Source organism: Suncus etruscus, chromosome 7, assembly GCF_024139225.1.
Source record: "Suncus etruscus isolate mSunEtr1 chromosome 7, mSunEtr1.pri.cur, whole genome shotgun sequence".
NCBI lineage: Eukaryota > Metazoa > Chordata > Mammalia > Eulipotyphla > Soricidae > Suncus > Suncus etruscus.
The window spans coordinates 94,548,031-94,680,102 of NC_064854.1; the positions used below are offsets into that span (position 1 = coordinate 94,548,031).

Here is a 132,072-nt window from a genome sequence, read left to right on the forward strand (position 1 = left end):
GTGAGGTCTGATTATTGCTTTTTGATTTTCTGGGCCGTAAAATAGTATAGTCCTCGTACTCAACAGACAGGAACTCAGGCCTCCTATTCCTTCTAGGGAATACGGGATTTCCTGAAGAGGCCAATTTTCTGGCCATTCTTTATCAGAAATTACGGTAACCTGAGCACCCGTATCTATCATTCCATCAAAGGGTTTGCCTTCCAAGTGAAGTTTGATCATTGGGTGTTCATCTTTACATTTAGTAACCAGAGCCACGATTGGGTTTTGAGCAGCACCCGGATCTGTGCTTCCAAAACCTCCAATTCTAGTCTTATCTGAAGTCCCAAATTTGACATAAGGCACTATTACTATCTGGGCAATCGCTTCTCCTTTTTTAAAGGTCCATGTAACTGGTACAGTAATAACTACAATGATTTCTCCCATGGAATCTGAGTCAATGACACCAGTGATTACTGATATACCCTTTATGTTGAGGGAACTTCTGCCAAGAATCAAACCCATAGTATCTGGGGGTGGCGGGCCTACAATGCCAGTTTCTAACATGTAAGGGCATGCTCCTGGGTAAATTGTAATGTCCTCTTGGCATAATATGTCTAATACGGCACTCCCTGAAGTAGAGTGGATTAATTCCCTTATCGTGATGAATTTTCTTGGGCTGGGCTTGGAAGGATTATTGTCTGTGAACTTTGCCCCTGATTTGGAAGGGCCTGGGGGGAGGCCCTGTGGGCGTTTCCCTGCATCTTGTATGTGTGTTCTTGGGGAGCTGAATTTATAAGGAGACGACAATTTCTTTAGATATGTCCCTGTTTTCCACAATGGTAGCAGGCGATTTGCCTCCTGGGGACTGTGTTGAAACCTCTACTTAGGTTATTATTAATGAGGTTTCTGGATCTGCAATCTTTTGCCCAGTGGCGACCCCTTTTGCATTTTGGGCAAAGACCTGGTTTCCGGAAAGTGTTCTGTCCCCGAGGGGAATAAGACATTGTTCCCTTGGTAACTGGGAAGGTTTGTACTGAGTCTGAGTGGGGTGGGGGTTGGGGTTCCACATAGACATTCCGGCAGGCATAAAGGTAATCATTCAGATCTGACTTTTCATTTAATGTATTCAATACTAATCTACAGGCTGAATTTGCATTATGATAGGCCAAAGATTTTACTAGGAAATTTCTAATCTCCTCATCTTCCACCTGTAACTTCAGAGCATCTTTAATCTTACCTACAAACTCTGCAAATGACTCATAAGGCCCTTGGGTAATTTTTAAAAAGTTTCCTCTACCAATGCTGTTAGAATCAATTTTTTCCCATGCTGACAATGCAATCTCCCTGATTAAATTTAAGATTTCCTTAGGTAAAGCTGCTTGTGTCTGAATATTTGCAAATTGATTTTCTGCCATCAATAATTCATACGATAGAGTAACACCTGCCACTTGCTTTTTCATACCATCCGGACTATATAATTTAGCTTTTATGCCTTCTGAATAGTACATTTCCCATTCAGTTCGCTGTTTAGACGACAGGCATATTTCAGCGATTCTTTTAAAATCATACAAAGTCCAAGATGAGTTATGACTCCAAAGTCTTAATAACTCCACACTGTATGGCGATTTTGGCCCATTTTCTTTACATGATCTTTTAAACCGATCTAATTCTTCCATCTGATAGGGTACATAGTTAGAAACATTTACCCCGTCTATAGGGGATAAGGCCTGATTAGCAAAATTACTCTGAATAGAGCTCTGAGACCGAGCATGTGGTTCATCGTTTGAATCTGCTCTGCTCTGCGATTCAATTTTGTGACTAGAAGGAGGCATACTTCGTGGAGTTAGCACTGGAGGTAGATCATTATCTGAGTCACTACTGTCAAGCAATTCACTAGAATCAGGCTTAACATTCTGAGTTGTTTTTCTTCCAGCAAAAATTTCTATATTGTTGATGGTGGGGCTGGATTCGTCAGCCTGCACCTTGGTCTGAGTTTTCGTCAGATAAATTTCCTTATTATCTATACTGGTTTTAGCCTCACCATTTCTACACTTTCTATTTCCTAAATAGAAATAACAGCAAATAACTATGCTCATAATAATAACGTTAGTCAACACAGAAATTCCACAAACTATGATGGCTAGAGACACTACACTTTTCATTTGAAATATAGACCACAACCATCCAACTGCAGTGATTGTCCTTAGATCAAAACCAATTAGTTTTAAACAAAATGGAATGATCCACTTGTATACTAGAGCACCAATGCGTAAGACTAAGGGTGGTAAAATCCACATGACTAACCACAGAAACCATTTGATGGTCAGCATAGGAAATTTCCAATGAAATATTTCACTTACAGTTCTGAGGGTCCAGGGTTCAGGTCCCTGTCTGGGCGTCATTATGTAGCAGGTCAGCCCCTGAAGAGGTTGACTGATGGAGGGATGGAGAATGAGGCCCTTTTCTTCCAGCTCGGAGCACGCGTCTGCCACCCTGTCTAGCCCACGGTTCTGAGGTGAAACGGCGGGTAAACAGCTCGCAGACAATCAGGCTCGTGGAAATATTTGCTTTATTCGGATGGACAAAACTGAAGTCCAAAGACTCAGATTCAGTTCCAGCCAGCAAAAAGCCCTCGCCTTCCACAGACCCTTGCTCTTATAGTCCAGAGTCAGGTCCCACCCAATGGTGGGATCAGATACCAACCAATGGTGGAAGCAGAATCAGGTCCTACCCTAGGGTGGGGGCAGAATGCCAGGTCACACCCTAGGGTAGGGCACAATCACCTAATCAGATTAGGGTGAGCAACATAGTAATCCCCCAAAATATTTACATACACAACACTACCTACTGCTAATAGTAAGAGAGTAGGGAATAAAATTAATTTGTTTTTTATTTGAAAATCAATTTAGTCTCTTTCCAAAGTTTGAAATAAAAATATAAGTAGAAAGGCGCTTCCTCAGGTCAGAGCAATTACACAATGGGGAGGGTGTTTGCCTTGCACAAGAACAACCAGATTAGATCCCTGGCGTCTCATAGGATCCCCCAAGCCTGCCAGGAGTGCAGAGCCAGGAGTAACCTTTGATCTGAGTGTGGCAAGAGCTCCCATTCGACCCAGCTAGGGATATACCCACTCCTAGGGATATACCCTAGGAATACAAGAATACAATACAAAAACCTTCCTCACACCTATATTTATTGCAGCACTATTCACAATAGCCAGGCTCTGGAAACAAGCAAGATGCCCTTCAACAGACAAATGGCTGGGCCCGGAGAGATAGCACAGCGGCATTTGCCTTGCAAGCAGCCGATCGAGGACCAAAGGTGGTTGATTCAAATCCCAGTGTCCCAGATGGTCCCCCGTGCCTGCCAGGAGCTATTTCTGAGTGGATAGCCAGGAGTAACCCCTGAGCAACGCTGAGTGTGGCCCAAAAACAAAAACAAACAAACAAAAAAAAACAGACAAATGGCTAAAGAAACTGTGGTACATATACACAATGGAATATTATACAGCCGTCAGGAAAGATGAAGTCATGAAATTTTCCTATACATGGATGTACATGGAATTTATCATGCTGAGTGAAATAAGTCAGAGGAAGAGAGAGAGATGCAGAATAGTCTCACTCATCTATGGGTTTTAAGAAAAATAAAAGTCATTTTTGCAACAATCCTCAGAGACAATGAGAGGAGGGCTGGAACTTCCAGCTCACTCCATGAAGCTCACCACAAAAAGTGGTGAGTGCAGTTATAGAAATAACTACACTGAGAACTACCATAATCATGTGAATGAATGAGGGAACTGGGAAGCCTGTCTAGAGTACAGGTGGGGGTGGGGTGGGATGGAGGGAGATTTGGGATATTGGTGGTGGGAATGTTGCACTGGTGAAGGGGGGTGTTCTTTACATGACTAAAACCTAATCACAATCATATTTGTAATCAAGATGTTTAAATAAGAAAAAAGTTAAAAAATAAATAAATAAAATGGCATTAAACATGGGAAATCCTTTCAGATTTCGTCTCCTATAACATGTCGTCTAATGCTGATAAAATTGAGTAATTCAGAGAAAAGAGAATGATTGGAGTGGGGGCTGCCTCCCAAAGCAATAAAGGTAGAGACCACTTAGGTGATTCTTGGCCAATAAGTTCAGCTGTTTAGGACCATAGGATGAGATGTAGTCAGGTTGTGTAGTAGGGGAGCAGAGTCTAAGCCACTCCAGTGGTTCTGAGGACTCCAGAACTGCACCTGGTAATGTCTTGTGGACCAAGTGAACCTGGAATGAACAGTGTGAACAGGCATGTCCTAGACACTGTACTGTCTCCTAGTCCCGAGAAATTTGTTTTTAATAAAGAGACATTAAGATACAAACAACAAATAAGAATTTGTTATTTCACCAGCAAAATAGGTTTATTCAGAAATAACAACAAAAAGCAACTTGGAAAGTTTGGTGTTACTGCAAAAAAGCACACATTTTCCTATAATGAAACAAGAAAAAAGGTCTCATAGGTTTTTATTGTTGATGCTATTATTTTGGGACTGCACCTGATGATGCTCAGGGTTTAATACTGACTCTGCACTCAGGAACCACTTCTGGCAGTGCTGAGGAAGGGATGCCCAAGATTGGACATGTACAGCACCCTATCTGCTGTACTATCACTTCAGGCCACAAAACGTCTCATAAATTCTAGAGGGGTGCTGTAAACAGTCCTTTTAAAAAGGGGAGGGGGAGTTTGAGTGGAGTGACTTGTCTTTGGCTAGGTTATGGCATATTCTCACTGACTGAGCTGTTGCTGGGTGGGGGAAAGCCTCATACTTTCCCTGTTGAGCCACAAAGCCCATCATTCTCCTTGGGAAATGCCAAGGTGTTGCTAGGTTGAATAGTAGTATACATTAATTGCAGACATGGTAGAACTCTCTTCTAACCTCCAACCTCCTTTAAATTAAATTACTTTGTGTTGGTTTTTTACACTATAAAACCTGAAATAAGCTTGATGGATAGCACAGCAGGTAGGGTACTTGCCTTGCATGTAGTTGGATCACCAGCAATCCCATATGGCCCCCCAAGCACCACCAGGTATAACTCCTGAGTGCTGGGTCAGAAGTAACCCCTGAGCACTTCTGGAGAGAGCCCAAAAAGAAAAAAATAGAAACATATTTGCTAAAACTAAAATTATATTTTAATGATTTTAACCTTTAAAATAAAACTTTTAGGGATGAAGAGGTAATGCAGGAGATACGGTTGTGGAAACTGGGACCCTGGTTCAAACCCCCTGAGCACTACTGGGGTTCATCCTAAGCATAGAGCCAGGAATAGCCCCTAAGCACAGAAGAATGTGACTCAAACATCACCCAAATAATAATAACCTGTTAGGGCACAAACCTAAATCATTTTGATCTAATTAATTTATAGACATATTTTTACATATTTTCTTACCAATCTAATCATCAAACCTGTTAAAATAAATAAAATATTGGCATTATCTTCACTTTTTTTTTAAATACCTTCCCTTGGCAAATGGATCTCGGGTGCATTGGTGATGTTAAGAAAGTACAGAACTGGGGGCCGGGCGGTGGCGCTAGAGGTAAGGTGCCTGCCTTGCCTGCGCTAGCCTAGGACGGACCCCGGTTCAATCCCCCGGCGTCCCATATGGTCCCCCAAGCCAGGAGCAACTTCTGAGCGCATAGCCAGGAGTAACCCCTGAGCATCACTGAGTGTGGCCCAAAAAACAAAAAACAAAACAAAAAAAAAAAAAAACAAGAAAGTACAGAACTGGGCCCGGAGAGATAGCACAGCGGTGTTTGCCTTGCAAGCAGCCAATCCAGGACCAAAGGTGGTTGGTTCGAACCCCGGTGTCCCATATGGTCCCCCGTGCCTGCCAGGAGTTATTTCTGAGCAGACAGCCAGGAGTAACCCCTGAGCACCGCTGGGTGTGGCCCTAAAACCAAAAAAAAAAAAAAAAAAAAAAAAGAAAGTACAGAACTGAGGCCAGAGTGGTGGCACAAGTGGTAAGGCATGTCTGCCTTGCCCAAGCTATTCTAGGACGATCCCCTGGTGTCTCATATTGCCCCCCAAGCCAGGAGTGATTTCTGAGCGCAAAACAGGAATAACCGCTGAGTGTCACCAGGTATGGCCTAAAAACCAAAAAAAAAAAAAAAAAAAAAGTACAGACTAAATATTCTAGCCAAAGTCAACAAAATGAAAACATGAGATTCAATCTTTAACAATAAAAATAAAAAAAATGAACCTGGTAAGCAGGTTGAGAGGTAGCTGGTTGTGCCATGGGATGGACTCAGGGAACATTGGTAGAGGGAGGCTGATACTGTTAGTGGGATTTGTCCTGAAACATTGTATGCCTGAAGCCCAACTATGAATAACTTTGTAAATCACAATGGTTTTAATAAAATGAAAATTTAAGCCTCCCATTCACGAGTTGTTAATTGTGGTCATTCATTATGATGACCAGAATTTGTATACATGACTGTTAAAACTTCTGGTAAATAGTAGGTTATAAACTCAAACCTAGTTCCACTACTGTTTTAACCAACACAAAGCTTTCCTTTCATGTCACTAGAATGAATATCGTGGCAGAGAAGAAAAAGAAAATTTCATACTTTCATGTACATGCTGTGTTCCAAATATACAGAAATAATATTAAAATGCCTAGATAAATTCTAAGATTAACATTTTAAGATAGAAAATACCATGCAGGGGCTGGAGAGATAGCATGGAGGTAAAGCGTTTGCCTTTCATGCAAGAGGTCATCGGTTCGAATCCCAGCGTCCCATATGGTCCCCCGTGCCTGCTAGGAGCAATTTCTGAGCATGGAGCCAGGAGTAACCCCTGAGCACTGCCGGGTGTGACCCAAAAACCACAAAAAAAAAAAAATTACCATGCAAACAACCCAACTGTCCAAGAACAGATGAGTGGATAAATAAACATCTACACAATGGAATGTTACACAGCTGTTAGAAAAAAAAGAAGTCATGACATTTGCTTATATGGATGGACATGAAAAAAGTATCATGCTGAGTGAAATGAGTCAGAGCAAGTGGGACAAAAATGAAATGATCATGTGTGTTTGTGGGATTAAAATAAAGAGTATAGTGGGAACAGAGAGATAGCATGGAGGTAGGAAGTTTGTCTTGCATGCAGAAGGATAATGGTTTGAATCCCGGCATCTCAGATGATCCGGTCCCCCCAGCCTGCCAGGAGTGATTTCTGAGTGTAGAGCCAGTAGTAACCCCTGAGCGCTGCCGGGTGTGCCCCAAACACCAAAAAAAAAAAAAAAAAGAGTATGGTAATAATACCCAGAGTTAATAGAGATGAGGGCAGGAGAACTGGTTCACAGTTGGAAGCTTGTCACAAGGGGGGAGAGGACTGCAGTTAGGATAGAGAAGAATTTATTATAACAATGATACTTGGAAATGATCACTCTGGACAAGAACTGAGTGCTGAAGAAAAGTAATATCCATGATACCCTTTCAGTAACAAACCACAGTGCCTAAAAGGAGAAAAGGAGAGAGAGAAAGAGAGAAGAAAAACTATCTGCCATAGAGGGAGGCTAGGTAGGAGGGAGTGGAACATTGGTGGGAAGAAATGTGCACTGGTGAAGGAATGGGTGTTGGAACACTGTATGACTGAAATGAAATTATGAACAACTTTGTAACTGTGTATCTCAGTGACTTCCATTACATTTTTAATTAAAGGTGAATTCATACTTTGTACAACCTGATAGACTTCAATACTCTTTAGGGATGTGATTGGGTAGGACATGTACCTTGTGTGAGGCCCTTAATTTGATTCTCAGCATGAACATGAGGGGGAAAATTACTTCAAAATAAATATGTAAATGTGTGGCATGCTCAGAGAGATGTCATTAATAGGGAATAATTTGATCTAAAAATAATATGGGGCCGGAGAGATAGCATGGATGTAAAGCATTTGCCTTGCATGCAGAAGCTCAGTGGTTCAAATCCTGGCATCTCATATGGTCCCCTGAGCCTGCCAGGAGTGATTTCTGAGCATAGAGCCAGGAGTAACCCCTGAGCATTGCCGGGTGTGACCCAAAAAAAATAGTATATGGGGGCCAGAGCGATGGCGCAAGTGGTAAGGCATCTGCCTTGCATTTGCTAGCCTTGGACAAACCATGGTTTGATCCCCCAGCATCCCATATGGAGCCAAGAGCGAGTTCTGAGTGCATAGCCAGGAGTAACCTCTGAGCGTCACCAGATGTGGCCCAAAAGCAAACAAAAAATATAGTAGGTGGGAAAGGGAAGGGAAAGATAATAAGTTTCTTTTTTTTTTTTTTTTTTTTTTTTTTTTTTTTTGGTTTTTGGGCCACACCCGTTTGACGCTCAGGGGTTACTCCTGGCTATGTGCTCAGAAATGGCCCCTGGCTTGGGGGGACCATATGGGACGCCGGGGGATCCAACCGCGGTCCGTTCCTTGGTAGCGCTTACAAGGCAGACACCTTATCTCCAGCGCCACCTTCCCGGCCCCAAGATAATAAGTTTCTTTTGAATTCTGCAGGACCTCCATTGACCTTACATTACAAAAATAGTGTGTGCTCTGGACAGCTTGGTAAAAGGCATATATTAATGTATTTTTGAGAAACCTATGCTTCACATTTCAACACATTTTTATGTTTTTTAATTTTTTATTATTTTTAATTTTATTTAAACACCATGATTACAAATAGGACTGTAGTTGAGCTTTAGTCACCAAAAGAACACCCCCCTTCACCAGTGCAAGATTCCCACCACGAAAGCCCCCATCTCTCTCCTCCCACACCCCCTGCCTGTATTCAAAACAGGTATTCTACTTCTCATTCATTAACATTGTCATGGTAGTTGTTAGTGTATTATTTCTCTAACTGCACTCACCACTCTTTGAGGTGAGTTTCATATCGTGAGCCAGTCCTTCCAGCCCTCATCTCTAAGCATTATCACAATAATGTCTTTAATTTTTCTTAAAACCCATAGGTAAGTGAGACTATTCTGTGTGTGTGTCTCTCTCCCTCTGATTTATTTCACTTAGCATAATAGATTCTATGTCTATTCATGTATAGGAAAATTTCATAACTTCATCTCTCCTGACGGCTGCATAATATTCAGTTGTGTATATGTACCACAGTTCCTTTAGCCATTCATCTGTTGAAGGACGTCATGGTTGTTTCCAGAGACTGGCTATGGTGAATAGTGCTGCAATGAATATAGGTGTGAGGAAGAGATTTTTTGATTGGAGTTTTGTGTTTTCTAGGGTATATCCCTAGGAGTGGTATAGCTGGATCAAATAAAAGCTCAATTTGAGTTTTTTGAGGAATCTCCACATTGTTTTTCATAAGGGCTGGACTAGACAGCATTCCCACCAGCAGTGAATGAGAATTCCTTTCTCCCCACATCCTCGCCAGCACTTATTGTTCTTATTCTTTGTGATGTGTTCCAGTCTCTGTGGCATGAGATGGTACCTCATTGTTGTTTTGATTTGCCTCTCCCTGATAAATAGTGATGTGGAACATTTTTTTATGTGTCTCTTGGCCATTTGTATTTCTTCTTTGAGAAATTGTTCATTTCTTCTCCCCATTTTTGATGAGGTTAGTTTTTGTTGTTGTTGTTGTTGTTGTTGTTGTTAAGTTTTGTCTGTACCTTATATATCTTAGATATTAGCCCCTTGTCTGACGGGTATTGGGTGAATAGTTTCTCCCATTTGGTTGGTGGCTTTTGTATACTAGGCACTATTTTCTTTGAGGTGCAGAAGCTTCACAGCTTAATATAGTCTTATCTGTTTATCTCTGTTTCCACTTGTATGGAGAGTGCTGTTTCTGCCTTAAAGATGCCTTTAGTCTCGATGTCATGGAGTGTTTTACCTATGTGTTGTTCAGTATACCTTTTGGTTTTAGGTCTGATATCCAGGTCCTTAATCCATTTGGATGTGACCTATGTGCATGGTGTTAGATGGAGGTCTGAGTTCACTTTTTTGCAAGCAGCTGACCAGTTACCCCAACACCACTTGTTGAAGAGGCTTTCCTTGCTCCATTTTGCATTTCTTGCCCCTTTATCAAAGATTAATTGATTGTATATCTGGGGAAAATTTTCTGAATACTCGTCTATTCCACTGATCTGAGGGTCTGTCTTTATGTCAATACCATGCTGTTTTAATGACTATAGCTTTGTAATACAATTTAAAGTTGGGAAGGTGTTGCCTCCCATAATTCTTTCCCCAAGGGTTGCTCTAGCTACTCATGGGTATTTATTGTTCCAAATGAATTTCAGGAGTGTTTGATCCATTTCTTTAAAGAATGTCATGGGTATCCTTAGAGATACCCATTAAATCTTGCATTTACCGGTAATTTGTAAAATGCTTTGGGGAGTATAGCCATTTTAATGATGTCAATCCTGCCAATCCATGAGCAGGGTATGTGTCTCCATTTCCTTGTGTCTTCTTTTATTTCTTGAAGCAGATTTTTGTAGTTTTCTTTGTATAGATCCTTCACATCTTTGTTAAGTTGACTCCAAGATATTTGAGTTTGTGTGACACTAATGTGAATGGGGTTGTTTTTAATGTCCATTTCTTCCCTATCATTATTGGTGTATAAAAAGGCCATTGATTTTTGTGCTTTGATATTGTAGCCTGCCACTTTGCTATAAGAATCTATTGCTTCTAAAAGCTTTTTAGTAGAGTCTTTAGGGTTTTTAAATATATTATTATGGGCCTGGAGAGATAGCACAGCGGCGTTTGCCTTGCAAGCAGCCAATCCAGGACCAAAGGTGGTTGGTTCGAATGCCAGTGTTCCATATGGTCCCCCATGCCTGCCAGGAGCTATTTCTGAGCGGACAGCCAGGGGTAACACCTGAGCAACGCCGGGTGTGGCCCAAAAACCAAAAAAAAAAAATTATCATGATATCTGCAAACAGTGAGAGCTTGACTTCTTCCTTTCCTATCTGGATGCCCTTGATATCTTTCTCTTGCCTAGTCACTATGGCAAGAACTTCCAGCACTATGTTGAATAAGAGTAGTGAAAGAGGACAGCCTTGTCTTGTACCAGATTTTAGAGGAAAGGCTTTTGGTTTATCTCCATTAAGAATATTTGTCATTCGATGACTTGGATTGGACAAACTAGTTTGCCTGGAGCCTAGAGTCAGTCCTGTGTCAGAAAACTTCAGGGGTAGGCTCTCTTTGTATTTAGGACATAATTTTTCTTTCCATGTCCCTTATATTTTGGTGGGCCTATGCAAACAAATGCCACTCTAACACCGTTTTTTACTATGTTCCCTTGACTCCAATCCTTAAGAAAAACAACCCACTAAAACTTTTGAGGTTAACTTAAACTAGTAACCATGTGCATGGAACTAGATAAATGTATTTGCCCTCAATGTTTAAGGAGTTACGTAAGTCTAATGTCTTTAGATTATATTGTGTGCTGCTAAGAAATAGTATGTACTACAACTGGGGATTTGAGGGACAAAGTAATTGTATTGTACATGGGTTCAGTTTTGTTTTTCTTAATGTTCTTTGGCTGAAAGTTCAAGGCTGGGATATCATCGATGGGACTACCGAGAATTCTGTTTATGGGTGATTGTGCTTCCACTGTAACTTTACCCTGCCCTCTTTCTTTGCATCTTTGTTGTCATAATTAAAATTAAAAAAAAAAAAAAGAATATTTGTCATTGGGGGCCTATGAGGTGGCGCTAGAGGTAAGGTGTCTGCCTTGCAAGCGCTAGCCAAGGAAGGACCATGGTTCGATCCCCCAGGGTCCCATATGGTCCCCCCAAGCTAGGGGCAATTTCTGAGCACTTAGCCAGGAGTAACCCCTGAGCATCAAATGGGTGTGGCCAAATAACAAAACAAAACAGAATATTTGTCATTGAATTGTGGTAAATGGCCTTGACTATATTGGGAGAAATTCCTTCCATTCCCATCTTGATGAGAGCTTTTTATCAAGAATAGGTGTTGGGCCTTATTGAATGTTTTCTCTGCATTTATAAATATGTTCATAATTTATAAATATGTTCATATGGTTTTTTGTTTTTGTTTTGTTTTTGCTGGTATGGTGTATTATGTTGTATTATGTATTATGTTGACTGTTTTGCATCCTGCATTCCTGAAATGGATCCTACTTGGTTGTGGTGTATGACCTTCTTGATGAAGCATTGGATCCTATATACCAGAATTTTTGTTATATATACCAGGATTTTTTTTCTGGTTTTTGGGTCACACCCAGCAGCGCTCAAGGGTTACTCCTGTCTCTATGCTCAGAAATCGCTCCTGGCAGGCTCAGGGGACCATTTGGGATGCCAGGAATCGAACCGGGGTCCATCCTGTGTTGACTGCGTGCAAGGTAAACACCTTACTGCTATGCTATCACTCTGGCCCTCAAATTGTATTTTGACTTTTATTTCATTGATTTCTGCTCTAAGCTTTATTATTTCCTTCTACCTACCTATTTTTGGCTCCTTTTGTTGGTCATTTTCTTTTTTTTTTTTTTTTTTTTTTTGGTTTTTGGGCCACAGCTGGTGACACTCAGGGTTTACTTCTGGCTATACGCTCAGAAATCACCCCTGGCTTGGGAGATCATATGGGACACCAGGGGATTGAACCGCAGTCTGTCCTAGGCTAGCGTGAGCAAGGCAAATGCCTTACGGCTTGTGCCACCGCTCCAGCCCCCATTTTCTAATTTTAAAAACTGTGTTGTTAAGCTATTTATGTAGGCCCTTCTTCCTTTCTAATGTGTGCTTGTAAAGCTATGAATTTTTCTCTTAGTACTGCTTTTGCTGTGTCCCATAAATTATGATAATTTGTGTCTTCGTTGTCATTAGTTTCCATAAATGTTTTGATTTCCTCTTTGATTTCATCTCTGACCCATTGGTTGTTCAGCTATTTAATTTCTAGGTGTTAAAGTTTTTCTTCCGTGACCCTTTGTAGTTCACTTTTAATTTTAGTGCCTTGTGATCTGGGAAGGTAGTCTATACAATTTCTATCCTCTTGACTTTATGGAAATATATTTTATGAGCCAGCATGTGGTCTATCCTGGAGAATGACCCATGTGCATTGGAGAAGAATGTGTATCCAGGTTTCTAGAAATAGAGTGCTATATATATATATGATTAGTATGAAATTATCATCTTTGTCCCTTATAACTTTTCTGAGTCTAAAGTTTGTGCCATCTGATATTAATATAGCTACTCCAGCTTTGTTGCTATTGTTGTTGTTTTGGGCCACACCCAGTGATGCTCAGGGTTTACTCCCAGTTATGCACTCAGAAATCACTCTTGGCTTGGGGAACCATATGGGATGCTGGGGGATCGAACCTCAGTCCATCCTAGGCTAGCACACACAAGGTAAATGCCTTACTGTTTGTGCCACTGCTACAGCCCCCCACTCCAACTTTTTTAAGGGAGTTGTTTGCTTAGATGATTTTCCTCCAGCTTTTTACTTTGAGTCTATGTTTGTTCTGACTATTTAGATATGTTTCTTGTAGACAGAAGAATGTTGAATTCAGCATTTTGATCCATCCTGACACTCTGGGTCTCATAAGTGGTGCATTTAGTCCATTGATGTTGAGAGAGATTATTCAACACATTTTTGAGCCTTGCTAATTCTGTTGCTTCAGCAGTAGCTCTAAAGTGACCTATTGATTTCCAAAATTTATCTTGGTAAAAGAAAAAGATCTGTGAAAATAAGAATAAGGTAATTTAGTTCCTTCTTCCTCTTGGATACTACATATTCCTCTCATGAAAAGTGAAAGGAGGAATATTACACATTCACATTTTACATTCTTTCCTGAGGTCAATTGTGGAAGCTACATTGAGGGCATGAATGATCCATGTAATATAAACTATATATGATATATAACTATATATATAATTTTAAAGGTGAGTACTCAGAAGTTATTTTTACTAATAGAAATGTATGCTCAAAAGTTCAAAGGCCTCTAAACATTTGACTAACTTGGTGTTTGTGTATTTCCTGGTTTCTTATGAATCATTGTATTCATTTAGAACAAGCCCTCTTGTCCTAGCCCCCCTGTTGTCCTCCTTATAACCCAAAATGCAAAGCCTGATATCACACAGGAAATCTGTTTTGAAAGAAAACAGAAGCTAAAAGGAGCTCTGGAACAGTCATTTACTGTATCTTTGGGCATCCCTGATATAATAATGTGCATGTGAAGGGAAGGAAGGCTGTATTTGCTGCCTGGAAACTTTCACATTTTCCACTTTTATTGGTTTATGCCAAAACTGAATCTAATGACTTTAACTTACTTTCATCCTCTTTGTTTTGCTTCAGTTCTAAAAACAAGTGTTTCCTGAAGCAATAAGTTAGGTTAGCATGCCTACTTTTATTATATCATCAAAATCTAATTTTGTTAAACCTTTTGTTCATTTGTAAGCCAGAAAAGGCTTAAACACTAAATAATTTTTATTATTTTAATTTCAGAAGAGTTAGCTCTATCTGTAACAATATAATTTTGATTTAACGCCAGCATATATATTCTCAAAGATCACTGTAAAAATAAAAACCATGAACATATTCTATATAGGGCATCTGAGTGCCAAGTTCCCACCCTGCTGCGGCCATGCCTACTGTACTCATCACCCACAATTGTTGCTTCCCCAGTAATCCTGATTCATCACTCTTCTCTGGCTCTCTGTAGAAACACCAATCTGACCAAAATTCCATGTATGTTGGAACTTGGGCTAATGTCACCAGGACATTTTTTAGAGTGAGTGCAGACACCCTCCCTCTGCCTTTGCATACTTTCAGAAGACAGCCAAAAATATACCCCACAAAAATCACAGTATCAACAATATGCTTGGAATTCCTTGACTGTGTGGCCACATTTGGGCTGTGTGACAACTCTAATACTGTCATCTCCATAAAAACACAACAATTTAGACATTAATGTGTACTGAAACCACCTAATGTTCAGAAACAAATAAAGTAATAGAATGGTGAAGTAGCAACAAGAGCTTACTAAATCTTCTGACAATGACTTAATGACCTCATTGGAGACACAATAATTTCCACAAATTTGCTTGTTGTACTTTTTTTTCCTCTTCCTTCTTTTATTTCCCTTTATTTCTTCTTTTTTTATAATAATTTCTTTTTCACTTACCTGGAAGCAAATATATTATGATCAATTATATCAATTCTGTGATACATGCTCTTTAAATAAATTAAATTTAAAAAAATTAAAATAAGCACCTCCAGGTGTGGCCCCTAGCCCAATCAATACATAAATAAGTAAATAAAGTTTTAAAAAAATAAAAATAAGGGGCCAGGCGGTGGCGCTAAAGGTAAGGTGCCTGCCTTACCTGCGCTACCCTAGGACGGACCACGGTTCGATCCCCCGGCGTCCCATATGGTCCCCCAAGCCAGGAGCGACTTCTGAGCGCATAGCCAGGAGTAACCCCTGAGCATCACCGGGTGTGGCCCAAAAACCAAAAAAAAAAAAATAATAATAAAAAAAAATAAAAATAAAAATAAAAATAAAAGTACTAGAGAGAGGCTGGTAAGATAATTTAGTGGGTGGGGCTTTTGTCTACCCTTGTGGTAGACCTGAATTTAATTCCTGGCATTTCATATGGTCCCTGAGCACTACCAGGAGTGATTCCTAAATACAGAATCAGGAGTAACACCTAAGTATTGTTGAGTGTGGCAAAACAAAACAAAAATTAAAAATAAAGTGCTGAAGAGACAGTACAGCAAATAAGACCCTTGCCCTGCACTAGTCTGAGCGGAGGTTCAATCCCCAGCACCACATATGATCCCCTAAAGTCCTCTAGGAGTGATCCCTGAGCACATACTGGCTCCAAAACAAAACAAACAAAAGTAATTATGAGGCCAGGGATATACAGTAGCTCAAGAGGTAGAATAAATATCTGACTTGTGAGCAACACAACCTCATGTGCCTGATCTATGATTGGCTATATACAAAAAGTTCTGTACTTTTTTTTTTTTTTTTTTTTTTTTTTTTTGGTTTTTGGGTCATACTCGGTGACGCTCAGAGGCTCTGGGCTCAGAAATCACCCCTGATATGGAGAGAAAGGAACTCTTATCCACTGCTGGTGGGAATGCCATCTAGTCCAACCTCTATGGAAAGCGATATGGAGATTCCTCCAAATTCAGGAAATTGAGCTTCCATTCAACCCAGCTATTCCACTCCTAGGGATATACCCTAAGAACACAAGAATACAACACAAAAACCCCTTTCTCACACCTATATTTACTGCAGCACTATTCACAATAGCCAGGCTCTGGAAACAACCAAGATGCCCTTCAACAGACGAATGGCTAAAGAAACTGTGGTACATTACACAATGGAATATTATGCAGCCATCAGGAGAGATGAAGTTATGAAATTTTCCTATACATGGATGTACATGGAATCTATCCTGAAATAAGTAAAAGGAAGAGAGAGAGATGCAGAATAGTCTCACTCATCTATGGGTTTTAAGAAAAATAAGTCATTTTTGCAACAATCCTCAGAGACAATGAGAGGAGTGCTGGAACTTCCAGCTCACTTCATGAAGCTCACCACAAAAGAGTGGTGAGTGCAGTTATAAAAATAACTACATAGGGCCCGGAGAGATAGCACAGCGGCGTTTGCCTTGCAAGCAGCCCATTCAGGACCAAAGGTGGTTGGTTCGAATCCCGGTGTCCCATATGGTCCCCCGTGCCTGCCAGGAGCTACTTCTGAGCAGACAGCCAGGAGTAACCCCTGAGCACTGCTGGGTGTGGCCCAAAAACAAAAACAAAAAAAAACAAAAAACAAAAAACAAAAAAAACAAAAAAAAATAACTACACAGAGAACTACCATATTCATGTGAATGAATGAGGGAACTGGAAAACCTGTCTGGAGTACAGGTGGGGGTGGGGTGGGATGGAGGGAGATTTGGGACATTGGTGGTGGGAATGTTGCACTTGGGATGGGGGTGTTCTTTACATGACCGAAACCTAATCACAATCATATGTGTAATCAAGATGTTTTAAAAAAGAAATGTCCATGGCACATTAACTTATACAGATCTTAACTTTAAGAAAAAAACTCGGGCCCAGAAAGATAGCACAGTGGCATTTGCCTTGCAAGCAGCCGATCCAGGACCTAAGGTGGTTGGTTCGAATCCCATATGGTCCCCCGTGCCTGCCAGGAGCTATTTCTGAGCAAACAGTCAGGAGTAACCCCTGAGCACTGCCGGGTGTGGCCCAAAAACCAAAAACCAGAAAAAAAAAAACAAAAAAAAACTCAGTGCTAGAGCTGGAGTTCTGGAGTGTATTAGCATATTGGTGGGACCAAACAGGAGAATGGATAAATTAGTTTTTACACAAGATGGGGAAATGAGATCACATTGAACAGGCACAAACCCATCCTGCAGTTATTATCTACCACTCTAAAAAAATTAGTAAATAAATAAATAACCAGTTGTAACAGAAACAACCCACGTAATAAAAGGAGACAATAGCTCTTTCTGAAAATAGTTTTCTTGAATGTCAATGAATAAAGTTTCCCATCAAAAGTACTAACTAGAGACCAGAAGATCAACCCAATCGAAGCTTACTGGAAACACACCTAAAATCTCAGGATAGACACAAGTTCAGAGTAAAAGAATGAAAAATAATTATAAGACCGCTGAAAAACAAAGCCTAAGCAATGACAGCCATATTTATATTGGAAATAATGGTTTCAATCTAAAGAAAGTAAATGAGGAAGGACACTACTTATTGATCAGGGGAAAAATAAACCAAAATGTACTAATTCTATTCAACATCTATGCACCAAATGTGGGGTCAATAATGTATGTAAGGCTTTTGTTCCCAAACCTAATCACAATCATATTTGTAATCAAGATGTTTAAATAAAGAAAAAAAGGAAATCACCCCTGGCAGGCACAGGGGACAATATGAGATGCCGGAATTCTAACCAGTGTGCATCCTGGTTTGGCCACATGCAAGGCAAACGCCATACCGCTGTGCTATCTCTCCGGCCCCCCAGACATTATTTTTAAATGACTTAATAGATTAAAAACCAACTCTTTTACTACAAAAAATACTGAATTACAAAATTAGATCTATCCAGCACTAAGTCACCTCCTGCATTGTCATCACATAACCAGAATGCATGGCAACCAAGTTGTTCATGAAAGTTGAATCAATGGTTCTATAATCACCAAACTTTGCTATGAACTTATTGAATATCTTATCCTAGGAAATATACTACTGAAAAACATGTTACAGACTTGCTATTAATATTCAAGTGTGAAGGATTGGACACATGGAATCTTGAAGATCACCTACAAGCCTCTTTAATTAGAAAATTCCTTTTATTAAACCAGTCAGGTCCTTAAAACACCAAAATTGAGGAATACACCATCTAATAGCAAAGTAACCTTGCAATAACTGACCTAATTTCAATCCCTGGCACTACTGCATGGTCCCTCAAGACCCTCAAAGAGTAGTTCCTGAGCACAGAGCCAGGAGTAAGCCCTGAGCATGACCAGTAGCCAAGTACTCCAGTGGCTAGATTTTATAATCTAAATTTCTAAATCTGGATCACAACTCTGCCACTGGTAAGCTTCATAAAACTGGACAAGTTAACTCTGCCTAAATGTTTGTTTGTTTGGTTTTTGGTTTTTGGGTCACATCCAGCATTGCTCAGGGCTTACTCCTGAATCTATGCTCAGAAATCGCTCCTGGCAGGCCCTGTGGAATATGCATACAAATAAATATTATACATCCTTAAAAAAGAAGGAACCGCGAGCCTGGAGAGATAGCACAGCGGCATTTGTCTTACAAGCAGCCGATCCAAGACCAAAGGTGGTTGGTTCGAATCCCGGTGTCCCATATGGTCCCCCGTGCCTGCCAGGAGCTATTTCTGAGCAGACAGCCAGGAGGAACCCCTGAGCACTGCCGGGTGTGGCCCAAAAACCAAAAGAAAAAAGTAAGAAGGAATTGCTGACATATCCCTAATGAGAAAGAAACTTGAAGACACTGGGCCAAGTGAAATAAGCCAAACACAAATAGACAAATAACATATGATCCTACTTACATGAGGTTTCTAGAATAGTCAATTAACAGGAACATAAAATGATGGTTACCAAGATCTGAGGAAAGAGTTAGTGTTTAATGGAGACAGAGTTTCAGTTCTGTAAGATAAGAGTTCTGTATGGCTGGAGTGATAGTACAGTACTTTGGGTACTTAACTTTTATGTGGCTGACCTGGGTTTGACCTCCAGCACCCCAAACGGTGCCCTGAGACTGCCAGGAAAGATTTCTGAAAACAGAGTCAGGAGTAATCCCTGAGTACCACCAAGAGCGGCAAAAAAAAGTAAAGAAGCCTCCTGGAAAGTGACATGTATGAGCTCATTCCTGAAACATGAAAAAGTAGCCGTCAAGTTTTGGAAAAGAGACATGTGAGCCTATCAAAGGGCAAATGTGCCAGATGCATCCCTGGACATACAACGAGAGCTTCTGACTATATATGACCCAGGAGGACTGGGAAAGCCTGTTGATCATGGGGCTAGAGCAGTGTTTTTCAATCTTTTGTGCAAAGGCACATTTTTTTTCATGAAAAAAAATTATGAGGCACACCACCATTAGAAAATTAGAAAATGTTAAAAAAAATTTTAACTCTGTGCCTATATTGATTATATATAAATTCTCTTAAATAAAATAAACAGAAAAATTATTTTATAATTACTTTATTATGAAATAATCTAATGATTGGTCTATTTGTGAGCCGAAGCCGCATGTTAGGGATAAAATTGGAATTTTTCCATGGCACACCAGACAATATCTCATGGCACACTAATGTGCCAAGGCACAGTAGCTGAAAAACTGAACTAGAGGAATCACTCAGGGCCTGAGAAAGTGGATAGATACTGAGGTAATGGGAAGAGACTGAAAGGTTCTAAACAAGAGCTAGAGCCTTTACCTGGAAACACCAGATTAGTTCTGTTTGTTCACTGTGTTTCCAGACTAAATAATAACTGGTAAAAAGCCAAAAGTCTACCACTCTCAGGTCTACTCACAAAGAATGATATACACCAATCTCTAAAACATCAAATGCTTGTTCAGACCCAAATTGCTCATAATTAAGTGTACTGAATTATTTGCATATAAATTGCAGTCTGACATAAACCTGTTTATGCAACTTCAGCAAGCAAGGAAATTTTTCTATTCCTTTTTCTCAATATTGTTTCAAAATGAGTTTTATTATGCCCTCATATTTTATTTCTATCAACTGACTTTTAATTTCAATTGAATTAAAAGATAAATATGTGACTCTCTTGCCTTAATACTAAGGAGTCCTATATATTATCAGTGACTCAGAAAAAAAAATTTTGGGGGGTTCTTGGGTCACACCCGGCAGTGCTCAGGGGTTTCTCCTGGCTCTATGCTCATAAATCGCTCCTGGCAGGCTCAGGGGACCATATGGGATGCCAGGATTCATCCTTCCGTATGCAAGGCAAACGCCTTACCTCCATGCTATCTCTCCGGTCCTCAGAAAAAATAGTTTAACACACACACACACACACACACACACACACACACACACACACACACACACTAGAGTTGGTTATCTACAACCCAGATTTTAAAGCTTATTTTAATTATTTCCATCAGACATGGTCAGAAAACCTATTTCCTCTGAAGCCAAACAGTGTTGTCAGGTTTCTGGGAGTACAGTAAATTATTTAATTTCATCTTATTGCTTTGCTGGAGAGAAAAATATAACAGCTTAACAGTTTAATGCATTTCTGTTTTTTGCCGAGCTACAAGGAATACTTGCTATCTATTCGAGAATGGTCCATTTCCTGGGAAAAAATTCTTCCTAGGAGTTTGGCATGTTCATAATAAACAAAAACTTGTAACTGGGGAGATGCTCAAAGGACTGAGGGCAAACTTTATATGGGAGAGCCCCAGGTCAAACCCCAGCAGCACACTTCTCCAATAAAGCCCTTTTCCCTATGCCACCCCCGACTCCCAGCACCTTGGGCCTGGAGTAGCCCTGAAAAACATTAAGTGGCTCAAAACCAAACAAACAAACAAAAATACCCAAGAACTTGCCAGGTACTTGCAAACATTGTCTTAAGCAAGATATCCAAAAATCTTATCTTCTTTTCCTGTTTTTCAGTTGCAGTTTTGTTGGAATAATTCTTTTTTTTTCCCCAAAATATACTATAGAATAATTTTAATTTATATGTGTGTAATGCTAGAAAGTACTGCAGAGCCTTGGTCCTTTTGTATATTTTATCACTGTGTTCAGAGTGTACTCCTGGTGGTACTCTGAGTACCATGTTGTTCTGGGATCAAATCTGAGACTCCCACAACAAAGCATGTGCTATAGTCCTTTGGATCATCTCCTTAGCCCTTCGGGAAATTTGATTTTTCTTTTAACTTTTTCTAGAATTGCTTGATATCCAGCAGTAAAACTGAATGTCACAACTAATTAGCCAGTTTATTACTAATTACCAAACTATTATACCAATTTACTTGACTTGCTTTTTAGGAAGACAGCAGTAAGGAATGTGAGTGCCCTTTCTCAATCTAGGCCTGAGCTGTAGTAAATCTACCTCAGTGAAACAGTTTTCATACCACCGATATTGTTTTCTGTTTGTTTGTTTGTTTGTTTGTTTGTTTGTTTTAGGGCCACACCTGGTGGCACTCGGGAGTTACCCCAGCTTTGCGCTCAGAAATCACTCCTTGGGGCCGGGAAGGTGGCACTAGAGGTAAGGTGTCTGCCTTGCAAGCGCTAGTGTAGGACGGACCGTGGTTCGATCCCCCAGTGTCCCATATGGTCCCCCAAGCCAGGGGCGATTTCTGAGCGCATAGCCAGGAGTAACCCCTGAGCGTCAAACGGGTGTGGCCCAAAAAAAAAAAAAAAAAGAAAGAAATCACTCCTGGCAGGTTCGGGGAACCAAATGGAATGCTGGGGATTGAACCTGGGTTCGTCCTGGGTCCGCAGCAAGCAAGGCAAACCCTACCACTGTGCTATCGCTTCGACCCCACATCATTGCTTTCTTGGGGTGAAGAATTGGCCTGTAATTCTGCTGTCTGATCACAGAGCCCCACCCTCAAGATTTTATTACCTAATAAACAAAAAAACAAAATTTAGAACTGAAAAACTTGGGTCTTCTCTCTTATCTCCCCAGATCCAAATGCTTATATCTCAATTGTCAGTACTTGATCTGCAGTTAGTTCAATACATTCAAGCCTCAACACAATCATCTTTGTAGTCTTGGCCTTTGACCAGAAAGTTAACTTCATCTGCCAAATGCATCTACTCTGGTACATATTTTTGCTGGGCCACATAGAACTCCTGCTCTTCTTGTTTGTTTGTTTGTTTGTTTGTTTGTTTGTTTGTTTTGGAGCCATGTCCTGTGGCAGTCGGGGGTTAATCCTAGCTCTAGGCTCAGAAATTACTTCTGGCTGAGTCAGGGGACCACATGGGATGCCAGGAATACAATCAGGTTGACCGTGTGCAAAGCAAAAGTCCTACCTGCTGTGATATCTCTCTGGACCCAGAAACCATGCCATTCTTTTTTTTTTTTTTTTTTTTTTTTGGGCCACACCCGACGGTGCTCAGGGGTTACTCCTGGCTGGCTGCTCAGAAATAGCTCCTGGCAGGCACGGGGGACCATATGGGACACCGGGATTCGAACCAACCACCTTTGGTCCTGGATCAGCTGCCTGCAAGACAAACACCGCTGTGCTATCTCTCCGGGCCCCCATGCCATTCTTATACTTTGTCACTTTTGGGGTTAATGCTTGCTACACCTCTTGCAGAAAGTCTAGTGAATTACAGAAATGAATTACAGAATTACTTAGTGCCTACAACAGGGTTATACAATAGGGTTATACAACAAGTGTAGATTACATTTCCCAGCTTCTTTTGCAATTTAGAGTGCATACATGACTAGTTTCCACTAATAAAATATGACCTGAAGTAATTCATGCCTTTCCTAGAAAAAGTTTCTAAGAATTATATTTCCCTTTCTTTTGATAAAGTGTATTATATTTTCTTTTTGTTGTTGTATTTTTCTTGGGACACACCCAGCAGAGCTCCTGGCTCTGTGCTCAGGTATCACTTCTGGTGGGCTCAGGGGACCACATGGGGTGCCAGGGATCCAACCCGAGTAAGATCAGCGCCTTCAAATACTACCAGTATTGGGGCCATAGCTGGTAGTACTTGAAGGCTATTCCTGGCTCTCCACTTTGGAATCACTCCTGGCAGTCTTGAGAGATCATATGGGATACTGGATGTCAAACCCAGGTCAGCCACGTGCAAGGCAATTGCCCTACCCACTATACTATGGCTCTGGCTCTTCTGTGACTTTTGTTACATCTTTTCAACCTCCAGACCTCAAATCAGAAGTTCTGACTATTGATCTCAAATCTGAAGTTTCCACAAGCCTGAGGTTTGATCAGTTTGTTGGAGCGCCCAAAGAGCTCAGAAAACTCATTTAGTGGCCGAAGAGATAGCACAGTGGTAGGGCATTTGCCTTGCACACAGCCAATCCAGGACAGGTGGTGGTTTGATTTCCGGCATCCCATATACCCCCCCCATGCCTGTCAGGAGCAATTTCTGAGTGCAGAGCCAGGAGTAACCCCTAAGCGCCACTGGGTATGACCCAAAATCAGAAGAAAAGAAAGAAAGAAAGAAAGAAAGAAAGAAAGAAAGAAAGAAAGAAAGAAAGGAAGGAAGGAAGGAAGGAAGGAAGGAAGGAAGGAAGGAAGGAAGGAAGGAAGGAAGGAAGGAAGGAAGGAAGGAAGGAAGGAAGGAAGGAAGGAAGGAAGGAAGGAAGGAAGGAAGAGAGAGAGAAAGGAAGGAAGGAAGGAAGGAAGGAAGGAAGAAAGAAAAGAAAGAAAGAAAGAAGAAAGAAAGAAAGAAAGAAAGAAAGAAAGAAAGAAAGAAAGAAAGAAAGAAAGAAAGAAAGAAAGAAAGAAAGAAAGAAAGAAAGAAAGAAAGAAGAAAGAAAGAAAGAAAGAAAGAAGAAAGAAAGAAAGAAAGAAAGAAAGAAAGAAAGAAAGAAAGAAAGAAAGAAAGAAAGAAGAAAGAAAGAAAGAAAGAAAGAAAGAAAGAAAGAAAGAAAGAAAGAAAGAAAGAAAGAAAGAAAGAAAGAAAGAAAGAAAGAAAGAAAGAAAGAAAGAAAGAAAGAAAGAAAGAAAGAAAGAAAGAAAGAAAGAAAGAAAGAAAAAGAAAGAAAAGAAAACTCATTTAGTTGCCCAGAGAAATAGCACAGCCATAGGGCAATTGCCTTGCATGCAGTGACCCAGGAGGAACCTGGTTCCATATGGTTCCCCCAGCCAGCAAGGGGAAATTTCTGAGTGCAGAGCCAGGAGTAACCCCTAAGCACCACTGGATGTGGCCCAAAAACCAATCAGTCAATCAATTAATAAGTAAATAAAACGGGGCAGGAGAGATAGCATGGAGGTAAGGCATTTGCCTTAGATGCAGAAGGATGGTGGTTCAAATCCCGGCATCCCATATGGTGTCCTGAGCCTGCCAGGAGCGATTTCTGAGCATAGAGCCAGGAGGAACCCCTGAGTGCTGCTGGGTGTGACCCAAAAACCAAAATAAATAAATAAATAAAGTTAAAAAAAGAAAACTCATTTAACTCATGAAAGTACCTCTTTATTACAAAGGAATAGTCCAGTGGAAGAGACGTGTGGGGCAAAATAAGGGGCTTCCATGTCTGATGGATATACAAACATCTATACACTTAGCTGTAAAGACGATAGCCTGGGGAGAAGAGCTGAAAAGATGTTTTAGGGACCCTTAACTACTAATTACTTAAACTCTGGCACCCTTAGGGAAATCACTATTGGTAAGATCCTGTATCCATTCTTTTATCTGCCACCTCTCCCAGAAAAAGACAATCCAGAGACTTTTACATTAGTTGCCCCAGGCCCCTTTGATAAGTAACAATATAGCCAGGTAGATGAGCATACATATGAAACTGCTTGTTTTTTTTTTGTTTTTTGGGGCCACACCTGTTTGATGCTCAGAGGTTTCTCCTGACTAAGCGCTCAGAAATTGCCCCTGGCTTGGGGGAACCATATGGGACACGGGAAGGGGGGGGGGGGATGGAACCACGATCCTTCCTTGGCTAGTGCTTGCAAGGTAGACACTTTACCTGTAGCGCCACCTCACCGGCCCCAGGAAACTGTTAATATCTGCCCATCTTCCTGCATTACAGTTTCTAAGCAACAAATACTATACATGGAAAATAGTTAGGGCTCTCAGGACCGGAGAGATAGCACAGAAGTAGGATATTTGCCTTGCATGCAGAAGGACGGTGGTTCAAATCCCGGCATCCCATATGGTCCCCAAGCCTGCCAGGGGTGATTTCTGAGCATAGAGCCAGGAGTGACTTCTGAGCACTGCCTGGTGTGACCCAAAAATCAAAAACAAAAACAAAAACAAAAACAAAAAAAAGCTAGGCCTCTCAATCCACCAGGCTGTGAGATCCCTGACCCGTGCTTTTCTCTCTTATGTCTCTTTTGTTTTGTTTTTGTTTGTTTGTTTGTTTGTTTTTGGGTCACACCGGCAGCGCTCAGGAGTTAATCCTGGCTCTGTGCTCAGAAATCGCTCCTGGCAGGCTCAGGGGACAATATGGGATACCAGGATTTGAACCACCATCCTTCTGCATGCAAGGCAAATGCCCTACCTCCATGCTATCTCTCCAGCCCTCTTTTGTTTTGTTTTGAGGCTACAGCTGGTGGCACTCAGGAGTTACTCTGACTTGGCACTCAGAAATTATTCCTGGCAGGCTCAGGGGACCATATAGGATGTTAGGGATTGAACCCTGGCTGGCTATGAGGAAGGCAAATGCCCTATCCTGCTGTGCTATGCTCAGGCCTTTCTTTTTCTTTCTTCCTTTCTTTCTTTTTCTTTCTTTCTTTCTTTCTTTCTTTCTTTCTTTCTTTCTTTCTTTCTTTCTTTCTTTCTTTCTTTCTTTCTTTCTTCTTTCTTTCTTTCTTTCTTTTTCTTTCTTTCTTTCTCTTTCTTTCTTTCTCTCTCTCTCTTTCTTCCTTCCTTCCTTCCTTCTTCCTTTCTTTCTTTCTTTTCTTTCTTTCTTTTTTCCTTTCTTTCTTTCTTTCTTTCTTTCTTTCTTTCTTTCTTTCTTTCTTTCTTTCTTTCTTTCTTTCTTTCTTTCTTTCTTTCTTCTCTCTCTCCCTCCCTCACTTCTCCTTCCCTCCCTCCCTCACTTCTTCCTTCCTTCCTTCTTTCTTTCTTTTTTCTTCTTTCTTCCTTTTCTTTTCTTTCTCTCTCTTTCCTTTCTTTATTTTGGGCCTATTGCTTTATTTATTTATTTGGGCTATAATTCAGCTGTGCTCAGGGGTTACTCCTGGCTCTGCTCCCAGGAATTACTCCTATTGAGGTACCATATGAGGTGCCAGGGATTGAACCCTGGTTGGCCCATGCAAGGCAAATGCTGTAAATCACTCTGGCCCCTCCTATCTTTTTCTTTTTTCTTTTTTCTTTTTTTTTTTTTTTTTTTTTTGTTTATTTGTTTTTGGGCTACACCCAGCAGCACTCAGGGGTTACTCCTAGCTCTGCACTCAGAAATCACTCCTGGGGCCTGGAGAGATAGCACAGCGGCGTTTGCCTTGCAAGTAGCCGATCCAGGACCAAAGGTGGTTGGTTCGAATCCCGGTGTCCCATATGGTCCCCCGTGCCTGCCAGGAGCTATTTCTGTGCAGACAGCCAGGAGTCACCCCTGAGCACCGCCGGGTGTGACCCAAAAAACAAAAAAAAAAAAAAAAAAAGAAATCACTCCTGATAGTCTCGGGGGACCATATGGAATGCCGGGATTTGAACCACCATCCTTCTGCATGCGAGGCAAATGCTTTACCTCCATGCTATCTCTCCAACCCCAGTCTCTATCTTTTTAACTCAAGTTCTTTAGTCCTATCAATACCTCCAATATTCTCTAGAATAATCTTTCTATTACACAACAAATGCCAGACTTTAACTTTCAATACTTCCATACCTTGAATTGAGGTATGTCTTAAACCTCTGTTGTACAAGGATGTGCCCACCTTTCCAGAGACCCCTCCATCCTTTGCACTCTGTATTGTAACTCTGTGGAACCAGTTGCAAGTGCCCTTCATGCCAAATTATAGCAAATTGCTTCCTCTTTGCAGAATGCCACCCTTTATCAACTTGGGAAATACCACATGTCTTTAATTTCCCGTTTCATAGAGATTCCTCTTTAAGACTCTCTTCTTCCAGAACCGGAGAGATAGCATGGAGGTAAGTCTTGCATGCAGAAGGTCGGTGGTTCAAATCCCGGCATCCCATATGGTCCCTTGAGCCTGCCAGGAATGATTTCTGAGCATAGAGCCAGGAGTAACCCCTGAGCGCTGCTGAGTGTGACCCAAAAGGCTCTCTTCTTCCTTTGTTCTCATGGTATTCATTCCATGTTTAACCTTATCACATGTTCTACATGTGATTTCCTACTTTTAGTTACAAGTCTATTTTCCCTGACAAACCACAGATTTCATGACACATAATAGGTTTTTAGTATATGTTCCCTGAGTGATTACACACACAAAGCTTCTGTAAGGAGAGCTTTGTTTTTAAGAGCCTAAAGCAATGCTTGCTATGTTGCAGCTATTCAAAAAAAAAAAATATTTGTTGAATCTGTGAGTGAACACAAATGGAAACATACAACACATCTACACATATTCTACAAACCTGAAACATCAACACATATTCTACAGACATACTCTCCATGAATCTATGGGATTTTTCCTCAAAACAAGCCCACTGAAGTATCACCACTCCTTCCCCTCAATGGCCAGACACCAGCCGAGCAGCCGTCAGCTGCCTGCAGGCCTCCAGATGACTCATGGGAGAGCTTTCTTGGGAGTAGTGGGAGGAGATGATGGTTGACAAAAATAACCAGTCTCTTGAAGCATAATCAAGCCTCTGTCTGTGGGGTGAACAGGGGTGAATACCAAGGTTTCTTCAGGCAGGGCAAAGCAAGTCTCCTTCTGACACCAAACATGTGGTCAGAGAATTGAACTTCAGTAAAGGAAATAAAATAGTCTCTATTCCTAAGCAGCCAACTGCTGGGAAAGGAATGCCCAGGAACACACACTTTAAAGACCTATGGAGATAGCTCAGTGGCCAAGCTCATGCCTTGCAAGTATGAGTTTGCAACCTTGTACCATCCTCATGCTCAGCTCTGCTATTTGGGATGCTTGGTGTCCACAGCATAGCAGCCAGTTATTTACAAGTACAACTCAAGATTTGCTTAGCACCAAAGCCACGTGACTCCCTTTTGTTTTGTTTTGAGGCTATACCTGGCTTAGGACTTACTCCTAGCTCCATTCTCAGCGATCACCCCTAGCAGACTTGGAGGAACATATGGGATGCTGAGGATTAAACCTGTGTTGGCCATATGCAAGGTTCTGGTCCCACTCTCAAGCATTTATGTGAACACAGGAACCCCTAGCAAGCACATGTACAACACTACTACAGAAGTGTGTCATCCCAGCAAACACATGACCTCAGGTAATTGCAACAAGAAAAAAAGAAAATGAAGGGGGAAATATTTTAATAATAAAATGTAGCAGGCTTAGGATATGGTTTAGCAGTAGAGTACGTGCCTTGTTCTTGGTTCATGTTCTTGGTTCATTGTCTGGCATCACAAAATATCAACAACAAAACAATAATAACAGTAATGTTATTACTGTTATGAATAAGAAAAAAAAATCTTTTTAAAACTTTAAAAGAAATTTAAGTCTTCAGGATAATCAGGGACTAACTTTGATGTGACTCTCAAAGTGTCCCATGGCCAGCACCTGAGAACACAAATTTTGGACCACACCTCAATCCACTGAATCAAAAGCTCTGGAAAGAGGTCCAGAAGGTGACTGAAATAGATGCCATAGTTTGAAAATCACTGTTATAGAATCATTCAGGTAGTAGATTACATATCTGGTGGGAATCCCAAGACGTCCATAGGTGTTATCCTTCAGATGACTTGTATAGCAGTAGCTAGCAGCGTCTCACTCTGCTTTGGTCCAGTGAAACTGCACAGACCTGATCCAGCTCTAATTCCTAATGAGCTATATCTGGGCTCTTATTTGTCTTTTTTTCTCTTCACTGGGGATCCCAGGCCCTGGAGCTGACAGTGCTCTGCACTGGACAGACTAACAGCTTCATGTTCAATCCAGGTCCCCAGAGGCTTCCCACATGTTTCTCACTGGGATTCCTAACAGTCAAAATGACCATAATATGGTAGGCAGTGCCCTGGATGTGAACTTTCATTCTTTGGCTTGCCTACTGGTGCTCTGAACCACTAACCTATTTCCAGAGCCCTAGTAGTTTGTTTCCTTCCTTTCCCACTTTTTTCAAGTAAAAATGAGCTATATTCGAAGGTATTGAGAAAGAGAAGGAAGAAGAGAGTAACACACTTAAGAGAGAACATGGGGGGGGGGGGTCCAGAGAGATAGCATGGAGGTAAAGCATTTGCCTTTCATGCAGAAGGTCATTGGTTCGCATCCAGGCATCCAATATGGTCCCCCAAGCCTGCCAGGAGCGATTTCTGAGCATGGAGCCAGGAGTAACCCTGAGTAACCTGAGCACAGCCGGGTGTGACCCAAAAACCAAAGAGAGAGAGAGAGAGAGAGAGAGAGAGAGAGAGAGAGAGAGAGAGAGAGAGAGAGAGAGAGAGAGAGAGAGAGAGAGAGAGAAGACAGAGACAGACAGAGACAGAGAAAGAGAGAGAGAGAGAAGACAGAGACAGACAGAGACAGAGAAAGAACATGGGTTTCTCCAAAAATGGAAGAATCCTGGTACTCAATTCAACATAAAATTAGGGAAATCCACATCTCAAGAGGAGAGATGTGTGTATAGGGACCATGTTCATGGGCTCAAAGAGCATCTTTCTTTCTTTCTTTCTTTCTTTCTTCCTTTCTTCCTTTCTTCCTTTCTTCCTTCCTTCCTTCCTTCCTTCCTTCCTTCCTTCCTTCCTTCCTTCCTTCCTTCCTTCCTTCCTTCCTTCCTTCCTTTCTTTCTTTCTTTCTTTCTTTCTTTCTTTCTTTCTTTCTCTCTGTCTGTCTTTCTGTCTTTTTTTCCTTTTTTTTTTGTTTTTGGTTTTGGTTTTTAGGTCACACCTGCTGGGGCTCTGGAGTTATTGGGGCAGGCCCAAGGGACCATATGGGATACCAGGATTTGAACCGGGGTCTGTTCTGTGTTGGCTGCATGCAAGGCAAACACTTTACCGGCCCTTCTTTCTTACTTTCTCTCCATTTATTTTCCTTATTTCCTTTTCTTTCTCCAATTTTCTTTCTCTCTCTTTTCTTTTTTCTTTTCCTTCTTTCCTTCTTTCTTTCTCTTTCACTATTTAGTTTACTTAGCACCACAAAGTTTATTTGTGCTGAAGCATATGACAGAATCTCTTTCTTTTTCAGGTTCAATAATATTCTATTTTATGCAGGTAGCACATTTTCTTTATCCATTCACCCACTAATGAACATTCAAGTTACTGGTACTGTGGATAATAAATATAAGTGTGCCAATATTTCCCTAAAATCCTGTCTTTAATTCTTCATAAATATCCAGAAGTGGAACTGCTGAATCATAGAATAGTTGCATTTTAATTTCTTAAGAAACTTCCAATGGTATTTCCCAGAACAGCTGTGCCAGTCTGCATTCCCATCAGCAGAGCCCAAGGATTCCAACTTCTCTATCCATTTTGATAAAAACAATTCCGTATTCATCCTAAAGCTAAGTAATTCCACTCCTACAACTGCCCCATGTGTAGGACAGGAATGTACAAAAATGTTCATAGAACCACTTTTCCAGCAACAAAGGGCTAATTTGGTTGAAGGACCATCAGTGAGGAAATAGAGAAATAAAACATTCATACAAGAGACTATTATACAGAGTTGAAATGAATCAATTACAGTGATATGCAGCAATAAGGATTATTCTTTCCAATATAATTAAGTAAAAATATTAAGTAATTGAAAAATATTCATGCAATAAGATATACTTTTGTTTGTTTTAGCTGGTTGGGATGGGTGCTCTGAGATCCCTTCTGGCAGATTATGGGATCATACATTGTGCTAGGAATTAAACTCAGGTCAGAAACATGTAAACAAAACACTGTATTAAGAGATACACTTTTATAGTTAAAAATATTAAAAGTCACTATCCTTTAGGTAATATAATAATGTAATACAATTTTATAAAGAACAAAGGAAATAGTTAGACAGTATAGATAAAGCAATATATGGTGACATGATATTTGAAGTTAAAAACAGAGCAATATATAAATTCATGGGCCTCTAATTTTATATGCTTGAAGTTTTTAACTATTAAAAAATTTGTAGGTACCAGAGAGATTGTACAGGGGATAAACTAGATGCCTTGCATGCAGCTGACCCTGGGTAGATCTTGGGTACTACAAGATCAGGCTGTGTGACTCCCCAGAACTTCTGGATATGGCCTGAGTAATCCTGAGCACCACAAGACCTGAGAATTGAATCACTAGCCCATTTGCAAAGAATCTCCTGGTCTCCTGAACACTCCTAGGGATGCCCACCCTCCCCAAAAAATTTTAAAATGAATCAAACAAGGAAGGTTGAACACATTATCTAGAGGCAGAGAAATAGTATAGAATTAACTTGGACAAAATGTCAGATGTTGTCAAGTTGGCTGACTGTTTTGAATGATGAGTTCTTTGATTACACAACTACTAAATTAAAGCAACACATGCATCAAGTAATTAAGAAATAATTAGAGAAGCAGAGGGAAAAGCATGATATCATCCTGAACAAAGTTCTGAGTAGCACTGGATGAATGAATCCAGACTGTGTCTTCTGGGGCTCTGTCTGCAGGGTAAGAGCAGAGAGCTCCCAAAGATCCTGGGGCACTTCCTGCCCCTCAACTTCTACCCTCAAGAACTGCATTCCTGACCTCCTGACCTCTGGAAAGCATCTTCTCTAGCAAAACACTGGGAGAGATTTCCTGAGGCTTTGAGGTTTGTCTGTGTTTTGGGGTTTTTTTGTTTGTTGTTGTTGTTGTTGGGTTGTTTTGTTTGTTTGTTTGTTTGTTTGGGCTTTTGGGCCACACCCAGTAGTGCTCAGGGGTCACTCCTGGCTGTCTGCTCAGAAATAGCTCCTGGCAGGCACAGGGGGCCATATGGGACACCGGGATTCGAACCAACCACCTTTGGTCCTGGATCGGCTGCTTGCAAGGCAAATGCCGCTGTGCTATCTCTCCGGGCCCAGCTTTGAGGTTTCTGTTGAGAGTTGGTGCTCTTCTGATATTTGGGATGCCACACTGCTAGATTTTGGAATGATATATGAGTGGTTACCTTCATCCCCAAAACTTGTCATTAATCAGAGACATCCAAGCATTTTACTTGTTGGCTAAAAGAAGTTATAGAGTATCAGAATAGAATTGCTGCTGAAAATAAAAAGACTAATCTGGGTACCCCAAAAGGGATGGGCGGTCCTCAGTGGTCGGCAACCTTTTATTCAACTGAGCCAAATCTCGCCAAAACCACGATTAAAATTTATTTTGAGAGCTACACAGGGCGCGCACTGACAGAGGCTAGGAGCAGAGTCCTGACTCCTGGAGCGGCCGCCCAGCACACAGAAATTAAAAGTGTAAGAGCCACATAGGGCTCGCGAGCCGCAGGTTGCTGACCATTGCTCTATGGCATGTTTATGTGTATTTGGGGGGGTGGGCATTAGGCTTCCTCAGAGATAGTTCTTTCAGTTTGAAGTCCCTAAATCCAGAAATGGTTCTGTCCCTTTTGCAATCTTAGTGAGACCTCAAGAGAGCTTTCTTTCTGTGTTTGTTTTTGCTTTGGGGACCATACCTGGTGGTACTCAGGGCTTACTCCTGGTTCTGTGCTCAGGGATCACTCTGCAATCTCTGCTCTAAAGAGATCTGTGCTCAGGGGACAGTTTGAAGTGCTGGGATTGAATCCCAGCTGACCATGTGCACCCTACTCACTTTATTATCTCTCCAGCCCAGGAGAGAAAATTTTTGCTTATATTCCCCCAAGACCCTTGCTCTGTGTGCTCTTGTCAAGGTTTCATCCCTGGGCCTGAAAGGTCTGACAGGATCAGACCCACTTACCACATTAGAAACTCTGATTGGGGCAGGGCCCTCTGGCTTTTAACAGGCTTCCAGGAGATCCTGAGGCAAGATTAAGTTTGAAAATTCACTGTTTAAGCATAGTTTCTCCCAACCATGAATCCCTTCTGACTTCACCTCTTCCCTGTTGGGATTCCATAGGTCACTGCTTCCAGAATCTACTATCTCTTCTCTTGTCCCAAGAAACCCCAAATATTGGTCAATTAAATCTCCTCAGAGTTTGTCTTTGATCCTAGAGCTGCCAAAGCTAATGAAACAAACTTCCTTGAAATAGGTTGACGCTCCAGACTTCTTTTTTTTTTTTTTTTTTTTTTTTGGTTTTTGGGCCACACCGGAAGTGCTCAGGAGTTACTCCTGGCTGTCTGCTCAGAAATAGCTCCTGGCAGGCACAGGGGACCATATGGGACACCGGGATTCGAACTAACCACCTTTGGTCCTGGATCAGCTGCTTGCAAGGCAAACACCGCTGTGCTATCCATCCGGGCCCACTCCAGACTTCTGTTTCCACCTGCCTCCCCTCCCTTCCTTCTGTCCAAGTCTGAAGCTTTGACCCATCTACAGGTCACCTCCCAAGTCCCTATCCCTTTACTCAAAGACAAACCATGACCATAGACAGTACTTTCAAACAAAAGGGACAGAATGTAGATCGACCTGGAAGCTTTTATTGCGTATGATTCCCAGCACTGCAAACTATTTCAGGCTATAGCACAGTCAGGGATGTGTAAGCAACACTGTTATATACCAATTTGTTATAGTCACTATATTAGTGATTTATTATAATCTTCCATAAACTTTTGTTATTTAAATAAACATCATCACATACTGTTGGACCAAGAAAAGTTAAAATTTGTATGTATCAGACCCTGAAATATAAGTGTAGCATTTACGCTGACTGTGTAATTCCCCAACAGATCCTGCGATTGACAGCAACCTTCTGTGCTGATAATGGATGGGCAAAAGTGTGCCCGTACCTTGTACTATTATGTATGTAAACAATTTGCTTCTGTGTTATATATGGCTACTCTGCATCTGTCTCCTTTTTTTATGTCTGGCTCTTATATTTACCTATTTTAAACATAAGTAACACTTATAGTTGATCTTGCAATGTTTTAATCGACACTTCAGAATAGTTTTAGAGTATAAATGCAATCTCAATTTTTAAATTATTTGTCGAATTGACTAGAATCCCATGACCTACTGCAATCCCTCGGCCAGTCGCAATGAAATAAACTTATGTCCTGTTTCTATTCTTGATTATAGCCACAATCAAGAGTTTCACTGAGTTACAACAACTTGGGTATAACAGCACGAAAAGGGATGTGACCAACAAAACAAAACACAAAGAGAATGTCTGAAAACATAAATATTAATTCCCTCCAAATAAAATTATCTCCCTGTGCAAAGCAACCAACAGTCACCATTAGCTTCTGCTTCATGTCTGTCCAGTTTTAGTTCTATTCACAACCATCTTGAAAAAATAAGTAGCCACCCTTCTCATCTCTGTATTATCTGCCTTCCATTAATTCTTTTCAAGTTGATTTCTAAGAGATCAGCAGCAGCAGCTTTTATGTGGGTCAATGCAACTGGCATTTCAGTGTTCTTGTTTGTCCCATCATTTCATTGAGCAATTGCCATGGACTAAGTTCCTGATATTAAGTTCACACTTTGTTTTTGTTTTTTTGTTGTTTTTTTTTTTTTGGGGGGGGGCCACACCCGGCGGTGCTCAGGTGTTACTCCTGGCTGTCTGCTCAGTAATAGCTCCTGGCAGGCACGGGGGACCATATGGGACACCGGGATTCCAACCAACCACCTTTGGTCCTGGATCAGCTGCTTGCAAAGCAAATGCCGCTGTGCTATCTCGCCGGGCCCTTAAGTTCACACTTTGAGAACATCAAGTGTTACTTCATTTATGAAGTGTTTATTGAGCTTCTTAGTGAGACAGGCACTTTTTTCTGCAGGCACAAAGCATGGCATCTTGGGAGAGGTGTCAACAGCATGATGACTGAAACACAAGAGGATAGTATAGAATCCGAAGGCCATTAATGCCATATCAGTAGTTTTAACCAAAAGTGTTAGGAATCATCCATGTGGGGAGGGTTTGTAAGCATGTATCATTTTTAAAGTGATGGTGAAGGAGACAGGTAAGAAGATGGATCAAGGGGCCGGCATGGTGGCGCTAGAGGTAAGATGTCTGCCTTGCCAGCACTAGCCTAGGATGGACCACGGTTAGATCCCTTGGCGTCCCATATGGTCCCCCAAGCCAGGAACTACTTCTGAGCGCATAGCCAGGAGTAACCCCTGAGCGTCACTGGGTGTGGCCCAAAAACAAAAAAAAAAAAAAAAAAAGAAGAAGAAGATGATGAATCAAAGTTCTGGACCATATTCTTTGTATATAGGAGACCTGGGTTTTACCTTTGTCATCATATGGTACCAAGTACCAATTGAAACAACCCTCAAGCAAGAACTTCAATATGTGGCCAAATACTAAACTAAAAAAGTAAGTAAAATGATGCTTCCAACACTACATGAAAGATAGATTAGAAGGAGCAAGACTGATTTAGGGGAACAAATTAGATAGAAAAAAGGCTATTTATTGGCTAGAGCAATAATATAGTGGATAGTGTATTTGCCTTGCATGCAGCCAAATCAGGTCTGATCCCCAGCATCCCATATGATCACCTGAGCACCACCAGAGTAATTCCTGAGTTCAGAGTCAAAAGTAACCCCTGAGCATCTCTAAGTGTGGCCCAAAAACAAAAAACAGAAACAAAAAAAAAAAAAAAAAAAAAAAGAAAGGCTATTGGAATGCAATGATTGGGTGAAAAATAGCAGAGCCTCGGGAAGACAGAGGTACAGAAAGTGATATTTAAACAAAATCATCAGAGATATAAAATAAAACTAATAACCTAGATATTAAGTCTAAGTTCTATGTGTGAAACCTTGTGAATACTGAAACCTTGTGTGAATACTGCCAGTATTCATGACAGGTTAAAATACTAATTTATGAATTAGAAAGAGAAACTAGAAATAATCTGCGGGGGTGAGAAAGAGAACAGGTAAAGACATGAGTAAAATACTTGTCTAAAAAAGCATCCTGGGTAACACCAACAAGTAAAGAAAAAGGAAACAAAGGGCCGGAGAGATAGCACAGCAGCGTTTGCCTTGCAAGCAGCCGATCCAGGACCTAAGGTGGTTGCTTCGAATCCCGGCGTCCCATGTGGTCCCTGTGCCTGCAAGGAGCTATTTCTGAGCAGATAGCCAGGAGTAACCCCTGAGCAGCGCTGGGTGTGGTACAAAAACCAAAAAAAAAAAAAAAAAAAAAAGAAAAAAGAAAAAAGAAACGAAAAGGGGGTGTGCAGGAGCTCAAGAAAGAAACTTAGGGGCAAAAGAGATAGACCAGGGGTAAAGGCACTTGCCTTGTATTGATCCTCAACAGCATTTATGATCCATTGAGCCCCACCAGAAATGATCCCCAAGAAACCAGGAGAAAGTCCTATGGATGGTGACTCAAACCATTCCCCAAAAGAAACCTAGAAATGAGTCTTCCCTACAACCTAAGTACAGTTTACATCAAAAACGGGGAACAGAGGCTGGAGTGACAGTGCAGTGGGTAGAGCATTTACCTTACATGCAGTGGGCCCTAAGAGAGAGAGAGAGAGAAACAGAGACAGAGACAGAGAGAGACAGAGATATACAGAGAGACAGAGAGAGCTAGACTCACTTTTGTGGACACAGGAACTGAGATCTGAGAAGGCTCTAAGAGGCACTAGCATGGACCCAGAGAAAGCTGGACCCTCCTGAGAAAAGCTCCAGTATGAACAGAGGGTTGTAACAGACATGAAAGAGGACCATCCAAGTTTCAAGCTCCTTGACAATGCATAGCAATTGTTAAGCAATCTTAACTGGTAGAAAGCTCCACATAGGGGCAGCTAGGAGTGGGGCGGTCAAAAGGAAAAAAAACTAACTGAACAGAAGACTCAGTCATCCTCTTCCATATACTCAGGATTAACCCAAGATTATTCAGAGTAAGAATGCTCTCTCTCTCGCTTGCTCGCTCTCTCTCTTTCTGTCTCTCTGTCTCTGTCTCTTGCTCTCTCTTCTCTCCTTTCTCTGTCTCTTCTCTCCCTCTTTCTTCCCCCATAAGAAGAAAATCCACTTGTCCAATGCTCAACATTCTAGCTCTTTATGATGTCAGAAAGAATTATCCTGTCATACAGCCGCCCACACTCAAACTGTCCCTTCCTCATCTAGGGTAGCACCCAAGTCTACCTTGGAATAGGCTTCAGAGCACACAACCCTTGCCCTTCCTGCAGCCCTGGGCCGAAACCAAGTAGTCTGTAATGTGGGACAGGAACAGTGTTCGCTTGTTGCCTTTTCAAGAGCTTTTAGAGCTCCAGCTGGCCTGGGAGGGCTAGGAGCTTGTACAGTGAAGGTGAAATTAGACCTAATCCCGCAGTTTGGCTCTGCTTTGTTTGTGCCAGAATCGCTCCAGGAGAACAAAGACTGGCTCCTGGAGACCTCTGACAGAGACTGGGAAGCCAGGGCCGGGTGTGCGTGCCTGCCTTGCACACTGTGGTTCCCAGGTTCCCACAGTCACCGTCACCATCTCAGCACATCTCCCAGGCCAAAAGGGTCACGACGGTCAAGGAGCCGGGAGGAGAGGTGGGCCCCCTCACCCCCTGTGAAGAAGGCTCATTGGCGAGGATGCTCTGAGGAGAGAGGGAGAGGGAGGCCTGGGAGTCTGCATTTCACTGTGGGGGGGGCTGGCAGGAGCCCCCCGTTCCCGGACGCAGCCTCCACCGCGTCGCAAACTTTGCGCCTCGCCCCCGCGGCCTGCCCAGGCGAGGCCCCGGGTTTCCTTCCTCCGCGCCGAGGGGCGGGTGGGGAGGTGGTGGTCGAGCCAGTGAGGCGGGCCGGCCGGCAGGGGGCGCCGATGCCCCCCAGGCCGGAGCGACGAGCCGAGAGGCGGGAAGCCGAGGAGGGGCGAGGCCGGGCAGCGCGGAGGGAGGAGCGAGGGGCAGGAGAGCCGCGGGGCCGCCGCCCCCGCCGCGCCGCGCCAACAGCCGCCCGCGCGCAACAGTTCCCTCAAAGTTGCAGCCCCAGAGGCGGCGCGGCGCGGCGAGGCGGCGGCATGGGCACCCGGCAGACCAAGGGCAGCCTGGCCGAGCGAGCCGGCGCCGGCGCCGCGTCCGGCCCCCGCCGCGATCGGCCCGACCTGTGGGCGTCGTGGCTGCTGCGCGCCGGGGACAAGGCGGGGCGCGCGGGGCCCGGCGCGGGGCTGCCGCCCTACCACCGGCGCGTCGGCATGGTCCAGGAGCTGCTGCGGATGGTGCGCCAGGGCCGGCGGGACGAGGCGGGGACGCTGCTGCAGCACCTGCGCCAGGTGAGCGCGCCGGGGGGCCGCGGGGCCCGGGGCCTCTCCGTCTCCCTCCCGGGGGGCCGTCCGGAGCCCGGCGGGCAGCAGGTGCCTGCGTGCGTGGGCGCTTCTCCAAATGCCAGGCCTCCCTCCTTCCCTCCCTCTCTCCCTCCGGGCCCGGCTGGCCAGAGGAGGCCCCGGGGAGGGGGAACCTGTTGGAATTAGGTCCCTAGACGGCGCCCTAGACCACGACCCCCCACCCACCCAGGGATGGATCAGGCGGGTCTCCCCCTCGGTCTACCCACTGATGAGCACCCCTTTCCGAGAGTCCTCGGGACGGTGCCTTTGTCCCTGGTATCTGGCTTCCTGGAGGCAGGATGCCTTTCCAAGGCATCATCCCTGCAACTGAGGAGAGAGATGCATGCCTCAACAACTTGGTTTTTTTGTTGGCCCACCTGGGAGACCTCCTGGATTTTGGGGACATTGAAGTGGGGGTGTTGTACCACCCCCGACCCCCACGACTAACTTTGCCTTGCCAGGTGCTCTGCCGTGAGTCCACGACTCAGCCCACGTGGAGAGAGGGAGTGGGGAGCTGAATTGGGTTTCCCAAACTACCTACACCTTCGAGGCTGGCAGGAACTTCAGATTGCCGACGCTCTGGCCCATTGGTTAGGGCCATATATATGTCATGGCCCTTCCCCCTTTGCTTTGGGGCTGCCCAGGGCAGATGCTCTCAGACACCTTCCAGGCTTGTTTTCCTTCCAAGGCTTTATTTTGATTGATGAAGTGGGGTTCTGTTCCTTGGAGCATTCCAAGCTACCCTACTGCAGAACCAAACAGGTTTTCTCAGGCAGGCTTTGGAATGTAGCAGGTACTTCAAGCTCCTTATTCTTGCTGAATTGCCCAGGTGAGAGAGGGGAAGCTCAGATGGTCTTTCTAGAGTTTACCCCTTCCTAATAAAGCCGCTGCACCTGGAAAAGCACATGCCTGGGAGAAGCTTCTGAATTAGATGGTCACCCTTTCCGGATCAGGTAGCACCTCCCACTACCACCAGCAGCCCGGTGCTGTGACCCTGCAGTGTGTGTTTCCAAGGTGGTCGCTGCCACTGGAGAAGAAAGATGACTTGAGGGAAAAGGCAGGCCTTCTGCTCTGGCCTGTTTTTCCCAACAGAATGATGCCTGAGAAGCTGCTGGATCCCCAGGTTCCTTTGAACTGAAGCACCAAAGAAAGAGGCCATTCTATGCCACATAACTTCAGCAGTGTGTATGTCTTTGTCTTTGGAAGATTAGAAGATTATATTGCTTCTATGGAAACTCTGTTGCCTTCAAACAGAATAATAGATTTTCCAGACCATCATATCCCATTTGCACACCAGACAGTAAGATAGTTTTACTGATCACGTGATGTTCCCCCAGCACTGGGGTGGCTCCTACAGAGGACACAGAGGAGTGGAGGGTTGGGGGTGGTGACAAGCCTTTCTTGGCAGTAAAGGAACAGAAGAAAGTCAGTGTTCTCCAGAGCCAGCCACAGGGGCCTACAGGAGGCAGACATCTTGGCTCCTTAGTCCTCTGGCTGCCTTGTTCTGTGTCCTGAAGATTGAGCTTCTAGGGAGAAGTTTTTGGTGGGCAAGTAGGTTCCTGTGACCCCAAGATTCCTAAAGACAGAGAGCAAGCATTTCCTGAGAACTATGGTGTATTTTTTGGCATTCAGAAACCAAAGTGACAGGATGGAAAGGCTACTAGGAACAGGAGCAGGCCCCTCAGATGTCCTCTGTTCTGTGAGAACAGAGTAACTTACCCTCCAAGTCTGGGTCTATCTGACCTCTGGCTTGTAGACTTCTCTGGAGCCAGCAAGGGACCTTGCCAATGGGCCTGGGAAGCAGCTGGAAAGTACAAATTACGGTTCTCCAGGAAATAGTTTCAGGCCCTTAGCAGTATGGGAGTGAGAGCCTAATGCCACTCCTGAGCAACATAGGTTTTCAAGGACCCTGAGGAAGGAGAGGCTGGATCTTTGTGTGCTATGCTGAAGGGACTTTCTACAGCATAGCACACCTTTTCCTTTGCAGCCCTTCACCTTCACCTTTTTCTTTCCATTCCCTCCTATAGTGTGGAAATGGTAATGTGCAGAAATGGAATGAGCAGTTACTGAGACATGAGCCACTGGGGGCCAGACCAAGAGTGTCTCTTTATTAACAGTTGGTAGAGAAAATGGGGCAAGCAGATCCTGAGCGAGGACCCCAGGGATTAGTGACAGCTACCCCACTTGTGTGCTTTTTGAGACGCTGAAAGAACTACAGGCACTCTTTCCAGACAAATGCACAGACATACATAATTGTGAAAGAATTTCAGAGGCTCCAGGTTGTGAATAAGCTCATCTGATACCACACCTCCCTATTGTGTGACTTAGAGCAGGCAGGCTTATAATCTGGAAGCAGAAACTTTGAGCCATGTGTGACTGCTGGATGTCTCTTATATATCCAAGATTTAAGGGGGTGACTTTCCTGATTGGACTCTCTGTGGCCTGACTGTGCTCATCACTTACTAGAGTGTTGTCATGAAGCTTCATTTAATATTAAAGATCCTAAGCTGAAATCAAGGGTGCAGGCAGTAGCCAGGAAGCTGCCCAGAAAGAGCAGAAAGCATCCCCTTCCCATTAAAAGCAATATGACTAGAAAAATCTGGAGCCAAGACTTTGGTAATTTATCTATCTAGTAATCTGGTAGCTTGCCTCACACTGTTTTTGACCTTGGGCCTAACAGATAACCTCTGTGAGTTGTTTCCTCCTTACCCTAAGAATAACTGAGGTAATGATCAGAGTAAATGCTACAAACTGACTTTTGTATTGGCTCTGCGAATCCAGACTCATCTCACAGTGCCCGCAATTAGAAACTGAAGAATCTGCTCTACTTTGGATCTGGGCAGGCCCAAGTATTTGGAATCTCTACCCATCAGGGCTCAATCCAAATCAGAAACTCAATGCATGTTTAGAAACAATATGGGTCCTCTGCTCACAGAAGTCTCATAGAGTAAAGAGGCCACTTGTACCTTCTTTCTGCAGAACTCATCATCCCCACCCACCCACCCATACCCCCTTGCATCTTTCCCAAAACCTCAGACTCAGGCTTGTCCTCCTTAAGAAGCCCTGGGGATAAAGCAACCTTTGGTCAGAGAATAAGAAAGTGCCAGCTACATGGAACATGGGGTATCAGCCTGTCAGCTCAAACTTTTCTTAGTCCCTCAAATTGCAGACAAGGATGTCCACCAACTCCACGGCACAGCAGAATAAGTGGAAGGTTTTTCTGAAGATACCCCTTTAAAGTAGTTCCACAGCTTGTTTCCCCATATAAAGAGGGTTTGACTGAGATGTCCTATTGCCACTCAGAATGATCCAACCTGGTGGGCAAACCTGCCCTTTTGTCCTTCACAGCCTGTCAGCGTGACAGGGCTGGCTTCACACCACCCCTGGGAGCCTGAGCCACATCAACGAATGCAAACAAGAACCCTTTGGGACCTGGAGTGATACATTGGGGGTGGGGAGAGGTGTGGCTAGATGATGGCCAGGTGCTTGGGAGGTTCTGGAGACTGGACAGGTGAAACCCTGTCTAAATAATAATGAGAGCAGAAAGGCTGCTAAAGGTCACACACACCCACTCTGGCACCACTTACCTAAGAAAATCTCTAGCTGAGCAAGCAGGTTAGAAGGCCACTAGCCAGGGAGCAAGGAGAGCCCCATTCTTAGCCTCGTTCAGAGTTTTTCTCTAACCAGAACGTGTTTTCTTGTTTCCGCTGACTGCTCCTTTCCTTTCCAAGGTCACCTTCCTGAGCATGGCAACCCAGAGCTCTGAGGCTGAGTCTCCTTGTAGGGCCTCTAAACTGCCTATGCAGCTTGACCATCTCATCTGATCATCTCCCCAGTTTCCCTCTGTGGTCCATCTTGACTGAGATGAAGCCAATACTTCATATAACTGGGGGTTAAGTCTAGTTGCCACCATTGCCCCTGTCATGATCTAAAGCACCCCACGCTTGTGACATTTCTTTAGTAAGCCTCTGTGCTGTGAGGATGTGCTGCCATTGACACAGCATGTTCTCAAAAGGCACTTATTTCCCCAGCTAAAGGTATGCTTCTGAGGGCTTATTTACCAGCCTTGTTAGTGCCATCATGAGTGCTGACAGCTTTGCTTTCCATGTGGCTGGGTTCCTAGGAGCCATGTCCGTGGGGCTTGGCTGTTCCTGGCAACCTGCCAGGCAGTGGTGTTCTTGGAGAGAAGAGTGGCATGCTGCCCAGCCTCTATGGACACTGCAGGGATCCCATCTGGCAGGTACAGTCTGGGACCTCTGCCGAGGTGGTAGAGAGGAGCGCAGCCTGATGGGCAGGCCTGACCTCCAGGTCCTCATCTTCTGCTTGTGCTGAATTATGTTTTGTGAATCCATCCAAAAAGAGAATCCTTCCTTTCTAATATCTGCCACTGTCTGACCAGTCAAGGTTTTAGCACTCCCCATGACAGCTACAGACAGAATCCAGAGCCAGGTCTCCAAAATCAGAGCTACAGTTGCTTCCTTGCATGACCTTATGGGACTATAGGACCTGGTATCAGCAAGCCTGGTTAAGAGCAAGTGAGTCGTTTTGGAGGAATAAAGTTCTGTCTCCTCGAGATGACAGAAAACTGATCTGCTCTCTTTCTTACTGGGCTCTCCTGGCAATGCCCAAATCCTTTCATCTCCCCATGCACTGTTCTACGGCTGAGGATACAGGCTATGTGTAACTGTGTATAGTTCAGGAATGCTTTCTCAGAAGGATTTTAAGCATATCCTTGGGCCCACATCTCCCTCCCCTGCCCAGGCCACCCCAGCATCTCAAGTACTCAATCTACTCGGGGAGATTCCTTCCAGTAGTGGCTTACAGCATCCATCAGTCACTCCTTCCTATTCTCAGGGCTCTCGTGCTCTTGCCAGCCCCACCTCCTGCAGGTCAAAGATACCCTGCAAAGGGGTCTTCCTTTGGCTCCCCATCTGAAGGCCCAACAGATCTCAGTCAGCCCTCTACCCACCCTTAACTCTCTCACAAAAAGCAGCATTACTGGTGGTGGCATAGGTGGAAGTGACCTGCATTCACTCTGCTCTCCCTGCCTCATGCCCTGCTGCTGTATCATTTGCTCCTTTAGGAAACGGAGGAATCGGAAGCAGTAACAGTGATATAATCACCAAATCTTGGGCTCCATGTTATTAAAAAGATGAGCATTCTCCTGAAAATGATAAATTTGGCCTAGGAACAAGGTTAAGGCAAGCACAAGTCCTCAAGTCCTCCTGCCTGACTCTGAGGGGTGCCCACGCAGGTCTCTGGAAGCATTTCCCAGCCATTTGTAAGAACTTTTATTAGCTCCAACTCCTGACTGCTGCGGGCCATATGGAGTTCTGCTGAGGACTGTTGCTCAAAGGAGATGGCATTTTGATGTTTCTAACTTTACCTTAACCAGGATAGGTGCAGGAGTCTTGCTGAGAATGGGGAGTTGAGTATGGGTTTTCCTGCTGTGGCAGTCTGGTTGGGAGGCCCCAGACTGCTTTCTCTGTCCTGCTGCATCCTGTTTATTCATGGGTATTTCTGCCTCTCTCCCTTCTACTCCCTGCAGCTTCTCTTTGAGTCTCCTTCCATGTCCCCCTCTTTCTTAGATGAGACACAGACCTCTTACCTCTTATTAGTCTGAGGTCTTGGTCAGCTTCCACGTTCGAGTATGGACAGAACTAGGGTAGATGGAACGGGTGCATGTCTGTTTACCTGGTGCATTGCAGACTCCCCCTCCCATTTGCAGCACACTTTCTAGTCCATAAAGCATCTTCTCCTTTTTTCACTCCTGCCTTGTAAGAATAGCTGGGCATCGTTAAAGTAAAATATAAAGAAAATGGTAGGGCTCTGTATGTTTGTTTTTAGTATTATAAAAGTGAATCCCAATCATTGTAGGAATATGAGGAAAAAGAGAGGAGCAAAAAGTAAAACCATAGAAATTAATACATTTATTCAAGAGTCAAGTGCTTATTCTTCCAGGCACTGTCTTGGTGCAAAAGTGGCAGCAGGACAACAAGCAGGAAATGTGCCAACAACTATAGCATGGAAAGGTGGTAGGTGGTAGGTGATGAAGGTAGAAGAACCCAACAGTGCCAGCTCTCACTGTGGCAAGGGTTGCCCTTATGAGGATGGGGTCCAATCTTTTTTTTTTTGTTTTGTTTTTGGGCCACACCCGGTAATGCTCAGGGGTTACTACTGGCTATGTGCTCAGAAGTTGCTCCTGGCTTGGGGGACCATATGGGACACCAGGGGATCGAACCTCGGTCCGTCCAAGGCTAGCGCAGGCAAGGCAGGCACCTTACCTTTAGCGCCACCGCCCGGCCCCGGGTCCAATCTTTTGACTAGCTCAGAACCAGGTTTACATAACCCCTTAAATTCTCTGGACTTAATTTCTCCATTGACAAAATTATGGAGCAGGTTATTAAAATAGCCACCAAACTTCCCCTGCCTGTCATGCCCCCACCATGTGTCATTGCAAATCCAGCAAAAGGATTGTCCAAGAAGGGCCTTAGAAGTCCCAGGATGGTGGAAGAGCAGGAACATATGGGAGAGGCTATCGGAGGGACACTAACCCTCCCCTCATAGGCCGGACATGCTATCCCAACTAAAGTAGAACATGGGGGCATTTGTCCTTGGAACAGGAAATTTATGTGAGCCTTCATGTGGCCAGTTGAGTTGGCAGAAGTGGGAAAAGGAGGACTGCCTGGTATACCTGAGTGAAAGAGGCCAGAGTTGTTAGTTGGTAGGGTTGATAGAGGGGAATAATTTTGATGTGTCCAGAACCTCTGGACTGTGAGGTGGATGGCCAGGTTGCTCGGAGCTAGTAACATGAACACTGTACAGACACATCTTATAGGCTCCTTGGGACCTATGTAGCTGGGCCTAGGAGCTTCAGGAAGCCCAGCTCACCTTCCCTTCTAATTGTACTGCACACCTGTCCTTTAGCTCTGCGCCCCCAGCATACTATCCCAAGGACCCCTCCCTGCTCACTGACTCCTACCTTGCAGCTGCTTTCCCAGGGAGTTATCCCACAATGCTACACTGCTCCAGGATACTGTTAGGGTATCACCCTCTCACTGAGGGCCACTAGGGAAAGGGGGGATCCCAAGAAGAAGACCCAGAGCCCTCCCCACTTGGCTGCACTCTTACTATCAGGAAACCAGGTTGTCTTCACCCCCTTCAGCCTTGCTACCCGTGCATCCTCTCCTACAAAGCAGATAGAGATTTCTTCCCACCATGTGGGGAACCAGAGCTGAGAGGGGGCCTGTGTAACCATCAGATTCCCACTGACCAGGGCCGGTCTAGCCCAGAGCATTCCCTACCATAGCCAACTAGTCCCTGCTTTTCTGGCAGCCTTAGCCTCCCCCTGGGCACCTACCTTCCCCTATTCAAGACCCATGCCAGGACAGTCATGCCTAGGGGTCTTCTCCCAAATAGCAGTGGTCAGGGTCTGGTTTGAAGATGTCTACTCTGGGATCCTATTAGCAAACTTCGAGTGGCACTTCTGAGACTGTCTTGGAATCATTTAGGGCTCCTGATGACATTCTATGAGCTGTCATTTTCTCACAGGTGCTGAGCAAACACGAGAGGAACACAGTGCAGGGCCAGTCCTCTAACTTCCGAATGAGCTACTTGGTCACCTGAAGCATTGTAGTCCATTAGTTCTTTCCTGGCTGTGGTCCCTTGTCTCTGTCACAAGGAGACTAGGCTCTGGTTCAGTTGCCCTTGGATATCCCAAATTTCAGATCAGTTTCTTCTGTTCCTGGAAGAAGGGGAGAGAGATTAAAAAAAAAAAAGGTTCTGGTGGTTATTTAATAAGGTGTGACGAGTCAAAGCTGAAGAGCTAAATAGGTACAAACAGGACCAGAAGCCTTGCCCTTCACAGTGACCCTTAGAGAAGCTTTGGATATGAAGGCAGCCACTGTCCTAGTGCAAACAAAGTGTTCCCACACATTCTCAGGTTGGGGCTGGACCCTGTGGTCCCCCTCTCAGCTCAGAGACAGTAAAGGAGGTATCCTGAGTTGCCCTTCTACATTGTTTGAACTGGTGGGTGCAGGAGGTAGAGAGGGAAAGGATGGGGAACAGTGTTTCCCTTAGTCTCTTCCCCAAATAATGCTCTTCCTCCAGCCCTCCTTCCTTCCTCAGTATTGGGATTAAGCCCAGTGCTTCTCAGGTCCAAGCATGTGCTCTAGCCCTGAGCCACGAGCCTTAAACCAGTGGTTCATCTAAAAGTTAGATGTTGAAAGCAGTAGGTAAAGCCACACAACTAGCGAGGCAAAGAGGGAGTGAATGATCCAACAAAGCTGTGGAGGGGCCAGAGCGGTGATGTAAGTGGTAAGGCATCTGCCTTGCCCATGCTAGCCAGGACGGACTGTGGTTCAATCCCCCAATGGTTGCCCAAGGCAGGAGTGATTTCTGAGCGCATAGCCAGGAGTAACCCCTGAGTGTCACCAGGTGTGCACCCCCCACAAAAAAAAAAATCTCTGTCCATTGAGGACTGAGCTTATGAGGAGCTTAGTGCATCCATGTCAAAGTTTGGCCTAAACTCCTGTTCCCAGCAGCCTCAGAAAACCCAGGACTTGGGAGCTAGGATGACCAATCATTGAGCACATTATAGCAGGTCTGGATCCAAGCACATCAAGCCTAGGGTACAGATGGGCATCATAGTGACATTTCCTGCAGGGTTCCCAGAGACTTCAGCCCCCAGTGTCCCAGGTTCCAGGAATTCCCTTCCCGCCTCCTCTCAGACTGTTTACATTCCTGCCTCAGCCAGTTCTAAGAGAAATAAGTTCTGGTACTTCCCACCCATCAGTAACCTTCACATCTCCAGACTGATGCCTTCATTTTCAGTTTTCCTAGGACATGTCTCCTAGAAAACATTATCCAAATATTTTGTTTGTTTTGTTTTGGGGCCATACCTGGCAATGTTCAGGGGTTATTTCTGGCTCTGCACTCAGATAACATTCTTGACAGGGCTAAGAGACCATATGGGGTGCCCAGGATCGAATCTGTTGACTGCATACAAGATGAGCACCTACCCACTGTACTATCATTCCAGCCCCAATATCTGAAGACTTCATATCAACTACAAGCCTGTGTTTTTTCCTTTCTTCTGGGATTGTGGAATTTTAAGGGAAAAGTATTTTTAAACAAGATCATTATCTGACTATTTCAAAAGCAGTTGCCTACCCAAAGAGTAGCAAATCTGGAGGGGACAGTTCTGGACAGTGGAAACTCAGACATAAAAGGGTGCGGGCCCCATGGTTTGAGATCAGCCTTCTCCCTTGAAGTCATCCAAGAAGGATAAGACCTTGAATATTCGGGGCGTGATGGAGTCAGATTGGTCCCTTAGCAAACACCACTAACATGGCTGAAAAGGGGAGGGGTGAATTCGGGGAAATGCTCTAGAAAACTGGGAAAAGGCTTAAAAAGCTTAGATTAGAAAACCGAAAATCAAGAACAGTGAACTAGGAATGTGAGTGCAAACATGGGGTGAAGTACTTGCATTTCATCTGAGCCATACTCTGAAATCCACTGAGGGCTGTCCTGTGGGGGGAGTCATAGGATGCTGGACTGGAAAGGTCCTGGAACCCTCAGCCTTAGCCACATCCATCACCTGCCCCCTCCACCCCATTCCTTCCACCAAGGCCAGCTCAGTGACCTTGCAGAAGCTCAGCACAAGTCCTCCCTCTCAAAGACACTAATATTACCCCTTCTTTTTTAACCTATAAGCCTCACTCATTCCTTCCCACTATTTATATTTAAGGCTCCTATTCCTTCAGCTTACAGGATGATGGGGAGAGAAACAGGCACTTTCTGCCTGTCTGGTGGTACTGCTGAGAACACCTTGGAGACAGCAACTGTAGCTCTTTTCCTGGGGCATCCCTCTCTCTCCTTAGAATGGCAAGTAGCTTCTCAGAAACAACCTTTGCACTTGTTCATTCCTATTTGGAAGGTCTTGGGGAAACTGGCAGGTCCACAGAGGTATTGGCAGGGTCACAGATCTTGGGGAATTGCCTCCTTCACTTTCTCACTACTTCCTGCCTGTAATTGGAAGTGAGTTGAATTGCTTGTCCACAGTGACTCATCTCTGCTCACCCAGATTCTTGGAGGTTTTTGCTTTGCTTTTGCCTCTGACTTAAAGACAAAGTAGTAAAGATCCATCATTTGTCCAAATTTTTTAATATTTTTTGTTTTGGTTTTGGTTTTTGGGTCACACCCAGCAGCACTTAGGGGTTACTCCTGGCTCTGCACTCAGAAATTGCTCCTGGCAGGCTCGAGAAACCACTGTCTGTCCTGGGTAGGCTGAGTGCAAGGCAAATGCCCTACCAGCTGTGCTATTTTAATATTAACTTTCCTAGCACATAGAATTTAGTTGTGGGGAAAACTCAAGTCTAGATATTACTATAAATGTGTTTTTTAGATATGATTAGCATTTAAATCATTAGAGTCCAGTGGGTCTAGCAGATGACCCTCATACTGTGGGTGGGCCTTGTCCCTTGAAGGTCCCAAGGGGAAAGGCTATGGTTCCCAAAGGATTTCTTCCTCCAAATTTAAGATTACAACATCTGCCCCACCCTTGGTCTGCAGCTTGCCAGCCTGTTGCACAAATTTTAGCTTTGCCATATACCACTGTTGCAGGAGCCAAGTCCTTAAATGTCTTTCTTTTTGTGTCTATCTCTGCCTTTCTCTTTGTATCTCTCTCTCTCATTCTAACACATATACTCATACACACATCATTGGTTCTCTTTTTCAGGAAAATCCTAATACACTACACTTTCTAAGGGCAGGTGGATGGGAGAGATGAGGTTGAAACTGTGGGAGAGGGGCGGTAGTGGTGGTGCGGAGTGGTAAGGCGTCTTGCCTTGCAGCGCTAGCCTCGGATGGACCACGGTTCAATCCCTCAGTGTCCCTTATGGTCCCCCAAGCCAGGAGCGATTTCTGAGTGCATAGTCAGGAGTAACCCGTGATGCTCACCTCCTCACCTGGGAAATGAACTTGTCATGAAATATTTCTAGGAAAACAGGTTCTTGACCCAGTAGGGGAATCATCCCTTCTTCACCTCTTTGCTAGTATGTATAAATCCTTATATTTAACTTTCATTTAAACTGGACAAAATTTACCACAGAAAAGGACAAATGGCTTCAGATACATTCATTGGGAGTTACAAACAAATGATTCCCCTAATTTCCAAAGCAGAGAGCTTAGGAGAAATGACAAAGTGCTGAGAATTTGTGGAATGTAGGACCCAGAGGACCTCAGGGACCCTCTGGTTCCAGACTTTCAGCAAAATTCCAGTCCCACAAGATGCTGTGGAATGTACCCACACCCTTTGAGGAAATCAGAGAACACAGTAGCTCCCCTACAATAGAAAGCAAGTGAGCACTACTTGTTTCTAAACCTCAACTTCAGGGGCCAGAGCGATATGTAGGGATAGGTAGCTGTAGGGCATTTGCCTTGCACATGGCCAACGCAGGACAGAACCCAGTTTGATTCCTGGCATCTTGTATGGTCCCCCAAGGCTGCCAGGAGTAACCCCTGAGCACTGCTGGGTGTGATCCCCCCCAAAAATTTAAAAACTAAACCTCATCTTCAGGGCACTTTTGCTGCTTTCTCCTGCTATCTGTTCACCCTGCAGGAGAATGAACTGCTCCATCCTGAGGCCACAGAGCTACCTATCTAACTCGGGCCTGATATGGGGTAGGGGCTCCTCCTGGCCCAGCAGCGATTCTGGAGGAGCTCCCAATCCTCCTCATATCTGCTGTGCCTCCAGCTAGCTTTATCTTTTTCTAAAGAGAAGCCATCCTTTGGGTTTTATTTGTTGCCACTACTGTTTCTCGTATTTTAATTAAATTACACTTGGCAACAGCCAGGCATCTGTTTCCAGAGGCCTGTTTCATGCCGAGAGTGTCATTTTATTTTTTCAAAGCTTTCAAAGTTAAAATAAAAACAACTCAGCCACCAAGCCTTTGGCCGAGCAGAATTGTACCGGGCCTTCCAGCCTGGTGCGGAGGGCAAGCCGGAGGCAGCACTTGTCTTAGTTAAGGGGGCCCCTGCCACGAGGTCTGGCTGCATTGACCTTGGAGGATCAGGGAGTCAGAAGCTTCCTGGGGCAACAATGACCCTGTGGTGAGGCCGAAGACCCCCTTCCTAGTTCCTTACCCTCATTGGCAAGGCAATCAGTCTGAGAGTAGCCAGTAACATTGGTATCAGTTTCTTGAGTTAGGGAACGCATGTGGCTAGTGTTGACTAGTCAAATGCCAAAGGGCATCCCTTTGATTGGAACTTGTTGTGTATCCATACACTGGGGTGGGGTGTGGCAGGTGCCAAGACACCAACACTAAGAAGTACTGTGTAAGGCTGTAGCCTAGACTAGGCAGGGAGCACCCTGGACACCAACAGAAGGATGATGAAATATCTCCCTCAGAGGCACTGGTTTCAGGGAGCAGGCAGTTTGGTGGAAGCTTCTGGGACTGATGAAAATGTGCAGTGCTGTAGGTATTTTCCTAGTCACAGCAGTATACCTCTGGTTCTTCCCTAGCTATCTATCCCCATGCTATACTCCCAATCAGACTTCAAGCTGCCCCTCAGGCTTTTCGGGGCTCTGCCTCATCCACATAACCCTTTCCTTAAGGAGTTTTTGGTGCTTTGGGATTGTCTAGGTGCACATATGTACAACATGCAAACACTGTACACACCTACATATGTATGCACAGACATACCCAACACGCACGGCCATTACACAGACGACACAGACATGTTCACCTGCATCATGCACATACAATTCGGTATTTTCTTTTTTTTTTTTTTTTTTTTTTTTTGTGGTTTTTGGGTCACACCCGGCAGTGCTCAGGGGTTATTCCTGGCTCCAGGCTCAGAAATTGCTCCTGGCAGGCACGGGAGGACCATATATGGGACACCGGGATTCGAACCGATGACCTCCTGCATGAGAGGCAAACGCCTTACCTCCATGCTATCTCTCCGGCCCCCGTTATTTTCTTTTTAAGTGGCAAGAATTTTTTTTTTTTTTTTTTTTGGTTTTTGGGCCACACCCTGTGACGCTCAGGGGTTACTCCTGGCTATGCGCTCAGAAGTTGCTCCTGGCTTCTTGGGAGACCATATGGGACGCCGGGGGATCGAACTGCGGTCCGTCCTAGGCTAGCGCAGGCAAGGCAGGCACCTTACCTCCAGCGCCACCGCCCGGCCCCCAATTTTTTTTTTTTTTTTAAAATTTTTTTTTTTTTTTTTTTTTTTTTGTTTTTTGGGCCACACCCGTTTGACGCTCAGGGGTTACTCCTGGCTAAGCGCTCAGAAATCGCCCCTGGCTTGGGGGGACCATATGGGACGCCGGGGGATCGAACCGCGGTCCTTCCTTGGCTAGCGCTTGCAAGGCAGACACCTTACCTCCAGCGCCACGTACCCGGCCCCAAGTGGCAAGAATTTTAAAGTTAAAATTGATTACATCAAATTAGAGTAGAAAATTACTATCAACAATAGGCAGCCCCTCGATTCTCATGAACATCACATGAATTACAATAAACCAAGTTTATGTTCTACCATCAAGTGTGGCTCTCCCATTAGTTCACTTTGTAATAGATCATTAAGAATAAGGGGCTGGAACAATAACACAGCAGTAGGATGTCTTGCACGCAGCCAACTCAGACCTGGGTTTGATCCCCGGCATCCCATATGGTCCCCCAAGATTGCCAGGAGTAACCCCTGAGTGCTGCTGGGTGTGGCCCAAAACAAAAAATCTCCAGGGTCGCCGGGAGGTGGCGCAAGAGGTAAGGTGCCTGCCTTGCCTGCGCTAGCCTTGGACGGACCGCGGTTCAATCCCCCGGTGTCCCATATGGTCCCCCAAGCCAGGAGCGACTTCTGAGCGCATAGCCAGGAGTAACCCCTGAGCGTTACCGGGTGTGGCTCAAAAACCAAAAAAAAAAAAAAAAGTGGTGTTTAAACAAATTAATTTATGGGGCCGGGCGGTGGCACTGGAGGTAAGGTGCCTGCCTTGCCTGCGCTAGCCTAGGACGGACCGCCGTTCGATCCCCCGGCGTACCATATGGTCCCCCAAGAAGCCAGGAGCAACTTCTGAGCACATAGCCAGGAGTAACCCCTGAGCGTCCAGGGTCTGTAGAGTTAAGGTACTTGCCTTGCATCTGCCAAATACCCAGTTTGAATCCCTGGTACCACATATGGTCCCCCAAGTATTGCCAAAGGATGTCTGAGCATAGAGCCAGGAATAGTACCTAGCACTGCAGAGTGTGGCTCAGAAAACCAACAGAAAGAATATCTTCTAATTCAGTAGACTTATCATTACCCCTCAAAATATTCAGAGAAAGGGTTGAACTTGGAAGAATTCGTAGACTCTAACCTGCTGCACTGCCTTGAATTTCATTTGTAATTTCTGTGGAGCAAATAGATCTGGAATGTTTCTCAATATGAAAAAATTTATTTTATCTTGATTGAACTGGAAGATTTTTCTGATAATTTAAGAGGATGACTGAGCAAAATTTCTCTTTGGTTGGTTTTTTTTTTTTTTTTTTTTTTTTTTAGGGGGCCACACCCATTAGTGCTCAGAGGTTACTCCTAGCTTTGTACTTGGGAATTATTCCTGGTGGTGCTCAAGACAATATGGGGTGCATGTGATCAAACCCATTGTATTGTCTCAGCCCCACAAAAATTCATTTTTCGGGACTGGTGAGGTGGCACTAGAGGTAAGGTGTCTGCCTTGCAAGCGCTAGCCAAGGAAAGATCGCAACTTCGGTTCGATCCCCGGGAGTCCCATATGGTCCCCCCAAGCCAGGGGCAATTTCTGAGCGCTTAGCCAGGAGTAACCCCTGAGCATCAAATGGGTGTGGCCCGAAAAACAAAACAAAACAAAAAAATTCATTTTTCACACACACACAAAATGAAGATCAAAATTTTCAAAAGGTCTACTTGCTGAAAGTTTAGTAATTAGGGCCCAGAGAGATAACACAGCAGCGTTTGCCTTGCAAGCAGCCGATCTAGGACCAAAGGTGGTTGGTTCGAATCCCTGCATCCCTTATGGTCCCCTGTGCCTGCCAGGAGCTATTTCTGAGCAGACAGCCAGGAGTCACCCCTGAGCACTGCTGGGTGTGGCCCAAAACACTAAAAAAAAAAAAAAGTTTAGTAATTATAATACTGTCCTTTAGCTGAGTCAGCTCTGCTGGCATTCATCTTCAAATTGCTCTGCAGAGCCCTTCAGTTCCACTACCGTCAACTGTCTTTAGCCCACAGCAGAATGCCTTTCACCATTCTTGTTTGTTTTTGTTTGTTTTTCTCATGGATTTAGAAACATTGTGGGGCAGCTGCTCCAACAGGAGTCATTTCTGGCAGGCCCAGTTCCACCTCAGGGAATAACTAGCAATGAGGATTCTGTCAGGGGTTCATAGACCCAGAGAAGACACGAGACTGGGAAACAAGACAACTTCTAGCCCTGAGTGAGGTCAGCACAAATGGAGGAGAGACCTGGCCTGCTGGCCTCCTTTCTTTTCATAGGTGTTCCCCTGGGGACAATGTCCCCTCTGTTCTGACCAGCACATGGCCACTAGCCTGATGATTCAGGATAACAAATGTGTCTTACAGTCCTGCAGGCCAGGGTTCAAAATCAAGAGGTCCATATGCTCTCCTTGAGACTCTCCAGAAATTTGATCTATTTTTTTCCAGGGGAGAAAGAAGGTTTGGGGTCTCCAAGGAGACAGGAGGTCCCTCCTAACAATCCTCAGTGAGTGTGAGAGGGCCCAAAGATGTGGGCTCAGGGGTTACTCCTGGCTCTACATTCAAAAATTCTCCTGGCAGGTTTATGGGACCTTATGGAGTGCCAGGATTCGAACCACCGTCGGTCCTGGATTGGCTAGTGCAAGGCAAATGCCCTACAGTTGCTGTGCTATCTCTCGTGCCCTCCCCTGAACTTTTTTGTTTGTTTGTTTGTTTGTTTTGTTTTTTGTTTTTGGGCTATACCTGGTGTGCTCAGGATTTACACCTGGCTCAGGTCATCCGGGATTGTTCTGGGCTACCCAGGACCACGGCCAGCACACAAGCCATTCATCTTAAACCCTAAACTATCTCCTTACCCCAGGGAGTTTCAGTCTTTGCCTCTGCAGTTTCTCAAAGTTGCAGGTCTCATTCCTGTCCTGCCTCCATCCTCGCAGCTGTTGTGTCCCTGTTGCTCTTAGAAGGACCCCATCACTGGGTAGAGGGTCCACCTAGATAACTGCACTTTAAAATCCTTAACCTTATCCCACTTACAAACACCCTTTTTCCATTAGAGGTGTCAATGGCAAGTTCCAGAGCTGCTTCTTTGGGGCTCTTTTTTTCACTTTCCCCTGTGGAAATGGACCCCAGGAACCCTTCCATTTTCTGCACATTTTGGACTCTTCACCTTTCTAAGAGACAGTGCTGTGCATTCAGCAAGCAGCTTCCCCAAGTCTGCACCAGGTCCCTTCACACTTCTCACCTGATGTTTCCTCTGGCTGCATTTTCCTAACAGCATCTGCCAATCCTCTTCCCTCCCCTGGGCCTCCCCAGACAAGCGGATTGTCATGGGGAGACCAGTTCCTTCCCCCAGCAGAGGCCCTATGCTAGTCACAGGCCTTGTCTCCTCCTTTAGGATGAGCTACCCTGATGATCCATAGAAAAAGAAACTTGTTCTGCTTCCTGCTTGCCCTCTGGACTCTAATTAATTGCCTTCTGGTGGACTGTGTTTGATTACAACCTCATTAAGGAGCTTTGCACATTCAGCTCTGGTAGTTTCAATATTGAAACTGTCTACCTCCACCAGTTCATATTCAGAGCTTGCAGGTTCCCTCCTTTTCTGGTATGTTTTTGCAAAAATTGTGGAGTCATGCCTGAAGGAGAGAGACAGATAAAAGCTAATTTCCTGTGGGGCCTTCCTCTGGGAATGGGTTTAAAATCTTGAGTTTAAAAGGGAAGGGGGTGGTTGTAGTTTAAAATAGCAGGATACCTGGCAGCCTCCCCACAGGCTTCTCCCAGCTTTCCCCTAAAATACTTAAGTTATATCCAAAAAAAAAAATGCTGAAAAGAAAGACAGGTGGACAGTCTAAAAGGAACCTCCTCTCTCTTGGAGACAGATGGAGCTGATCCTGGCTTTCCCAAAGGAATCAGACTTTCTAAAGGCAATAAGGAAACCCCTTTCTCCCTCTGAAGACTTCTTTCAGAAAGTGGGTTCACTGTGCTTCCACCACCACAACCCCATCCCCACCCCTACCCCCAACCTGCCTTCTGTACCATGCAGAGAAAGCCATTCTCAGAGCCATCCCAGAGTAGGATAATGTGCTTGGGTAGGCATAGTGAAAGTCCAGAGGACTGAGACACTATTGGAGATTTTGTGGAGTCTACTGTTGCAGAGTATCAAGGATATAGGCTAAGTGGATGTATGATGATGTCTCTTCCTAAAATCAAAGTCCCTTTGTCCCAGACTCATCTCCACTTTGAGCTTCTCAGTAAGCCATAGCCAAGGATGTGAACTCAGCTCTTATAAAGAATATGGAAGGACCAGAGAGATATTAGAGGCTAAGTCATTTGCCTTACATGCAGCTAACCCCTTGTTCTATCGCAAGCGCTGCATATAGTCCCCAGCACTGCCAAGAACAAGACTTAGCACAAAGCCCTGATGGGTTTGACACAAAACAAAAGTAAATGGGAGAAGAGTCAGAGTAATATCTCAAAGGACTGGAATGTATGATGCGTGAGAGAGGCACTTCATGGAGACCCAGGTCTGGATACATTTGCAGCTCCTGTACCCTTTTCATCTTTCACAACATCAAACTCCATAGTCTATCCATCTCCAACACTGCACAAAAACTTCCTGGGATTGTTTCTCTTAATAACACATCTTCTTTGATGTGATTTCTGTTGATAAATCCTTAGCCATCCTAGACACTAAACCATTTGACAGTGCCCAGAACTTGGATTGCCAGACTGGCTTGTCCACTTGACTCTGGACTTGGAGAATGAGGGTATCTCTGGTTGAGCCATTTTTAGACTCAGAGTCTGCAGAGGCAGTAGCTAGCTCATCATCCTTGGGAAATAAAGGGTATCTCTGCTTTAGTGCCAGTAGTGAACAATAAATTATCAGCCCTGGAAAGGCCTTTAGATCGAGAACTCATCACAACTGAGAAGGCACCCCTCCCTTCTTTAGGCATGTGCTTGGGAGAATCTTTAGGGAGCCTGGCACATACAGTCCAGAGTGAGAAATGCAGGTTGATGGGTCAGAGCAACATGAAGCCTTTCAGAAGGGGGGGCCATGTGCACCATTGTTCCAGTGAAAGGCACAACACAATTCAGTCTAGCTTGAGGGGTCCACCATGGTGATTATCCACCAGAAGGTCAAGTCACTCACCATTGTTGAGGTCTTCTCAGGTCCCTGGGTCCCCGTTCAAGCACCACATGTAAATGTATCCACATGCCATATTTCCAACCCTGGGCGAGCTGGTCTGACACGTGGTCACCATGAAGAATTAATAAACTAAACCAGTCATAGGGAGAAAATCATGGAATCTAATCTGGTGTTTTCTTGCCCCATCATCTTTCTGAGCCCACCAAACCAAAACTTCTCTTTATTGACCAGTTTTTATTCAACAGTGAGAGGCAAAAGTATCTATCTAGATGAACTTTTACAAGTGAAAGGAGTTAGTAAAAAGAAAAAGGAAGTTGGGGGATGCCTTTATTTTGTGTAAAAGTAAGGTGTTCCAACGCTGACATTAACACAACAAAAGACCTATGTCACATGAAATTCTGAACATTGAAAGAGCTCAGAAACTGAAATAAGATCAAATATTCCTTTTGTATTTTGGGGGCAACATCTGTAGTACTCAGGGCTCATTCCTGGCAGTTATAAAAGGACCATTTGGGGTTCCAGGGGTCAAACAGTAGCATGCAAGGCAAGCCCCAGCCCAAATATTCTATATTATTTAAGGACCTGCTGGTAGATGATGTCCTTCAAGCATGAGTAGGGTGGAAAGTAGACCTGGGCATAGGATAAATACTATAGAAGCTGAACTCTGACCTCTGCATATAACCTACAGTCAGATCTGGCAGAAATGAACTTGCTTGTATACTCCTCACCTGGTAGTGCTTAGGGCCTTGAGCCAGTCCCCGTATAGTTTGGTGATTCTTTGCCACAGATGCTCAGGAGACTTTCAGGGGTATATCCAGCAGTATTCAAGAGACTTTGTGGTACCAAGAATCAAACTCAGAGCCTCATCCCTGCTGGCCATGTACTCTATCACTTGAGCCATAACCTCAGCCCTTAGAAGAAATGAATATTTGGAGCCAGGGATATAATTCAGTGACCTGTAGCACAACATGCTTTGTATGCAGATGTTCCAGGTTTGATACCTGGTATCACAAAGTTCCCCAAGCAATACCAAATGTGACCTAAAAGCAAAAAAAAAAAAAAATGTGAAGGGGCCAGAACAACAGCACAGTGGTAAGGCATTTGCCTTGCATGCAGCCAACCCATGATGGGCCTAAGTTTGATTCCCAGCATCCCATATGGTCCCCCAGGCACAATTTCTGAGCACAGAGCCAGGAGTAACCCCTGAGCACTGCTAGTTGTGACCCCAAAAAAAAAACAAATAAAAAAATTTTTTTGGTTTTTGGGTCACACCTGGTGGTGCTTGGGTCACTCCTGGCTCTATGCTCAAAATCACTCCTGGCAGGCTCAGGGAACCATATGGAATGCCGGGATTTGAACCACTGTCCTTCTGCATGCAAGGCAAAAGTCCTACCTCTATGCTATCTCTCCGGCCCCAATAAAAATATTTTTTAAAAGAATTTGTTTTGTTTCGTTTTTTGGGCCATACCCGTTTGATGCTCAGGGGTTACTCCTGGCTAAGTGCTCAAAAATTGCCCCTGGCTTGGGGGGACCATATGGAACACCAGGGGATCAAACCACGGTCCTTCCTTGGCTAGCGCTTGCAAGGCAGACACCTTACCTCTAGCGCCACCTCACTGGCCCCAAAGAATTTGAAGAAAACGAACTTTTTGGAAAAGAATAAGCTGCCATGAAAAGGGTAAAACTTGAAATAGGAAAAAAGAATAAGAGAGGAAGCCAGAGCAAATATTCCAACAGGTAGGGCACCTGACCTGGGTCCAATCCCTGGCTCCCCATATGGTTACCCAAACGCCTTCAGGAGAGTGCAAGGAAGAGACGGAGGGAGGGAGGGCTGGAGAGGATGCAATGCTACTCAATTTGCCTTCCTGGTAGAGCTGGTGAACTGGAGCCACAGTGGGAGACTGAGACTGGAAAGGACAAACATGAGCTTTAAGAAGAGAAATTTAAAAGAAACCATGATCTAACATTAGTTTTCCTGAAAAAAGACAAGCTGAAAAAAGTTTATATTTAATATGAGATGACCCCAACAGTTAATATGAATTTAAAGGAAACAGCCACAATTGAACATAAAATGGCAAAATCCCTAATGGCCAAGTGTGATGGGCCAGGGAAATGGCCTCTTCTGCTCTTGCTCTCTAAGGAAGGTATCTGATTTTCAAGCATTTTTCCCTAAAATAATATAAAAGTGATAGAAAATTTTATAGATTTTTTTAAATAGAGGCCTTCTTTTTTGTTTTGTTTGGGAGCCACATCAATGGTGATTAGGGGACCATGTGGTGCCAAACCAAACTCTGGCCTCCCACAAGCAAAAGCATATGTCCTTTGAGGACCAGGCCCCTTGAGCCACCCTCCATATTAATTGTTTTTATAGTTCAATTAAACTACTAAATTATATAAAACAATTAAACAACTATCGGTTAATTGTTTTATAGTTTTTGTAGTATTATGTACTTTCACATTGTTGTCCAACCTATCCTTCGAATTATTTTTACATTGCAAAATTGGAGCTCTGTAACTATCAAAAAACAAATACTTGAGATCCAAGAAAATGACTCAAAGTTCTGGAGTGCATGTTTTGCATGTGGGAGACCTTTATTCAGTTTCAGACCTGGGTTACTAACAAACCAAACTACTGGGGCTGGAAAGATAGTACTGCATGTAGAACTTTCGCTTTGTACACACTGATCTGAGTTCAATTGCCAGCATCCGAAATGGCACTCTGAACCTGCCAGGAGTGGTCCCACAGAGTTAGGAATAAATCCTAAGCACCACTGGGTGTGGCCCAAAGAACAAAACAAGTCAGGGATGTGGCCAACCTGTAGAGCACTGGCCTTGCATGTGGGAGGGCTTGCCTTCCCTCTGACACACACACCACTGAGTATGGTCCACACAGCAATAGAAAGAAACCAAAGTATACCAGACCAAAAGTAGCAAATGCCCATTCCCCCAGACCCTACTACTGCTAAACATTCCTCTAATTCTCTATGAATTTGAGTTTTCTGAATAGTTCACGTACGTGAAATCACACAACATGTATCTTCTTGTGACCAATTCATTACACTTTGCATAATATACTCAAGCACTTGTAACATATGTCAGTTTTCACTTTGAATGAATTCTATTGTGTGCGTGTAGAGTACCACATTTCGCTTATGTACACATTCATCAAAGTTACTGAACACCAGGGTTGCTCTCGGCTTTTGGCTATTGTGACTAATGCTGCTCTAGACATGGTTATATAAACCCTTAATAGTGTCTGAGCTTTCTATTCTTTTTGCTATGTATATTATAGAAATGGAATGTCTGGGTCATGCGGCAGTTCCTTTTTTTTTTTTTTTTTTTTTGGGGTTTTTGGGCCACACCCAGTAACGCTCAGGGGTTACTCCTGGCTATGTGCTCAGAAGTTGCTCCTGGCTTGGGGGACCATATGGGACACCAGGGGATCGAACCGCGGTCCGTCCAAGGCTAGCGCAGGCAAGGCAGGCACCTTACCTTCAGCGCCACCGCCCGGCCCCTTTTTTTTTCTTTTTTTTTTTGTTGAGAAATTGCCATACTGTTTTCCACAGTGATGGCACCATTTGACATCCCCAACAATAGCATATAGGTGTCCCTAGTTCTTTTTATTTTAACCCCATGGGGTTTTTTTCCTTCCTTTTAAATTTTATTTTATTAAAGCACTGTGATTTACAAAGTTATTCACAGATGAGTTCCAGTACTGACGCCACCACCATTGTCAACTTCCCTCCATCAATGTTTCTAGGTTCTCTTCCATATCTTTCTTCCCTCCATCCTGTCCTCTGGATAAGCACTTTTTTAAGTTCAGCTGTTAAAGTTGAATCTCATGATTTCGATGTTGTTGACTCTGGTTTGGATATTTAGCTCTATCATTCCTTGCTTTGATTTGTTTTTGAGTCACACCCAGCAGCACTCGAGTTACTCCTCTCTTTCTTTTTTTTTTTTTTTTGGGCCACACCCTGTGACGCTCAGGGGTTACTCCTGGCTATGCGCTCAGAAGTTGCTCCTGGCTTGGGGGACCATATGGGACACCGTGGGATCGAACCGTGGTCCGTCCTAGGCTAGCGCAGGCAAGGCAGGCACCTTACCTCCAGCGCCACCGCCCGGCCCCTACTCCTCTCTTTCTACGCTCAGAAATCACCCCTGCCAGGCTCGGGGAACCATATGGGATGCCAGGATTTGAACCAAGTTCGTCCTGTGTTGGCAAACATTTGCTATCAGAAAGGCCTAGCTCTATCATTCCTTAACAGGACTGATCTACTTTAATCCTCTTGATCATGCCACTTGCTTTTCATCAGTCACTCCTCCCTTCTCCCCCACCTCTATTTCTATACTTCTCCCTATACTCCTGAGCTCCAAGTATTCTGAGCATCCCCCTTTAAATTCTTAGATTCCCCCCCCCCAACTAATTATTCTAAATACCATGTATAAGTGATAACATCCTGTGTTTATCCATCTTCTGGCTTCATTTCACATTCTATCTTCCCGTTCCATCCATGTTGCACCAAATTACAAGATTTCATAATTCCTTACAACTTTGTAATGAGGTACTCCTCATTCTGTATTCAGAGATTAGTCCTAGCAGACTTAGGACACCATATGGAGTGCTAAGGATCAAACCCAGGTCAATTGCATGCAAGGTAAATGCCCCATCTGCTGTACTGTTCATTTCAGCCACAGTGTTCCTATTTCTCTTCACAACTTTGCAAATACTTCTTGTTTTCTTGATTGGTTTTTTGTTGTTTTTTATTTTGGGGCCACACCCAATGACACTCAAGAGTTACTCCTGACTGTGCGCTCAGAAATTGTTCCTGGGTTGGGGGACCACATGGGACGCTGGAGGATTGAACCGAGGTCCGTCCTAGGCTAGCACGGCCAAGGCAGGCGCTTTACCATTTGAGCCACCGCTTAGGCCTCTCTTGATTGTTTTTTTTTTGGTTTCATTTGGTTTGGTTTTTGGTTTTTGGGCCACACCCAGTGCTCAGGGGTTACTCCTGGCTGTCTGCTCAGAAATAGCTCCTGGCAGGCACGGGGACCATATGGGACACCCGGATTCGAACCAACCGCCTTTGGTCCTGGATCGGCTGCTTGCAAGGCAAACACCGCTGTGCTATCTCTCAGGCCCCGGTTTGGTTTAGTTTTAAGGCCACACCTAGCAGTGCTCAGGGCTTACTCCTAGCAGGCACAGTGCACCATGTGGGAAACCAGGGATCAATCAAACCCAGGTCAACCGAGAGAAAGGCGAACACCCTACCTGCTGTACTGTCGCTACAGGCCCTGTTTTCTGGCTTTGGGGGGAAAGGGAGCTTTTTAGCCAAGAACTGGAATGACCAGAGCAGTTCATTTATACTGGAGAGAAAGACTGGTACTGACAGGGTTTGCCAAGTAGAGATGGAAAACTGAGGCACAGTTGGGGTCCTGAGATAAGGGAAAAAATTTCAAAGAATTTGGTGGATATTGCAAAAGGATGGTGCAAACTTGGTGACTTTGTGATTATCGTATAATTATGAGCTGTCTTTTTGACTACACTGTGTTTTAAATAGGGAAGGGTTTGTTAAGACTGTTGGAATGACACCTAGAAGCTAGTGGCCAAGACAGTCCAATGATGGGGCACAAAGGTAAGGTGTTTGCCTTGTATGCGGCCAGTTTGATTCCTGACATCCCATATGTTCCCCCAGCCTGCCAGGGGCGATTTCTGAGTGCAGAGCCAGGAGTAACCCCTAAGCGCCACTAGGTGTGGCCCAAAAATCAATCGATCAATCAATAAAGTTTATTTTTTGGGGGGGGGTCCACACCGTTTGATGCTCAGGGGTTACTCCTGGCTAAGCGCTCAGAAATCACCCCTGGCTTGGAGGGGCCATATGGAACATGGGGGGATTGAACAGTGGTCCTTCCTTGGCTAGCACTTGCAAGGCAGACGCCTTACCTTTAGCGCCACCTCGCCGGCCCCAATCATTCAATAAAGTTTTAAAAAAGACAATCCAACAGTCATCTGGGCAGAGGAATCATCTAAAAACCTCACCTGCTGGGCCAGAGCTATAGCACAGCAGTGAGGCATTTGCCTTGCCAACAAAAGATGGACCCAGGTTCGAATACCAGCATTCCCATCTGATCCTCCGAGTCTGCCAGGAGTGACTTCTGAGCTCAGAGCCAGGAATAACTCCTGAGCATCACCTAGTGTGGCCCAAAAACAAAAAAACAAAAAAACAAACCTGGCTTGGGGCTGAAGAGATAGTACAGCAGGTAGCTCACTTGCATGCAGCTGAGCCAGCCTAATCCCTAGTGCTACATATGGTCATCTAAGCCCCACCATGAGTATAATGATCCCTGAGTACAAAGCCAGGAGTAAGTCCTGGTTACAGCCTGGTATGGCCAAAAAAATAAAAATAATAAAATATAGGAAGGAAGGAAGGAAGGAAGGAGGGAGGGAGGGAGGGAGGGAGGGAGGGAGGGAGGGAGGGAGGAAGGAAGGAAGGAAGGAAGGAAGGAAGGAAGGAAGGAAGGAAGGAAGGAAGGAAGGAAGGAAGGAAGGAAGGAAGGAAGGAAATATGTGCTCCTGCCAAGGGTAAAACTGGAATCTGATGATGTTCTCCAGCCATGCAGTAGCATCAAGTACAGCTTTGCTTCCTGTCATTCCTAACAATTTACAAATTGTTAGGAATTTACAATGGCACTCAGGATTACTCCTAGTTCTGCACTCAGAAATAGCTCCTGGTTCAGGGGACCATATGGGATGCTAGTGGTCGAACCAAGGTCCGTCCTGGATCAGCCACATGCAAAGCAAATGCCATACAGCTGTGTTATTGCTCTAGCCCAGAAAAAAAAATTTCTTTTTTTTTTGTTTGGTTTTTTTTTGGGGGGGTCACACCTGGTGACACTCAGGATTTACTCCTGGCTCTATGCTCAGAAATCACCCCTGGCAGGCTCAGGGGACCATATGGGATGCCGGGATTCAAACCACTAACCTTCTGCATGAAAGGCAAACGCCTCATCTCCATGCTATCTCCAGCCACCCCACCCCCCAAATCTTAATGCAAAGTGTCAAGTTATAGTATCAGGAATAGATTAACTTATAAATATTAAAATAAGCATCTAAATTCTGTCATTTGGGTCTAGAGGAATAATAAGGTGGGTTGAGCACTTGTCTTGTATGTGCTAACCCCAACACCTCATTTGGACCCAGAACCCACCAAGAGTGATCGATCCCTCAGCACAAAGCCAGGAGTAAGCCTCACTCACCACCAGATGTATTACCCCCACAAATAAAATTATTCTTTAGCTCTAGCTAGAAAGACCCAAAGGAGGGAGTGAAAATAGGAACTAGCTGATAGATAAGGGCCCATGTTTCTGGTAACTGACAACCCTGAACCCCAAGAGGGTTCTATACTGATTTGGGGGGCTAACCATACCTCGTGGTGCTTAGGAGATCATGTGGTGCCAGAGATCAAATCTAGGAGCCTTCTGTGAAGCCCCTGATTGACCCTTTAAATGCTTTCCTAAGGTTCCTGGTTCCCATGGCACCAGCTCTTCATTTTTCACTAGATTGAAAGCCTGAAACCAATGCCTTGGATAGAATGTCACTATCCCAGACACCAGCTATGGATCTGGGGTGATCTTCCCTCTCCTGGGCCCCTCAGCACCTCCATACAAAGCATAGAGGGGAAACCTTGCTGAAGTATTAGAGTAATGCAAGGTAAAGTAAGGATTTACTTTGTTTCCAGGGTGCCAAAAGGGGAAGACAAATCCAATTTAGGACTCTTAACTCCTGGGGCCAGAGAGATAGCATGGAGGTAAGGCGCTTGCCTTTCATGCAGAACGACAGTGGTTCAAATCCCGGCATCCCATATGATCCCCCATGCCTGCCAGGGATGATTTTCTGAGCATAGAGCCAGGAGTAACCCCTGAGCGCTGCCGGGTGTGACCCAAAAACTCCTAACCTGAATGCCTGACTTTCAGGACAATTCTGTTTTCCCAGAGAACCCTATTCTCCTAACCCAGTGGTTCTGAAACATCTATTCTCTCTCTTTTTTTTTTTTTTTTTTTTTTTTTGGCTTTTGGGCCACACCCAATGATGCTCAGGGTTTACTCCTGGCTATGCAATTAGAAATCGATCCTGGCTTGGGGGACCATATGGGATGCTGGGGGACAAAACCTGGGTCTATCCTAGGCTAGTTTGCGCAATGCAAATGCCCTACCGCTTGCACCACAGTTGACAAAATGTGTCAATTTGCAGTGTACAATAAGCATATTTATTTAGTAATATTACAATTTGGTTGCCAATGTAGCATTTTCGAACACTTCTGTTCATTATTTAACATAAATTATTTCTCGTAGCAATGGAAACAATTCAAATCTAATCTCTTAGGAAGTGTAATGTTCACAATACTGTTTTGTTGTCTGCAAGCACAGTATTTGAATTGGTCAGAATTTACTTAACCTGGGCAGCCGGAGAGATAGCATGGAGGTAGGTAAGGCGTTTGCCTTGCATGCAGAAGGTCGGTGGTTCGAATCCCGGCATCCCATGTGGTCCCCTGAGCCTGCCAGAAGCGATTTCTGAGCATAGAGACAGGAGTAAACCCTGAACACTGCTGGGTGTGACCCAAAAACCAAAAAAAAATTAAAATAAAATAATTTAGGTGGCACTCAGGGGTTCCTCCTGGCTCTGCGCTCAGAAATCGCTCCTGGCAGGTTCAGGGGACCATATGGGATGCCGGGATTCGAACTATTGACCTTCTGCATGAAAGGCAAACACCCTACCTCCATGCTATCTCTCCGGCCCCCAAGAACATATTCTTTTTTTTTTTTTTTTTTTTTTTTTTTTTTTAGTTTTTTTGGGCCACACCCGGCATTGCTCAGGGGTTACTCCTGGCTGTCTACTCAGAAATAGCTCCTGGCAGGCACGGGGGACCATATGGGACACCGGGATTCGAACCAACCACCTTTGGTCCTGGATTGGCTGCTTGCAAGGCAAACACCGCTGTGCTATCTCTCCGGGTCCCCAAGAACATATTCTTAAATTGCATCTCCCATTTCATCTGTCCCAGCCCCAAGAAATCACCACTTTCCTTTTTTTTAAAATGTGTTTCTTTTCAGATTCCAGATATAAAAGATATACAATGTATGTTTGCCTCTAACTTAACTCACTTAGCATAATGTCACCAAGTTTTATCCTGTTGCACAGATAATTAGATTTTTCTTTTTCTTTTTCTTTTTTTTTTTTTTTCGGCCACACCCGTTTGATATGCAGGGGTTAATCCTGGCTAAGTGCTCAGAAATTGCCCCTGGCTTGGGGGGACCATGGGACTCCGGGGGATCGAACCGCGCTCCGGGGGATCGAACCGCGGTCCTTCCTTGGCTAGCCTTTGCAAGGCAGACACCTTACCTCTAGCGCCACCTCTTGTGGCTAGATAATATTTTGTTGTGTCTTTGGATCAGATTTTCTTTGTTTAACTTTAATTTTTATTAAGACACTATGACTTACAAAGTTGTTCATAATAGAGTAGTTTGAGGTAAACAATGTTCCAATAACAATCCTACCACCAGTGTTCCTCCACCTTCACCAGTGTCCTCAGACACCAACCCATCCACACCCAGCCTGCCCCCTTGGCAGGTATAAAACAAATTTATTTCATATTATTTGCTTCAACAAAATCTATAGGAATAGCAAATGGAATTATCAGAAAATAAATCAAAAAGGGCTGGACCAATAGCATAGCAGTAGGGCATTTGTCTTGCATGTGGCCAGCCCAGGACTAACCTGGGTTCAATTCCCAGCATCCTATCCCATGCCAAGCCTGCCAGGAATGATTTCTGAGCATAAGAGCCAAAAGTAACCCTGAGTACCTCCTGGCTCGGGGGATCATATGAGGTCCGTCTTGGGTCAGCTCTGTGCAAGGCAAACGTTACCACTGTGCTATTGCTCTGACCCTGGTTTGATTCTTTTTTTGTTTTGTGGCCACACCATGAAGCACTCAGAGGTTACTCTCTTCTCTGTACTCAGAAATCACTTCTGAGTAATTTCTGGACCATACTAGGAGGGATCGAACCCAGATTAGCAGCATGCCCTACCTGCTGTGCTATCTATCATGGCCTGGCCCAATGGTGTGATTCTTTGTCTTTGCTCTGTGCATGCAATATCTTCCTCTCACCATCCCCCTTTTGTCCTGTCCAGGGAGCCAGGGCAGAATGGAGCTATAGATCTTGCTGAGCAGCGCAGTGGAGCCCTGGGGTGCAAAGCTAGGACTTGTTTATCCCAAACAAACAGGCTCAAGGGACAGAGCAGGAAGTGGCCTGAAGTCTGAGGACATAGGAAATGTCCCAGAACAGCACACGCATTCCAAGGACCTACATGGAGTTGAAGTAAAGAAATAAAATAATAAAATAGACAACAGTCTTTGTTCAATCCTATCTGCTTTCCCTGTTACAGCTTCTTATAACCTAAAACCTTCCCTGAAAGGACCTTTGGAAGCCCCACCCCAGCTAGAATTCACAGGGTGGTGCCATATCTGCCTTCCTGAGAAGATTCCCTCACCCTCCCATCCCTCCAGCCTTTCACATGTCCTATACAACTAATTGAACAGGAAACTGTAGGGCTGGAAAGATAAGGAGAGTTCCTACAGTGATTTGAACTGGAGGACTCAAAGCACAGGGAAGGACACCTATATCTTTACACCTATCACAGTCCCTGATTTAGTAACTAGAGATCTGTTTGCAGTTCTAGGCCTCAACCCAGGGCTACACACATGCAAGGTATATGCTCTACCATTGAAACACATCTCCAGACCCTAGAGATGTTTTCCAGGTTCTTCCACATGATTGAGAAGCTAATTTTGCTAAACCTCTCTAGGTTCATATGATTAAAAAACACACAGGATTATGTGTCCTATACAAAGAGCATTAGACCCGCATCCAATCATTCCAGAGAGAGAAAATTGTCTTTATGAAGAGGGGAGGGGCAGTTAATTTGGGAGGGAAAAGATAAAACAAAGAAATGTTTGAGTTTTTGGTTTAGTTTTCGGGTCACACCAAGTGGTGCTCAGGAGTTACCCCTGGCTCTGTACTCAGGAATCACTTCTAGGGCTGGAGCGATAGCACAGCAGTAAGGTGTTTGCCTTGCACACGGCCGATCCAGGACGGACCTGGGTTCAATCCCAGGCATCCCATATGGTCAGCCTGCCAGGGGTGATTTCTGAGCGCAGAGCCAGGAGTAATCCCTGAGCGCCTCCAGGTGTAGCCCGAGAAAAGAAAGAAAAAAATAATAATAAAGAATCACTTCTGGCTGGACTCAGGGAACTATTTGGGATGCAGGAGATTGAATCCCTGGTGGCCATGTGCAAGGCAAGTACAACCTGCTGTTCTATTTCTCCTGCCCCCAAAGAAATGTTTTTTTACATTTTAAATTTTGTGGGCCAGGGATATGTTAAAAGGGCTCATGCACATGCTTTGTATGAAGAAATCCAGGTTCAGACCCCAGTACCGTGTGATTCCCCAAACACCATCAGGAGCTATTCCTGAGCACTAAGCCAGGAACCTCTAGTTGTGACACCAATAAACAAGTAAACAAACAAACAACAAGGAAAGTTGTAGGTTTTACCTAGATAAAGATTAAATCAGACCTAGAGGTCCAGGTCTGAGCTACATGGCTATGTGAAGGCTATTTCCCAGCTCCCATACCACCACAGAGACTTATTTTCTGTTTTCAAGAAGCAAGATAATTGGGCCAGAATGGTTGCGCAAGTGGTAAGGCAAGGCACACGGCTAACCTAGGATGGACTCCGGTTCTATCTCCCGGTGTCCCATATGGTCCCCCAAGCCAGGAGTGATTTCTGAGCACAGAGCCAGGAGTAACCCCTGAGTGTCACCGAGTGTGACCCAAAATAAAAAAAAAAAAGAAAAGAAATTTTTTTTTTTTTTTTTGGTTTTTGGGCCACACCCGGCAGTGCTCAGGGGTTTCTCCTGGCTGTCTGCTCAGAAATAGCTTCTGGCAGGCACGGGGGACCATGTGGGACACCGGGATTCGAACCAACCACCTTTGGTCCTAGATCGGCTGCTTGCAAGGCAAACACTGCTGTGCTATCTCTCTGGGCCCAAAATAAAATAAATTAAAGAAGAAAGATAAGATAATTAAGAACTCTCTTGTTCCTTCATTTCTTCCCATTCAGAATAATCAGTCTGCCTAGGCAACTTAAACACATCTAGGCAACCAACAACAGGCTCTACAAGTCTGAAGAGGAGGGGCCTCTGAGACTTCCACAGGACTTTTAAAAACAAATCATACGGGCCCGGATGTCTTTCTAATGTTCTAATGCCATACACAAAAGTCAAATCAAAAATGGATTAAGGGCTGGAGAGATAGCATGGAGGTAAGGCGTTTGCCTTTCATGCAGAAGGACGGTATGGTTTGAATCCCGGTGTCCTATATGGTCCCCTGTGCCTGCCAGGGGAGATTCCTGAGCATAGATTCAGGAGTAACCCCTGAGTGCTACCGGGTGTGACCCAAAAACCAAAAAAGAAAAGAAGGGATTAAAGACCTGGATGTCGGGGCCGGAGAGACAGCATGGAGGTAAAAGCGTTTGCCTTTCATGCAGGAGGTCATCGGTTCGAATCCCGGCGTCCCATGTGGTCCCCCGTGCCTGCCAGGAGCAATTTCTGAGCCTGGAGCCAGGAATAACCCCTGAGTACTGCCGGGTGTGACCCAAAAAAAATAAAAAAAATAAAGACCTGGATGTCATACTTGAATCCATAGGCTCAAAGAAGGAAAACCATAGGCATAACTCTCCATGACACTGAAGTTAAAGACATCTTCAAGAATTAAACACTGGCTTGGGGTGCTGTTGAAATAAAAAAAAAAAAAGAAATACCACTGACCAAGCAAAGATAAAGAAATAGAACTACATTAAATTAAGGAGCTTCGGGCCGGAGAGATAGCACAGGTCATTTGTCTTGCACACAGGACAGATGGTAGTTCAAATCCTGGCATCCCATATGATCCCCCCCACCCCTGAACCTGCCAGGAGCGATTTCTGAGCACTGAGCCAAGAGTAACCCCTGAGCGCCACCAGATGTGACCCCTCCCCCAAAAAATTAAGCTTCTTCATCTCAAAGGACACAATAATCAGGATACAAAGACAGCCTATGGAATGGGAGAAATTATTCACTCAACATTCATCTAATAAGAGGGTTAATATCAAAGATAACTATTAGAACTTTAGAAGAAAAAAATTCAACTCCATCAGAAAATAGGGAGAAAAAATGAACAGAAATTTCTCAAAGAAGTAATACAAGTGACCCAAAGGCGTATGCTCTTCTCAAAAAAATATTGCTCTGCATTACTAGTCATCAGGGAGATGCAAATCATAACAATAATGAGATGCCACCTCACACCACAGAAACTGAGACACATCAAAAAAAAAAAAAAAAACAAGTGTTGGTGTAGATGTAGGGAGAAAGAGACTCTCAGTTACTACTGGTGGGAATGGTGACTGGTAAACAATATGAAAAAAAATTCCTGGAAACAATATGGAAATTCCTAAATGGTACCTGTCTCAACTTGCAGTTTCACACAAGAAACTAGACAGTGTCATGGGGAAAAGTACATTTCAGCAGCATCTTGGATCTTACTGAACCAGCCAAGCTTCTCACTTCCTGCTGCTTTCCCTGCCACGTTTATTAGACAGATTTTAACATAAATCATCTGAGTATGAGGATTGATGTAATAAAGGGTACAGAAGGAAGGAAGGAGGAATGGAGGGAGGGAGGAGAGAAAGAGAAGGAAGGAAGGAAGGAAGGAAGGAAGGAAGGAAGGAAGGAAGGAAGGAAGGAAGGAAGGAAGGAAGGAAGGAAAAGAAAAAATAAAGAAAGAGAACGAACCAAGGCGCCTCCTGCTTTTTTTTTTTTCAACAGAACCATAAAACATGAATCAGCTTGTTCTGCCTTGTAAATTAATTAAAAAATAGTGGATAGTACCAGAGCAAATAGTCTCACGAACATTGAGTGGAAATAAAAAATGATCAGCCCTTGGGGCCGGAGAGATAGCATGGAGGTAAGGTGTTTGCCTTTCATGCAGGAGGTCATCAGTTCAAATCCCTGCATCCCATAAGGTCCCCCGTGCCTGCCAGGAGCAATTTCTGAGCCTGGAGCCAGAGAATAACCCCTGAGCACTGCTGGGTGTGACCCAAAAACCACCAAAAAAAAAAAAAGATCAGCCCTAAATACCCCAAAGTCAATGACAATAGAATCAAGAGACCCAAACCACAATAAGCTATACACAAAAGGAACCTGTTACGCTAGCAGTCCAGGGGGCTAAGGAAGGTATGGGAAGCATGCTGGGAAAAGGGGCGGAGGGAGATCAACACTGGTGATGAGACTTGCCGGAATTCACTGTTACTATGTACCTTAAATATAACTGTAAAAGACTTGTAATTCACATTGATCTCAATAAAAATCTTAAAAAAAAAAGATTTAAAAATGTATGGATAATAAAGTATAAAAACTAAAATAAATAAAGGGTACTTGTGCTAATTAACTCAGAAAAGGTGAAAGGAGGGGCCGGTGAGGTGGCGCTAGAGGTAAGGTGTCTGCCTTGCAAGAGCTAGCCAAGGAAGGACCGAGGTTCGATCACCCAGCGTCCCATATCGTCCCCCCAAACCAGGGGCAATTTCTGAGCGCTTAGCCAGGAGTAATCCCTGAGCATCAAACGAGTGTGGCCCGAAAAAAAAAAAAGAGAGAGAGAAAAAGAAAAGGTGAAAGGAAAGGGTAAAAAGTGATTTTGTGGGAGTGACAATTTTCCATTTGTCCCAGCAACTCTACTTCTTAGAAAGTGTCTAAAGGACTCAAAAACAAAATGGAGAAAAGACAATTGCACCCATGTTCCTTGCAGCACTATCCACAATAATCAAAATCTGGAAGCAGTCTAAGTGTCCAAGAACAGATGAGTGGATAAAGAAACTATGGTACATCTATACAGTGCAATACTACTCAGCCGTAAGAAAAGATAAAATGGGGGGCTGGAGAGATAGCATGAAGGTAAGGCGTTTGCCTTTCATGCAGAAGGACAGCAGTTCGAATCCCAGCATCCCATATGGTCCCCTGTGCCTGCCAGGAGCAATTTCTGAGCATAGAGCCAGAAATAACCCCTGAGTGCTGCCGGGTGTGACCCAAAAACAAAAGAAAGAAAAGAAAAGAAAAAATGGGGCCAGAGCAATAGCACAGCAGCTAAGGTGTTTGTCTTGCTGTGCAACCGACCTGGGTTCAATCCCCTGAATCCCATAGGGTCCCTAAACCTGCCAAAAGTGACTTCTGAGCACAGCCAGGAGTAACCCCTGAGTGCTGCAGGGTGTGGCCCAAAAAGATAAGATAAAGTCATGCAATCTGCAGCTACATGGAGGGATCGAGAGAGTATCATGCTGAGTGAAGTTAGTCAGGAGAGACTGACACAGAATGATCTCTCTCAGATGTGAGATAGAAAGAAACATAATGGTAGAATAAAAAGAACCCAAAGACATTGGAAACAAACATCATGAGACTTGGGGGGGGGGCGCCTAGGACAGGGAGAGAGCAATGTCTGTGGTTGAGGGAAGATTCCAACCAGGAGGAGGAGGTGGTGCTGAAAGATGGTAAAGTGTTATGTATGAAATTTTAGCAGCAATAGTACTGTAAACCGGGCCTGGAGAGATAGCACAGCGGCAAGCAGCCGATCCAGGACCAAAGGTGGTTGGTTTGAATCCCGGTGTCCCATATGGTCCCCTGAGCCTGCCAGGAGCTATTTCTGAGCAGACAGCCAGGAGTAACCCCTGAGCACCACCGGGTGTGGCTTAAAAACCAAAAACCCAAAAAAAAAAAAAAATAGTACTGTAAACCATAGTGCAAAAACATATTAAAAAACAAAAAGCGGGGCCCGGAGAGATAGCACAGCGGCTATCTGCCTTGCAAGCAGCCGATCCAGGACCAAAGGCGGTTGGTTCGAATCCCGGTGTCCCATATGGTCCCCCGTGCCTGCCAGGAGCTATTTCTGAGCAGACAGCCAGGAGTAACCCCTGAGCAATGCCGGGTATGGCCCAAAAACCAAAGGAAAAAAAAAAAACAAAAAACAAAAAGCGGGCCAGAACAATAGCACAGCGGTCGGTAAGACATTTGTCTTTCATGCAGCTGATCTAGGACAGACCTCTGTTCGATCCCCAGGTTCCCATATGGTTCCCCTAGCCAGGAGTGATTTCTGAACGCAGAGCCAGAAGTAGCCCTTGAGCGTCATTGGGTGTGGCCCAAAAACAAAACAAAAAACAAACAAAAAAGCACATCTCATAGAAGCAGGTTGGTGGGTGTAACTCCACCCTGGATATTAGGTGTAACCTTACCTGCAAGACCCCTCCCATTCCGGGGAGTGGTCTTGGAAGGTTAGATAAGCCTTTGAGCCAGGGGATTAGGGTGTCTGCCCTGCTGGGCTCTCTGGCTTTTGGGTCTTTGCCTCTTTTGGTCTTTGACCAGGATGGAGGTCAAAGGAAGATGGCTGAAAGGAGTTAAGATGCAGGGCCAAAAATAACTAGTGCTTGAAAGGTTATGAGATAGGCCACACACATGTGGTGAATAGGGCATGAATAAAGCTGATGCTTCCTGATGCCTGTCTCTGGATGAGTCTGATTCCGCCGTTCACCTAACCTGGGACCTGCCGGCTTGATGGGGGTTGCGGAGCCACGTGGCCTGGGATGGCAGAGAAGAATCTTTCCATCCACTTCCATCCAGCCCCATAGTTAGTTATTTGATACTACAAATGGCGCCCGAACAGGGTAGGAGGCAAATCGTATTGGAGTTCAGGGGTTTGGTGGAGTAAAGTGAACACGTGAGGTATTGGTGTAATACTTGAAACCCAATCAAGAAAAACTTTATCATTTCACAGTGACTTAACAGGCTTGTCCTACCTTAGGGTGTGTGTGTGTGGGGGGTGTGTGTGTGATAGAGATTCCCTGAAGATTGGGAAGCTTTGTTGGTGGGGTTTCCTTCTGTGCTAGTGCTCTGGGGAGCCTGAACCCTCACCAAGGGATTATTCTGGGCAGATTGGGTGGGACCTTGGGGTAGGTGGGGCCACCCACTGCTCACGCCTGGGTATCATCCCTCTTGCAGGATCTGGGCATGGAGTCAACCTCATTGGACGATGTCCTTTACCGCTATGCCAGCTTCCGGAACCTAGTGGACCCCATCACACATGACCTCATTATCAGCTTGGCCCGTTACATCCACTGCCCAAAGCCGGTAAGGCAGCTGTAACCTGGGTGTTAGGCCCAGAGGACCAAAGGGGGCATTATTTTGGCCAGCATGATGCCCAAGGATGTTGGGAGGCCCCATCTTCAGGAACTTTGCATTGGCACCCTCAACAAAAATTTTATATGTTCTTCTTCTTTTGGTTTTTGGGCCACACGTGGTGGCACTCAGGGGTTACTCCTGACTCTGTACTGAGAAATCACTCCTGGCAGGCTCGGGAAACCATATTGGATGCTGGGGTTTGAACCCGGGTTGGTCCTCGGTCGCCTGCATGCAAGGCAAACATCCTACCATTGTACTATCACTATAGCCCACGTTTTGTTTTGTTTTTATGATTTTGGGGCCACACCCGGTGACGCTTAGAGATTATTTCTGGCTATGTGCTCAGAAATCACTCCTGGCTTGGGGACTATATGGGATTGAACCCAGTTTGTCCTGTGTCAGCGCAATCAAGGCAAATGCCCTACCACTGTGCTATCACTCTGCCCCCCCCCCAAGTTTTATATGTTCTGTAGCATGTGTTAAATGTAGATTCATTGCCAACACAAAAATTGGACAGCCAAAGGATAAGGTGCTTAATGTACATTAATTGATTCCTCCACACTGCATATGACGCCACCTCCACTGCTAAGTTACAGGGGTCCACCAGATGTGACAAAAAATTAATAAAAATTTTGGGGCCAGAGAGATAGCAAGGAGGTAAGGTGTTTGCCTTGCATGCAGAAGGACAATGGTTCAAATCCTGGCATCCCATATGGTCCCCCTCGCCTGCCAGGAGCAATTTCTAAGCATAGAGCCAGGAGTAACCCCTGAGCGCTGCCAAGTGTGACCCAAAAACAAAAAAAAAAAAAAAATTAATAAAAATGTTAAATGGAGGGGCCGGCGAGGTGGTGCTAGAGGTAAGGTGTCTGCCTTGCAAACGCTAGCCAAGGAAGGACCACAGTTCGATTCCCCCGGCGTCCCATATGGTCCCCCAAGCCAGGGGCAATTTCTGAGCCCTTAGCCAGGAGTAACACCTGAACATCAAACGGGTGTGGCCCGAAAAAACAAAAAATAAAAAATTTAAATGGAAACATTTCACACAATCTCTATGCAACTGCCCTGGCAAAAATGGAAGCTCCAGAAGCATTGGAAGCTCACTGGAGCTCTGAAAGCTAGAGGCCTGGATCAGAGTAGCTGTCTTGTCATGTGAAGTCCAAGTCACTGCATACAGTTAATAAATTGTCCTGTACACAAATAGACATATGGGTGGTGCAGGAGTGCAAGACAGCCACCTAGAGGAAACCTTTCCTTACTGTTTTTTGTTTGTTTGTTTGTTTTCTTTGAGAGGGATGCACAGCCAGCAATGCACAGGATATTTCTGTCCTTCTGGCTCTGTGCTCATGAATCACTCGTGGTGGACTTGGGACGATATGGGATACCCAGTATCAAACCTGGGTCAGTCATGTTTAAAGCAAATCCGCTACCTACTGCACAATCACATTTGGTGCATTCCTTTCTACTTTTGTTTTTCTGTTTTGGGGGTGGATGTTTTGTTTTCAGTCTGCCAGTGGAGTTCCAAGGCCACTTGGGGTCTGGTCTGGCAATGTGGTAATCTTGGGCCCCTCAGCACTATGGGCAACCAGGGCCACCTAGCAGTGATTGGGAAGGGGAGTGAGGGGGAGTGAGGTAACAAAAATTGAATTTAGGTACAGAATTTATACAGACAAAGCATGTGCTCCAACCCTTTGAGCCATTTCCCTAGCCCAGAAACCTCCTTTTAACTTGCACAAAGGTGCAGTGTAAGACTTGCTGTGGTCCCCAGTGGAGCTCTCCAGTTTGCTTCAATCTCCACTCCCTGTCTGTTCTCTCCTCTCAGAAGTGTCTTTTTCCTTTTCCCTACTTCCCTCATCCACAGAAAGCTGAGGGGTAGTACTCCCCAAGTATTACAGGTACTGCTTGGCCCCTTCTATATGCATCGTGCCTGATGGCTCTAGAGTGTAGGCTGGGTGGGCCTAGACCTCACCAGGCACCGGACTACCTGATCCTGAACTGCAAATGGGACTATGGCAGAGAAGGGAATGGTGTACTTGAATTGTTCTTTCTATTTTGGTTCCTTTTTTCCTATCCCTCAATTTTCAACAGTTTCCAAAAGCAACATTTCCTCTGTGGGAGGGCAGGAAGCCAGAACAGGACTCAAGTCCTAAAGGGAAATGTCTGCTTTTAGAAAAGGCTCAATAAGTTTGAGAAAATGGCTCCTGAACTGGTTGTTCATCTCATTCAAGACAGAAACTTGGTTCTCAAAGCAGTACAGTACCATCTATCTCCAGGACTGAACCTCCATCTGGAGCATCAAGGGCTGACCGGTGACAAAACTGGGCATAAGCTGCTAGCTATATGGGGTGTGGGTCTGCATAGGATAGGTGGCTACTGGCAGCAGAAGGTAGGCATGCTTACTTAATGGGACATTAAATAAGTCAATAGTGAGGGCTGCGGACCAGAAACCTCCAAATCTGATGAAAGGATGACTTAGTGCCAGGGACTGCCCCTACTTCTTTCAGATTCTCCTGGCCAAGTCTGAGACCTTAGGAGATGCCCAGCACCCAATTCCAAGCTGCACCAGGAATGATCCCTGAGCCAGGAGTAAGCCCTGAACACAATCGAGTGTGCCCCAAAAACAAACAATAAAAAAATTTTCAGAGACTCTTTTCAGGCAGAATAAATAAATGAAGGATGTTAAGGGCTGGAGATGTGGTACACTGCATCATTCATGCTCAATTCCCAGTACTGCCCCCAAAAGAGGAGTCTCAAGTATATATATCAGGGAACTTCACTACACAGTTGAGTGGCTGGACTCAGGATGAGAACTCAGCTTCCAAAGCCATGTTTTATTTTGGGGGAAGGAGTACTCAGGAGGTCAGGGATCCCCACCAGTGATCCTTAGCCAACCAATTGCATAGATTCAGAACAAGAGTCCAGGGATACCACACTCCTCAGTGCCTGTGTTGACAGGGATTCAACAAGCTTTGGCCCACACAAGCAGTACTGAGGGCCTTCAGGCCACACCCATAGGTACTCAAGGATCATGTAGTTCCAGGAATCAAACACAAGTCAGCTATGGGCTAGGCATGTACCCTAACCACTGCATTCTCTCCTGGCCTCCATTATATTTGGGGGGATTAGTGGCTACACTTGACAATGTTCAGGGGCTAACTGATTTGCTCTCAGGGATCACTTCTTGGCAGTGCTTAGGGACCTTATGGGTTGCCAAAGATAAAACCCAGGTTGGCCACATGGATAAGGCCCTATCCACTGTACTATCGCTCCAGCCCCCAAATATTTTCTATTGCTACAGAACAAATTACATTAATACTTGGTTACTTAAAATCATACAGCACAGCGCCAGAGCGATAGCACAATGGTAGAGATTTGCACACAGCCAACCCCCGACAGACCCCAGTTCTATTCCTGGCATCCCATATGGTCCCCCAAGCCTGTCAGGGGCGACTTCCAAGTAGAGCCAGGAGTAACCCCTGAACACCATTGGGTATGACCGTGTGCCGGCCAGTAGCTTCAGTTTATTCATGGTCGTGGAAAGGGTCTGCACCTGAAAAGGAAATGGGTGGGAAAAGGGGGACCACCAAAGATTCTGATTATGGCGTCAATTTATTTTTGAAATGCCATGACATATAGTTTTTACACAAAGGGAGGAGGGAACAATACAAACATTTGTCAAGCATATATTTGTCATCATTCAGTTCAAAAGGTTTGGCATGTGCCTGTTAATTTAATACAAGTTTCCTGAGGAATATCCTATTATCACACCAAATGCTCTACCTATAGGTCTGAGTTTCCTGAGCCAGAAGAGTGTGAACTTATGGTTCTTTTGATCTGCGTCAACTCATGGCCAGTTGGCACGTACACAATGTATAGCTCAATTAAAGGACAGGCCTGTTAGAAAATGGCAGTTTGCTACAAGATGGCTGTGCTTAAGCTAAGACTTGCTACAAGATGGCTGTGCTTAAGACTGTGAGGGAGAATCTGGCTCCCTACATGACACCCCCCCCCCAAAATAAACCTGTACAGCACAGTCTCTATAGTTTAAGAATTCAGGAAATTAGCTAGATAGTTCTAATATTTCTCAAGACATTCCTCAAGATAGTTCCTCAAGAAGTAGGGGCACCAGAAAGAGAATACACCAGGTAAGGGACACTTGCCTTGTATGCAGCCAACCCGGGTTCAGTCTCCTGAGCACTGCCAGGAGTGATCCCTGACAAAAGAGCCAGATGTAAGTCCTGAACACTACTGAGTGTGACCAAAACAAAACAAAAAAGACATTAGCCAGGGCTCAAACTATCTGGAAAGCCTGCCTGAAGTTGGCAGACCCCCAGTCCAGGTCTAGGATGGCGTACGTTCCTGGTTGTTGGCAGGTGCTCCTGATGTGAGCCTCTAACATTGCACAGACCATCTCACATCATGGCAGCTTATCCCAGAGCAGCAAATCCAGAGAGCAAAACACAAGCCATGTGTCTTTTATGACTTGACCATCACCATATTCTATTGATTATTTGGATCAGCCTCAGACAGTATGGAAGGAGAATACCACGATGTCAGGACGAGGGGCTGACATGGAGGCAGACATACACGCTGAAGCAGAGAGGGGATTAAAAGGTAATCCTGGGCCTTTATCTCTTCCTGCCCTCTGCTTCTGTGACAATTGCTCTCAATTGCTGAACTCAGTGGGAACCAAGTCAAGAGAGCCTGGTAATGCCTTCTGTAGATTTCGGGGTTTTGTTTTTTTGTTTTTGTTTTTTTTTTTTTGGGGGGGGGGGGCTTACACTTGGCAGTGCTCAGGGTTTATTCCTGGCTCTATGCTCACATGTTACTGAGGGTGGGGTGGACGAGGACCATGTATGGTGCCAACATTGAACCTGTTTACCAGTGTGCAAGATAAGTGCCCTGCCTGCTGTACTTCCTATCTCTCTGGCCAGAGCAGTTTTCTGAACACAAAGAACAAAGAATGAACTGGGAGAGGAAGTAATCAGAAACTTCTGCGCTCATATCACAAGATCTGGAGCAACTAGCTGGTGGCTTAGGGGACAGCCAATATTTGATGAATGACTAAACTAACGAGGGAAGGAAGTTTCAGGATGCAGAGTGGTGGTGGCCCGGGCTTACTGCGGTCCTGGGCAGCATGCAAGGGTGCCTGGGGAGTGGAAAGGGCCAGTGTGTCTCTGCAGCCTGAGAGTTGAGGGGTGGCGATGCCTGGGACTCGTGGCTCCTCATGGGGGGCCTGTAAATCTGTCTTTCTTGACCATCTCCCGTTTCGGGGAGGGAGGGGGGAGAAGAGAGAGAGGAAGAAAGGAAAGGGAAGGGAAGGGAAGGGAAGGAAAGGAAAGGAAAGGGAAGGAAAGAAAGGAGTCCATCACAGATTTTGCTCCAGGGCCTCACTCAGGTGAGCAGCTGTGATGCTAGTAGAAATCGCTGCTGCCTTGTCCAGCCAGAGAGTTCTCCTTCCATACTGCGGGGTCTTGTGGGGGCCCAAGAGCCACCTAGCTGAAAGCTCTAGAAAGAGCAAGCTCAGGGGCCGGCGAGATAGCATGGAGGTAAGGCGTTTGCCTTGCATGCAGAAGGACGATGGTTCGAATCCCGGCATCCCATATGGTCCCCCGAGCCTGCCAGGTGCAATTTCTGAGCTTAGAGCCAGAAGGAATCCCTGAGCATCACCGGGTGTGATCAAGAAAGAGGAAGGAAGGAGGGAGGGAAGGAGGGAAGGAAGGCAGGAAGAAAAAGGGAAGGGAGGTAAGGAAGGAAGGGAAAGGGAAAGAAAGGAAAGAAAGCAACCCCAGCGCAGTCCTAGCCACTGCAGGCCCCTTCCCACGCGCGGCGGGAAACGGCGGTCTGGGGCCGCAGGCTGCCGCCGCCAGGACCCGGGTGCCAGGGACGGGCCGAAGGGCCTCGAGCGCCCGCTGCTGGGCCCGCGGTGCGTGGCTTGCAAGTGGCTGCGGCGGCACAAAGGCTGCGCGGCCGCGGCCACGCCCACGCGCTCGGCGGGCCGCAGGGCAGGGCCGGGCAGCCGCGCTTCGGGTCCGGCGCCTTGCGGGGATCCCCCACCCGCTTCTCACCCCATCGCTCCCGCCTTTGTTTCCCCTTTCTTTAAACGCTGGGAGGCAAGCCCGCAGGAGGCTTCCAGAGAGCAGCTGGGAAGCCGTGCACAGGCGCTAAGGGGAACCAGGAGTCGGGACTTCCCGCGAGCGGACTTCAGCGCCCGGCGGGCCGGGCCGCCGCGGGGGTAGCGCGGGAGACTCCGGAGCCGCGTCCTCTCCCGGTGCCGCGGCTGCCCCCTGGTGGCCGAAAGGCCGCGCGGTCGCCACGGCAGCCTGGCAGGCTCGGCCTGGCCCTCGACACCGCCCGAGGAGGATGGGACACATCTGGAGCTGGGAAGTGGCTGCAGTCGGCAGAGCTGCTGTGGGAGCCGGCAGTGTCCCTGCTGGGGCGGTCGCAGAGGTGCAGCTGAGCTCAAGTGGGTCCCACCGAGAGGTCTAGAAAACACTGATGCGAGCTTCCTCGACGAATTGGAGATGAGGAAAGCATTTACTGCTCTCTGGGTCTGAGCACTGTGCCTATGATCCAGGTGACATATAGTAATGTCCTGGGCCAGAGTGGTACCCGAAGTGGTCACAAACTCGTCGCACCAACATCCATCCCCCTCTGACCTCAAGCCGTGGCACAAGTTCTTTCTCCTCCCCCCCCCCCCCCCGCCCCAGGGATGCAACCCTGGACATTGTTCCATCTAAGGCCCATGCACTCAAAGACTCCAAACTCAAGTTTGAATCCGGAAGCAAGTCATCTCTCTCTGGCCTGCCAGAGTTTTGTGTCTGTGTGCTATTACAGAACAGCGTGATTTCTTTAACCGGCATTTCTCAAAAGCTTACGACGTACTGAGCTCTAAGTCAGAATACTTGACGTGTAGCAGCTAGGTATTCCTCACCAAAACTTCTGTGAGCCCTGCACTGTTATCCCCTCACAGATGAGCAGTAGTGGCACAGAATTTGAATGACTTGCCCAGGATCTACAAATTAAGGCTTAGAACAGGGGTCTCAAGCTCAATTTACCTGGGGGCCAAAGGAGGCAAATTCGGGATGAGGCAGGGCCGCATAAGGATTTCGCTTACCGAATATTCGCAATAAAAAATCGCATTAGTAAGAAAAATCGCATTAAACATTTGCATACTCCGAACGGAACTGCTCGGGGTATGCGAATGTTTAATGCGATTTTTTTCTTACTAATACGATTTTTATTGCGATTATTCGGTAAGCGAATAATCGCGAATACTGCGATATTTGAAGGCTGGCCGCGGGCCACAAAATGTTATACGGAGGGCCGCGAGTTTGAGACCCCTGGCTTAGAACCTACAATTTGGCTCAAGGGCTGTCTGCTTTGCCATTCGCAAACTGATATACAAGCTGGTCTCTTCTTTTCTTTCTTTTTTTTTTTTGTTTTTGTTTTTGGGTCTCACCCGGCAGGGGTTACTCCTGGCTCCATGCTCAGAAATTGCTCCTGGCAGGCACGGGGGACTATATGGGACGCCGGGATTCGAAGCAATGACCTTCTGCATGAAAGGCAAACGCCTTACCTCCATGCTATCTCTCCGGCCCCTTTTATTTTCTTTTTGTTGTTTTGTTTTGTTTTTGAGCAACACCCGGTGATGTTCAGGGGTTACTCCTGGCTATGCGCTCAGAAATCGTTCCTTGGGGCCGGTACGGTGGCACAAGGGCATCTGCTTGCCCGAGCTAGCCTAGGACAGACCTCGGTTCCATCCCCAGCAACCCATAGGGTCCCCCAAGCCAGGAGTGACTTCTGAGCGCATAGCCAGGAGTAACCCCTGAGCATCAACGGATCTGGCCACCCAAAAAAAAATCGCTCCTGGCTCGGGGGACCATATGGGACACCAGGGGATGGAACTAGTCTGTCCTGCATCAGCCACGTGCAAGGCAAACGCCCTACCACTACGCCACCACTCCCTAAGCTGGTCTTTTGTTTTGGGTTTTTGTTTTGTTTTGTTTTTCAGGCCACACCCGTTTGATGCTCAGGGGTTACTCCTGGCTAAGCGCTCAGAAATTGCCCCTGGCTTGGGGGGACCATATGGGACGCGGGGGATCAAACCGCGGTCTGTTCCTTGGCTAGCACTTGCAAGGCAGACACCTTACCTCTAGTGCCACCTCGCCGACCCCTGAGCTGGTCTTTTCTTTTTTTTTTTTTTTTGGTTTTTTGGGCCACACCCAGTGATGCTCAGGGGTTACTCCTGGCTATGCGCTCAGAAGTCGCTCCTGGCTTGGGGGACCATATGGGACACCGGGGGATCGAACCGCGGTCCGTCCTAGGCTAGCGTTGGCAAGGCAGACACCTTACCTCTAGCGCCACCGCCCGGCCCAAGCTGGTCTTTTCTAAGTGTACCCTGTGCCAGGTAATCTGTGGAGCACAAGACACAGGTTAATGCTCATACCTCACCACACCCCCACTCTGCATATGGGTTTACTTCCCTATTCTGGCACTTCCTGGCCCATGGACCATCTGGCAGGAGTATACTTGGCTACTTATATACTTGATGTCTGCTGAATTTAATTCCCTTATACAGAGTATTTGCAGGATTCCTCTAAGGCTGCTATAATCAAATACCACTTAGAACAGAAATAAAGTTCCTCACAGTGCTGGTCTGCAAGTGCCAGATGACAATGTCAGCAGGTTTGGTTTCTTCTGAGAACAGTCCTTGACTTTTAGCTTGTGGACTGTCTTCTCAACTGTCCTTCAAAGTGATTTCATTTCTGTGTTAATCTACATATCTGTGTCCTAACACTAAACTGAGACCCAATCAACAACTTTGTTTTACCTTAATTAGATCTTTAAAGGCTCCATCTCCAAGTACTGAGGTATTGGAAATTAGAACCTCAAGTTAAGAACTGGGTGGCCAAGTACAGTGGGAAAGCACTTGCCTTGTATATAGCTGATCGGAGTTTGATTCCGTGCATCCCATTTGATCTCCCCAATCACCACCAGGAGTAATTCCTGAGTGCATAGCCAGGAGTAACCCCTGAGCATTGCCAGGTATGTGTCCCCAAAATATTTGGGGGACAGGAGATAATACAACAGCAACTATTCTTGCACACAGCTAACCCAAGTTCAATCCTTGGCACCACATAAATAGCACCCTGAGATCCACCAGAAGCAACCTTTAAGCACAGAGCCAGGAGTAAACTGGGTATAGCACACCTTCAAAAAAAAAAAATTGGGGCCAGAGAGATAGCATGGAGGTAAGGTGTTTGCCTTGCATGCAGGACAGTGGTTCAAATCCCGGCATCCCATATGGTCCCCCGAGCCTGTCAGGGGTGATTTCTGAGCGTAGAGCCAGGAGTTCCCCTGAACACTGCCGGGTGTGACCCAAAAAACAAACAAACAAACAAAAAATTTTGGGATAGGGGCCAAAAATATATCTCAATGGGCTGAGTGTGTGCCTTGGATACTCAAATCTTGTCAATCCCAGGCATTGTATGGCCTCTTGAGCACAGCTGGGTGGTGTGGCTGCCCCAGCACCACCAGGCCCAAGCACCTAACAGTTAACCCAAGTTACAACATAAAGAATAACCAGAAATGTCTACTACAATCTCTGGGAAGGCTCCATACAGAGAACTTTTTTGAATGACACTATCAAGTATCTCAAATGCTAATGGGCTAGACAGACAACATAGATGGATAAATTGGACTGAGAAAGGTTCAAGTCACTTTTTTTTCTACTTTGACATGGGTAAAAGAAATTAAAAAAAAAAAAACATTTTTTTTTTTTTTTTGGTTTTTGGGCCACACCCAGCGTTGCTCAGGGGTTACTCCTGGCTGTCTGCTCAGAAATAGCTCCTGGCAGGCACGGGGGACCATATGGGACACCGGGATTTGAACCAACCACCTTTGGTCCTGGATTGGCTGCTTGCAAGGCAAACGCCACTGTGCTATCTCTCCGGGCCCAAAAAAAAACATTTTGCTGCGGGGAAAACAGAATGATAATATAGTGGGTATAGCATTTGTCTTTCACACAACCAACTTGGGCTTGATGCTCGTCACCTCCTATGGTCCCTGGAGCAATATCAGGAGTAATCCATTTTTATTAGTATTATTTCTATTTTATATTAAACACTATTTAAATATCATGGATACAAGGTTGTTCATAATAGTTGGGTTTTTATCACAGACACAAAATTATTCATGGGGGCCAGAGCGATAGCACAGTGGCAGAGTATTTGCCTTGCACACGGCCAATAGGACAGACATTGGTTCAAATCCCATATGGTCCCATGAGCCTGCCAGGGGCAATTTCTGAGCATAGAGCCAGAAGTAACCCCTGAGTACCACTGGGTGTGGCCCAAAAACAAAAACAAAAAATGTATTCACTAGTGTACATTTACCACCATCATTGTCCTCAGTTTCCCTTTTGCCCCCCTCCACGCCTCTCTCTCCCCCCCACACACATACTTGCGCTCAGTCCGACATTTATTCATGACTGTAGAACAAGTGCCTCTAGAACAGTGGTCGGCAACCTTGTTTTTCAACTGAGCCCTGGAGCAGCCGCCCGGCACACAGAAGAGCCAACTTAAAAGTGTAAAGAGCCATATGTGGCTCTCGAGCCACAGGTTGCCGACCACTGCTCTGGAACAAGTGCCTGGCATCAAGTAGCTGCTCAGTAAGTATTTGCTGAGTGAATGAGCAAAAGACCCTGGATGCTGGTAAATATTTATATCTATCTAGTGAATGGCAGGGACTATGGGGGTTGCTGGTTTCCTGGAGGCTTCTGCCTGCCACCTGCAGTTCGCAGTATTCGCCATGTTCATGTTCATGTAGACTCTAAGACAGTTGGGTCGGCAGCAAGGTGTGTCACACAAGAAATAGACCAAGTCACGAGAGAAGGTACAAAAAGACTCGGGGTTGAGCAGCTTCTAGAATCTAGCTATCTCCCTGAGCTGTTTTATTAGCCAGAATTTAACATAAATCACCTGAGAGGCAGGGTTGCATAATTAAGGGTCCTTGTGCTAATTAACTCAGAAAATATTTTTAGTTAATAAAGGAATAAAAAGTAATTTTAAGTAAAAGGAGTAAAAAGTAAAACGTAGGGGCTGGAGTGATAGAGTGGTAGGGCGTTTGCCTTGAAAGCAGATGACCTGGGATTGACCTGGGTTCAATCCCTGGCATCCCATGCCTGCCAGGAGCAATTTCTGAGCACAGAGCCAGGAGTAATCCTGAGCACAGCCAGGTGTGGCCCAAAATCAAAAACAAAAGAAAAGGGGAATAGAGTGATTTTACTTTACAGATGACAAGGGAGCATGGACAAGTCCTGGCTAAGAAGCCAGCTGGCATTCAGTCAGTTGTCAGATAACTGATATCTAGTCTATATATCTTGATATTGTTTACATTGATAGCAGCTGATTCACAGAAACTATTACCCACCTACTGATTAGTCTGCAACCCCTGTTCAAGGCAAAAGAGACTTGATTGATCCTCACTCCCACCACCCCTACCAACTTGCCATGGAAGCTAGAGGTGGGGCCTGGGTTCCCCACCTGCTCCAATAATTCAGGGATCTGCTTACCTGTTTCCCCTACAGGAAGGTGATGCACTGGGTGCCATGGAGAAGCTGTGTCGGCAGCTGACCTACCACCTCAGTCCCCACTCCCAGTGGAGGCGGCACCGTGGGCTGAAGAGGAAGCCCCAAGTCTGGTGAGTGTTAGTCACCTGAGGTGGGTCTACCTCAGGCCCATCACCCTTCTACAAGGGCACCCAAAACAAGCCTATGCCACACACTGGGTATACTGTGCACAGTATCCCTCCAGGACAATAGGGTGAAAGAAGGGGAAATTCCAAAACTCTTGGAAGCATGTCCAGTAGATATTTGGGTAAAGAATCAGGAAGAACCACCAGGGCACTCCAGGACTTGAACCTCTCATAAGCATAAGGCCCTATGAGATGATACATCAGTCCTCTTCCCAACCCCAGAGACTTGGTATATCTACCCTCTTTGCTGGAATTTTCCCCACCTTCCTTCCTTCCTTCACATCAGCTCAAATGTCACCTCCTAGGACATGCCCCAAGTTACACTAACTTCACTTTTGTCATCCTCCCTGCAAGAACAGAAGTATCCTTCAGGGGCCAGCGTGGTGGCGCTAGAAGTAAGGTGCCTGCCTTGCCTGCGCTACCCTAGGACAGACCGAGGTTCGATCTCCCAGTGTCCCATATGGTCCCCCAAGCCAGGAGTGACTTCTGAGCATCACCGGGTGTGGCCCAAAAACCAAAAAAAAAAAAAAAGTATCCTTCACCCACCAGTTCAACAAAGCCTCCTTAGTAGGAACTTATCAAATACTTGAAGGATTGAGGTTGGGGTGTTACTGCTGCCATTGAAGTGTATTCCCAGACTTAATTAATGGCACCCTATAAGAATAGCCAAGAACTAAACCTAAAGTACATGCATGTAGCCTACCCAGGTTTGATCCCCAGAACCACACACATATGATCCCCCTGAGCTCTGCTAGGAGTGACCCCTGAGACATAGACCATAAGCCCAAAACATAAAATTACAAAATTATCGGGCCTGGAAAGATAGCACAGTGGCATTTGCCTTGCAAGCAGCCGATCCAGGACCAAAGGTGGTTAGTTCGAATCCCGGTGTCCCATATGGTCCCCCGTGCCTGCCAGGAGCTATTTCTGAGCAGACAGCCAGGAGTAACCCCTGAGCACTGCCGGTGTGACCCAAAAACTAAAAAAAAAAAAAAAAAATTACAAAATTATCAGTCTATTTGCTGAACCAGTGCTGGCAGTGAATGCCATCCCTCAAGACATTTACCTTTAAATTTCCTAGAGCTAGCCTTCCAGTCAGGAGACCCTGAAGACAGAGGCTTAGCTTGCTCTGCTTAAGAAATCCAAGATGTGGGGCCGGGCGGTGGCGCAAGAGGTAAAGTGCCTGCCTTGCCTGCGCTAGCCTTGGACGGACCACAGTTCGATCCCCCGGCGTCCCATATGGTCCCCCAAGCCAGGAGCAACTTCTGAGCGCATAGCCAGGAGTAACCCCTGAGCGTTACCGGGTGTGGCCCAAAAACCAAAAAAAAAAAAAAGAAATCCAAGATGTGAAAATGTAGGCTGCTTGTATTAGCATATGCTCTTGGAGTTATAGGTAGTGAACCCAGAACAAACTGGCAGATGGTAGGAATAAAGTGTAATAGCACTCCGCTGCTCATACCAGGCTGAGTCCCTATAGTCTGCAACTAGAAGGAACCCAACCCCCACTAGAGTGGGGGAGGATAAATGGGCCTTAAGAGTTTTTTCCCGGGGCCGGAGAGATAGTACAGCGGCATTTGCCTTGCAAGCAGCCGATCCAGGACCTAAGGTGGTTGGTTCGAATCCCGGTGTTCTATATGGTCCCCCGTGCCTGCCAGGAGCTATTTCTGAGCAGACAGCCAGGAGTAACCCCTGAGCAACGCTGGGTGTGGCCCAAAAACCAAAAAAAAAATTTTTCCCTATCCCCCACCCCTGCCTTAGAGCTCTTAGAATGCTCTCCCAAAAGCAGGAAGCTCAGCCCATATAATCAAGCGTCTTCATAACTTAGAAAAAGGGCACTTAAGAATGCTCCACTGTCGGGGCCAGAGCAGTGGCACAAGAGGTAGGGTGTTTGCCTTGCACGCAGCTAATCTAGGACAGACCGAAGTTCGATCCCCCAGCATTCCATATGGTCGCCCCCCCCCCCAGCCAGGAGCAACCCCAATGGGTGTGACCCCCTCAAAAAATGCAAACACAAAAATTTTGGCCCCAGAAAGGCACTGTAGAAAAGTGGCTTGCCAGACTTACTTCTGAAATAAGGAGTAATGTCAAGGAACCAGAGGCCCCTGTTCTCCATCCCTGAAGTCACAAGGCTTGACAGTTTATTAGGAAAACAGCCCTGCTCCCACTGCTTCAACCTTGCCTTAATTTGTCGCCCTTCAGTCTCAAGACTGTCCTGGCTGGGAGCCCTCCAGACAACACAGTGGACCTCTCTGGAATCCCGCTGACCTCCCGTGACCTGGAGCGAGTTACCAGCTATCTGCAGCGCTGTGGGGAGCAGGTGGACAGTGTGGAATTGGGGTTCACTGGTCTCACAGATGACATGGTCCTACAGCTATTGCCAGCACTCAGCACACTGCCTCGCCTCACCACACTGGCTCTCAATGGCAATCGGTTGACCCGGGCACTGCTTAGAGACCTCACAGACACCCTCAAGGACCCCAACAAGTTCCCCAACGTCACATGGATAGACCTAGGCAACAATGTGGACATCTTCTCATTGCCCCAGCCCTTTTTACTCAGCCTGCGGAAGCGCTCTCCAAAGCAGGGCCAACTGCCCACCATCCTGGAGCTGGGTGAGGGCCCAGGTGGTGGTGAGGACAACCAGGAAGGCAGCATAGTGTGCCAGGATGAAGCTGGGAGCCCATGGGACCCTACCAACCATGACAGGGAGACTGCAAGAGCAGCTCAGACGTGATGGGCTCCTCAGGGATAACTGGAACAGGATGGGGCCCTAAGCCTTAGGCCCAGAACCACTGGTTGCAGGCATCACAACATCAGAGAAGGGCACTGAATTTTTCGTCAGTCTCCCCTAGTCAAGGCTGTCTAGCTAAGCCTGTGAGGAAAGTGTGAAATAGGATAGTCTGACCCCGACCCTTTTCTAATTTGTTCAGGGCAGCAAATGCCCATCGTTGACTACCTCTTCCTGTGGATCCCCAACTAATTACCCAGTCTGGGAATCCCATAAAGCCAGCCTCACCCACACTCCTCTCCTGCATAGCTCCCTGGCTTTGTTTTAAAGGTGTTACAAGCTCTTCTAAATGCTATCAGGTGACTTGACAATCTAGGTAGCTCAGCAGGAGTGCATGAGACCTTGAGCTTAACCACGAACCCAATCCTTGATACTTTGAGGCATTCCTAGTAACACAAGAACCTAGCTAGACATTTAGTCCAGGAAATAAATTGGTATGTCAAAACCTTCACAAGCAATAGTGGAGGGCTGAGGAAGCAGAGCTCTAGGTTGAGGCCAGACAATGCCAACTCTATAGGGAGGCCTGACTGAGAAGTCCCTGGCAACTGACAAGAGACCCCTGGCCTGATATAGGACCAGGTAATGCACGTGGGTACCTAGATTCTTTGAAATTTGCTCATTGCTGAAGGGAGAACCTTTTGGCTTATAAGGAAAATGAGGGCATATGCTAATTATCTGAACAGACATTAACAGTCACCAAATTTAATTTTCTTCATAAATACATTATTTTCAAAAAACTATTTGAAAAGACCCTTTATTACAATAGTCAACCCAAGGTACAGATATCCCCCTCAGCCAATATATAACACAATTATCTGGGAAAGGAACACCAAACATGACTTGAGAAAAGGCCGCTAAATCCATCTTTGGCTCCATCTACTATTGGCAGAATGACCAATTTGTCACTGAAAAACTTCTGGAGTTCAAACTGGTAACGGACACTGGTTCAAGACTTCATTCTGCCTGCTGTAGCACATCCTCTGGGAAAGTAGCTGAAACATAAAAGCAAGTTTTGAGTTTCACACATCACTACAACCAACCAATAGTCATTTAACAGTAAAGATATCTTCAGAAAACCTTCTGTTCACCACCATAACATCTGCCGGTAATTCCAGCTATATTGGGTTATTTCATCATTTGATATCTCCAAATAGTAACTAGAGTAACTCTACAAGAGGAAGGTAATATCCTTTTCCAGATCAAGACTTACCTCTTTAGGCTGAGTTAATGCCATTTCCAGTTGCACTGCTGACCACTCCCTTGCATGCCAAACCTAGAGGAAATCAACCATAACTAAAGAGCAAGACACATGCTTATAATGTGTACTTTTGGCATTTCTTCATATATCTTTAGGCTGGAAGGACAGCATAGTGGTAGGCCTTGCGTGGGCTGACCAAGGTTCAACCTGCGATATCCCATGCGGTTCCCCAAGCCTGCCATACCTAAGCACAAAACCAGAAATAGCCTAAATTATAATACCTGAAAATTAACTCTAAGTTTCATCTGGCATTTTGGTATACTACAACCTGCATCTAATCATAGTTTAGGCTGGAGTAATAGTACAATATATACAGCATGGTGCATATTTCCAGCATCCCACATGGTTCCCAAATTCCCTATGTGCAGAGTCAGGAATAATCCCTGAGTATTGCTGGGTATGAGCCATAATGAAAAGCAAAAATCAATCAGTAAATCTGGCAGGTATATAAGCCATCACTAACCTAACCATCAAAATCACAATGTCATACTGATCATTTTGAGGTGGGAGGATTCACTCTGGGATGGCCAGCACCAGGCAAGGGCTCTACCTCAACCCCCATGGCCAATCACTGTACACATTAAAACTGATTTATGGGGCCGGAGAGATAGCATGGAGGTAAGGCGTTTGCCTTTCATGCAGGAGGTCATCGGTTTGAATCCCGGCGTCCCATATGGTCCCCGTGCCTGCCAGGAGCAATTTCTGAGCCTGGAGCCAGGAATAACCCCTGAGCACTGCCGGGTGTGACCCAAAAACCACAAAAAAAAAACAAAAAACTGATTTATACAGGTCGGACAGTTCACGTTTTAAGCACACCAGCAGCCCAACACAGCCCTTTCAAAAACAAAAGTATTTTTATTTTCTAAGGTCTCTTCTGCACTCCACTGGACAGTATCACAAACCAAGGGACAGGGTGCTTGAATGCAAGCAGCAAATCCGGGTTCAATCTCCAGCATCCCATTGCCTGCCAAGCTCACCAGAAGTAATACCTAACTGTAAAGCCAGTAAGTGAGCTTTGAGCACTGCCAGGTATGGTTCAACCCACACTCCATTCAAAAAAGCCAACGAGCAAAAGATAGCAAGTTATCTGGCCTAACAGATTATTGAAATTCATGCAACAGCTAGATAAAATCTCTGCATGGACTAACGCTTACCTTAACGGAAAGGCCAATTGTGTGATCTTAAGTTGCTGCTTGCCTCATGATGGCAACTCACTTAACCCGCCAATTAGCAACCTGGACAAAAGAACAAAAAAAAAAGTCAAGCACACGTTTTCGAACCTAGTTTACCCAAAAAACAGCAATTAGCCAATGCTCAACTGCAATCAGTCAGGACTTCTGGTCGTCATTTATCGATTCTGACGGCACTTCCTATTAGTCATTTCATCAGAGCAGTCAAGCACTACTGCACCCTGCTGCCCAAGCCTTCTGTGGACCTCTCTGACCATGCAGTCAGTCCCGGGCAGTTATTTCCTATTCTAATGAAAATGCACCAATTTGTGACGTCTACAAAACTGCGGGGTATTGGGAGCAACCGTGCAGGTCTTACCGTAGGACAGGGTGCCGCTCTCCTCTGTTCTCCGCGGCAGATGCACCACCTGGAAACGGAGGGACAGACAAAACATTTTGGGTAGGTCGAGGCAGCTGCGTCCCGAGCTGGGGTCTCGGCGACTGCATCAGCTACGCATCAAAAGTCGTCAGTTATCGCATCTGACGGCACTTCCTAATGACTTATCATCAGCACAGCCGGCCACGTGGTCCCAGGCCTTCCGCAGACGCCGTGCACTTACCAGATCTCTTGTGTGGCCGACATCGGGCAGGCTGCATGGCTCCGGGGCGCCATGGCATCGACTATCGACCGATCGAGACGGCGGTGAACCTGCGGAAAGACCCAAGTAACCCGTGAGCCCGGCCCGACAGGCCCCCAAGGGCCTATGCCCTGCACCCTCGAGTGGCGCTCCCATTAAGGTTCCTTCCCAGGGCCCAGCAAGCAGCCGCCACTCCTCCGGCCTTGCCGCCTGCCAGAAGGGCCTACCCGGGGCCGGAGGTCACCCGATGGGCCTTGCACGCGTCCGGCCCGGGTTCAGTTCAATTCCGGACACTCCATAGGATCTCTAAAAGCCGCCAGGACTACTTCCTGAGCGCAGAGCCAGGAGCCAACCTTGGATCACCGCAAGATGGGCAAGCATCCCGCCAAAATAAAGAGCTAACTAAAAGTAAACAATGCACCTTACCCGTCACGAAAGGGGAAAGATTGTTGCAGCCGCGTGCCGGGTTCTTATAGGACCGGAACGCTCCATTGCGCTCAGCTCGAGGGGGGAGACGCAAAGGCTCACGGGAACTCCCAGTCGGCTTCACCGCCGCAGAAGCCCCGCCCACACGCGCTCGCCCCTGCGGCAGAGCGCGAGTGGTCGCGTCCCCGAGCCGGAAACCGCCAGTGCGCCTGCGCAGAGGGAGGCGTCGGGTGTTGCCCTGGGAGCTCTCCCCTCTTCCCGCTGCTTTGTGTCTCGTCCCGTCACTCTTCTGAGCTTCGGATTCTTCGTCTGGAAAGCGGAGCTCTCGGCGCTCCCGAAGTTTCTCAGGAACACTCGGCTCCACACGGCGACACCCCCAAGAGTTTAGGCTAAAAGTCCTTGTCCTGCTCCCACTTCCCAAGGGCTGCCAGCTTGTCGAGGCCGGGAGACGGGGAAGAGGCCTCTTCCCATGACGGATGTCATGGAAGTTCTTGGGACGTAACGAAACCAAGAAATGGAACTTGAAGAAGTTCCTCTCGTCTCTGGCACTGAGGCTACCAGGACCCACTCGTGGATGCTCAGGGACGCTCCTGCGAGAGCCAACGCCCTTTCCCTTGGAAACCACCCCAGCGACGTTCTGTTCCCATGTAGACAGTTCAGCGCCCTGCGCCCCGTGTCAGTGCTGCACGCGTGTGTGTGGCCGGCTTATCACTTGGTGCGCTAGCACAAGTCTCCACGTCTCCCCTCTTGAGACGCGGACGCTCCTGTTTCCATACTAGATTGTGTGCAGGAGCTCTCCAGCTTTGGATCTCTCTCTCTCTCTCTCTCTCTCTCTCTCTCTCTCTCTCTCTCTCTCTCTCTCTCTCTCTCTCTCTCTCTCTCTCTCTCTCTCTCTGTCTCTGTCTCTCTCTCCCCCTCTCTCCCCTCTATCTATTTTCATACTAGGTTGTGAACAGAGGCTCTCGCTTTGGATATCTCTCCTCTCTTTCTCTTCTTGCTCTTCTCTCTTTCTCTCCTTTTTCTCTATCCTCTCTCTCCTTTCTCTCTCTGTCTCTCTCTCTCTGTCTGTCTCTGTCTCTCTCTCTCTCTCCCCCTCTCTCCCCTCTATTTTCATACTAGGTTGTGAACAGAGGCTCTCGCTTTGGATATCTCTCCTCTCTCTTCTTGCTCTTCTCTCTTTCTCTCCTTTTTCTCTATCCTCTTTCTCTCCTTTCTCTCTCTCTCTCTCTCTCTCTCTCTCTCTCTCTCTCTCTCTCTCTCTCTCTCTCTCTCCTTACTAGGTTGTGAACAGAGACTCTCCAGCTTTGGATATCTCTCTTTTTCTCTCCTTTTTCTCTATCCTCTTTTTCTCCTCTTTCTCTCTTTCCTCTCTTTCCCTCTCTCTCCTCTCTCTTCTCTCTCTCCCCCTCCCCCTCTCTCTCTCTCCCTCCCCCCCTCTCTCACAGCCAACCTGCCAACCCGGGACGAACCTGGGTTTGAGCCCTGGCATCCCATATGGTCCCCTGTGCCTGCCAGGAATAACCCCTGAGAGCCGCCGGGTTTGACCCAAAAACAAACAAGACTTGTTTTTACTTCACTGCTCATCTCCTGAAATTCTTTTTTAAGAGGGAAAGATGACGGACCCGAGAACTCAGGTGGTAGAGATCAACTTCTACGCTGGGCAGACCAAGTGGATGTCAGGTGTTGCTTGGCAGCCAACTAGTGAGGCTGTTGGGGTTTGAGGTCCATGCATGCACAAACTTTACCCATCTTCCTAGATCTTCCAGGTGGTGGAGGAAGAGAGAGAAGGTGGTAAATTTCCCTTTAGAAACACACCTCTCTCCTCTGCCACTTAATATAAATCGCATGGGGACTCCCACTGGCATCAACAGTATCCCAGGCATGCCGGAAGATAGCACAGTGGCAAGGCATCGCATAGCCAGGAATAATCCCTGAGCACCACCACCAGGTGTGGCCCAAAATCCAAAAAAAATAAAAATAAAAAAAAAAATACCGGTATCCCAGGAGGGGCTGGACAGATAGCACAGCCTTGCACTTCAGATCTAAGTTTGATCCCCAGCAGTGCAGAGTCTGAGTGCGGTTGAGTGTGGCCCCCAAAACAAAATAGTATCTCATCCCATATGGTCCCCTGAGCCTGCCAGCAGTGATTCCTGAGTGCAGAGCTAGGAAGTAACCACTGAGCTAGGTGTGACCTAAAAACAAAACAGAAAGCATATCCCAAGGGCCTTCAAATCCCTGTGCACTGCCAACTCCCGTCACACTTTAGAATACCTCACAGGACTGCATAGACATCTTAGGCATACTCTGAATTCACATCCATCCTTTCACCTGATCTATATGGGCTTCATCTCTGCCCCTACTTCCTCTGAAAGGAAGTCTCTCTCACTAGAGCTTTCCTTGTCCTTCAGTAAAATGAGCACACTTAGGTCTTCACCACTTATAGAATACATAGAGGGAGATGGAAGGATTGTGGGTGTGCACAGGGGCCCCAGGGATACTCCTGTAATGATACTCAATGAGATAGCTGAGAATGTTGTGCGGCTGGATCCCCTAGCTTAGGTTGTTAACTCTAGCCATACCACAGTGCTCCGGGTCACCTTGTGTGAAGGATTTGAAGCAATGGCAGCTTCCAGGGCTTTTCAGGATGGTACTTGGTACTTGGGAGACAATGTGGTGCCTGGGATCTAACCAAGAGAGCCACCTGCAACCCCTGTACTGTATTATGGTGCCTCGAAGAGGCCTTTTGTGCATAGTCCCTGAGTTCAATCACAGCACTACATGATCTCCCAATACAACTTGGAAATATCCAGATTCTTGTCCTCAAGCTTGTCCTTCAACCTTGAAAGTAAGAGACAGAACAAATGTCCAAACTTAGTAAAGAATTTGTTTAGGGAAACCAAAACGAAGGGCGATTAAGACAGGGAAGCTCCCAGATTATGGAAGCTACCTAAAGCTGAATTCTGAAGAAAGGCTAAAGCCCTTCCCATTTTATACCTTTGTAGCAAAGTAGTGTGGGTCAGCATTTCTTACTATGTTCCAAGAAAGATGGCCATGAAAATGAGGGAGAAGATGCTGAGATAGTTGTCTTCTGGTGCCCAGATCCAGCAGGCTTGGGTCATTCAGGTTATCACATACTACATGGACCTCTCTTATGACCTTCCATACCAAGATTTTTTGTTTTTGTTCTTGTTTTTGTTTTGTTTTGTTTTGTTTTGTTTTGTAAGGGCCATATCCCTTATCTTGCCCTATGTATTTCCCTTGTCTCTATCATCAGCATCTGAAGTTAGCCCACCCAGATATCTCAAGGAGTCTCCTCCCATTCCTGAGAACTGCTTAGGAGTGCCCCAAAATAAAAATGCAGTTCATGTTTACACATTTTATAAAGAAGTTATGTTGGGGCCCGGAGAGATAGCACAGCGGTGTTTGCCTTGCAAGCAGCCGATCCAGGACCAAAGGTGGTTGGTTCAAATCCCGGTGTCCCATATGGTCCCCCATGCCTGCGGGGAGCTATTTCTGAGCAGACAGCCAGGAGTAACCCCTGAGCAACGCTGGGTGTGGCCCAAAAAAAAAAAAGTCAAGGGGGCCGAAGAGATAGCATGGAGGTAAGGCATTTGCCTTGCGTGCAGAAGGTCAGTGGTTCGAATCCCGGCATCTCATATGGTCCCCTGAGTCTGCCAGAAGCAATTTCTGAGTGTAGAGCCAGGAGTAACCCCTAAGCACCGCCGGGTGTGAACCAAAAAAAAAAAAAAAGTTATATCAAAAGAGTAAGGTTTATTTTGACTGAGGAAAAGTAGAAAGATTAGGGACTGGAGCAATAGTGCAGCAGGTAGGATGTCTTGCACACAGCCTACCCGGATTCCATCCCTGGCATTTCATATGTTCCTTGAGCTTGCTATAAGTAATTTCTTTTTGTTGTTTGTTTTGGTTTGGTTTTGGTTGTGGTTTTTGGGCCACACTCGGTGACACTCGGGTTACTCCTGGCTATGTGCTCAGAGATCACTCCTGGCTTGGGGGACCATATAGGACGCCGGGAGATTGAACTGCAGTCCGTCCTAGGCTAGCGTGGGCAAGGCAGATGCCTTACGGCTTGCACCACCACTCCAGCCCCTGCCATGAGTAATTTCTGAGTGCACTGTCAGGAGTAAGCCCTGAGCACTACTAGGTGCGGCCCAAAAACAAAAGCAGAAAAAATAAAATAAAGCACACAAGACTTGCACCCCAGACCCCTGGCCCAAAGTGTAGGATTTTAATAGAAGAATTAGAGTAGACTCTCAGGCAGAGACAAGACAAGGGGTCAAACATGGGAAGTTCATCTTCATCCTGAAGAATTTAATGAAAATGGTTAAAGGATTATGGGAGAATAGCTGGCGGTGCTTGGGCAAAGTTATGACAGACTAGGGATAGTAGTTTTGGCATACTGCATGTACTGGGGAGTCGCTTTCACAGTACAGGAAACATGCTACCCATCTGTCTCAGGAGGCCCCTCTCACTGGCCTGAAGAGAAAAGCTTAGGGGGAACTTAGTTCCAGCCTAGTAGAGTAAGAGAGAGAGCCTGCAATAAGCAGAGCAGCTTAAGTTTTGAAAGCCATTCTTCAGGAGATTTTACAGAGTTAATGGAGTCTGTGAGAGAGACAAGGTGGCTTTTCTTACCACTGCCACCACCAGGCATTTGCCAAGATAAAAGGTACAGTACAAGGCCCGGAGAGTTAGCACAGTGGTGTTTGCCTTGCAAGCAGCTGATCCAGGACCAAACGTGGTTGGTTCGAATCCCGGTGTCCCACATGGTCCCCTGTGCCTGCCAGGAGCTATTTCTGAGCAGACAGCCAGGAGTAACCCCTGAGCACCACCGGGTGTGGCCCAAAAAAAAAAAAAAAAAAAAAGGTACAGTACAGCCAGGCATGTGCACTCAAGGGAAGGAGCTCAGCAGCTGAGCTCAGAGCTAGGACGAGAATGTATCTTTTTGCCTTTACAGGAGTGGGAAAGGTGGAGCCCAGATACAGACATGGGCTCACAGAGATATGCAGATGTCCGTCCACCCAATAACCCAGTGACTTTGCTCAAATAATGTTTCCAAGAAAATGAGTCAAGAGAAAATTCTTATATTTGCCTGAATTGTTCCCATGGGTCCCTGTACCAGCAGGTGGGGTTGGAACAGTTTCTTGCTCTGTAGGTCCTGCCCTCCAGCTCATCTGGGACTTCAGTGAGATTCCAGGAGTTGAAGAGGCAGCTGGTTTCCTTCCAAGACACTGCCCTTTCGAGGAGAATAGGCCAAGGCAGGTTTCTTTGTGCTGCCTGGAAAAGATATGAAACTTGCTGTGGCTTGGGCCTAAAGATGTGGTCTCAGAAGGTAGGTGTGGCCCAGCAGGAGAAAACCATAGTAAGAGCATGTAACATGCTCTACAGTCAGCACATGATCTTGGAGTTTCTGTTCTGGCCCCATCCTCTTCCTCTTCCTCCTCCTCACATGAGCCTTACCTGAACTCCTGCCAGGCCTTTCCCTAGAGTGTTAAGTGCCCCCAAAGAGGGCAGCTGTTTGATGTTAAAAACCAGGACATTGAGACTTGCTGAGGAGACACCACCAGGGGGAAAGGTGAGCAGGAGCCTGACTTAGGAGAAGGTGAAGGTACATGCTACCTGAATGGCAGTCCCTAGGTTTTCCACTGGGGTTGTTCAATTGAAGACTCCAGCAGGCAGTAGGTGTGGGACTAGGGTTTGGAATCTTGGTGCAAGATGAGAGATATGATGACTTTCAGAAAGAGTGATGTACAGCAGGACTCAGGAAGACAAAATATTTTATAAAACTTGGGTTTCTGGACCAGAGTGATAGCAGAGTGGTTAGCACATAGCTAACTCTAGTTCTATCCGTGGCATCCCATACAGTCCCCTGAACCTGCCAGGAATGATTTCTGAGTGCAGAGCTAGGAGTAATCCCTGAGTGCCCTCCTGGGTGTGACCCAAAAACAAAGAAACCTGGGTTTCCAAGGGCCCAAGGAGCCTGGAAAATTAGCAGGCTTTGGAGCAGGAGGTCAGGAGTCATGGGACCAGGGTAGGAGCCATAGATCAAAGCAAATAGGAGTGTATCAGAAAAAGAAAAAGAAAGGAAAGGAGGAGGGCCAGTGGGTGATTTGACATGAGAGCTATTGTAGAATCTAGAAAAGGCCCTCTGTAGAGAGAGCTATTTCTCAGACCTGAGGGTGGGATGCAATCATTTGGAGCCACCCACATACTAGAATGAAGAGAGCACAGACCTTATGTGGAAAAGAAGATGGAGTAACTTTTCTTACATATGGACACTGGGAACATCAATGGCTTGGGATTGAAAGCCTTCAGGACAGAGTGCAGGGGATGCCACCTATGCTGTGGGCTAGGCAGGGATATTCTCTGATCCCTTGCTGTGAGCCACATACTAGGTCTGGCACTCCATTACAAACTAAATGGGCAAAGGGTGTTGCTGACTGGAGTCTGGCCAGGAGGAAGGGATTAGAGAAGAGGCAAAAGATGAAGGCTGGTGCTTGCATTGCATATGGTCAAGCTGAGTTTGATCCCAACTTGGTCATATGGTTCCCCAGTCCCAGAAGGAGTGATCCCTGAATATAAAACTAGAAGTAAGCCCTGAGTACCACCAGGAGGGGCCCCCACAAGTTGAAAATAAAAATCAAAGAGAAAAATGAGGGCCGGAGAGATAGCATGGAGGTAAAGCGTTTGCCTTTCATGCAGGAGGTCATCGGTTCGAATCCCGGCGTCCCATATGGTCCCCCGTGCCTGCCAGGAGCAATTTCTGAGCCTGGAGCCAGGAATAACCCCTGAGCACTGTCGGGTGTGACCCAAAAACCAAAAAAAAAAAAAGAGAGAGAGAAAAATGAAGTTAAAGGCAGAACCATGGCAGGACTAGAAAAAAACACTGATCCTCTCAGAGATTGCCAAAAACTGGCCAGCAAAGATAGGAATGGAAAGGAGCAGAGGAACAGGCAGACAGTTTGAAGGAGGGCAATCCATTCAGGAGGAGCTGGTACAGAGTAGAGCTAGAAGGTGGCCGAGGAAGTGGCTTCATATTCTCCATGATGCTGTGGCCAAGTGGACACACACACACACACACACACACACACACACACACACACACACACACACACACAGAGGATCCTTCAACAAGACAAGAGATCCAGCCAGCATAGTGACTTACCAGGGCTATCCGGCTCTGATGGCTCCTCACACACTGTTGGAAGTGTCTGCTCCCATGCAGCCCAGTTCACTTCCTCCACTCTGAGAGTAAAAGAGAAGGCGTCAGCAAGCAAAGTGTATTCTGATTTGCTGTTGGAGAGTGGTCTCTGCACCCCCAAGTGGGTCTATTGTGCACATACTTTGGTTATACACGGGGATAGCAAGGATGGGTCCTCTCAGTTTCTCCATGGGACAACGGGACCCCAATATTCCATGTAATACCTGTCATGACTGTCATCAGACTGCTGTGTTCAAGCCAGTGCCAGCATAAGGAAGGGCAATTGTCCCTTCAGCCTGTCCAAAGTGACCTGGATTTCCCAGACACTCAGAGAAGAGTTTAGATTAGGCACACCTTGGGATTCTGGGGTTCTGGGATCCTTTGTGGCTATTTCACATGCCCATGACTTTGCCCTTCCTTAACTTCTGTCTTAGGAAACAGTGATTGTACATTTGTTATCAAGTTCCCTCTCCCACTGCCCAGGTTTTTCTTGAACACGGAAGCACTTGTTCATTATAGAGAAGTTCTAACCTGCAGGCTCAGTGAGCCTGGAGAGTGAGTCAACAGAGCGCATGAGCCAGAATCAAGCTATTGGGCCATAATTCAAGGATCTTTTTGCTATCTTAGCTTCCTTAACTGTACCCATTTTCAAGAGAAAGATAAAGAACTGCCAGGGAGGGAGCTTCAGCTAAACTCGTGGGACAGGCCCGTGACCAGATAGGCACAGCAAGCAGCAGTGGCAGCTGCAGGCCTGTGAGGCCCAGTATCTTTGGCCTCCCCTGCAGTCTGGCCCTGTCCTTCCCACCATGCCTTGATCCTGGAAATAGGTTTCTGGTTTTTAGGCCAGTGAGATTGGCCTCTACCCTTTATCCCCTCACTTACCTGAAGCACCAGCGCTTATCAGGTCTGCCGTCTGGCCTGGTGCCAACTGTCAACAGCACTCCAGCCCTGACCCTCTTTCTCCTGCACCACCAGTAGCCATTCTCCATCTCCAGAACAGCGATGGCTTTCTGGAACCAAAGATGAATCAAAAGAAACAGTCAGGGAGATGTACCAAAGCACTTTCCAATCTCATCTAGTATTTTAAGCACACAGGTTTGAATGTTGAGACAAAATTTAGTTATCTGAATAGTGTTAACCTTAGAACTCAGTTTTCCCTCTTGCAAAACAAGAATTCTGTACCCTAGGTGTTTTCTTGGAAGTAGACAATGTGGTGAGTGCTCTACAACGATTTGCTTTTGCAGAGTTACATGTCCAAAATTACATACCCCAGGGATAGAATTTTACTTGCTGCACCCCATGTCCACACTGCTCATTAGCACAAGAGCAAATTAGATAAGGTGCAAAGCTTTGCAGGTGAAGTCTTAGAGAGGAGGCTTGAGCAAGGCCAACACGAAATCAGTATCAGATGCCAGCCTCTCAGACCAGACTCACCCTGTGCCAAGTGCCCATACCCTACCCTTCAGTCAAGAAACAGCTATTCCTTTCTCTGTAGGCAAATATCCTTTCAGCCCTTAGTTACAAGGGTGTCTGTACCTTCAATTCACCAAAGATAGCCCAAGGCCTTCCACACCCACAAAGCTGACCCTATTTAGCATACATTGACTATAGAATGGAAGCTTCAATGAAGCAAGAACCTACTTATATTCTGGAACTGAGCCTAACAAGTAAGGTTCAGAGCAGATAAGGTGAAATGCATTAGTAAACCTTTAAGAAACAATATGAATCGGAGGTCCAGAGCAATAGTACAATGGGCAAGGTACATCCCTTGAATTCAGATGACTCGGGTTCAATCCCTGGCATTCCACAGTCCTCTGATCCCTGCCATGCACTCACTGAGTACAGAGCCAGGAGTAATGCCTGAGTACCACTAGGTATTGCCCAATCGCCCCCCAAATAATTAATTGTAAAGTAATATGATAATGATGATAACTAACACAAGGAGCCGCTACTAAGTGGTCTCCTAAAAGCTTTAGATTTATGAGCTTACTCCATTCTCACAACAGCCAAAGGAAGATATGGACAAGGGCCAGGGCTCTTCAGGTGACCCAGCTTTTTTTCGTTTGTTTGGTTTGTTTTGTTTTTGTTTTTGTTTTTGTTTTTGTTTTTGGTTTTTGGGCCACAGCAGGCAGAGCTCAGGGGTTACTCCTGGCTGTCTGCTCAGAAATAGCTCCTGGCAGGCACGGGGGACCATATGGGACACCGGGATTCGAACCAACCACCTTTGGTCCTGGATTGGCTGCTTGCAAGGCAAACGCCGCTGTGCTATCTCTCCGGGCCCGTTTTTGTTTTTTGTGTTTTTTTTTGTTTGTTTGTTTGGTTGGTTTTTTTGGTCAGCTGGCCCAGCTAAGCTGAGTCTTGAACTGCTCATTGGCCCCAAATTTGGAGAAGGGGAGCCTATTGAGGCACCTGAAGCTTCCAAATGCTCCAGCTGTCAGTGGCGACACTGTTGACTGTCTCGCTCATGAGGGCAATCAGCATGTTGAGCAACAGGATGTAGGTGAGCAGCACATAGGCCAGCAGTAGTAGCAGCACCATTCCACGGAAGAGCAGTTGGTCCTGGAATTCCAGCTCACCCATGCCGATAGTGAACTTGAAGAGCTCTAAGGAGGCATCCAGGATGTTTTCATAGGGAACTGAGCTAATTTCCTTGTTCTCCTGCCCCTCTTGCGTCCGAGCACTTTCTGTGACATTGGAGTCTGACTTTGGAACATCCCGGCTCAAGCTCACCAGAGCTGCAGGAAAGATGCAGAGAGATCCTTAGTCAAGGAAGATCAGGAAAGAATCTTCAAAGCAGGCAAGGGAGGTTCAGGGATGTGGTGGGCAGGGCCAAGGAGAACATTCATAAACACATGCCAGAATTCAATCCCCAGCACAGTCTGGCGCACTGAACACTGTTGGATATGACCTCAAAACCACAACAATAGAATCAGGAATGAGTAGACAGGGGAGACTTACCTACAGCGAAGCCAAATAGAAAGACCAAATAGATCAGAAGGAAGCGCAGCAGGTCCCTCAGGATGACCTGGAATACATGTGCCGAGAAACTGGGGTGGGTATCTGGGCCAAACCCCCAGACTCTGCCTCAGTTTAAAGCATGGATTTCCTCTTATCCACACAGAGGGTAAAACAATTAGATAGAAAACTACCACATGAGGGGCCAGAGATATAGCATGGAGGTAGGGTGTTTGCTTTGCATGCAGCAGGACAGTGGTTCGAATCCAGCATCCTATATGGCCCCCTGAGCCTGCCAGGAGTGACCCCTGTGTGTGTTTTCAGGTGTGACCCAAAAACCAAAAAACGGGGCCGGGAAGGTGGCGCTAGAGGTAAGGTGTCTGCCTTGCAAGCGCTAGCGTAGGACAGACCGACCGAGGTTTGATCCCCTGGCGTCCCATATGATCCCCCAAGCCATGGGGGATTTCTGAGCGCATAGCCAGGAGTAACCCCTGAGCGTCAAACGGGTGTGGTCCAAAAACAAAAACAAAAACAAAAACAAAAAAAATGGAAAAAAATGAAAACTACCACATGACTCAGTAACCCCTTATCTGGGTATGCACCCTGAGAATTGAGAAGAGATTCAGAGACCACTGTTACACCCATGTTCAGAGCAGTGCTATTCAAATGAACCAACAAGCAACTCAAGAGCCCATAGTGGATTAATGGCTAAGAACAATGTAGTAGAAATATAAGCTAAAATAATATTCAGTCTTAAAAATAAGGAAAACTCTGCCACATGGATAAACATTATTGAGGACATTTCTTTTTTTTTTTTTGGTGTTTGGGCCACACCCGGCGTTGCTCAGGGGTTACTCCTGGCTGTCTGCTCAGAAATAGCTCCTGGCAGGCACGGGGGACCATATGGGACACCGGGATTCGAACCAACCACCTTTGGTCCTGGATCGGCTGCTTGCAAGGCAAACGCCGCTGTGCTCTCTCTCCGGGCCCTATTGAGGACATTTCTCTTAATGAAATGTCAGTCACAAAAAAGATACCACATAATTCCACTTTCATAAAGTAACCCACCAGTGTTAACCCAGGCTCTCCATACACTTTCCTCCTATTCTCCCCAGTCTCCTCAGTCTGTCCTAAGGCCACTTAGCCTGGTTCTTGGCTGCTCCTTTGATTTGAGTATTTCTTCCTTGAGCTGGTGAGTACTGCATCCTCTTTCTAGTCTCAACTTAATTTTATATCTTCAGAAAAGTCTTCAGGCAGACCTCTGTACCTAAACACCCTCATCCCACTCATAATCCTCACACTGTTCTACCTAGTTCCTTCAAAACGTTTCGCCATCTTTTAAGTTCTCATTTGTTTTCTTAGTGCTTCTGTTTCTTCCCTTGAATAATTTAGAAGAGGCAGGACTTGTCAATGATGTTAATTTTCCTAACACATAAGACAGAGCTTGGCCATAAGACATCCTTCCCAGATATTTGTTGAATAAAAAAATAAATGCAGATACAGATGTCTGCCTAGATGTCCCAGATCCATAGGCACACAGGTGAGTTAGCATGTAAGTCTTAACCCCATTGGTGTTCAGGGATGGTGTGCTTTTGTGTGGACATGTGCAAGAATACTTGTATGCATGCTTGCTCAAACAAGCAGATTACAGACCACTGAGCAAGCATGTATGTGAAACACAGACAAAAAAGCTCATATTCTTCTCTACCTGCTAAGTCTATTGGGATTATGGGTGAGCCCTTAGCAGTTTGGTTGACTGGGTCACTTCTGCCTCTCACCTTCTGAATCATGACGCTGTAGATGCCGGTGTGCTGGAAACCACGTGTGTAGTAAAGCAGGTTCAGCCAGCACAGCACCAAGGAGAACACAAGCAGAGGTAGGTACCATGAAGTAGACAGGAAACACAGCACATGGGATAGTACTGTGAGCAGGGCCTGGAGCAGACTAGATGGGGCCAGGGTGCAGGTTAGTTTGTGACTACCTGGGCAGTCCCAGCCCTCACTATTCTGGGATGATTTCCCCATTGCTTTTCCTACTGCCTTCAAACAGAAAAGAAGTTCCCCATCTGCCTAGGCAAGGAACCATACAAACAACTCCTTTTTGGTATAGTTATTTAATCCCTGTGAGCCTCAACTCCCTCCCCTAAAAAATAGATTAACAATTAAAGCCTAACTTATGAATGCTGCTGAAGACTCAAATAAAGACTCAGTTGTTGTGAGAGAAGGCTAAGTGGGTCAAATATCACTGTCATGATTTGACCAGGGTGGAAGAGTAGAGAGCCCCAGACTAGACCATCGTCCAGACTCCTGGGTCAGGCCTGTGTCCTGGTTTCTGTTTCTTGGAACTGCCTAACCTGAGTTCTTGCCTTTAAAGTCAGCCCAGCACCTGCTACCACTACTGCCTTTCCCAGTCCTGAGATGGGGAGAAGAGAGCAGAAGTACCACATACAAGAGAATTTCAAAGTAGCTGTCCATGAATGAGATCCAGATGAACGTCCGGCGTCTCCAGAAGTACCACAGCTGCAGGGAGGAAGACAGGCCATATGAACCACTCACCAGATCCACAGTACCTGGTGCGATACCTGACTGGTACCTCTCATCAGGTACCAATTCCCTGGCTACTAGCCCAGCTTTGAAGGAATTTGACTATGACCACCTTTAGAGCAAAGGCAACAGCTTTGACCGGGAGTTGGGTGAGGCGGGGTAGAAGGTGATGTGGAGGAACATATCATGAATCCTGCTGAGAGCGCTCTGAACTCTTTCTCCAAAAGCCTTACCTGGCCCAATAGGAGGTAGATGGCCCCAAGGAAGATGATGATGTGACCCAGCAGCAGAAAGGGGGTCTCAGTTGCCACTTTTTGGAGGAAGCCCTGCAGTAAAACACTCATGTAGGACTAAAGTTTTCCTTCATTTCCCCCAACAGCAGGCAAAGAGTTGTGTTACCCTTTGTAGGATAAATGTGGAAGTTCTGTCCCCAATCCCTTCTTCCAGAATTGCTCTAGAAAGCTTCCCCAACAGGTCCCCCGTCCTGGCCTTGCCTGGTCCAGGGAAGGCTGGTGATAGGCAACAAGAGTGAAGATGACCGTATAGACAATGTAGCACAGGAAGTTGAAGAAGAACTTGGAAAGAAGCAGGTTCCATTTCGCCTGCAGCAGTTTGTTCAGTGGTTCTAAGACCACCATTCGGTGTCGGTGCTACAACGAAAGAGGTGGGGATACATTCAGCAAATTGAAAGTTTTGTGTGAGGGCTGAAAGACATGAAAGCAAAGGGATAGGGAACCTGAAGTTCCCCTCTGCCCGCCTCCACTCTCTCTTATGTCTCCGGAGAGACTGTCTTTCTCTTCAGTCCATATCAGGGATAGTTGCCACCAGGAGCCTCCCATGATCACTATGTTGGGTGGGACTAGAATATGGAATAAGGCCTTGGCTCAATCACACACACACACACACACACACACACACAGCACATTACAGAATGGTTGTGGTCCCATAGACAGCCCTGAATTGTGACCACCTCACAAGACCCCCCAGGCTCACCGGGCTTCTGCAATGAAAGGCGATGATCTCCAGCACTGAATTCTCCTCCCAGCTGTCCACAGAGGCCAAGTCATAGAGTGACACACGGACAGGCCCATAACACCACTCAGTGAACTTCCGAGAAAGAGACTGGCATGGCCCTGAGAACTCCCGTTGCAGGATGTGTCTGAAAATCTGCAGGTTGGATCCTGTGAGCTTGGCCTGTGTGACTTCCACTAACTGGGAACTCGGAATCTGGGAAGCTGGGAAGCACCCCTGTATCTCCATAGTCACCTCCCCCTGTAGCACTGCAAAACTCATACACATTCCCTAGTGGTGCCAGAATAGACTAGTGTTGGCTATGTGCAAGGCAAGCAACTTCCCCACCATACTATTACAGTGTCCCCCAAAACAATTTGGTTTTACAAATAAGACCAAATTGGGGCACACTTCCCTCAGTCACACCACTTTCACTTTAGACAACAAAGGGAGATTCCCACATCTCAGAAATGTGATTAAGCAGGAATAAAATAGCAAAATTTGTATTTATGACTTCATTTATCTTAGCACTTAAATATCTCTATATTCTATGCATGGGCCCTGTATAAACTGCACAGATTGTACACCCTTGAAATCTTAAATGTCAGGATCAGATTACTGGGTAAGACATCTAGACACAAAGAAAACTGGGCCATATTTACTCTTTATAACAACATTAAGTTTTAGACACTAAAAATGCAACAGCAACTACCTGGATACACAGAAGTGTGTATCTATTGCAAACTAAGGAAATCTAAAACATAAGACAGTTATGGGGGCAGGGCATTTGCCTTGCACACGGCCAACACAGGACAGACACTGGTTCGAATCCTGGCATCCCATATGGTCCCCGAGCCTGCCAGGGGTGATTTCTGAACACAGAGTCAGGAATAACCCCTGAATGCTGCCAGGTGTGGCCCCAAAACAAAACAAAAAAACTAAAAAGAGCCACACACACTCACACAAAAAACCCACAAAAGACACCTCTATACATAAAAATATGTTAAAAACTCCATGAGAGAGCCAGAGAGATAGCACAGTGATAGGGAGTTTGCCTTGCAAGCGGTCAACCCAGGATCTGCGGTTTGAATTCCAGCATCCATTCCATATGCTCCCCCGTGCCTGGCAGGAATGATTTCTGAGCTCAGAGCCAGAAGTAACCCCTGAGTGTATGGCCCAAAAACCAAAACCAAAACAAAACAAAACAAAAAACCACTCTATGACAAAAATAATACCATATGTTTTTTCTAAAGTTGGGGCTGATACAACACAGGTTTGACCTTGGTATCTTATATGGTTGCTCAGGCACCTCCAGAAGGCACTCCTGAGTATAGAGCCAGCAATAATACCTGAGCATTGCCAGGTGTGGCCAAAAGAACTCCATTCCAATTTTTGTCTAATGTTGAACTGGGAGATCACTATATAATCCATTCAAAGAACTTGAACATCAAATTTAATATTAAAATAAGCAATATTTGGGCCCGGAGAGATAGCACAGCGGCGTTTGCCTTGCAAGCAGCCGATCCAGGACCTAAGGTGGTTGGTTCGAATCCCGGTGTCCCATATGGTCCCCATGCCTGCCAGGAGCTATTTCTGAGCAGACAGCCAGGAGTAACCCCTGAGCAACGCCGGGTGTGGCCCAAAAACCAAAAACCAAAAAAAAAAAAAAAAAAAAAAAAGCAATATTTTAAATAAATTTTAAATAAATTAAAATAAGCAATAAGAGTTTGAAAGATGTACAATGGGTAGGGCACTTGCCTTGCATTTAGCCGACCTATGGCATCCCATCCAGTTGCCCAAACATGACCCCTGAGTGTCTCCAGCTGTGACCCAAAAACCATTTTAAAAAAAGTAAACAATAGGGGCCGGAGAGGTGGCGCTAGAGGTAAGGTGTCTGCCTTGCAAGCGCTAGCCAAGGAAGGACTGCGGTGTGTCCCATATGGTCCCCCAAGCCAGGGGCAATTTCTGAGCGCTTAGCCAGGAGTAACCCCTGAGCATCAAACGGGTGTGGCCCAAAAAACAAAACAAAAAAAAGTAAATAATATAAAAGGGCTGTCTTCTAACAGCCAATTTTTTTTTTTTGGTTTTTGGGCCACACCCTATGACACTCAGGGGTTACTCCTGGCTATACACTCAAAAATCGCTCCTGACAGGCTCAGGGGACCATCTGGGATGCCGGGATTCGAATCACTGTCCTTCTGCATGCAAGGCAAATGGCTGTGCTATCTCTCTGACCCCACAACCAAATTTTTTAAAAATTCAATAACTTGGGGCCGGGCGGTGGCGCTAGAGGTAAAGTGCCTGCATTGCCTGCGCTAGCCTTGGACGGACCGAGGTTCGATCCCCCGGTGTCCCATATGGTCCCCCAAGCCAGGAGCAACTTCTGAGCGCATAGCCAGGAATAACCCCTGAGCATTACCGGGTGTGGCCCAAAAACCAAAAAAAAAAAAAAAAATTCAATAACTTGGGGCCGGAGAGGTGGCATTAGAGGTAAGGTGTCTGCCTTGCAAGTGCTAGCATAGGACAGACCACAGTTCAATCCCCCAGTGTCCCATATGGTCCCCCCAAGCCAGGAGCGATTTCTGAGCACATAGCCAGGAGTAAACCCTGAGTGTCAAATGGGTGTGGCCCAAAAACCAAAAAAAAAAAAAAAATTTAATAACTTAAAAAGTTCCCTGAAGGACCATAGGGATAGCACAATGAATAGGGCCTTGCATGCAACCAATCCTGGTTGAATCTTTAGTATCCCATATGGTCCTCCAAACACTGTCAGGAGTGAACCTCTGAGTACAGAGCTAGGGTAAGCCCTGAGCACCTCCAGATGTGGCAAAAAGAAAAAAAAAAGTCCCTGTTTTGAAAAAGAAAAGGTTTTCTTTAAAACGTTTTATTTATTTATTTTGGGGTTTGGGCCACACCTAGTGGCGCTCGGAGTTACTCCTGACTCTGCACTTAGAAATTGCTCCTGGCAGGCTCTGGGGACCATATGGAACCCAGGTCCACCCTGGGTGGACTGCATGCAAGGCAAATGCCCTATCACTGTGCTATCACTCCAGCCTCATGAAAAAGTTTTTATGTTAGATAAACTATTAGTAGCTCGTATATCACTAATAAACACTTATGTCAGATAAACCATTAGTGACTTATATACCACTAGTAAACAAATATATTAGAGGTGCATGCTGAAAAACATACCTACTAGCAAGAGTGCTCAAATACCCAAAAACCAAAAAAAAAAAAAAAAAAAAAAAAGGGGCCGGAGAGATAGCATGGAGGTAAGGCGTTTGCCTTTCATGCAGGAGGTCATCGGTTCGAATCCCGGCGCCCCATATGGTCCCCTGTGCCTGCCAGGAGCAATTTCTGAGCCTGGAGCCAGGAATAACCCCTGAGCACTGCCAGGTGTGACCCAAAAACCAAAAAAAAAAAAAAAAAAAAAAAAAAAAAAAAAAAAAAGAGTGCTCAAATAGAAAGGTGGAGTGAACACCCCTGAATCTTCCCGGAAAAGGGAGAAAAATGGTTCATAAACTCACCTCAATTTTGCCGTCCTTGGCAGCCAGCTTCAAGGGTGTGAGGCCCTGATGGTTGGTGATGTCCTCGAGCTGCACTGTGGGACAGACACGAGCTCCAGCTTGGAGGAGCTTGTCATACATACTGATCACCAGTTCGCTGTTCTCAGCTGAGTTGTCTGCAATCATCACCAAGGCATGCAGGACTGTGTTTCCCTGGGAGTCGATGGCCTCCAGGCTGGCACGCTGGTGGGGGTTCTCCAGGAGGTAGGACACCACGTCCCATTGCTTGGTGCACGCAGCTAGTGAAAGAGGTAGCTCTCCTAGGGTACAAGAGGGCAGCTTGTCTCTCAGTTTCCACCTGCCTGTTCCTAATGCTCCTTGGGCATGACATTCAGAACTCCTAGAAGAGGGTCAGATTCTCATAGGACAGAAGTAAACATTACATCCGGGCAGGGGGCCCAACCAGATCTGTACTGGGAGGGGAGACAAGCCTGGGTCCCCTGAGGGTAGCTATGACTTTTCCTAAGAGCTCTGGTGAGGGCAGCCTGTCCAGCTCTGACCTTTGGGAAGAGGAATCAAATCTCATGACCTGGGACCGGGCGGTGGCGCTGGAGGTAAGGTGCCTGCCTTGCCTGCGCTAGCCTAGGACGGACCGAGGTTCGATCCCCCAGCGTCCCATATGGTCCCCCAAGAAGCCAGGAGCAACTTCTGAGCGCATAGCCAGGAGTAACCCCTGAGCGTCACAGGGTGTGGCCCAAAAAACAAACAAAAAACAAACAAAAAAAAAATCTCATGACCTAAGGGAGCAGAACAGGGGCAGCCAAGCAAGACCCCTCTCCCCTAACTCTTTTTACTTATCTTTTACAGAACCTGGCCTACTGACACCTAATATGGATGTATCTTTCTCTGTACCCTATTTGGTCTGGTTTTGCCACACACCAGTTTCTTGTTTGTGGTGGTGGTGGTTGTTGTTTTTATTATTGTTATTTTTTGAGTTACTCCTGGCTCTGCACTCAGACAGCACTCCTGGCAGGCTCAGGAAACTGTATGGATGGCAGGGATCGAATCTGGGTTAATCAAATCTGGTAAATGCTCTATCCTCCATGCCATCGTTCCAGGCATGCCACACAACAGTTTTAGCAATCAGTCCCTAATCCTGCTCTGGGCTAGTATATGGAAAGCCTCCTTTTCTAGACAAGGCAAAGCATTTCTTCAAACAAATTGCTTCTACTAACAGACTAATAGAAACACAGGCCTCACAGTAGCAATGACCTCACAGAAGGAATTTAAAGGTCAGCTCTGCAACACATTAACCATGTGACCTTATGGGCAAAACTTTACTCCCTCTATGCCTCCAGTTTTCCAGGAACATCTCACCGAAATAGAAACAAGTCCCACGGCTCCTTTGGAAGAAGTCACCGCAGGCTCGGGCATTCACATTGGCCCCATTCTCCACCAGGAGCTTCACACACTGCAGGCTCCTTTTCTCAATGGCTATGTGAAGAGCAGTGTGGCCTCGGTAGTACTTATCAGTGCATTGGGCATTCACCAAGGGCCTGGGATTGCCAGAGTCCCGATCAATTTGTAGCAGTGGCAGGATGCAGTCGTTGACCCCATCCCGAAGGTTAAGCACAGCCTTCATCAAGCAAGTCTTCCCAGTTGAGCCCTCTATAGGAGAAGAGAGAAAAAGGGTACAGGATGCTAAGACCTGAAGCACTGGAGAGAGTCCAAGCTACAGAGTTCTCCTGGGAGGATATATATAACACCTGCACTGGTAGGAGCACAACCATGCTGTAAATAGACATTAAAATATCAACAGGGATTGGAAAGGCTTGGTTTGCACACAGTTGACTAGGTTCAATCCCCAGTACTCTGAATGGTCTCCTAGCACCAGCATGAATAATTCTTGAGTAGAGTCTGTAGAAGCCCTGAGCACTGCTGGGTATGACTCAAAAGTCAAAAAAAAAAAAAAAAGCAAAATAACCCCAATAGATTGGAAAAAATGGAGTTAAGTACTTGCTTTGAATGAGACATACCCAAGTTTCATCCCCAGCACCATCAGGTGAGATCCCTGAGCAAAGAGCCAAGACTAAGTCCCAAGTACCACCATTGAGTATAGCCCCCTCCCAATAAAAACAAAATAAAATACGAGCAGATATGACTATAATTGCTGCACTAATATTTATACTTCTAAGATTTAATTAGCCATATGAATAATATTGTTTATACAAGAACATTCAAGCAATCTCTGTTGTTATTCCAGCATCTAATGGCTTTGCCTTCTTCATATGGTTAACTGGTCTCTTTTTGTTTGTTTGTTTGTTTGTTTTTGGGCCACACCCGGCATTGCTCAGGGGTTACTCCTGGCTTTCTGCTCAGAAATAGCTCCTGGCAGGCACGGGAGACCATATGGGACACCGGGATTCGAACCAACCACCTTTGGTGCTGGATCGGCTGCTTGCAAGGCAAACGCCGCTGTGCTATCTCTCCAGGCCCCCTTTTTTTTATTTTTTTTATTTTGGGTCACACCCAGCGATGCTCAGGGGTTACTCCTGGCTGTCTGCTCAGAAATAACTCCTGGCAGGCACGGGGGACCATATGGGACACTGGGAATCGAACCAACCACCTTAGGTTCTGGATCGGCTGCTTGCAAGGCAAACACCACTATGCTATCTCTCCGGGCCCTCTTTTTTTTTTTAATACAAAATGCTTCAGGAATTTGCGTGTCATCCTTGCGCAGGGGTCATGCTAATCTTCTCTGTATCATTCCAATTTTAGTATATGTGCTGCCGAAGTGAGCACGTCAGCTGGTCTCTTAACCTCAGTGTCTTCACTGGAAAAGAAATATTCTAGGGCTGTTGTAAGAATCAAATAGAATTAATCTTAAAATGTTTTATATGTGATATGTTAAAGTCAAAAACTATCAAAAGCTGAGGTCAGAGTAGTAGAACAGTGGGTAGGACGTTTGCCTTGCACACAACTGACCCACATTAGTCTCTGGCATCCTGTATAGTCCCCTTGAGTCTGCCAAGAATTATTTCTTTATTGTTGTTGTTGTTTGTTTGTTTTTGGGTTTTTTGGGCCACACTCACCGGTGTTCAGGAGTTACTACTGACTCTATGCTCAAAATTCATTCCTGGTGGTGGCCGGAGAGATAGCACAGCAGTAGGGCTTTTGCTTTGCACATGACAACCTGGGGCGGACTCGGGTTCAATTCCCAGCATCCCACATGGTTCCCCCCCCCCACCAACCTGCCAGGAGCGATTTCTGAGCACAGAGCTGGGAATAACCCCTGAGCACTTCCGGGTGTGGCAAAAAAAGCCACCCTAAATAAATTACTTAATTAAAAAAATTACTCCTGGGGACCGGAGAGATAGCATGGAGATGGGGCATTTGCCTTGCACGCAGAAGAAAGGTGGTTCGACTTCTGGCATCCCATATGGTCCCCCGAGTCTGCCAGGAGCAATTTCTGAGCATAGAGCCAGAAATAACCCCTGAGCGCAGCCGGGTGTGACTCTCCAAAAAAATTACTCCTGGCAGGCTTAGGGTACCATATGGGATGCCAGGAATCGAACGCAGGTCCATTCCAGGTTGGTTGCATGCAAGGCAAAAGCCTTACTGCTGTGCTGTCTCTCCAACCCCACCAAGAAGAATGATTTCTGTGAGCAGAGTCAGGAGTAATCCTGTGGCCCCAAAACCAAGCAAAAACTATCAAACGTTTAACTACTATCAATGAAAATAAGTTAACTGAATTATAGCATATCTGCGAAATAAAAAGTGCAATGCGGGGCCGGAGAGATAGCATGGAGGTAAGGCATTTGCCTTTCATGCAGGAGGTCATCGGTTCGAATCCCGGCGCCCCATATGGTCCCCCGTGCCTGCCAGGAGCAATTTCTGAGCCTGGAGCCAGGAATAACCCCTGAGCACTGCCGGTGTGACCCAAAAACCACAAAAACAAAAACAAAAAAAAAATGCAATGCCAAAATGACTGAGTCAGAGATCCATGTATTGAAAAAAATTACTACAAGATACAGTGTTTGGGCCACATCAATAGATAGTATAGCAGGTAGGGTGTTTGCATTGCATATGGCCAACCTAAGTACAATTCTGGCATTCCATATAGCCTCCTTAGCTCCTCCAGATGTGACACCCGATGCAGAGGCAGGAGTATGCTCTGAGTATTCCCAACCAAATCAAAACAAACCAATAAAAACAAAGATGCAGTAAATTGATGTGAAGCAGGCCCGGAGAGATAGCACAGCGGCGTTTGCCTTGCAAGCAGCCGATCCAGGACCAAAGGTGGTTGGTTCGAATCCCGGTGTCCCATAGGGTCCCCCGTGCCTGCCAGGAGCTATTTCTGAGCAGACAGCCAGGAGTAACCCCTGAGCATCGCCGGGTGTGGCCCAAAAACCAAAAAAAAAAAAAAAAAAAAAGTTGGTGTGAAGCACACTACCAATTAGGATGCAGAGCAAGATCCTGTTTGTGTAAATATTTATCTCAAGCACTTTAAAAGTTCCTAAAGATGTATTGCAAACCAATAGTAGAAGTCCAGATAATAGCTTAATTTCATTCCTATTTGAATCTTCTAGAAGGTACACTTGTAATTATTCTTTTTTTTTTTTTACACTTGTAATTATTCTAATCAGCTCAAAGAAGAAAGATTTTAGATTTTGGCTAGAATGAGTTAAGATTTGTGAAGTATTTGACCATTGTATCTTAGCAATGCTTTATTTTGAGGGGGAAAAAAAAGGTGCTAGAGTGATAGTACAGCAGGTAGGACATTTTCCTTTCATGCAGCTGACCTGGGTTCAATTCTCAGAATCTCATATAGCCCCCTAAGCACTGCCATAAATGATTCATAAGCACAGAACCAGAAATATACCTTGAGCAGCACCAGGTGTGGAAAGGAAAAGGAAGATAGGAAGGAAGAAAAGAAGGAAGGAAGGAAGGAAGAAAGGAAGGAAGGAAGGAAGAAAGGAAGGAAGGAAGGAAGGAAGGAAGGAAGGAAGGAAGGAAGGAAGGAAGGAAGGAAGGAAGGAAGGAAGGAAGGAAGGAAGGAGGGGGAGGGAGGGAGGGAGGGAAGGAGGAGGGAGGGAGAGAGGGAGGGGCCGGAGAGACAGCTCAGCAGCGTTTGCCTTACAAGCAGCCAATCCAGGACCTAAGGTGGTTGGTTCGAATCCCGGTGTCCCATATGGTCCCCTGTGCCTGCCAGGAGCTATTTCTGAGCAGATAGCCAGGAGTAACCCCTGAGCACCGCTGGTTGTGGCCCAAAAAAAATAAAGAAGGAAGGAAAGGAAGGAAGGAAGGAAGGAAGGAAGGAAGGAAGGAAGGAAGGAAGGAAGGAAGGAAGGAAGGAAGGAAGGAAGGAAGGAAGGAAGGAAGGAAGGGAGGGAGGAAGGGAGGGAGGGAGGGAGGGAGGGAGGGAGGGAGGGAGAGAGGGAGGGAGGGAGGGAGGGAGGGAGAGAGGGAGGGAGGGAGGGAGGAAGCAAGAAAGAAGAAAGAAAGAGAGAAAGAAAGAAGAAAGAAATAAAGAAGAAAGAAAGAAAGTTGGGGCCAGAGAGATAGCATGGAGGTAAGGCATTTGCCTTTCATGCAGGAGGTCATCGGTTCAAATCCCGGCATCCCATATGGTCCCCCGTGCCTGCCAGGAGCAATTTCTGAGCCTGGAGCCAGGAATCACCCCTGAGCACTGCTGGGTGTGACCCAAAAACCACAAAAAAAAAAGAAGAAAGAAAGAAAGAAAGAAAGAAAGAAAGAAAGAAAGAAAGAAAGAAAGAAAGAAAGAAAGAAAGAAAGAAAGAAAGAAAGAAATAAAGAAAGAAAGAAAGAAAGAAAGAAAGAAAGAAAGAAAGAAAGAAAGAAAGAAAGAAAGAAAGAAAGAAAGAAAGAAAGAAAGAAAGAAAGAAAGAAAGAAAGAAAGAAAGAAAGAAAGAAAGAAAGAAAGAAAGAAAGAAAGAAAGAGAGAGAGAAAGAAAGAAAGAAAGAGAGAGAGAAAGAGAGAAAGAGAGAAAGAGAGAAAGAGAGAAAGAGAGAAAGAGAGAAAGAGAGAAAGAGAGAAAGAAAGAAAGAAAGAAAGAAAGAAAGAAAGAAAGAAAGAAAGAAAGAAAGAAAGAAAGAAAGAAAGAAAGAAAAAGAAAGAAAGAAAGAAAGAAAGAAAGAAAGAAAGAAAGAAAGAAAGAAAGAAAGAAAGAAAGAAAGAAAGAAAGAAAGAAAGAAAGAAAGAAAGAAAGAAAGAAAGAAAGAAAGAAAGAAAGAAAGAAAGAAAGAAAGAAAGAAAGAAAGAAAGAAAGAAAGAAAGAAAGAAAGAAAGAAAGAAAGAAAGAAAGAAAGAAAGAAAGAAAGAAAGAAAGAAAGGAGAAGAAAGAGAAGGAGCAGAACGAGAGGGAGAAGAAGAGAAGAGGTTTAGGTTATGAACCCAGAGACCCAGAGTAGTAACTAGGAGTCCAGCCTGGAGTTCCAACCACAGGTTTTTCTCAAGCCTTCTTACAGAAAGGCTCCTCTGAGCACAAGCCCTCTGCTCTGAATCACAGTCCAAACCACTCAGTCAACCCAGCCTCACATAGCCAGCAGGATGAGGAGGCTCTGGTCAGCAGGTCGGGTCATACCTGTGTACTCTGAGTCAGTAAGATATTTGCTGGTCCGGCACAGGTACTCAGACAGCCCAGCCAAATCCTCGGGAACACCTTGGGCAACCACTCTGAAGAGCCGGTCACGGTCAAAGCGGTTAGGATCAGGCTGGCTGTGGAGGATATGGCTCATGAATCATGTTGCAGTGGGACCATAACCCTCCCCTCTCCAGAAACTCCCTATCCCAGGGTGCCCCTTTGGAGAGGCCTCTAAACGCAGTACAATCACCAAGTACTGGAGAAGCTCCAGTACTTCCTGACAGGGCTGAACAAGAAGATCCTAAGTGCTCAGAATTCCAGGAGGAGGGGCTCTTCCAAGGCACAAATCCACTGGATTTTCCTGTTTCCAGGCATCACTTGTATCAAGTGCTTCTTGTTTCCTAGGTGCCTTGATGATCATAGAACAGTCTCATTATCTAAGTTATTTCAGCCCAGGAACTTGTGAAAATTAAGTGTACCCACTGAAATGGAGTCAGGCCTGCAGAGGGAGCTCTCACTCACCAAATTCTAGCCATCATTCTCAAGATCGGGCCTTCAGGGCACAACCATTTGAAGGGGTGTGGCCCAGAAACCAAAATATAAAAAATAAAATAAAATAAATAGGAGAAGGGTTCAAAAAATAAATAAATATTAAATATTTCATAGATATTGAGCTGGGATCTATGCCTGGTCTACAGGCAATACCCACAGACTAATAGAGGATGGGTGTACTATGTATGGTCCTCTACAGTAATTCAAAAAAGAGCCTGTCCTTTTAGGATTTTATGGACAAATAAGAAAGCATCTATGGGGCCGGGCGGTAGCGCTAAAGGTAAGGTGCCTGCCTTGCCTTCGCTAGCCTTGGACGGACCGCGGTTCGATCCCCCGGTGTCCCATATGGTCCCCCAAGCCAGGAGCAACTTCTGAGCGCATAGCCAGGAGTAACCCCTGAGTGTTACTGGGTGTGGCCCAAAAACCAAAAAAAAAAAAAAAAAAAAAGAAAGCATCTATACCTTTTCTCTCCACCTCAGCCCCAGCAGTCAAGAGCTATAATTTCCCATGAGGCAAGGAGATAACCTGAAGTGTCCAAATTCACACAGTGAAATGTTGGTCTTTTATGGGGTCTGTAAAATTCCTGATCCTGATTCCTAACTCCCAGAGAAATTCTAGATGGCTTCTCAGAAGATACTGAGAAGATAATGAGAGGCTTCTCAGAAGATAAAGGGCCCCAGATCTATCAGAAATTGGCTGGAGTATCTCTTACAAGTTACACTTCTCGAAAAGATCCCAGAAGGGCCTATAGATCTTAGACTCTACACAGTCTGGTGACTAGGAGAAGAGTGCTACAATCCCTGTTAGATGCATTATTATCCAAAGCCCAGTTTGCCCCAAGGGCTCTTACCATCAAAATCAGTAGATATAAAAGAATAAACAATGTTAAAAAAAAAGAATAAACGGGCCCGGAGAGATAGCACAGCGGTGTTTGCCTTGCAAGCAGCCGATCCAGGACCAAAGGTGGTTGGTTCGAATCCCGGTGTCCCATATGGTCCCCCATGCCTGCCAGGAGCTATTTCTGAGCAGACAGCCAGGAGTAACCCCTGAGCACCGCCGGGTGTGGCCCAAAAAAAAAAAAAAAAAAAAAAAAAGAATAAACAATGTTTATTCTTGAGGATGATATAGTACTTTAGGAACTTTCAGGCCCCAATTTCACATGTCCCATGAATAAGGCCCATTTCATAAGGGTTGACACCTCTGATGAAGGTGGGGATTGTTGAAATTAGGTTTTTAGCTGTATGCCTCCAAACCAGGAAACTGTGGTTTGCTTTATGCCCAACCAGACGTGCCATCATCCGCTCACACATCACATGGCCACCACATGACTTAGAGGGCTTGAAGGTTTGGAAGCCATTTGGGTAGTCCAACTGGGGGAAATGGCCACTCAAACAAAGCACTCACTGTCATAGGGTTGTATCACAGGCCAGGACTTCTATGTCAATAAGGGCACAGATTCATTTACTGAAGGGTATTGAGTGACCTGTGCAGAGGACTCCACGTTTGGGGGCTTTTTTATCCTCATATTTAGGGGTTGTGACTCAGTGGTATAGCACTTGACTCATCTGTATGAAACAATCAGGGTTCAATTCCTGGTACCACCTAGTCCCCCAACCAATACCCCATTCTACCCTGGAGTAATCCTTAAACACTGCTGGGTAAAGTAAAACAAACAAAAACAATCTCTATTCTTTGCTCCCATGTTTGTACCGCAGCCCTTATCATCAGAGTCCTTGTGAGGGACGAGCATGTATGTATATATATATATGTATATATATGCATATATATATATATTCTAATCCTAGATTTAAGGCCCAATTATGCCCAGGAGCCATCATAGTCAGATAAAAGAGCTGAAGGCCATGAAGAATGGACAGTCCACTAAGTTTAAGGACAAGTATTCCATATGAGGTGAAGGACCCTGTGATTCACAACCAATTGCTGTCTCACCTGGTGCCTGCTCCCTTTCCCTTTCTGTAATTGAGGTTCACTTTGATCTGAGGGGAGAAGTTCCGGTCTTCCTCCTGAAATAATGACTCCATGGGAGGTGGCCCTTCACCAGAGCCCCGCTTTCCTTTTTGCACCTCAGTACCATCTTCTTGGCCTCCATCTGATGTTTCTAGCCTGAAAGCAGGAGGGCTGTAGGAGGTCATTCTGAAGGGAGTCAGCTGTTTCTTGCAATTGGAACTTGTAGGAATTTGGAGATATCAGTGTTGCTCCTTCCTTCCAGCCCCAGGCTTTGGTTAGAATACCTAGTTTTGGTTGGGACCTAAGAAAAAGGAAGTTTAAAAGTTGGGGACATAGGGGTAAGGCATTTGCCTTGCATGCAGAAGGATGGTGGTTCGAATCCCAGGATTCCATATGGTTCCCCAAGCCTGCCAGGAGTGATTTCTGAGCATAGAGCCAGGAGTAATCCCTGAGCGCTGCCGTGTGTAACACCCCCTCCAAAAAAAAAAAAAAAAAAAGAAATTGGGAACAAATAGACCAACCCACTGTAAAGGAGCTCAGGCCATCAAAAGGAAAAAAGAGAGTAAGAGATATGAAGGAGGCCATAGCTTCACATCTGGAAACAGAGGAACAATGGAATCAACAGGAGCTGCCTCTTTATTTTATCTTGTTTATCTATTTATTTATTTTTATTTTTTGGTTTTTGGGCCACACTTAGTGACGCTCAGGGGTTACTCCTGACTGCACTCAGAAATTGCTCCTGGCTTGGGGGACCATACGGGGTGCCGGGGATCAAACCAGGGTCTGTCCTAGGTTAGCACGCATAAGGCAAGCGCCCTACCACTTGCACCACTGCTCCGGCCCCTATTTATTTATTATTTATTGCTTCTCACATCCCCCTCCCCTCACTCAGTTTTTTTTTTTTTTTGGTTTTTGGGCCACACCCGGTAATGCACAGGGGTTACTCCTGGCTATGTGCTCAGAAGTTGCTCCTGGCTTGGGGGACCATATGGGATGCTGGGGGATCGAACCGCGGTCCGTCCAAGGCTAGCGCAGGCAAGGCAGGCACCTTACCTTTAGCGCCACCGCCCGGACCCTCTCACTCAGTTTTTGCAATGACTAAGCTGGCCACATGTCTGGCTGTGGCCTGGGCACATTTTTGGGGGAGCCACACCCAGTGATGCTCAGGGGTTACTCCTGGCTATGTGCTCAGAAATCACTCGTGGCTTGGGAGACCATATGGAACACCAGGGGATCAAACCGTGGTCAGTCCTTCCTACGTTAGAAACGTGCAAGGCAAATGCCCTACCGATTGCGCCACCCCCTTGAGCACATTTTAATTGTGGTGCTGGCCATGAGGCTGCCTCCTTAAAGGGGTTGTGTCACAGAAGTGCCAGAGCAATAGAGATAGACCACTTACTTTGCATGTGGCTGACTCAGGTTTGATCCCTCATAACCCAGATAGTTCCCCCAAGCACTTCCAGGAATGATTCCAAAGCAGAGCCACGAGTAATCCCTGAGCATCATTGTGTGTGGCCCCAAAATCATAAAAAAGGGTCTCACTAAAAGACTATCCCTGACTCATTCCTTGAAGAAGAACTGATATCTGAAAAGTTTGCAGGCCTTTAGCCCAACATGATGAATCTGTTTTTATCCAACCCTATACAACAGCTCTACATCTTCCTCTAAGTCTTGCCGATAGCCAAGATTCACAACAGTTGAATCTACAGTTGTGGGCCTCAGAGATAAAATGTTGTGAAAGCCATATTCCTTGAATATGGCTGGCACAGGTTCTAGCCCTATCACCACATATGGTCCCCCAAGTCACACCCCAGCCTGACCAAGAACCGTTGGGAAACCACCAGTCTGTCTGTCTGCCTCTTTACTTTGCTTCTATGACGACTAAGGCTCAGAAAAGGAAAGTGACTTCCTGATCTCTAGTCATTGGCACAGGTCTAAATCCCAGTTGCCTAGCCCTAATGTTCTCTTCAGTTCTCAAAATCTTAGGGAACTCTTTATTTTCCTTTTGACACATCTCTGAAGGCATCAAATGCCGACTCTGGGTTCCATCTTAGGATCTCTAGAGCCAACCAGAACAGGCCTAAGGAGACTTCTTACTGACTCTGTCTTGAGGCTGTTCAACTTCAGGCCCTGATGGATTCTGAAGCTCAGCTGATAGCACCAACGCACGGTGGAGAAGTGAAACCACAGCCCAAGCACATGCCGATGGAGGGAGAAAAGCCGGGACCCCCAGTGGATAGGCACAGAAAGGAGTCAGAGATGGGTGTGAGATAGCCGTGGAGGGTGGTGACGGCAGAAGGGTGGGTTTGTGTCCAGCCGTGGGCTCCTGGGGACTTGGGTGGGGCATTTCCCACAGAAGCAGGGGAAGTGGGGCCTAGTCACTGCCCAGCTTGCAGGGGGTGTTGGCTTGTTGCTGGAATCTGCAATGGAACCCAGGGAAAGCACACACACACACACACACACACACACACACACACACACACACACACACACACACACACGCACGCACACATGCAAGTAAATTCTCTATAATTGATCTACGCTTGCAATTCGGTCCCACCATCTTTCTGCGTTCCTAACCCCACAGTGTCTCCTGCTCTATAGACCTGATTCCTCCCTCCTCCTACCTGACTGGCAGCTCCCAGCCCGCCACTCCCAAGCTCCCGCAGCGGCAGCTGTGTGCCAGCTGCACATCTGGACGGTGGGCACGTCCATCAGCACCCAGCAGCAGGCAGCACGGCTTAGGGCAGCAGAAGGTAGCCCACCGGATCCCATCGGATCCTCCTGTCAGCCTCGGGGACCCGCACCCTCGGACACCCCCCAGGACCGCCCGCTGACTTACCCTCGGGGCCGAAGCCGGCCGCAGGGTTGGGTCGCGGCGCCTCGGAGCGACTGGGGCTGAGAAAGGAAGTGAAGCCGAGCTGGTGGCAGCGGGGCCCCCAGAGGTTCCCCCGGAGATTCCACTTGCTCTGAGCAATGGCCCGCGGGGCGCGGGGTCTCAGGATCTGCACCCGCAGCCCACCTGGAACGGCCGCATACTGGGGAGGCAGGGGTTGCCGGCCCCTGTCACCACATGCTGGTCATCGGAGTGTCCGGCCGGCCACACCCTGCTCTCTGAGCAGGCCCCTCCTCCCTGCGCTCAGGCAGCCACAGAGGGTGCAGATGGGGACGGGAGGTGCAATCAAGGCAACATGTGGGTGCTGGGGTCCTCCTCAGCTTCCACCCGGCCTGGGGTGGGTTGGGAGATTATTGCCCTGCAGCTCTGAAACCTGCTTTCCTCGCCTTCCCCACCACACATGACACCTAGCAGCCATGTGGTGCAGGCAAGCAGTGGGGTGATCAACCTTGGTGGTGCAAAAGAACCGTTGTAACAGCCTGGAGAGGAGGAGGGCTCAGCCCTGAGACTGCACCTACTAGTCCTCTTAGGGGCACTTTCCCACCTCTCTCCTGTCTCCAGGGTCCTGAAGCCTGCTGACTTCCGTTACTTAAAGGCCTCCCTAGATAAAGCCAGCAGGGGGGGTATTGGCCAGTACTGCAAAAACCAAACTTCTTGCCCTAACTTAGTATCTTCTCAGCTTTGGAGTTTGGGGACACAGCAGCCCTCGGATCCCTTTCTCTTCCTTAGTCCCTCAAATCTACTCCACGGGTAGTTCCAGCTCCAGCTCCCAAATTTGTGTGGTCCAAGCGGACACTTTCTGCATCCTCCATATTGGTTTCCCTGCTCCTCTCCTGCTCCACTTTCACCCTCATAGTCCATATGTGCCTTACCAAACAGCTTGGAGACATTTTTCAGAACAAAAACCAGGGCCTGAGGAGTCAGATCAAAAGGCACACTCATTGTATTCCCCCTATCGGGTTCCCAGCATGGTTCCCCCAGACTTGGTGGTCCCCAAGCATCACTGGGATGGCGCCAGTGATTCCCCACACTGCAGTCAAAGCAGCACTTTACCACTGGGTACTGTTAGATCCACATAGTTGGACCAAATACTGTTGGGAGTGATCTAGGCCTCTGAGCATCACCCCTCGACCCCATAAAAAATAAGATCTAGGGGCCGGAGAGATAGCATGGAGGTAAGGCGCTTGCCTTGCATGCAAAAGGACGTTGGTTGGAATCTCGGCATCCCATCTGGTCCCCCGTGCCTGCCAGGGGCAATTTCTGAGCATAGAGCCAGGAGTAACCCCTGAGCACTGCCGGGTGTGACCCAAAAACCAAAAAAAAAAAAAAAAAAAGATCTGAATGAAGATCACTCCCTGGCGTAACCCCCATCCTTACCAAGGCTTCCTCTGGTACTTAGAAGAAAACACAAACTTCATACCACAATGCCGTGCAGTCTGAATTTCCCTTTCAATGACCCACCATCTTTACTGCAACCCTGTCTTGTATGTTGTAGTGTAGACCTGTGCTGTCCGATCTACAGTCACTTCCTACAGTGAGTATTTGAATTTAAATAAATGATGATAAAAATTAAGTTACATATTTATCTCTGCAACTACATGAGCACATTTCTATAGTCAGTTGTCACATGAGACTAGAGGCTATCATATTAAATAGCACTGACCAATAACAGAAAATTCTATTGAACAGTTTTAGTTCACACGCCAGTTTTCCCAATGTTCTCTTCTGTTACTTCTAAGCCTTTGTATAAATTCCAAGATCACACGCACATACGCAAACACTATCTCTGCTTTAAAGACCCTGCTTATCTGTCACTTCTCCATGTAAACAACACTTCCTCTGATCAGCCTGGCCTAGATCCTGAACCAACTTAAAGTCCACGTTGAGTGTTTCCTACACTTTATACTTTTCTGACCATGATCTTAATATTTATCTTAACCTCCATTATCTTAACATTTATTTCTGGCTTTACCATTTTTGGTTTGTGTGTATTGGGACCACAATCTCTATGGTGCTAGAGATTGTTTGTGTGCTTTGGGGCCTTACAAACAATCCCTAGCACTGTAGGGACTACTGATACTCAAAGAAACTATATGGTATTAGAGATTGAATATAGCTAGGTTTCTGTGTGTATGCTCCAGCCCTTGAGTTATATCCCAGCATCTTGTTTCACCTTTAAAAATAACAGGGCCCAGAGAGATAGCACAGCGGCGTTTGCCTTGCAAACAGCCGATCCAGGACCTAAGGTGGTTGGTTCGAATCCCGGTGTCCCATATGGTCCCCCATGCCTGCCAGGAGCTATTTCTGAGCAGATAGCCAGGAGTAACCCCTGAGCACCACTGGGTATGGCCCAAAATCCAAAAAAATAAATAAATAAAAATAAAAAATAACAAGGGACTGAAGCAACAGCACAGGCAGGTAGGATGTTTGCCTTGCATGTAGCCAACCTGGGTTCGATCCCCGGCATCCCATATGGTCCTCCAAACTTGCCAGTAGAGATTTCTGAATGCAGAGCCAGGAGTAACCCTTGAGCGCTGCCAGATGTGACCTCAAAACCAAAATAAATAAATAAATAAATAAATAAATACAAAAATAACAAATTCTGAAGTCAGGGCCTAGAGAGATAGTACAGCAGGTTCAGATGCATTACCACATGTAGTCTCCTGAGCACTGGCAGGTATGACCCAATAGCCAAACCAGAAAAAAAAAAAGAAAAAAAAACAATAAATGTTGAATAAGCCAAAACTGTATTAAGTGCTTTACAAGTAACACTCTTTTGAACACACTTATTTTTTTTGTTTGTTTTTTGTTTTGTTTTTTGGGCCACACCCGGCAATGCTCAGGGTTACTCCTGGCTGTCTGCTCAGAAATAGCTCCTGGCAGGCACGGAGAACCATATGGGACACCGGAATTCGAACCAACCACCTTTGGTCCTGGATTGGCTGCTTGCAAGGCAAATGCCGCTGTGCTATCTCTCCGGGCCCACACCTTTTTTTTTTTTTTTTGGTTTTTGGGCCACACCCACCGTTGCTCAGGGGTTACTTACTCCTGGCTGTCTGCTCAGAAATAGGTCCTGGCAGGCACGGGGGACCAAATGGGACACCGGGATTCAAACCAACCACCTTTGGTCCTGGATCGGCTGCTTGCAAGGCAAATGCCGCTGTGCTATCTCTTAGGGCCTGAACACCCTTATTTCAAGAAAGCAGATATTGAGTAAGATTATGCACGAAGATCCTGTGACCGGAAAGTGGCAGACTGAGGATTCAAATCTAGTCATATTCTTACCCACCCTCAAGCTCCTCAAGAAGGAAAGATCTTGCTTTTATTGCTGTAACCAGCAATTGGACAGCCCTATAAGCAAATGAAGCTTTTCATTAATTTTAGTTTTTCTTATTTTGGGGGTAGAAAGAAAGGAAAGAGAGAAACCAAGAACAGAAACACATGTGCACAAATGTTTACATTTTGCACATTATTCATAATAGCATTATGAATAATAGCAGCATTATTCATAATAGATAAATGGAAATAATCCAAATATCAACTAAATGTGTAATCAAAATGTGATATATCATACAATGGAGATTATTCAAATTTTATTATTTTTCGAACATGAATGAAATGTTTATACATGTTATAACATGTATAAACCTTGAGAATAAGGTTAAGGTAAATAATCCAAGGAAAATAAACCTCCTATTGCAAGATTCCTTTTATATAAAATGTCCAGAATAGGAAAGGCTAAGGAGACAGAAAGTAAATTAGCAGTTGCTTAGGGTAATGGAAATTAAGAGGAATGGGAGAACTAGAGCATATAGGGCTTTTTTGGGAGGTCAATTAAAAGCTCTAAATTTGATAGCGATGGTGCCTGCACAATTATAAATATGCTAAAGAAAACTGTATACTTTAAGTTGGTAAACTGATATATTTATTTAAAGTTCCCTATGCAGAAAAAAATGCCTATTTTCATTTAAGTTTCTGTTATCAGATTATAGCCCGAGATGCTCAGGGCTACTTCTGGCTCATTACTCAGAGGTTTTTATTCCAGGCTGTGTACAAGATACCAGTGATGCCCAGAATTCAATCTGGGCTTCCCACAAAGCAGGTGCTCTAGCTCTTTGAGCCATATTCTCATCTTCTTTTTTTTTTTTTTTTGGATTTTGGGCCACACCCGGTGACGCTCAGGGGTTACTCCTGGCTATGCGCTCAGAAGTCGCTCCTGGCTTGGGGGACCATATGGGACGCCGGGGGATCGAACCGCGGTCCGTCTCCTAGGCTAGCGCAGGTAAGGCAGGCACCTTACCTCCAGCGCCACCGCCCGGCCCCTATTCTCATCTTCTAAGATTGTTTTTTTTCTCCCCAGGCCCAACCTACTCTGTTGTTGTTGCTTAGGGGCTACACTCAGCTCCTGATTCTACACTTATGGATCACTCTTAGAGAGCTCAATGGACCATATAGGATGCTAGAGATCAAACTCAGGTTAGCCGTATGCAAGACAAGTGTCCTATCTACTGTATTACAACTTCAGCCTCTCTGTGCCTATTATTATTAATAAATGATTAATTATTAGTTATTATTTGCTTTTTAGGCCTCACCCTGTGATGCTCAGGGGTTACTCCTGGCTATGTGCTCAGAAATCACTCCTGATTCGAGGGGACAATATGGGAAGCCTGGGATCAAACCAAGGTCCATCCTGGATCAGTCGCATGCAAGGCAAATGCCTTACCACTGTGCTATCGCTTGGGCCCTTCTCTGTGCTCTTTTTTTTTTGTTTTGTTTTTTTTGTTTTTGGTTTTGGGGCCACACCCAGCGGTGCTCAGGGGTTACTCCTGGCTGTCTGCTCAGAAATCGCTCCTGGCAGGCACAGGGGACCATATGGGACACCGGGATTCGAACCAACCACCTTTGGTCCTGGATTGGCTGCTTGCAAGGCAAACGCCGCTGTGCTATCTCTCTGGGCCCCTCTGTGCTCTTTTTAAATGAATTAAGGAGAGAAGCAAGTTTTCCGTAGTTTCAATAGCATTGAATTCTTTTTTTTTTTTTTTGGTTATTGGGCCACACCTGGCGGTGCTCAGGGGTTACTCCTGGCTATCTGCTCAGAAATAGCCCCTGGTAGGCACAGGGGACCATATGGGACACTGGGATTCAAACTAACCACCTTTGGTCCTGGATTGGCTGCTTGCAAGGCAAACGCCGCTGTGCTATCTCTCTGGCCCCAGCATTGAATTCTTTTTCCTCATTTTCCCATTTGTATTGTTGCAGTTACAGAGGTCACACAGTTGCTTGATTATGTGACCACACACTTAGTTTCAAGGGTCTAGTTTGTGCTGTTTTCTGGGGACCATACCCTTTAGTTATGTTGCACATACATCTTGCTTCAGAGAACTGGAGATAAACACTATTATGGTGCTGAAGATCCAGAATAGCAAAGTGGCTGGGACTATGTGGGTGGTACCAGTGATCAAACCCATGGCTTCAAACTTGCATCAAATCCCTGGCTTCAAACTTGAAAAGAAGCTTTTCTTTTTTTTTTTATTTTATTTAAATCACTCTGCTTTATAATACAACTAATGATATGGTTTCATACATACAGTATTCCAACACCACATCCTGCACTAGATGGTCTCAGTGTCCCTTCCATCAACCCAATCCCTTTCCCTCACCCTACTCTACTGCTCAATTCTGTAGAGTACTAAAGATGCTTTTTTTTTGGGGGGGGTCACACCCGGCAGCATTCAGGGGCTACTCCTGGCTCTATGCTCAGAAATCGCCCCCAGCAGGCTCAGGGGACCATATGGGATGCCGAGATTCCAACCACCGTCCTTCTGCATGCAAGGCAAATGCCCTACCTCTATGCTATCTCTCTGGCCCCAAGAAGATGCTATTGGTACTACACTAAACTTGTTTGTTTCTAAGTCATACCTTGCCATCATCAGGACTTACTGTGCTCAGGGATCACTTCTGGGAGACTATTTGGGGTGGGCATGGAGGATAAACAAGTGCCCTACCTACCTACCTATCTACTACAGACCCTGATCCAATAGTTTAAAGACTTCACCCAGTTTAGTCTACATGCATGGAAAATATACCCACAACATCCTTCCTATGTGGTTCATTTTATATTTACTAACTTTTTTTTAAAGCCAAAGTTTAAAAAAATTTTTTCAGAATTGATTTTAATAAAAACTAGAGATCACAGAAATGTGTAAAGAGATATACTTTGAAGATAGGAATGGGAAAGCAGCTTCCTTATCAGTAAACATCCTTGGAACTGTTTTACTTCCCTCACTTTTATTTGCAATTGTTCCTGATTGTTTCAGTCACACAATGTGCACCACCCTTCAGCAGTGCGCATTTCCTGCTACCACAGTCCCCAGTTTCCTTCCCCCCACTAGGATTGACCATTTTCTTTCTTTCTCTTAGTTTATTCCCTTTTAGACATTGTAATTTGCAATATTGCTGCTGAAGGGTATCATACTTATCACTTCATCTCCTTTCAGCACCCCGTTCTTTTCTAGAGCTATCATTTCCAACTATCATTGTCATAGTGGTCTCTTCTCTGCCTTAACTGTACTCCCCATTATTTGAGGCAAGCTTCCAACCATGGAATGGTACTCTTGGCCATCATCTCTATTGTCTCTGGATACTATTATCATACTATCTTTTTTTTTTGGGGGGGGGGAGAAGGGGCCCACCCGTTTGATGCTCAGGGGTTAGTCCTGGCTATGCGCTTAGAAATCACTCCTGGCTTGGGGGGACCATATGGGACGCCGGGGGATTGAACTGCAGTCTGTTCCTTGGCTAGCGCTTGCAAGGCAGACACCTTACCTCTAGCGCCACCTTCCCGGCCCCTATCTTATTTTTTTATATCCCACAAATGAGTGCTATCATTTTATATATGCCCCTCTCCTTCTGACTCATTTCCCTCAACATAATACTCTCCATATCTATCCATGCATAAGCAAATTTCATGACTTCATTTTTCCTAATAGTTGCATAGTATTCCATTGTGTAGATGTATCACTGTTTCTTTATCCACTTGAGCACTTGGGGTGTCTCCAGATTCTGGCTCTTGTGAATAGTGCTGCAAAGAACATAGGAATGCAAAAGACTTTTCTGCATTTTTTTTGTGTTGGGTTTTGTGTGTGTGTGTGTGTGTGTGTGTGTGTGTGTGTGTGTGTGTGTGTGTGTGTTTGGCTCCTAGTGTATATTCTAGGAGTGGTATTGCTAGATCATATGGAGCTCAATTTCTAGCTTTTTGAGAAATATCCATATTGTTTTTCCAAAAAGGTTGGACCAGTCAGCATTTCCACCAGCAATGAATGAGAATCCCTTTCTCCCCACATCCACACCAGCATTGATTGTTCTTTTATTTTTATTTTTGTGATGTGTGCTATTCTCTGTGGTGTGAGATAGTATCTCATTGTTTGGATTTGCATCTCCCTGATGATGAGTGATGTGGAGCATTTTTTCATGTTCCTTTTGGCCATCTGTATTCCTTCTTTGAGGAAATGCCTATTTATTTTTTTCTCCCCTGTTTTGGGGAGGGTTAGATTTTATTTTTCTTGTTAAGCTCTACCAGTGCCTTGTATGTCATAGACATTAACCCCTTGCAAGATGGTTATTAGGCAAATTCCTATATTTACTTGGTGGAACCAAGTGAAAAAGTTAGTCGAGATCCAAAGCCTTCACTTTTATTTTATTTTATTTTATTTTATTTTATTAAAATTTATTCAGTGCTCAGGGGTTACTCCTGACTCTATGCTCAGAAATCGCTCCTGGCAGGCTCAGGGGACCACATAGGATGCAGGGATTCAAACCACCGACCTTCTGCATGCAAGGCAAACGCCCTACCTCCATACTATCTCTCTGGCCCCAAGCCTTCACTTTTAGCACCAGTCCATAAATTAGGTCCACCAGCCAACTGGAGCAATGTTATGCCTGGGAACAAAATAAAAGAAATAGAAATAAGCTATTTTACTTTCCAAAAGATAAAGAATTGAGCAGGCTTATGTCAAGGGGAAAAAAATGCTGAGCTTGAACCTCAGATATTCTGGCTCTTAGAGGTCACCGAGATAAACAGTTTTATGGAAGAGAAGCAATGCTCAAAGCTGTGCTGGTGTAGGAGAATTTCCATGTAAGGAGTGAGCTGCCTCTTCCCACAGTACCCCAGGGAGGCCCATGAGTCCCAAGGGACTCTGCTCAGCCAGGCACAGAAGTGCACAGAAGTGACCCTTTCTCCCAGGGTCCAGAATAGCCACTGCAGTCTGGCCAGGCCCTTGTTAAACCAAGTTTCAGCTTGTTGCTTCTAGGGATTACCCTCAATTCCGGGCAGAACTTGTGCCCATTCTCCCCAAAAGTCATTAACTAGGGGCCGGAGTAGTGGCACAAGAGGTAAGGCGTCTGCTTGCCGGTGCTAGCCTAGGATGTCCCAGATGGTCCCCCAAGCCAGGAGCTATTTCTGAGCACAGAACCAGGAGTAACCCCTGAGCGTCACCGGGTGTGAACCCCCCCCCCCGCCAAAAAAAAAACCAAAAACAAAAATATCTATTAACTAAAGAATATTCAAAGAAGGCTTACTTAGAGATTAGAGTTAGTAGCTGGGGTAGGGTGCTTGCCATGATCGCGGCTGACGCGGGTTGGAGGGTTGGATCCCCCGCACCCAGTGTGGGACAAGGAGTGATCCCTGAAGGCAGAGTTAGCCAGAAGCATAAACAAACAAGCAAACCAGGAAACTAAACAAAGCAAAAGCAAAAAATAAAACGGAGAAAGGGACGTGGCATCACTTGGGAGACTTGGCCGAGCGGGAGGAGGAGTTTGGGGGAGAGCTGAGTCGAGATATTAGAGGGGGTGTTGGGGACGGGGTGTCCTAGGGGGAAGAGACGCCTCGGCTGAATCATCCCTAAGCAGGGCAGACCAGATCCAGACAGGAGAGTCGGGGACAAGGACAAAGACCAGACGCAACCTCACACTGCGCCCAGCATGACCAGGGAGGCGCCCGGGCTGCTTCTAGGACGAGCCCAAGAGCCAGCCGGGGCCGAGCACGGAGGCCCCGGCGAGGCTGGAGACTGGCGAGTCCACCCGCAGTGCTCTGGGCGGCGCTTGCAGCTTCCCGTCCGACTCGGGCGTTGCCTCCGGGACTCCACGCACCGCTCGTGGCCCTCCCGGGAAGCCGCCGGAGTCCTGCAACCGCGCCTCTTCCTGCCCCGAACTCCTTGAACCCGGCCAAAGCCCCGAACCCGACGCTCGGCACCCCAGGACCACTCCCAGCCAGCAGCGTTCCCGCCGCGCCCAGGCATGGTCCCCCGCACCCCACACCCCACACCCTGGCTCGCAGATCACCCTGGACACCAGGGGGCACCCTGGGGACGCTGCCGGGACTCCGCGCTCGCTGCTGGGGCTTGGCCGGGAGGTGGATTCCCGTTCCTTAGGCCCGCCAAGTGTGGGTGTCAGGGCTTGTGGCCGCTGCTTCCCCTGCAAGAAAGATGGTACAGGTGGGCCAGAGAGATAGCATGGAAGTCGGGCGTTTGCCTTGCATGCAGAAGGTCGGTGGTTCGAATCCCGGCATCCCATATGGTCCCCAGAGCCTGCCAGGGGCGATTTCTGAGTACTGTAGAGCCAGGAGGAACCCCTGAGAAAAGATGGTACGGGGGGGGGCAGAGAGATAGCATGGAAGTCGGGCGTTTGCCTTGCATGCAGAAGGTCGGTGGTTCGAATCCCGGCATCCCATATGGTCTCTAGAGCCTGCCAGGGGCGAATTCTGAGTATTGTAGAGCCAGGAGGAATCCCTGAGCGCTGCTGGGTGTGACCCCCCCCCAAAAAAAAAAAGAGTACAGGCTACAGGTGAGTACCGAAGGTGTCAGAGCACGACTAGTACCTACCATTTGTACACAGAGCTTGTTTTGGCTGATTTCCCCTAGAAATGCTGCCACCACCACCACCTCCCAACCCTGAACTTCTAGATTCTTTTGTTTGTTTGGTCACACCCGGCAGTGCTCAGGAGTTACTCCTGGCTCTACGCTCAGAAATTGCTCCTGGTATATGTTCCTGAGGACCATCTGGGATGCCGGGATTCAAACCACCGTCCTTCTGCATGCAAGATGCAAGGCAAATGCCCTACTTCTGTGCTATCTCTCCGCCTCCCCCCCTTTTTTAATTTTTGGGCCACACCCTGTGATGCTCAGGAGTTACTCCTGGCTCTGAGCTCAAAAATCGCTCCTGGCTTGGGGGACCATATGGGATGCTGGGAGATCGAGCCATGGTCCATCCTAGGTTAGAGCGTGCAAGGCAGACGCCCTACAGCTTGCATCACCGCTCCTGCGAACTCTTAGATTCTTGTAAAGTTGCTTGCCACGGCTTAGGGATGGAGCAAGTCTAGAAGGCATATAATAGGTTGGTTTCCTGGCATCTTGTGTGTTTGTGGTGCCAGGGATACAGCCCAGGACATCACACATACATGGTAAGTAATCTATTACTGAACTTCATCTCTAGCCCTAGGATTATATTTTGAAGGTGATTTTTTTCAAATCAGGCTGCTGTAGCAAAACTTAGACCAGGAACCGGAGAGATAGCTCAAAGGAATGGAT

The 132,072-nt window shown here is 45.8% G+C and overlaps 2 protein-coding genes and 4 non-coding genes across 6 annotated transcripts; 1 reads left to right on the forward strand and 5 right to left on the reverse strand.

The window, feature by feature from the left end:
• The first annotated feature begins 38,233 nt into the window (after nt 1-38,233).
• On the forward strand, nt 38,234-88,692 carry LRRC75A (leucine rich repeat containing 75A). Its single transcript, XM_049777659.1, has 4 exons — nt 38,234-38,485; nt 74,028-74,156; nt 85,792-85,904; nt 88,158-88,692. Exons 1-4 carry the CDS (start codon nt 38,234-38,236, stop codon nt 88,690-88,692), a joined length of 1,029 nt encoding a protein of 342 aa, XP_049633616.1.
• Nucleotides 88,693-89,812: 1,120 nt separating this feature from the next.
• Nucleotides 89,813-89,885, reverse strand: LOC126014859 (small nucleolar RNA SNORD65). Its single transcript, XR_007497824.1, has one exon. It is a non-coding gene; the product is annotated as a small nucleolar RNA SNORD65 (small nucleolar RNA).
• Nucleotides 89,886-91,326: 1,441 nt separating this feature from the next.
• On the reverse strand, nt 91,327-91,397 carry LOC126014614 (small nucleolar RNA SNORD49). The gene has a single exon (XR_007497628.1). It is a non-coding gene; the product is annotated as a small nucleolar RNA SNORD49 (small nucleolar RNA).
• Nucleotides 91,398-91,677: 280 nt separating this feature from the next.
• On the reverse strand, nt 91,678-91,748 carry LOC126014615 (small nucleolar RNA SNORD49). Its single transcript, XR_007497629.1, has one exon. It is a non-coding gene; the product is annotated as a small nucleolar RNA SNORD49 (small nucleolar RNA).
• Nucleotides 91,749-97,322: 5,574 nt separating this feature from the next.
• TRPV2 (transient receptor potential cation channel subfamily V member 2) lies at nt 97,323-121,479 on the reverse strand. The gene is made up of 15 exons (XM_049777013.1): nt 121,436-121,479; nt 118,576-118,894; nt 116,074-116,207; nt 110,846-111,136; nt 109,490-109,788; nt 105,945-106,118; nt 105,446-105,601; nt 105,185-105,277; nt 104,857-104,927; nt 104,187-104,352; nt 102,412-102,478; nt 101,863-102,188; nt 100,336-100,463; nt 99,418-99,497; nt 97,323-97,529 (listed from the first exon to the last, which is right to left on the reverse strand). The coding sequence occupies exons 2-15, from the start codon at nt 118,776-118,778 to the stop codon at nt 97,435-97,437; spliced, it is 2,283 nt and encodes a 760-aa protein (XP_049632970.1). The 5' UTR covers nt 118,779-118,894; nt 121,436-121,479; the 3' UTR covers nt 97,323-97,434.
• On the reverse strand, nt 112,164-112,270 carry LOC126015185 (U6 spliceosomal RNA). The gene has a single exon (XR_007498076.1). It is a non-coding gene; the product is annotated as a U6 spliceosomal RNA (small nuclear RNA).
• Nucleotides 121,480-132,072: the final 10,593 nt, after the last annotated feature.

Coding starts and splice junctions, on each gene's coding strand:
- TRPV2 (XM_049777013.1), bottom strand. CDS start 118,778: ATGACCTCCTACAGCCCTCCTGCTTTCAGGCTAGAAACATCAGATGGA. Junction 105,602..105,944: donor CCTTTCATTGCAGAAGCCCG/GTGAGCCTGGGG, acceptor CTTTCGTTGTAG/CACCGACACCGAATGGTGGT. Junction 97,530..99,417: donor ATCAGAGCCGGATAGCCCTG/GTAAGTCACTAT, acceptor TATCTTTTCCAG/GCAGCACAAAGAAACCTGCC.
- LRRC75A (XM_049777659.1), top strand. CDS start 38,234: ATGGGCACCCGGCAGACCAAGGGCAGCCTGGCCGAGCGAGCCGGCGCC. Junction 74,157..85,791: donor ACATCCACTGCCCAAAGCCG/GTAAGGCAGCTG, acceptor TTTCCCCTACAG/GAAGGTGATGCACTGGGTGC. Junction 85,905..88,157: donor AAGAGGAAGCCCCAAGTCTG/GTGAGTGTTAGT, acceptor GTCGCCCTTCAG/TCTCAAGACTGTCCTGGCTG.